The 108744-nt window shown below is 38.5% G+C and overlaps 2 protein-coding genes across 9 annotated transcripts; both read right to left on the bottom strand.

Moving 5' to 3' along the window:
- Positions 1-7533: 7533 nt before the first annotated feature.
- GXYLT1 (glucoside xylosyltransferase 1) lies at positions 7534-62074 on the bottom strand. 7 transcript variants are annotated; one of them, XM_074827436.1, is made up of 8 exons: positions 61776-62074; positions 53116-53208; positions 42355-42529; positions 40716-40841; positions 39601-39852; positions 31689-31812; positions 31208-31380; positions 7534-9149 (listed from the first exon to the last, which is right to left on the bottom strand). In XM_074827436.1, the coding sequence occupies exons 1-8, from the start codon at positions 61991-61993 to the stop codon at positions 9048-9050; spliced, it is 1263 nt and encodes a 420-aa protein (XP_074683537.1). In that variant the 5' UTR covers positions 61994-62074; the 3' UTR covers positions 7534-9047. The 7 variants fall into 7 exon arrangements, with proteins under 7 accessions (XP_074683537.1, XP_074683536.1, XP_074683539.1 ...); XM_074827435.1 differs by lacking the exon at positions 7534-9149 and adding an exon at positions 27830-29709; XM_074827438.1 differs by lacking the exons at positions 7534-9149; positions 61776-62074 and adding exons at positions 27830-29709; positions 60770-60790.
- Positions 62075-69099: 7025 nt separating this feature from the next.
- YAF2 (YY1 associated factor 2) lies at positions 69100-104003 on the bottom strand. 2 transcript variants are annotated; one of them, XR_012623604.1, is made up of 5 exons: positions 103703-104003; positions 103410-103535; positions 80688-80840; positions 77896-78235; positions 69100-76063 (listed from the first exon to the last, which is right to left on the bottom strand). XR_012623604.1 is itself a non-coding variant. In XM_074827434.1 (4 exons), the coding sequence occupies exons 1-4, from the start codon at positions 103726-103728 to the stop codon at positions 77998-78000; spliced, it is 543 nt and encodes a 180-aa protein (XP_074683535.1). In that variant the 5' UTR covers positions 103729-104003; the 3' UTR covers positions 69100-77997. The 2 variants fall into 2 exon arrangements, 1 of the variants encoding a protein (XP_074683535.1); XM_074827434.1 differs by having other exon boundaries at positions 69100-78235.
- Positions 104004-108744: the final 4741 nt, after the last annotated feature.

Below are 108744 nucleotides of genomic sequence, written 5' to 3'. Positions count from 1 at the left end.
AAACCAGGACACAAAGATAGGCAAGACCCAGAAATTTTGAGCTATTCTTACAAAGCTAACGTGAAAAATGTTGATGAGAGAGGTATGCTGATGTATTGGTCAGCTCAAATAATTGGACTTGGTGAAAAAAGGTGATCAAGTCCCTGGAAAAAAGTCTTACGTTCAATATTTTTCTCATCAATTGTAAAACTCCCTCCAGTTAAGTCTCTGAGAACTTTGTTGTTGCCTGATGGTTGGTTGGACAACCAGCCACACTCTTGCTCTGGAGGGCAGAAAGCTTCCCATATAAAGCTCTATTTTGATTTTAGACTTATTTTGAAAGAGAGACATTGTATGCCCATAGGAGCAAAGCATAGGAGTGGGGTTTTGACAGATAAGCAATGCATAGTGTCATTGGCTCTGCCTTATTTTCCCCAACAGTGTCTTTAAAATTTAATCATCCTGGATCTATAAAATCATTGACTGTAATGTTGAATCTTCAGTTTCATTTTTTTACACCATTCCCAGATTTTTATTGTATTACCATCTCTCATCAGAGAGATCATCTTTGTTTGAGTAAACTGAAAATCACTGGTTATGACAAAAAAGAATTCCCATTAACAAGTCATCATCTAATCATATTAGGATCTTTGTATCCTATTATCAGCTTTCTTATGAAATACCATTTCTTAATGACAGGGATTTGACTAATACTGTGTGAACTCTGTTAACATAATTTGAAAGTTACTACCAAGTGTATATTTATAGAATAAGGTGTCATCTTTTTCATGCTTGCACATAATTCTAGCCTGTGATTTGATCGGATGTGATGTTGAAAGTTAATTTTCATCAAATCAACTGAGGAAGGAGGAATAGAGTTATCAGCACTTTGCACTGGATTAAAATGTATTGGCACGGAATTCAGTGGGGCCTCAAAGGAAGTCAGATTTCTCTTCTCTGTGTCCACAAAGTTTCTTTTGTGGTGACAGAGGCAATCCATCCATTTAACATTTTCTTTGAGGGCAATGGTACAGCCTGTATATGCAACATGTAACATTTACTGTATTTCAGCTGGTTTCACTGAAGGCCAACCAGCAGGGAGAGCCCGGGCCCCTTCAGTTCCAGTTTCAATCCCTGTGCAGTTAACCCAATGCCCAATTCATTTCTGCCACCTCCCTCACTCTGAAATGCCACATTTCTTTCCCCATGTTCCCTCTTTTGCCAATCCAGATTGATTTTACCTTAACCTGAGTTGCCAAAATCAGCTGTCCAGGCTCCCCAGAGCATGGAAATTACACAATGGTGTAACACACCACCTCAGCATTATAAATCTACACGTGAAATGATGTGGAAATAGGGAAGAAATTTATCTCCCCCTTTTTTTTTGTTCCATATGGTTTTCTCCTTGTAGCTACATGGTGTAATATATATATATTTAATAGTTCACTTTCCATCAATCTGAAGAGAGATTTCTTAGGTAATAGCTTGAGAAAAATGATTTCCAAGACAGAAAAACAAATTTATTATTTTTTTCATAGTCTTGAAAAGACAAAAATAGATTTTGATCCCTTTCTCATTTATTATCTTCATATCACGCTTCTCCCACCTTAAAAAAAAAAAAAAAAGCAACCATTTATTTTTAGAACAGAAAATTTTCTATGGGAAATAGTCACTTTGGATATATGTATTCTGCTAAAGAGTAGATATCAACTAGCAGAAATAGAATTTGGTTTATCTTTTCAGAGGTAGACTCACCCCATGATTCTGAATAAAGAAAACCAATAATTAATTTAGTAGGGTTTTTTTTTTGTGGAGATACCTATCTGAAATACTATACACAGTATTCAGAGAATACTATGTATACACTTCAGAGAAAAAAACTGGTATTGACAGACTGTTCATAAGACAGCCTCACACTGGCAAAATGCTGAGCACTAAGGTTAGGGACTGTCTTTTCAGTTAGTACAGCATCTGATATGGGCTCAGATCAATGGCTGATGTTCTTAGATCTACTATCACATAAATAGTGATACATTTTTATGAAGTACAATGCCACAGAGTGAAATAGGTAGTATCATAAATGACAGCAAATAGAGCAAAATTGTCAAAATAAGTAAACTACCTATTGTGCTTCAGTATCTGTACTCTATAACAGATATCTTTGTTATGGAAATCCATGTGAGGGGATAATGCCAGCACGGTAAAGTCAATGGAAGTCTTTACTTTGATTTCCATGAGCTTTGCATCATGCTTTTACTTCCTAATTTGCCACATCTGATAATCCACAATACAGCCCACAGAGTTATTAGTTTGAATTAGTGAAGTTCTCCTAGCTATTGGTTTTAAGCCAATTTATATAGGCTTGTCTGTTTAAGCTGTTAATACTGTTGAAGATTACTATGGTATTACTGCAGCCTGCAATATTTCAAAGCTTACAGCACTGTTTCTCACCAAATCCTTGAAACAGATTTGACTTTTTCAACAGCACTTCTAGTTGTCTAAGAGCTATCACTTGTGAAACAAGCCTCTGAAAGCCTGGGCTAACTGTGCTAACTGTCAGAAAAACAGCATTTAGTCTGCCGAAAGAGCTAAAGCAGGAATTAAGCTGTTCAGCATAAAAACAGAGAATACTTTTTTATTTTATCTAACTTCAGGTATCTGGATAAACATTTCAGTTAATTAAGCTGTGAAACAGTTTCCTTGATTTAGAGGTTCTGATAGTTTCACTGAGTTCATTTCTTAAACTTAACCTGTATTTTCTTTCATGATTCATTCATTTTAGTAAAGAATTACCCATTTGAAACAAATACTGGTTCTGCCACATGAAAAGAATCCCTCGATAAATGTAAGTCAGTGTTCTGCTCTAACTGCACAGGGGAGATGGATTAGTGTTGTAAATTAACTCACAAACAGACTTCATGCTTTCTTGCTCCTTAAAACAAAATCAGTGCATGGCTAAGTAAACCATCTCTGAAAATATGTAGCTACAGTTGCTCAGCCAGTGCAGAAAAGATTATTAATAATCCCTAGTCTTGGTTTGAAAAGTTTAGCTAATGACAGTAGTCTGTGTGAGAAGAAAGGGAAGCAGAGCACCATCTGCTGTGCAGCCATGCAAATGTTTCAGAACAAAAACCAAAAAAACCAACCCTACCTTAAGCTTTCCAAATAGTTAAGACATATGGAAGGCTATCAACATCCAACATTGCATGACCATGAGCTTGAGATGGACACAGTCTAAAATTAGAGAGGGACATAAAGAGCCAGGGTTCAGAGTTAGCCATCAAAAGCTACAGGGAGGAAACAAAGTCAAGGAGTGTTGTTTCTTTGGAGAGATAAGCATGGCTGTGATTCTTAAGAGTACAGAATTTGACTGCCTATATATATATATATATGCTACTGTACTGACATCCCATTTGGCAGACTCGCTAGCTCGGGCTAAAGCACTGTTGTGAAAAAATGTCCAGAAGTTCTGTAAGTATGCTTACATCTCAGGAAAAAGGAAAATTATTATGCTCAGAGGTCACTGTCAGCATCTTTGTGCAATTCCTCATTATTTATAAGGGTCTGGTAGTCATCTGAAAATGAGCCTTTTAGGGAAAGTTTAAATTCTTTGCAGGGATCTCAAACAGTAGATCAGGCTTGGGCATGCGTGTCACACTCTGCAGAGGATGCCAGAGTTAGGAAAAGAGATGCCAGGGACTCCAGAAATGCCCAGCAAGCCTGAGAGTGACCTGCCATCCAAGACATCCAACATGAGCCATTGATGAGCACAAGAGTGATGGAAAGTGATTTCTGTCCTATGAAAAGAAAATTCACTTTTCAGACTACCAGCTGCCGAAATCAAAATCAAGGCCATCACTCTAGTAGATGCAGAAAAGCTACTTCTTCTAAGGATGATAGAGTTCAAGCCACCAATCCAAAGAGCAAATAAGGAGTGGAGTGGCCCGTTCTCCGTCCTGAAGAGGACGAGGGACTGTCCATAAGCCTGACATCCCAAGACATGCACCATCTGCCTTCTTCTGTCACTCTGAAGAGCCACTGAGGCTCACCCACTAAATATTTGGCAATCCAAATGAGCACTAATGATGCCACCCACAACAGCTCTAAGACCAAGAACTGGTAGTGGAACTGAGTCAGAAGCTTAGCAGGTGTTGCAGCGCTCGCATTTGCAAGAAAAGGCCTTAATGGGACCGGGAGCATCCTGGGGATTAGCACATGACTGTGCACACTGAGGGAACAGGTGGAAGTGCTCACCAAGCCACTTTCCATCATTTATCAGCAGTCCTGACTAACCGGGGACGTCCCAGTTGACTCGAAGTTAGCAGATGTGATGTCCATCTACAAGAAGGGCTGGAAGGAGGATTGGGGGAACTACAGGCCTGTCAGTCTGACCTCAGTGATGGGGAAGGTCATGGAGCAGATCATCTTGAGTGCCATCATGCAGCACGTACAGGACAACCAGGCAATCGGGCACAGTCTGCATCAGTTTATGAAAGACAGGTCCTGCTTGACTAACCTCATCTCCTATGACAAGGTAACCCACTTAGTGGATGAGGGAAAGGCTGTGGATGTTGTCTATCTAGACTTCAGTAAAGCCTTTGACACCATTTCTCACAGCATTCTCCTGGAGAAGCTGGCGGCTCATGGCTTGGAGTACTCTTTGCTGGGTAAAAAGGTGGCTGGATGGTTGGGCCCAAAGGGTTGTGGTGAATGGCATTAAATCCAGTTGGTGGACAGTCACAAGTAGTGTTCCCCAGGGCTCAGTTTTGGGGCCAGTTGTGTTTAATAACTTTATCAACAATCTGGACAAGGGGATCAATTGCATCCTCAGTAAGTTTGCAGACGACACCAAGTCGGCTGGGAGGCTCTACAGAGGGATCTGGACAGGATGGAACGATGGGCTGAGGCCAACTGTGTGAGATTTAACAAGGCTGTGTGCCGGGTCCTGCACTTGAGACACAACAGCCCCATGCAATGCTACAGGCTTGGGGAAAAGTGGCTGGCAAGCTGCCTGGCGGAGAAGGACCTGGAGGTGTTGGTGGAGAGCCAGCTGAATATGAGCCAGCAGTGTGCCCAGGTGGCCAAGAAGGCCAACAGCATGCTGGCTGGTATCAAGAAATAGTGTGGCCAGCAGGACTAGGGAAGTGATTGTCCCCCTGTATGTGGCACTGGTGAGGTCATACCTCTCATACTGTGTTTAGTTTTGGGCCCCTCACTGCAAGAAAGACATTGAGGTGCTGGAGTGTGTCCAAAGAAGGGCAATGAAGCTGGTGAAGGGTCTAGAAGGGCAATGAAGCTGGTGAAGGGTCTAGAGCACAAGTCTTATGAGGAGCGGCTGAGGGAACTGGGGTTGTTTAGCCTGGAGAAAAGGAGGCTCAGGGGAGACCTTGTTGCTCTCTACAACTACCTGAAAGTGGTTGTAGCGAGGTGAGTGTTGGCCTTTTCTCTCAAGTAACAAGTGATAGGAAAAGAGGAAATGGCCTCAGATTGTTCCAGGGGAGGTTTAGATCGGATATTAGGAAAAATTTCTTCACTGAAAGGGTTGTCAAGCATTGGAACACGCTGCCCAGGGAAGTGGTTGAGTCACCATCCCTGGAGGTATTTAAAAAGACTTGTAGGTGTGGTGCTTAGGGAGATGATTTAGTGGTGGACTTGGTAGTGTTAGGTTAACAGTTGGATTCAATTATCTTAAGAGTCTTTTCCAACCTAAATGATTCTATGATTCTATGAACAAAGGCTTGCTTAGGAAACAGGATTGGGATTATAAGGGGCTGTTGCAAAGACCTGCACAAAAAAAACCCAACCTGACAGTGTGATACAAATAAAGAGGGGCTAATTATTCATTATAGCATGACAAGAGGAGCAAGAATGAAGAAAAGAGGACAATCTGAGGAGCCTCTCAGATAGACGGATACCAATGAATTAAATAACTATCGTAAGCAGAAGCTGGAAGCAGAGTGACCACATGTACTGATTTCCCCATGCACGCTCTCCCTTCTGCCTTGGATGCAAAAGGGGAAATGGGCTTTTTTCTCCACAGTTTTGTCAAGCAGCCCAGAAGAAAATGAGTGAATCTTGAGAAGGCACAGAAAAAACTCAGTAAGCGATCAGGAAGCTCCCTTGGTAAATAAATTGCAGAAGACCAGGATATTACACACAAGTACAAAATATCCTGATGTAAAGTAAAGACACGAAGCATAATAAGAGTCAGTTTGGTACAATTATGCCTTCTTCAATGACCTCAAACACAAATAAGTGTACAAACAGTGGAAACCAGGTCAAATTATTAGGGATAACAATATAAAAAGAAAACAACAGAAGTGCAACAACTAAATCAGAAAAGGTTAAAGTCACAAAACAAGAAGGATTATAAACAACAAGAAAGCTGTCTATGGAAATACCTCAGCCAGAAGGGAAGAAGAAAGGCTAATGAGTGGTGCTGAGAAAGATTAAATATCTAACACTTCTTTTTGTTTCAGTCTTCACTTAAAAGGTCACCCAGGGGGCACAACTAACACTAGTGTCAAAGAGCTTGCAGGTCTGGTTCAGCTGCCAAACTCACAGACAATTTATCCACACACAATTAAGGCTCAAAACTGTACCAGGGCAGCTGAACATGATCTTTCTGGTTTTAAACAAAAGAAAGAAAACCCTTTTCTCTCTCGCCATGTCAAGGGTTATTGGGAATGTGCTGGGGGTGTGATAATGGGTGTGTGCACAGCTCAGCCCGGGTTAGTGAACTGACTTTCCTGGTGCTCTAACAGATACAAGAGATCAGACTCTTTAGTTTTATCCTAGCATAAGCCAAGAACAACTCTACTTGTAAAGCAGAATGTAAAACTGCAAATAACCAGTACTAAGAACATGGTACAAAATGTTCTGTCTTCTCAATGACTCATCATTTTGCCATTTTGCCTTTGACTGAATCTTTGAGATCCTGGCCTTAACGGAAATCTTCATGCCAGCAAAACAGTAGTAACTCCGTCAGAGGTTGCAGCTATTCAAAAAAATAAAAGGGACCAGACCCTTCCTCTGTTCCTGGGAATAACTGAAATGGCACAGGCGAAGCCAGCTCCACTGTGTGCCACCCAGGGAAGCGCTGTGGGAACAGGCTCAAACCAAGCAGGAGGATGCTCTGTGGGTGTTCACAGGCTTGCTAATCAAATCCTCTTTAATTTTGTGTAAACATACAGTCAGTACAGCTGCAGCCAGATGGGCATGGACTTCAGTCCAAGACTTTTACAGCTTGAGATTGGATTTTAAATTCCAATTTCCTGGGAAATTAATACAGTGAATTCAGTTTCTCACATGTGCTTGTCTAACTGCTCGCTAATTCAGCACTGGTCCACCAAAAAAAGCATACACAACAGTACCAGTGGTACTGGTTAGGGCTGACATTAATACAGATGCATGCAAAACTATCAGAGCACATTGTCAGAGCTCCTAAAACAGTGAGCTGAAATTCCCTTGGGTATCATGGGAGGGAGCTTATGAAGTGTTGGAAAGAGGAGAGTAGTCAACAGTGGTTCAGTTTTTCTGCCTGAAGCACGGGAAGGACTCATTATTAGTGCACAGACAGGAACTTCTTAGCCTCACCAGGGAACTTCAGATGGCTCTTACTTGCTGGCAGCAGCTCAGGACCTTGAGGCTAGAAGAGCAACATCACAGTAGTGGTACTTACAGCTCATGGCTGGCCCAGGCAGGTCACGCTTTCAAAAAAATGAGCCAGAAGAGTGTTACAATTTTAGAGAGATTAAGAAACAGTAAGACCAAAAGTTACAGGTCCTTTATTAGCAGATGAATCCAGAGATAAAACATAAATGCATAGTCTACTCAGACATGTATCTAGATATTAGCTTTGAGCAATCAGTACTCCATCAATTTCCATGAGGAAAGCTCCAGAATCAGAGCTGCAGACCTTGTCATGCAATGCCATTTGTCCAACCACCCTGCACAAGAAGCTGATGTACAGTACATCTGGACTGATGTCCAGCACCCCTGGCATCATCCAGCTCTACGCTCTCTTCATCGTTTGGCAGAGCAGAAAGTGTGACTCCAAGGGCAGTTGCAGAACCTCCCTGAAAAGACAGCCTAAACCAAGCCAGTTTGCTTAACTGTTACTGTTTTGCTGTTAGGAATAAAAAAATTAAATTGCCTGTGAGAAGCTGAAGACACCCATTGCAATCATGCTGCCTTGTACTTAATTTTGTGGCTGGGGGAATTTCACTTCAGCCCTGCAGCTCACTTAGCATGGTTTCAGTGATCCTATGAGAAAGGCTGATTGGTTTCCTTACTCTTAAGAGCAGTAGAAATGTTTTAATTGTTTTCACTGAGCACTAAATCACGTCCTTGAGGGTAAGGGTAGTTTATTGCATTGACCACCCAGAAGAAACATAAGGCATTTCTGACTCCTACTTCCAGAGGAAAAAGCTGTACTTTGTCACTGTCTGTGTCATTCTATGGGCCTCTATAAATAAGAAATTAAGAGTTCCTCACATAACTTATTTTATATCAATCATTACCAAGTCAGGTAGCTCTAATAATAGCCAGAAGAGATCTACAGCCTACAGTTTGGTCCAGTTTACAAAGCATCTGCATAAAACCGCGGAATGAAAAGGTAGTCACAGTCTGGTCTGGAGGGAATCCTTCACAGGATGGAGCTGCGATCAGCATCCTAATTTGGATGGAGCTCGTTTTGTGTCATTACCGTTTCATTTAGACTTTGTGGGCTGCTGCTGTGTCAAGATACTATTTACATGATGGTTGGTTTTACCCAGAATTGGTGTCCAGCAGCTAAAATTCTATAAAGCAGTAAAAAGCTGTCTTTTGCCATGAAGAACAGGCAAGCTAGGTTGACAGCAGCACATGAGGAGAGGCTGAAACAAATGAGGAGCAGAGGGGATGGAGGCAGCCAGGCAGGCTTGCAGTCTCCATCACAGCCTCCCACCCTCTGAGCGAGCAGGTTGAGTCGCAGCAGAAATGTTCCCATCAGGGTGACCCAAGGGCTGGGACAGCGGGTCTGGGGGTCGTGCTGGAGCTGGGGAAACCACAGGTGTATAGTGAAGGGGTCAGGCAGGTAGAGACCACTGAGGATGCTGGCAGGGCAGGGACCACCTCCGAAAGTCCCAAGAGAAGCAGTCCACTGTGGAAGCAGCTTGGTCAGCAGTACCCTAAGTTGGTCAGAGGGGACAAGAGAATATGCAGTTAAATCCAGAGAGGAGATTAAAAAGAACAGCAGCCTAAAACACACAGTCAAGGGAAGCCTAACAGATTGATTTTATTTTAACAATTAAGCTGTCAGTGGTTTTAGCGAAGATAACTAGAAAAAAAAGAAAACCACCAAGCAGGCAGATTTCACCCTTAAACTGAGACCCCCAACATGTGAAGGAAGCAGAACATTTCAGCACCCTTCTGTCTCTCCCTCTTCATAGGGCACCTTCATGGGGTTTATTAAGTCCAAGAGGGAATACAGGAAAAGCGAGTCTCCTTCCCCAGGAAAATGCAGCATTATGACCTTTCACACCAGTCTGGGATGAAAATTTCTGGATGAAAATATTTCTTTCTTTTGTTCAGGTAACCAAATAAAAATATTATCATTCAGTTCACTCTGCAGCTATAAAGGGCTAGAAAATTCTTCTTTCTCATAACTGTTGAATTACCACTGGTTTAATTTTTTTAGTTTGTATCACTTCACTGGAGTGACCAGTTGAAACTGTACACCATTTTACCAAATGTTTTCAGAAAAAAATTGCTGTGAAAACCTTCTTCAGAAAACACTGCAATAGGTTGCCCAGAGAGGCTGTGGCTGCCCCCTCCCTGGCAGTGTTCCAGGCCAGGTTGGACGGGGCTTTGAGCAACCTGGTCTAGTGGAAGGTGTCCCTGCCCACGGTAGGAGGGTTGGAACTACATGATCTTTAAGGTCCCTTCCAACACAAATCATTCTATCATTCTATGATTCTTTAGCAAAATGAAGGCTTTAGGCATCAAAAACATGTGCACACTCCTTTTGTTTTACTCCAGACCACAGGAATTTGTTAATTTCATGAAATAACAGAAACAAATGTTATGTAAAATTAATGTGTTTTCTTAGAAAACTCAGTTTCAGACCAAATAACCTCTCTTAAAAAATATAGATGAAAAAGAAGTTCAAAGAACACATCTCATAGTAGTACTCTTAATATAACACATTTAGAAACCAAAACAAAAAGCCTGAGATAAACACACATCTGATGCTATTCAAGTTGTACTGTCGCACTCTCATTCCCCTGAGATTCTGCTGAGTCTAGATGACTGTAAGCAGTAATGGTCTCTTAAAATTAAGACCAAATGTGAAAGAAATGCAAAGCAGTTCATGAACTCTTCCTGTCCGTGGAACCAATTATATTATTGAAGACTGCCAAAACAGTCTGTATTTTAATTGCTCTTCAAGATTTCACTGTGTCCTGAAAAATAAAATTCTGTTGCCTTTACAATTCATGCCCAAGAGATATTTAAGAAGAAAACTGCATGAAAACAGTAATAGTTACTCAAGGTTTTATTGAGAAGAGTGCCACTTCATTTCCTTAATTTTGTGCAATTCCCAAAAGGCCATAACATCCAATTTTTTGTCTATTCCATGTTCAGTACAATTTACAAACATACCCCATTGATTTTTAGTCTGCAGAGTGCAGGGTGAAGATAAACAATAACTTTATATAGAAAATATTGATTTAAAAACATTGATTCAAAGCTCTAGGGTATCAAAAGATTAGTTACTTTTAAGGAAAGTACTAAAGGTGACTTTTGGCTACTTCATTACTGAAAAACGCAGAGCAAATAAACCCTGCTATTCAAAGCAGCAAGATACCAGTGCAGCTGTACAAAGCAAGTCAGTTTGACACAGAACAGACCAATAGAAAGAGAACCAAAGAGACATTGCCAGCAACTGTTTTAGTGATAAAATAGAAAATGCTACATCTTCCAGAGGAAGGAAAAAAAAAAAGTGTTTTGTTATAATCTTGAGCTGAATAAGGAACAGCACAGAATAAAACTTTGTGGTGATGTGAGATCCCACAAGGATGTTTTCAAGTGTATGATGGACCAAATAAATAGGATGATGGGGCTGCAATCAGGTGGGCATCACTGCCTCCTCCTGAAGTTGCTAGGAGCCAGGGACCCTCAGTACCGACAGCTGTGGTTTGCTGGGGTTTCACACGAACCCCCTAAACCCAGGGCTGGTGCTGGTACCCTGCCTCACACCAGCATGGCCATGTGGCCCACACCAGGCACTGCCAACAGAGCTGGACTGGCTGGGTGATGCCATGGGATTGTCCCACATGTCATGGGGAGAGGAGCAGGTGCACAAGGTGTGTTGGGTGTGCAGAGCTGCGCAGGGACGCATGGCCACATGGCAGGGGACTGCCAGCAGTCACCAATTCTGCTGGGGCAGGCACTGGGTGCCGGCACACAGCTCCATGCTCACTGGAGCCAGCCCTGAGGAAAACAAAACAACAGTGCTGAAGGAAAGACAATGTTTAATCCACCCCTAAACTACTTCCACAATCTCCTTATAAAACACAGGACTGGAATCAGTGAGGGAGGGCTACCGTAACTAGACCTGTGTTATCCTTTAACATAGGAATCTGCCTGCTCAGTTTTAATGAGTCTTGCTTTTGTCAACATTTTCCTTCTTTAGGCACATTCTGATGTATAGCTCCCGATTTCAGCTGCAAAAGGAATCTGTGACAAGAAGAAAAATGACCAGAAGAAAAGCAGCCTGTGGTAGGGTGGTAATCTCTTGTCAAAAAGTGCCCTTCTTTCAAGTTCAGCAATCTCACAAGTATTTCCGTCTCTTTCTGTAGAGTCCTTTAAATGATGGAAAAGGAAGATAGTTTATCCCTAAATGGATGTTCTTCATTGTTTATATTCACATTCACACTGTGCCAAGAGTACAGCCATACTTAAACTCAGAGGCCTTTAAACATCTCATTCTCCATGCACATGGCATAATTGTCTCCCACATGGTATAAACTGGTTGGAGAACCTGCCAACATTGGCGCAAACATAGACATAAACAACGCTGAAAACAAGATCAGAATGGGGAGTGGGCAGATGTTGAAGGTAATCATGCGAAGTGCACTATGCAGATTATACAGTTACTTTTAAGAAATCTTCCTCTCGCCCATGCAGGTTCATGTTAAGAACAGTGGTCCTGTTGTCATCAGAGCCCTCACCCATAAAACTGGCAAAGCAATATTGGCCCAACCTCCTGTCTAAAAAATTTCAGCTGAAAGACAGGGCCCAAACAGCACTCTCTCTAGCAGCGTTACAAATCTGGAAGTAATTTTATGTACAGAGCCTGTGCCAGGTTATAAACATGAACTACACAAGCAGGTTCCACCTTTACTGTATCACTGCAAGTCTTCATGGTGTGAATGATTCAGGATGGCCTTTGAGACAACCTGGTAAAATCAAAGCCCCTTCTGTGGCAGAAGCAATGATGACTCACTTTACAGGAGGGAGGAGTTCTAACCAAGGAACTTCTAATATTCAGTGCATGTAATGTCCTCTGCTGAGGAGGAATAGGGTTGGGGAAGAAACACAGAAGGACCATCTTTCAGGACAAATAGTACTCATACAACCATAGGTTGAAACCTTATCCCAGAAAAATCCAGCATATGAGAGATTACCCACAAGAGTCCCTTTAAGCTTTTTAACTCAAACCCTGAATTCGGATTTCACAGTGGTACAGGATTTCTAGATGCAAGAGCAGACACCTTTAAGCAAATGTACTACAGAAACACAGAAGAAAACCAAAACTCTTTCTAGAAGCAGGCATAAAGACAAAAATTACTGCCAAAACACCTTTTACTAAGTTAGTGGAAAAGTTCTAATTTTTTAGATTTTCCATATATCCTAAACCGACATGGTGAAGATTTTCCTGGGGACAACAGATCCCTGCCCACACACTAAGCCCAAAATTTAGATTGTGTTTCATCTACAGGTGCCAGTGTCTGTCTTGCTATTGACACAGATATTTCTCACTGTGAGTGAACAAATGCACTCTAATTACCTGGACCATCCTGTTATCTTTCCACAATATGAAGATGCTTGAGTTTCAGGGACAAGACCTTAGAGATTGCTATGAAAAGGTGTAAATTGTGGTCATTGCATACAAGAAAGGAGGTGGTAGAAGAAAGAGAATGTCATGGGCACACAGGGTAACTAAGATACTTAATTCCTCACCTTCTGTAAGGCCCTCAGGCTGAGGGACTGAGTGGAGGCTTGTGTCAGATAGCCTCATCCTGGAATCAGGAAAGTGTCTAAGCGGTCTCAAAGACAAGCACAGGCAAAAAGACCTTAACCTCACAGCTTACAGAGAAACTGGTATGGGGCTATCCCCATGTGGAAAATCATCTTTAGAATATTGTGTCATTACCCACTGATGACCTGATGGTGTAAAAACATAAGTTTGCCCAGAAGGTAATGACTGACAGGAGGGCTTGGATCCAGCCACGTGGCATCCAGAGATTCACCGTCTCAAAGAAAATACCTTAGTCACTGTTGAGTTGGATTTGCCATAAGGGAGAGCCTTCCACTCTGCTTGTATTTTGAGGACATTTATATGCAAACATTGATGTATGAGCAATCAATCATTCTGGGCTTTTAGGTGACTAAAGGGGGTAATTTTAAACAACTTGGTGGACCAGAAGAACACAACTAATAAGACAAACAGCACTGTTTTTCCTAATTTTTGGACAATCAGGAATTTTTCAGGATAAGGATGACTTCAAGTTATTAACTCCATTGTTGTCTTCTTGTTTTTCATTTAAAGTTCTTTCAAATACTTCCTCAATAAATCCCTTCTATGACCTTGACATCTCTTTCAACAAGCTGAAAAAGAGATGTTTATTTCCACAACTTCTGTGATACAAGCTTCTATTGAGCCCCGGATCACAAGACAGTAGGTGGGAAGTAGGGAATACTGTTTCCACAATGCTGAAAATGAATGCAGATCTTGGATATTTGGCAGAGTTGTTCAAGCTGCTGTCTGCCAGTACTTACAAGCACTCACGGAACACAAGTGAAAAGAAAGCAACTTTTGGAAACTTCCTAGTCGATTTTGTTGGGCTAGATGGATTCCTTCCCAGAAATGAAAGACAGAAGGGCCTTATACCAGTCTCTGAAGTTCAAACTTTTTTATTTTAATCATGCAATACCTACATAAAGGCATTCTTTTCTGATTAAAATTATATTGGCAAACAAACTGGCAGTCAGAATTAGAAATGCTGACTGAGGAACAGAAGTATTGGTAACCATAATTCACATATCAGCCAAAACTTTCAAATTGACAATACCCTACACATGCAATGTGCAGATGCTGTAACAGTCAGTTGGCTGAAGTTAATTTCCTTCAGAATCACAGAGTATCTCAAGTGGGAAGGGACCCATAAGGATCATTGAGTCCAACCCCCTGCTCCTCGGACTATCTAAAACTAAATCATATGACTAAGACCATCACCCAGACGCTCCTTGAACTCTGACAGGGTTGGTGCTGTGACCACTTCCCTGGGGAGCCTGTTCCAGTGAGCAACCACCCTCTCAGTGAAGAACCTTTTCCTAATGTCCAGCTGGAACTTCTCTGATCATTGTTAGATCACCTTAGAGGTTACTAACAAGAATAACACAGAGCGGATTTTTAAGATATATTAGCTAGGGAAAAAAAAAAAATTAGAATTACATTTGTATTTGCATCAGAAACCCTATTACAGGATGTTTTCTTGCTCAGTCAGGAAACAGAACATGTATCACTTACTATCTAGTGATTTCTCTTAGACTAACTACAGACCAACATTTAGTGATTAAATTATTCAAGCAATAATTTCAAAGAAATATATTTCAGAAAAACCAACATTCTCTCCTGGACATATCTGCAAGTAGTGGGAATAGCAAGGAATAAATCTTAAATGGATCCAGCTTTGGCTGGGATTCACCTTAGCTCACATTAGGAGTCCGCATTGTAGCGCTTGTTTCTGAGCTAAACTTCCTAGTCTCTATCAGTAGGGAAAAAACAACTACTTTTAGAGTACAATTTATTTGATTTATGTTATATGTCTACCTCAGGATGAGACGAATCATGTTGGAGAATTCTGGAAATCCCTATTTTCTACCTTCATCGAAATGGTGGTCTACCATCATTAGTTCAGAGAAGTTTGATGCTATGAATCCAGCATATGTCTTCAGTAAAGGAACTATAACATTTTCTCATGCATGGACTCCTTCGTTATGTAGCACCAAAGAATATTTGAAAAGCAGTACCTGGCATATTGTAGAAATAACAGCCAAAAAAAACTTCCTTCCATTAAAAAGTTATGAGTGTCAATAATACTGAAGTAAGAAAAAAGAATTGAGTGGTAGCTAAATTTTACATGGAAAGAACAGAAATAACTACGGGCTACTTCAGAACAGGTTATCCAATATAATTATACATAAGACCATTACAAATAATTATGTATTTCTGTATCAATACAAGGTTGCAACTTAAAAGATTGCTGCATAAAAAGTGATCTTCTACAGGCCAGTTCAAGGACACTGCAGACAAAAGCTAGGGCACTCTGATGGAAATAACTCTGTACCATTATTAGGGTGGGTTTTGTTTTTCACTGCAGCAGAAACATTTGCATGGGAAGAACAACTCCATTTCTTCAAAGTTCATCATCTGTTTATTTCCTAGTAATTTGCTGAGATATCATAATTAGACTGTTAACTTTAACGAGAAAATAAACTGCAGAACAGAAACTGTTCTGAAGCAGGTACTAGCCTGGTCAGCAAGGTTGTTGCAGTCTGAAGGGAATGGGCATCATGTACGCTCTCTGAAGGGTTTGGTTTTCAACAATTTTAACAAGAGACAACAGGCAGAAACCGAAACACAGGAGGTTCACTCTGAACATCAGAAAACACTTTTTTTACTGTGAGTGTGACCAGGCACTGGCACAGGTTGCCCAGGGAGGTTGTGGAGTCTCCACCCTTGGAGATATCCAAACCAACTGGACACAGTCCTGAGCAACCAGCTCTAAGTGGCCCTGTCTGAGCAAGGGCTTTGGACCAGATGACCTCCAGAGGTCCCTTCCAACCTCAACCCTTCTGTGATTCTGTGATTTTTTTAAGTTCTAGGAGCTACTTTACCTGCTACTATTCCTAACCTGCATTTGGTCTCTGCTGCTTAGGCTCTAAGATATATTTCTTATTCAGTTTACCATCTGTTTTACATCCATGAAAAGTGGGTACAGCATTTGCCGACATCAGTCATTGAAGTCTCAGAAGTTAGTTTTTCTCTGTCATGCCTATGCTCAATCAGGATATTAAAACATTAGAAGGTGGACAAGGGAGTGTTCTTCCTTGTGTCTTTGTACTGATCATCCTACACGTGTACAGGCAACTTTTTGCACAAAACGAAGATTATAGGGGTAGGGGGCATTCATTTTTTGTTTGATTTAATACCATATCACATGTAGCATGACCCCAAAGGGAATAAAGGACTGGGGTATCTCATCTTTTTGACAAGATGTCAGACTCCAACACATCTCCAAGACACTAGCTCTAAGATTATATTATGGCATTTATGCTTACCAATACAAGCTGACTTGAAAAGCAACAATTCTTCTTCCTCCCTCCCCAGCCCCTTTCACATCTTCCTTCCTCCTGTGCACTGACTATAACAGACTTGTAATCTGTTGATTCTCCTGGAGGAAATCTCCTGTATTGAGTTGGGTAGCCCTGCTTCATACTCTGTGTGTGAACACATGAGGTCAAAGGCTGGAAGCAAAGGCATTATCTTCTGGAACAGTTCATGAAAGGTTCACCAAACCTGGAGGTGAAAAGACACAGAAAGTAACTGCAGATAAGTCAGCTTTGTCCAGTACTCCATCTGGCAGACAAGCATCTTACAGAGTGACATAAAGATGATGTTAAATGAAGTTTCAGCAAGACAAAAATAACAAAAGATAAAAATTAGAAATTACTAAATCTTGTAGGAATTACCATAATCTTCACATTGCAAAATTGAGAAGTATCACATCTGGGAAAAAAAATAAAATCTCTGCAGCTGACAGAATGAAGGACTAAGAATACAATGCTGTAATTTTGGGAATAAATTAAGAATGAAAGAAATAAAAACGGTTTCATTACTAATGGTAATATTGTTCATAATGCAAAAGTATTCAATTAAGTCTTCTGCATTCAGAAATAAAATGCAATTGTGTCACATGAAGATGTTGAAATACTTTCTTGTCCATTACCAAACCAGAAGAATGTTAAACATTGACCAGATATAAATATTTCAGAAATCAGCAGATCTAGACAATTTACAGTAGGAAACCATGAAATAATTTCCTGAAAATTAGCATTCCCAGAAAATTCTGAAAGATAACCTAAACAATTTTAGTTTTATTCAAAATATGAAGTTACTTGTAGTCAGACTAGTATGAGACTATTCTCACATAAAAATTATTATAGAAGTTGTAACACAATTAACTGGAAGAGAATTAAAAGAAAATACTACAATCAGAAGTAATCAATGTGGTTTCCAGGAAAATAAAGCTTGTCAAACAGATCTGGTATTTATTCCTGAATGTTTTTTTGTTCCATGAAGTTGAAATTATGCTATGCAGAGAAAAAACAGAAACATCAAAATCTTGCAAGATTAACTGGCCACTCTCAACAAATAAGCTTTGATAGAAAAGTGTTATCAAAGAGCTGTTTCCAGTGATGTTATAAAGGACGTAACATCATTAAAAGCTTTCATCAGTAATCTGGAAGTAATATAAAATCGTGGCTGATGAAGTTTGCAGACAACAATACCTGGCAAGAAGATAAACAGTGATAATGACATCAGTTTTCCAGAGGAATCTGCATTACTGCAGTGAAATGGCACGAGGCTGAGCTCCTTTAAAAAAGACAAATGCCCCCACATCGAAGAATGAGGATCTTATCCCAGGAATTGAAAGTAAGCTAACACGAGCATTCAATGTATTAATTCAGGAATTACTATGAAAATTTTACCTATGTATTAAAATTACCAAGTCCTTAACTATACTGAAATCCTGTATACCGTCCTGGTGCCCAGATTTTATGGAGGACTCTGGAAAATCGATGAAGGTTGAAAAATAGAGCCACAAAACTTAAATGACATATTTGTTCTAGTGAGAGAGAGTTCATGAGCTCAATTTGTTTGACTTATCCAAAAGGAAACTGAGAAGTGATTTGATTACAACATTTAAGTACCTCTGTGAGGAGAAACTGCAGGATATTAAGGAGCTCTGCCCTAGTGAAGAGAGGCATAAAAAGAAGCAGTGGCTGGAAACTAATGCCAGAAAAATTCAAATGAGACATGAGGCACACACTCATCACTGTGATAACGATGAGCCATTGCAACAAACTGGCAAAGGGAAGTATTTTCCCTCTTCATGCTTTCAAAGCAGGACTGGACAATTCTCTGAGGGGTATGATTAAGCTGGTCACAAGTTATGCTTTAGTCAAATTATTGGGTTCAGTACAGAGGTAACAGGGAGAAATATAATGGCTTGTGATATATGACAGATGAGACTAGATGAACTAACACACACCCCAAGGCTAAACTCTATTAATCAATTTATCAATGTTTTATGCTGCCATCCACTGCTACAGTATCTGAGCACTTTCATATTAAATCAATAGCAATAGCGAAATCCCTTATGGACTTCAAGGAGCTTCTGGAACTTTTGCTTTTAGGAGTAAAACTAATTAGGGGAGGATTTTTGAGGTTTTCTAGAGGCGGTCAGAAGATCTGTATTTATTCTTCTTGGTATAGACTGTATATTACTATATTTCCTTTGTGCTTATTTTGAAGCAGTGAGCTAGTGATTTCAGTCAGGCACAGTACTACTAAATGGTTCTGCTTAAGAAACAGTTACCTTTCTCTCCCCTAATGCTTGCAAACATGCCAGTGAGTATCACGACACAACTGTCTCAGAGCTTCGCTTTCCAATGTTATTTAGGGTAAAGGACACTTGCTTTGCTGATACCAAGAAAAAATGTTTGCATCCCCAGAGAGTCGTAATTTAGATAAAAATGAAGAGTGGCAGTAGGCCCAACGCACCATATAATCTCTTCCTTAAAAATTACATCTTTTCAGAGACAAGATACCACTCTAAGAGGATAACGTGTCTGTTCTACAACAATTCTCACTCCAAAGCAATTGAATTTTTATACCTAACAGTTATTATAGACTTACAGTATAGGATGCAGTGTCCTCAAAATACATGTATTTTGCAAAAAAGCATTAATTCAACCTTAGACTCTATAAATGATAAAAATACAAAAGTACTTTTTGTACAGAAGTTCCTCCCAATGTAATATTTGACAAATGTAAATTAACAAAGCAACTTCCAATTAATTTAGAGATTGCTTGAGATCTAACACACCAAAAATAGAGCAAATTTTCTAGATGTTTCATTTTTCTTACAATGGCAAACTGTTAACACTTTATTCTTCAAGCTAAATCAATTTTCATTAATTACACCCTATCCTTCTGGCCAAAGAAAGATCAAGGTAGGCAAACAGGATTACTGCAAAAATAAGATATTGATCTAGTTTTTAAGCAATATTCTATCATTACATATTTTTGCTCAGGTTTTTATTCATTGTTTTCATGGATCAGTGAAGAAGGTACTTCTCAAAACCCTGTGTGTTTCAATGGGCTATTTGCAGCTGTTAATTTTTCAGCTAGAAAAATTTTACATACTGTGCACTCTCTATTGCATTCTGTAATCCCTCTAAAACTTTGGGCTTTTTGAAGTTGTAAATCTTCTCTTATCGTACATGCACAAAACCAGCCAACTGAAGACTGCTTTTTCCTCAGAGACTGTCCAGCACCTACAGAAGCAGGGCAGAGACCAAGCCCCTCACTGAACACCAGATGCCCTGGCACTTGTCATATACTCATGCTGTTCTCTGAAGCCCTGCTGAGCCTGTCTGCCTCAGGTAAGCAGAATGGCTCAGATCACCTCTGTTTAATTGTAACTGCTTCATCAGCCAAGCTTTTTTCCTGAAAGCACACCTCCAGCAAAAAGCCTTTATCTCTACAGAAAAAATAAAGATTAAAATTTTGTAATAGTCCAGACAGAGCCGAAAGGAAAACTAAGTTTATTCCCTGAGCTACAGCCAAGAAACACATGGCACTGCTTAGGACTTACTTTGGGTCGAGAACATGCTTATGGGCCCAGACTTATGCTCATCCATTAGCACTGTGGAGAAAGCAGCATGCGCACTTGTGAGAGACTGAAATGCCAAATGATTGTCTTAAAGCTTGCTTGTGTGTGTGCTTGAGTCACAGGGTGGTGTAAGTAATGCCTCGAACATTCATCAAGGACCAGCTGTGGCCTTTGGATTAGTCTAAGGAATGTCACCCAAGGAAGCGGGAGTGTATTGAAGGATGCAGCCCCCACTCCCTCGCAGTTGTATTGATAAACTCCTTAGATAAGCCTCAAAGAGGGGGAAACGTGGACTGAGTGAAGCCAAATGTTTCCCCTCAAACACAAGTACCACTAATCACTGGCTCCATTGTCTAAGCCCAATACTTTGTGGCTCTACTGTGTACGCCAGATGCCATGCTTGCCTTGCTACTGACTTCACCATTGAAGAGGTGACAAGAACTGATAAGAATCTGCCCTAGAAGCAGGATGATTGCTCAAGAAGCATGAAGTCAGCAAAAACCTGTGGGAACAGAGGAATAACAAAGGTGGGCAGGGTGGGTATGACCACTGACTCAGCTGGACAAGGGGTGGTGCACCCCATTTTCCCCTCAATGCATGTGCAGAACCCATGCTCCACCTTTTTCCTCGTCTCTCATGGAAATGAGTTTGTGGAACACCTGCCCCTCCTCATCTAGTATGCTAATCAGCTGATAAGATGAACTTAAAAGATGACAGAAAACTTTGCTGTGTGTGCACCTACTGCCGAAGACTGAGGACCAATGGGACGCTGATACAAGGAAATGATCACCTACTTTGCAACTTACTTATAGCAACTTATAATGATTTCTGAATATTGCTTAATAATCCTGCTTGCCCTGACTGTTCTGTGGAAGCTTACCAAGGACTACTGTGTTCATCAAAACAAAGCAGTTTTCTGTGGAAACTTACCAAGAATTACTATGTTCAACAAAATTATGTTTCTTGTCCTTGGAAAGCAGATGTGCTCTAACTAGTTTAGTCTTTGTAGTGAATAGATAGCCATATATGGACAGTAGAAATTGATACACTGATACTTTTAGATAAGATAGAATGAATAAACCGGCTGAAACCACTCTTGTTGTTCAAGAAATTGGCTAAGAGAATCTGCACATGCTCCGAGGAAAAGTACAAGGTGAGGAAGACTACAAGCCTTCCTCCAAAAGACCCCCGAGGATGCCCACCAGGAGGCAATGCGCAGGTGCAAAGATAACATAAACTGCTGACACCAGCCTTTTGAACCAACCCAGCCTTACTTATGCATATGTATGTTTGTATTACGTAATCCAATGAATATGTATATCCACACTCTATAAGTTTTTGGTAAAATGTGCTGGGGGTGTGCAAGCTTTGTGGAGAAATCCCCTTGCACCCTGGCACCAGAGTAGACATACCTGCTTTATAACTCTGAGTTGTAGAGTCTGTTTCCGCAAATCAACGCCACTGGATCCATGGTGGTGACTATTCTTGCAACTCTATTCTGGATGCTTGCTTGATTTCTGCCTTTTCCTTCCATTCTGTCCTATCGCTACCACTCTTCACTTTTAATAATAAAAACTGTTTTGGGTATACGGCATTTGACCTCTTTTGTGTCTTAATCTCGCTCTTGGGATCATACAGAAACCTCCCCCGACATTGGATCGAGAAGCCACTCCAGGGTACCCTTTTGGCTTGAAATGGTACAGTTAGCTTATCACAGCAAACAGCCCAGTTCTGAAAGCATGTACCCGGTGGCAGAAGCAATACTGGCTAATGGGTGTACCAGCCACCAAGATCCAGAAAGAGCATCATGAGAAGAACAGATAGAGTGATACCAACTCCTGGAAAAGACAAGCATCAAGGAGACTGGAGGGGTAGTAGGAAAAGGAGGCAAGCAAGGAACAGCAAGCAGGAAAGACGAGTGCCCATGACAGGTAGTAAAGCCCCAATACATCAAGTTTACTGACTAGACAAGTGAAAAATATCAACTCAAAAGACAAATATAGTATATAACACACCCTGGGTAGCAAAAGTGGATTTTATTTCTTGAGTTTAGAGCTACAATCCTGGTTCACTTTGGATAACACAATGGTATAAAAAACGTAAAACAAAACAATAAAATAAAACATTGTAAAATATTTTTAAATGAAAAATAAAAAGAGTACTAGTGACTAGTCAGAAACTGCATGATATCATACTTCTCAAATTTCACAATATTCAACAGGCAAGCGGAGTGTCTCCTAGGCACCAGCTGCTCAGTGAGACACAGTAGGTTACCATTATAAGGCTAAAACATCAGCTTTAATTAAATTTAATTTCCTAGTCTTAAATCAGGACTTAAAACTGATTATATTGCTTTACTTTTCTAGGAAGCCTAAAAAAACCCCATGCCCCCATGCCCTAAATACTCATTAATTCAACCACAAAGATTTGCAGTTTAGGATAACTTCTAGAACTACTTTTGTATTTCAAAGTAATTCATATGAATATTACAGACTGATTTAATGTGAATTGTTCTAGTAAAATGTGTACACAAATGACTGGCAGCACATTAAGATTCATAAGACATAGACATAAAAGAAAAAATGAACCTGTTGTACCCAGATTATAACTCTGAGAATGAGAATATGATATTAAATGACCCAAAGGAAGAATAGGCAATTGACCTCCCAGAATATGAAGGTAGTAGAAAATAAATTAGGCTATTCTAATAAATTGTTGGTTTAATAATTTAATACAAACTAGATAAAATAGAAAGGCCTTTTAGGAATACACAAAAAGCATTTTTAGAAATCAGTGTTCGATGCTAGAAGTGAGGAAATTAAAGACAGCGCAATCTAGCAGCAGTACTCCAAGCAGCGAGGAAGTCACAGGTAAGTTCCACATTTGCACTCCATGACCTTACAGAAGTCTGAAGCACAGAAACAATTCACTAGCAAACAAACTTCACACTCCCTTTCCTTCCCTAGCAAAATTCTGTTTGGTTTCAAGGGGACATTTATTAAAGCAAACTCCCAAATTTTTGCTTTGCTCTAAAACAACAAACAAATCAATAAACTATCTGTAGAAAACAGCACCGAGGGAAGAAGGGGAATATGAGAATATCAGTTCAACAGGTACCTTGAAAAGCAGTCACAAGTCTTAAAAGTCTAGACTTAAGGTTGATTATATTTTTACAGGTTTCTAACAGACTTACTTTGGGAACATAATATACCTGTATCTTACAAGTTTGGCACTCGTAAAACAGCAATAAACTATATCAAACCTGATGAGTCCTGCTCTTGCAGATCTGTTTTGATAAACAGCAAGGAAACTGTCTTGATTTTTAATTTATGAGTAAGGCCCATGACCAGCGAAAGAGTGTTCCTAAATGAAGGCATTAATGTGGGAGGAGAAGCTATCAAGTTTATTCTCCTCTGACTTTGACCCACATGCAGAAAGTTGGGTGTTGGTTGGTTGTTTTTTAAGTGTCATGCAGAATTCTAAAGAAACAGGGCAGGAACTAACAAAGAGATATGAATAACTGTATCTTTTCCCCTCCCCTTACAGCATGACCATTAGAAAAACCACTAAAAACACTATCACTAAATAGCAGCAAGGGGACAGTTACTACTGGTTTCAAAGAGTTAAGATAGGGGAATACAGAGGACCTACAGCAATGACTTACAGCTAAAGAGCTGCTGTTCCTTTCCTTGGAGTTGAAAGGAAATAAAGAATCAGTCCTTTAAGAGATACCTGGCTGTCCCTCCACATAAGGGGCTGATATAAGAAAAGTCAAATGATTTGACTGAACCAAGGATGCTAATCCTTACATCTACCAAATCAGAAATTAGGCTCAAGGATAGAACACTATTTCAAAATTGTTAATGATTTTTCAGAGATCTGTAGTTCTCTAAGCTGTTTTTAAAAATTCTGCCTTCCTTGTTATCTCAGCATTTTATCCCTACGGGTCCAGCTGGAAACTAAAACAGAAATGAAATCAAAGATGGACATCTAAAAATGGAAACAGACTAGATCCCTGGTTTGTGCAACTAAGCTGGCACCCAGATATGGGATGAGTGTTTAAAATCCAAATTTAAAAGAAGTGACATTCACTGCTTTGATTAAAGGAACATGCAATCATATAGATCAAGTAGGCAGACAGCAACCAAGCATCTATCATAAGAGAGGCCAGGGACAATATTAATTGCTTCAGGGAAGAAACTACCACTTGATCACTCAAGAAACACGACGACTTTACTGAATGCTCAAAAATTCCTCCTACCTGAACATCCTCAAATAGTAATCTGAAGAAAAAAAAAAAATCCAACTACAGCAGGACTACTCTTTGCAGAGACCTGTAATAGTATCTCTTGTAATTTTTATAAGCATTCAAATGAAGGAAGAGCTTAGTGATTATCTTTTAAAAGCAGTGCAGGGAAAAGATGGAGGGGAGAAGAAAGAAGACTTGTAGAAACTTGCTAGCAAATACACAGGAAGATGCACATTCGTAAGTTTAAATGAGGACTCCCTAAAAAACTGAATGAGGCTGTGCATAAAGCAACAGCAAAACTGAAGAGACACAACTGAACTTCTTCAATGCAAGAATTTCTGATTACTTAATATTTCTTCAAAAAACTTAAAATTTTAATAGGCCCACAGAAGCTTAAAAATTTTTTTAAATTTTATGACAACTTTAGAGGACAAACTGTTCTTATATAGATCCAGTAAGTGGTTACAAGAGAGAGATTTTGAGAAGTACTATAAAATGAGATTTTGTCCTCACTTCCTGAAGTGGAAAACTCACTATTACCTCTGCAAACATATTCTGTTTTTAAACCTCAGTAATAGTTTCTAGTAGTCTACTAGGACTACAATGCAACTATAAGGCAACCTGCATTTCTATAGGAAATTATCCTGCAATATTTAAGATTTGGCAGTTAAATACAGAAAGCAAGTTGTAAGTGTTTCTCTGTAGAGCTAAACTTGGATCCAACAAGTTTTTTTGTAAGGGAACCTGAAGTGCATACACTTGCATTTCATTTTTTTAAACTTGGAGTCATGCTTTAACTGCTTGGGCAACTTGAGTAGATAACAAAGTGCAAAACTTTGTAGGAATTTACATTATTCTTCTCAAATATACAGAGGAATTCAGCTGGACAGAACTGAAGTGCCAAAAAAGAAACAGAAAAATACTTAAGGTCCCTTTTCAACAATACAAGTTATGACATCACTGCTGAGTGTTTCTGTGCACAGAGGTGCTCAGACTGACAGTAACAGCCACCTAAGACACATCTAAGACTTGTTCCAAGATCCACGGTGATGAGAAGTACCTTCCCATTACTTCATACTTCTACTGTCAATGCTACAAAAGAATTCACTTCCTGCTAATAAAGTAAAAGCCATACCCTCACATTATGGTTCTCTGCAACTTATTTTAATACACAAAATTACTGGAGCTATTCCAAATGCCATCCATTCACAAAGCAGTGAAATGGGCAAGGAAGCTATGATAACTGGTAATCACATTAGATACCACAAGAGAGAATGTAAAAATAGCAACTATTCAAAATGGCAAATTTGTTAAAAAAATAATGAAGATGCAAATAGCCTACACACTCATTTAAATTATGCAGGAATATTCCACTTAACCAGGTCAAAATAAAAAATTATATAGTCAGCAAATGGGTATTGTTAAACCTGCTTGATAGTTGAAGATCTTTTAACTTGAAACAAACTAGACAATGAAAAAGAACTCAAAACTTCTACGAAATGGAAATTCTAGATATGTCCATGTGTTTGGAGACAGCTTTATAAATCAGGTAGGAGAAACCAGAAGTCTAATGTTTTTCTACAGATAAGCTAAAAGGGTAGAAGACTGATTTTACCCCTCAGTTTCACCCCATTTAATCCACTACAAATACCATCACACCCATAAATGTGAGTAAATAAGCAGCGGTGCTTCGTTTCTGTTTTCACACAAGAGCGCCCAATAATACAACATATAGACAATTCATGACACCTTCAGCTTTGCCTCTTACATGCTTTGCTTTTAAACACTCCAAGCAGACCCACACCCTTCACTCTTCCCACCACTATTTTGCAGTTATTTCCTTTTCCATGCTGTCTAGATGGGAAGTATAATTTGGGGGAAGGAAAAGAAAGACGACTGTCCTCTCAGTCATTCTGTTGTGGAAAGTGCAGACAGAAGGTGGAAAGCCTGTATGGTTGAAGTACGTCTAATAAGGACAGAAACCTAGTACAAAGTAACAAAAATGTTGACAGTTCAGTTTTCCAAACAACATTTTGCCAGACCAAATTTAGGTCAAAACCAGCAAAAGGCAACTTCATATTGCTTTAAAATCTGTTTAAGATCAGAATAAGGAAAACTATTTTTTTCTTCTAAACTTCTTAACCTTTCTAAGTTTAAATGAAAAGCTTACCAAAACCAATTCAACTGCCATTACAGGTCACCTTCAGTCTAAATTTTGGCAAAATTACAAATCACTGGAAAGACATTTTCGTAAGGCTTATACAGCCTTATTAACAGGCAAAGGTACAAGTAACATAAATAAGGATGTTTCAGTCTCATTAAAGTTGGCCTTTCATTCTACCTACAAAGACAGATAGAATTTCATACCAACGAGACAACACATCTTCATCTCACCATGAGACTGATGCCTTTAAAAAGAGACAGAATAATAGTACCATGATATAGAGACAAACCAAGCATGAAGACAGATTTATCTTAATTTAACCTGAATGAACATTTCCCAATGTTTATATTTTTCTACAAAACTTTATATTTCCATTATCATTACATAATTTTATAATAAATAAATCAGTAAAAATAAATCAGTAATAATTTGTCAGGTCCTGCTTTGTTGGTTACTTACTATGTCTGCAGAAAAAGCAGTGTTTCTAAAACTGGACAGCAATAAAGATTCACAGGTTAAATGTAGGTTTCTATATTTATGTGCCTATAACCTTACAAATCAGGTATTAAAATGTTTGGGAGTATACTGGGTTTCTATCCCACTACTTGATTTTCCAGACTTCTTACTTTCTACAGATGTTTTCTTTGCAAGTCAGATTTGGTTTTGAAGGTAGGTCATCTTTCTAAATTTAAGACATAGGGATTACAGAACTAAAAACTTATTTGAAACAGACAAATACTCTGGAGAGTTACTTAACAGAAGCTACTAAGCACTTGCTGTTTTTTAAGATCTCTAGAGTGTTTATGAGTGTTACTTGGAAATGGATAATTGAGGTGAGCAGTTTAAGTAAATATTAATAAAAATTAAACAAAAACTATGGCATAAGTCAATATATTCTGCTACTTGTAATATGCTAAGTAAAGAACTCTTGAAATAAGCACAAAGTAACAATTTTTATCCTACCATAAGCTTCAATATTAACCCCTTTTGTTCTAATTCCCCACAAAAAATGAAATTTAAGTGGAAAGGTTGATGCTAATGTTAACACTCCACTTTTTTTCTAAAATGTTTCACTGGGTTTTAAGCAGTATCTTCACGTGCATACAACACACAAATTCAAAACTGAAAGTTTCTGCAAAGACAAAACACAAGAAACAGGCCGAAAGAATACAAACACACAGTACAGGTAAAAAAAAAGCTGAAGACAAATTGATATAAAAATCAGTATTTATGTAAAAAAATAATGCATTGTATATTGTAAAATTAGTCAATAACAGTATTCACCTTCACACACAGATGTCTAGATTTTCAGACTTCAAAAGGTTACATAGCAAAGAAAGGAGACTGTAACTACATGTGAGGCAGACCGCTTCCTACTTTCCATCCCAGAAATTTACACCCTGAGCCAGCAGGGAGATTAGAAGCAGAATATAAACTCTGATTACAGTGGAGTGTGTTTTTGTACTGCTAAAGCATTCATCCAGCTCACACAGATCTGGGAGTCAGAGCCAGCCTGCCTTTAACAAAGAAACAGCCACAAAAATTAAGCTTCTAAAACGGGGTTGGGATGAAGGTGCAAGTCAGTGAGTGGATCCTCCATGTTCAATACAGGAACTTTTATGGAATCCAAAAACTCACTTTATGAAGACTTCATCTCAGTTAGACATGTTATCCAAGATCAAATATACTTTACAAATACATTTCATACCATGCAAGTTTAAATAATATTTTCCTGTAACACTAGAACTCAGTCTTTTTCTTCATGTTTTTCTTGAAAAAAAGTTTGTATTATATAAACAGAACTTTTTTTCACTAAGGTAACTAAAGAAAGCCTAATCCTTACCTGTTATAAATCATTATCACCCTACAGACAGTAATGCATTCATGTAGTTGAGGGTCTGCCCCAAAACTATTTTAAAGCCATGTTATTAAAAAAATATGGTAACAGGATATATTCTCTAAGAAACCCATCTAATATACAGTCTGATGAAGAATCAGTACTCTTATTACAGGTCGTCACTTTTAGGTACTAAACACTCTATAATAATCATCAGGTAATAACTCTTATTAAGGAAATACAACAGCAACAGCTTTCCACCGTGTTTGGTTTTTTTTCCTCTACTTCCAAAATGCCATATAAAGCTGCAAAACCATGCAATTTTATAAAGTATCATAAGATGGACATCTTCAAGCTGAATTTTTGCTAAAAAAAACCCTCTGTGTTTTGGCCATGATGGCTCAATGATGTTGAAACAAATGCTGTATGTATATTAAAAAGTCTCCGTATCTACTGACAGAGAAAACTAGTATCACATACTAGTTATTCATTTCTCAGAAAATTGCATTTATAATGTGCAGTGCCAAATAAGATTGTCAGAACAGTACTTCAACATGTAAGAGATGAACATATAAAGGCACATACAGATTGTCAATAATTATATCACATTTCTTTGAAAACAGAATATTTTCTGCACGTGTAAACAACTTTGTTTACATAAAGGTTCACACCTTTAAAGTGAGGTTAGTGCTGCTGACTCAGTTATTGCTACATTCACAGTTTAAGAGAATTTTAGACAATATATGAGGTACACTCCCAAATAGAGCCATCTTCATTTCTTACTTGTTCATTTGATCATGAAATAACTATGAGATAATTATGCAGACTAAAACTACTGGCCATAGAAGCCAGTAACACCCAAATCATTGGATCCAAGATAAACATCATCAGTGATTAAACTTCAAAAGAGCAAAAAGTCACCTTTGCAGAAAAAAGTTCCTGTTCTTCATTACACGAATATTTTCTTCATTTCTATGTATGCTAGTAAACTTTGAGCACATTAAGAGCCGATCCAAGCCATATTAGAATTTTTGCACCTTTTGACCAGCATGTTAATTAAGTCTCTTGATTCAACAGCTTGGAGTAAAAATCACCTTCCCTTTGATCTTCTGGCATACAAGTGTCTTATACTTTTTGTTAGCTGCTTTATGAACATTTTGTATACTCTTCCACAGTACGTATGCATGGTTTTCTGTAATTCCAGTTCTAGGGGCTGCAACAGGGAATGAACCAGATCATCTCCAAATGAATACTGTCAAGAGGTTAAGAAAAGAAGACTTAAGGTCAATACGGAAGAGTGCCATTATTCAGAGTTATTAAAGAGTTATAAAAATGCCTTTGAACATCGTATTTGCTATCTAAAGATTTATTAAATGTTTTCAAGAAGTCCTGAATGCAGTATCTGAAAAACATCTCTAATATTTTCAATAAGCCTAACAAGCAAGACTTTTTTTTTTTTTCTTAAAACGTAGGCAAATTAATATATCCAGACAGGCAAGGAGAAAATTTAAAGTTACCTTATTAAATTAAAAATTTAAGGATCTAAAATGATTTCTGGTTATTTGTTTGTTGAACACTAATTTTCCTGGATGACATATAACTTTTAAGGAATACAATTCTTATCAAATTATAATGAAACAACAGTATGAGAAGTGGTACTGTGAACTTTCATTAAACTGAATGATGGTCAAAACACATACTAGGTTTAACATGGACATGAAATAAAGAAGTCATTAATTCAACAGTGCAATATTTTTTATAAACAAATGATAAGCTAAAACAGCATTTCAAAGTAACATAATTTTGTTCATCTTATTACCACTGAATCATCAGTGTTTTACATAGTTTCTCTGACATATTCATAAACCAAATGGGTTCATAAATAAAAAGAAATAATTTTTTCTTCTGTTTTTGACAATGCACAAAGGAAACAAAGAAATCGTATTTTTATGGAAACACATTCACTTTCCCTGCAATGTATTCTCAGACCCCCAAAAGTACTTTTCTTCATTTTTATATCCATATGACAACATGTAATAAAGCACCATTAAAATATACTATTGATTTTTGAAGGTTATACACACACAATAGCCTGCTACATTAAAATGTGCATCAGTGCTAAATTTTACAGCTCTTCAGCGAGTATACTGATGTAGTGATAAATAGTTTATTAGATGACTTATTTGCAGAATGAAAAGAAGTAATTTTGCTTAGTATTTAAAGAAACAGCAACATATTAATACGCTGAATCTCCAGAAAAGGTCAAAACACAGTATTAAAAAAAAATATTTTCTACAATCCAAATCTATCTACAATTAAATATTAAAATGTTGCAGTAAATACATACAAACTTTGGGAAGAAGTAGGGTTTTTTTTCCTGCATTTTAAAATCTCCAGAAAAACGAGGGTTCTGGTGATTCCAAATGCTCATACAGTTTACTAGATGTATTTATTAAAGGAACGGGAATAAAGCCTTTTAAACAGACATTTACAACTACAGGCGATGTTTTAGAATCCTAACCTAGACATAGTCTATACTATGTTTCGAAAGATGCTCATCACAAAATAAATACACTGGAATTCTATCCAAGCAGTGAAGGAAAAATTGGTGAAAAACTCAACATCACTTAAAAGAGTAAAAAGTTACTTTGTAACAAAGTAAGTATTAACAAAACCTGGAAACTACATGCAACACTGTAGATAACATTAAAAAAATGACTTTGTGCAAGTACAATGCTGAAAACACTTACATTTTTTATTGCTTCATAGACAGCCCTAAAAGTCGGTTGTTTATCATCATGGTAAACACCTCTGTTTCCATGAAGAATAAATATACCTTCTTCTTCAGCTTCCTTACAATTGCTTCCATAGATGCAGTGGTCAGGCCGATAATTCCATTGGCAAGGAAAGACATAAAGACTTTCTGTGCAGAAAAATTAAAACCCTGGATTAAGTACCAAAATCATTTCAGGAAATACACTAATCTTCTCTTTTTTTCTTAAGGCTGCTTCATAAGTTTCTGTACACTTGTTTTGAAATCTAACAGCTGATTACAGTCTAGCAAGCTCCAATGCTGTCTCTCAAAGTAAACACTTTCAGAAAACAGAAGTAGTGAAAAGTCCCTTAAATACTTTCACTGAAGAAGTCTGCTAAGAGTGTTTTCCTGGATTTTTCAACATCTTAGAGAAGATCAGCTTTGTCACATCAGACTCAGAATGAATGTGTATTTACCTGGATTGTGAAAAAACATAATGTTCAATAGATCCTGATCGCCCCATGTTATGTTCAGCTTGTACTTCTTCAACAATGGCATAAGAATTTCTCCCCACTGTAATCGGACTGGTGTCATATCATTCTATTAAACAAACCAAAGCAAAACACACATTCAGGACAATTATGCCTATAAAGAAGGAACTACCCTACACAATCAGAGTAATTTGCTTTTCAAAGTTACAATCTCAAATGTATAGATGATTTCCTCCTTTTAAACAAATGAGCACACCTAAGGAAAATAGTTATGGACATTTCCAATATGCTTTATTTCTCAATTATTGTAAAGAAAATTATATGCATCTCCTAATTCTATTGAACTGCCACATTAAATTTTGGTCTTCAAGATTTCCCTCAAACATCTTAAACCAAAAGTTCTAAGAAACAGCAAGGTTTTTTAATACAGCAGTAGGATCCAACATAAAAACTGCATTTAAGAGATACATGCATGTAGATGGGCACTATTTAAATATCCACACTTCACGCAATTTCTCTGTTTTTACCACAGTGATAATATACACAGGTTTTAAAGTTAATGTCAAAAATTCAAAACAGATCAATATAAAATTATTAAATGGTTCCAAACACATACAGCTAAAAAATATTGGCGACAAAGCAGCGTACAAAAATATGGAAATCCTTCAAAGGTTTTCAAAAGAATTTTCATTGAGTTGAACTAAGTTTTTAGTTACTGAACTTGAAGTTCCACAGCAAAGACACAACTTTTCACTAGCAAAAGGCAGGAAGACTCTAAACCAACAGCTGTTACTTAATTCCGAAATTCTTGATTTAGCAAAATCACTTCAAAGGAGGAGTTCCTCTAAGTTTCTGGCTGAGGAGGTGCTACTTGGAGTAAGCTGGTCTACTCTGAACTCCACATTACCAAAGGGGTCACCATCTGCAGTGTAACAGGTTACATATTCTAAAGCTTATTTCTTATATTTACACCACATTTAAGTTCAACTAGATCAGAAAAGGAACAAGGCTGCTCACTCTGTACCTTTCCACTTCAGTTGGAAAAGTAAGGATGGAATAAGAGAAAGTCCCAGAGAGAAAATACCTGAACAAGTACAGGATTGTACCCTTGATTCTTTTTTGCCAAGTGGACCAAAAAAAAAAATTAAATTAGAACTCCAGCACGGTTTGGGATCTGTATACAGAAACACCATGTTAAGAAACAGAAAGTATTACCAGGAGCAAAATATTCAGTTTTAAAATTATTGTATCAAAGACTTTCTTCTCCGAGCTTTCAACTGACAAACTAAAAAGTACAAAAATGAGCAGTTCAGTTTTTAGTCTTTCCTCAAATCATTTCAGCCATCAAATATGAAGGGCTTTCAGAATTGAAGACTAAAAAAGAAATACTATCAGATTTCAGATAAGAATTAATACAAAAAAGATCTATAGCTTATATTATGTAAGAAGGCTAACGGAATATTACAGTCCCTTCTGTCCTAAAAAATTTATGACTATGATTGCTTGCAAGTATTTGATGAGAGCAGGCATAAGAAATGCACAAGAGAATTCTTCTCTAGCAAGAATTATCATTAGGCTCAGTGCAATGTGATTAAACAAAAGAAAACTCAGGCTTAACACCAAGCTCAAAACTTCCAAAAAGCAAATCAATCAGACTGAATTATGGTGGGTAAAGATTACTCCCTCACCTGTACTTTGCCATCCATAGAATACTGACCTATTGTTTAAATTTAGACTTAATGCTAAGAATTAAAAACAGAATTAAACTGGCTCACTGATACCAGGGATAATCATGGTAAGAGAATACACAGTAGTAAATAACGTTTTAGAGCAACCCATAGAAATATTACTTGAAATCGTTAAAGTCATTATTTCATATAATTTTCATAGTTTTAATAGCATTGAAATCTAAAGTATATCCCAAGGACCTGCAAAGCAGGTAACAGCATACATCACATTGCCAGATGACTAGAAGCAATGCTACTTGACAAATAGTGCTATCAGATTTAAGAATGGGAAGCTGTAATAGCTCAATAAATATTTCAATATTTGCATAAATAGAAAAGTTATAATAATATAAATACAATTTAGATATATTAATTTATTAACACTAATGTATAATTAAACCAGTGTAGGAATCACAGGGCAAGAGAAATTATTTGAATAGTTATACAACCTCCTTCTTCAAAATTCTACTGTAACTTGTAGTGAGGTCAAACAGCATGAGAAGTAGAATGCTCAAGTTCAGTCAAAATTGGCGACAGAATTGCTTTTCAAAAGTTACTCAAGTAAATATGAGAAAAATAACTATGATACCTTAAAGATTTCCAGAATGATAAACCTTGTGTCCAATATTCAGTAAGTTGCAAAGAAGGTTAAAGAGTTTTAAGAAAAAAAACCCCACTGGTAGTGGGCATTTCTGTCATGACATCAAGCTGATGTAGACAGGCTCTTACAAACTCTCAAAATTCTAGTTTGAGTGGAAGAAAATGTGTAAGAACAAAATATACATGAAGACATTAAGATATTCTCCTACATGTTTTTTCTTTTTTTAGATGCTGTGCTTTAATTAGTTGGTCATTACTGATTTTTGTCCTAGAAGACTTCTGCCTGGCCAAGCCTGAAGTCAGACTTACAAGAGCTGTCACATTCCGCCTGCAGCAACCTAGTATTACCTTTCTCTTAATTCTAATAAGAGAATATGAAGTTGAGGAAAAATACTGAAATCATACAGCAATAACTAAACATACTGGAGCTCTGTCCCACAAACAGTTGACCAATTTAAATTTTATTCATGCCAAATGAGAGCAAGGCCTCTTCCTTCTGGTTACACAACTCTATCCTGTTCTTGCATTAACAGTGTAGTGCTAACACTTACTAGATGTTTGTGTGAGCTGATTTACTTCACTAACCCAGCAAAAGGATTTATTTTTTCTACTGTTACCAAATTTAATTGAATCATAGAAGGGACCAACAAGCACCAGAGGCTAGGACAACGTAAATAAGAAAAGCAGGGAAAAGCAGCTGGTAAGAGATGGGAGCCTTCCTTTTAGAAGCAATTAGCTTTTGCATAGGCTCACCATATTTTTTGGAACTACAGACTTAAGCAATACTGAAAGGTTAAAAAAAAAAGTGTATAATGGCTTAGGTCATAGAAACTCTCTGAACTTTGATCTTTTTTTGTCTAAAGCATACCCATGAACCTCTCCTTTGCACACGCTATCCAGAGTTATTTTGTTTGGGGCTTGTTTGGTTTTCTAAGGGTTCATTTCTTTCTATGATTGCCTATGTCTCAGGCAACAACTAAGTTTTGATAAAAGTCATTGTTCTCTATTCACAAAGCTTCACTGATCTAGGACTTTTTGTCACAATACTGTATCTGTGGTATCTGCTACATCTTTTCCAGTTTAAAAGTATCTATATGTATACAAATATTAAAAAAATCACCCACTATTACCTCTTCTACCTCCTAAATGCTCTTGTATGTTTTACATTCCCATTCATTGCTGTTTAGCAACGACAACAGGCAAGCACTAACCATCATAAGCTTCATTACCAATTCTAGTCTTATGTCCAGTTATGCACTGTTTAATGACCACACTACATTCAATAACACATATGTGCATGCATACGTATCTGTATATACGTATACACATGTGCATATATATGTATATATACAATGCATATATTTGGACTCTATATATATACACAGAGTCTCAAAACACACAAGACAAATATGATAGATAGGACCAGGAGTGACAACTTCCATTAGGCGCCATAGATAGCAAAGTAGCTAGGATGCTTGCCTGAAATGAAGAGACCTGAGAATCCTGAAAAGATTGAGGCTTGAATAACTAAGTGGATAAAAGACGACTTAATCCTGGAGCAATACATAGAACTACAGGTTTTCTGCTACACAGGTGAGCACTATAACCTATAAGTCCCCAGTTCTCCTTACTTATTCATCTTCTGGTTCCTCCTGACTCTCACAAATCAATGTGACAACAGAAGATAGATGCTTAAAGGCCTCAAGCAGCTCACCCTGTAATTTCAGACTGAAGAAACTACAATAGACAAAGAACCCACACTTTTAAATCCATCGTATTGGAGAAATATCCTGATCCAAAACTTCCACTGTTTAGACAAGTGCTCTAGTCACTAGACAGTCATACAAAAAGGTCTACAGGCAGCTTTTTAAAGATACAAAAATTACCAGAACCTATATACATACTCCTTGAGGAATCTGTTGAGCCTCCTGAATGTATATAAACAAATTTAGATACTCCTGTAAGACAATGAAGCATTTTTTAACTCTACTGTACTTGACTGGAATAGTTAGTGGGACACAACATGGGACAGTATCTGTAAGGTCCAAAATTATCTGCAGTGTTGCTGGCAAGGGTTATTAGGACTACTGCTGAATTTGATTTACCTCTCTTCTAAAGGCTTGAGACCAGTAGCTCCGTTGCTATCAGTCACAAGAGAAGCCATACGCTCTCAGGCCTAATGTGTATAGTCTCAACTACACTAAACCCTTTACAAAGTTTTGCTGTGAGGCTTGCAATTTTTCATATTGACCAATCCTTCTTTTAAGACATTCAAGGAACCTGAAGATGAAAACAAAGTCTCTGCAAGTCTCCACGAACAGCAGAGGTTTTGTAATAACGCTTGTGCATCTTAGGGCCCTGTGATACTCTGCAAGCTTGTGAGATCACACTTTAGGTACTAGGGGAGCATAAACTGAAATAGTCCCCCTGCTGAGTTCTCTCTAAACCAAGATCTCAATAATCAATACTGTGCAACAGAAACTCTTTTCCTGCTTAGTCATTACCCAGGCTACACTATCTAGCTATGATACGAGAAAAGAACGATCAAGCATTCCTAAATTTCAGGTAACCTAGTAGCTCTCTAGACATCCTCAAACAGTTCTTCCTGTAGCCTGATACTACAGGACACTTCCCCAGTGTGTCCAATAGATGGAAGGACTGAATCAGCAGCATGGGTTAGAAATCATGAGGTAGTCTCCCATCAGAAACAATTCTGAGCCTTCCAATACCAAAAAGTCTCCACTGATAAGTAGGTTGATCACTGGCAGTAAGGTCTAACGCAGAGTCTTAGCAAGCCAGTCACACTGGAGAAAGTATCCATCTCTACAAATTCAAAGCCTGAACAAATAACAAACATTACACTTGCCAGAAACACCCAAAAACAGAGGCAAAACAGCTGGATGCTCAACTAGATGCTCAGCATTTGTTACACGAGGGAAAGGTTTTAAATCAAGAAGGGTATCTAAAGAGAGCATTTCAAAATGCTGTAGCTGAACCGGAAAATCCATATATGTCAAAACACTATGCATCCAAACATTCTATCTGTGTTTCCTGCTCAAGACAATTGAACTAAGACTCCAGGAAAGATGCACAGGATGACAAAAGCAGGGAAAAAAGGTATAGGAATGGAGAGAAAAAGATGAAATTCATGCAAGAAATAAGTTCTTAGCAACCTTGTTAAAAGCTGCACACACAGACTAAAAACCAAAGACCAAACAACCCCCCAAAACCCCAGGTATACAGAACACACCACCTTTTTTATTTCTTTTTTTAACTTCTTATTATCAAGCAGAGTGAAAGAATATTTCTTTATGTACACCACTAGTCTCAAATGTTTGAGGAATGTTCACAGTGCACACACAAGCAATCCTGGACAAGTACGAAGTTCAGAAGACATGCGAAAGCAATGGCCAGACATATACATGCATCAGATACAAAAAGGGAAGCCTATGCTTCAAGTGACAGTAAAGCTCTGGAAAGGATGCCAAAGAATGATGACTAATGGTTAAGGGCAGAAAATGCTGTATTTCTAACATTTAAAGCAACTGAAGCAGAGCAGGGGAATGGGTTAATTGCTTTTTTATGTTTGTCAACTAAACCCATCAAAAAGGGCTTTGAATAATGTGCTTTGCTACAGGAATCTTTGCTCTGTTTCTGCCTCTTTCTCAAGTGCCCTTTCATAATTCTGAATATTTAGTACACTTGCATAGCACTGGGTAGATCACTCCAATCGCAGTTCCTTTTCCTTTATTGTATAAATGCTAAGCCTGGAACTCATCAAGCAGACCTGCTTAGTACAGTACATACTGAACAATTTGCAAAAGAGCATTAATATGAATGTTTTCAGGACAATTCAAGACTTTTTTTGGTTACGATTCCCCTAACCAGTGGATGACACACAATCTTCCTCGCTACAGTAAGTTCACTGGCCCATTTAGCCAGAAACTGTACATCACATTAGGTACACTGCAGTTTGCCAGCAGGATCATGAGAAAATCATATGGATTTGTGCCTTCGCTTACAGCTGAGGTTTTACGTATCACAGATATTCATCCCCATAACAAAGAGCTATTTTTAAAAAAATCACTTCCTTCAAGGCTAGTTTTGGTTTAGCAATCTGACATGTTTCATTGCATAATAAATATACAACATGGCAGCAACAGGAATATGTAGCAGATATTTTCAGGACCTGAAAAATACTCCAGTCCCCTAGTACCAAGGGACAGAGAAATACTCCATGTTGAATTTCAAAATACTAATGACTGATTACACCTACTTAAATCTGTATACAGAGACTTACATTTTAAGAAACCACCAGTTTTAGGTGTTAGGGAGAAAGAACTTATTATTGTACTCTAGAAAAGTACAGTTAAAAGACACTTTTAGAACTCTACATAATCTGTATACTTTTGAAAATTTTAATTCCAATTTTAGTAAAAATGCATAAAGTTTCCAATAGATTGATAACCTAAATTCTACTGAGATGCCCAACCACAATTCTGGCACAGTATGAATAAAATACCAACCTTACCTCAGAGTTTATCATACTAAAAATAATTCACTACACAAGTGCACTGTCAGAGGTTAAGAAACATGCAGTTTTCAGTCCCATATTTTTCTTGTTATATTTTTCAATATTTTAATTTATCCAGACATTATAATCGGGAACACAAAGTAGACAATGCAAGATTCCAATGATGATATATACAGAAAAGTTTTCTTCTTGGGGAAACTACAGCTATATACACTATAGTTACTATAACTTTCTACTTTAAATACAACCGAAAATCCATTCTCCATTTTTCTTAAATTCTCTGTATTTCCACAACCAAAATACATAGCAAGAATGTTAAGATGAAAGCTAAATCTTTTTTAAGTTGGAAATGGTTGAGAAGTAGTAATGTCTACTGCAAGTTCATATTGCCCCTCTTATAGGTGCATCTTCCAATATTTTTTGACTGCATGATTGTTTTTCCCTAATCAAGCTTCTCTTAAACAGAGTACTTTTCCCCCAGCATAATCACATGCATACTTTAGTAAGTACTTCCATGATTAACTTCTCTACAAAAACTATGACTTCAAAGTCTATCAAAAGATACTTAAGGTGATAATCACCTGGTTACAATGTGAAAAGAGGAAAATTTGGAAACTGTACAGTTAGAAGAACTTACCAAATGTTTTAGCACCACCTCCTGGTCATATTACTACACACATTTTTAAAGTTAGCTTTACAGTATACATTAACTGTTTTCTGGGATCTCTACAGTGAAGAAAGAATAGCAGAATATCTACTGACAAATGTAATTTACAGCAGACTGTATGAAATCACAGGATCTCTCAGAACTAAGAAAAATTAAAACAATCAAGCACACCTGAAATGCAGGAATTCCAAGCCTTACAGTGAATGACATTTAAAATGATATCTAACTTGTGTTTTTTAAACACAGCATATTTTTAGAGCATTATTCCAAGAAAAATATTTTGAAAAATATGTCCCACATGAATTCATAACAGGATTAGAATTAAAAGATGTAAAACCACAGAAAATGCAATAAAAGAAATGCACATACCTTGAAATACTTTCTTCTGATACGTGTCATATTCATTAACATGACTCCAGAATTTATTCCAGTTACACCATAATAGGGATGTCTAGCAAAGCGATTATACCACCCGATACGAGGCTCTTCATGTTCTGGTGCCATTGCAGCAATTTGTGTGGAGTTGAACTTTCCCAGAAAAGACCAAATATCATCAACGGGTCTCAAAAACAGGATGTCAGTATCAACATACAGTAGCGAATCCACATTTTTGAGGATTAACTGTGAGGGAAAGAAATTTAAAACCAAACACTTAAGTTTTATTGAGCTTCTCTTCATAAAACAGAAGTTGCTGCCATTACACAATAAAGTTTAATACATTTTTGTCATATGCAAATAAATTCACTTTAGACAGGAAGTTTGCCTCAATAAATTTGTCATCATTCCCCATTCTCTCATTTTAGAGAATTTCTGTAGAGTGAAACGGAGATTTTATATAGAATAGTAACGCAAAGGCACTCAGTCCACATTTTATATCCCGGAGCTCCTCAGAAGTAGCTTGCAGGTCAGGTGAAACATTACCATAATAGGAGCTCCTATCTTACTCCTGTTCCCTTGCTTTCCTGTGCATCTAATCAAACAAGGGAGAGCTGCAAGGGAGCCCCAGAAAAGACAGTATTGGGAGATAGCTGCCACTGCTGTAATTCACGTAGCCTCAAGTATGATTTCTGAAGCATGTTAGATAAGCAAAGAAAAGGCTGCACAAAACATTCTGGAAACAATAGCCCATTTCTTGTTTCATTTTCTCCAACACTTCTCAGACCCACGCATGCAGGAAAATTTCCAACTAAATGTGGAGTCGAGGTGTGATAAATCCTTCCTACCTCCAAGAGGATGACATGATTCATACTTCTCACTGAGGACATTGTGTCATAATGCAGCAAGTGAGAAAAGGACTTTTATTCCATAGTGTATTAGTGCCACAGAAGAAGGTTAAATTCAGAGGGCATTTTAGGATGTCATAAAAGTAACTTTTAGGAGTAGCAGTTGTTCTTAATTGAAAACTAAGCAGAAATTAGATTAACAAGGACAACTTGATATTTCATAAACAGACTTCTGTACTGTCCTATTACAAAATAACTTACTGGCAAGAATAGCCTTTGCGAAGCACACGGTTTAAACAATTTCTTCCATTCTGCTGCACTCTCTGTTGGAAATGTTATTGGATATAACGTGTAATTAACTCTTCCTTCATAGGGGAAGTCATCAAGCTAAGTGAAAAGAAGAGATCACAAAAATTACTTTAGTTAATTTTATTACAAAAAATAAATCAATATCCCATTCAAACTGATAATTGAACACAATTGCAACACCTCTCTTCCATAACAGAAATGCTTCCTGAACTACAATAATCTGTCAGCTATTCAAAATATTTGAACAAAAAGTGGCACCTGCAGGCCACTAAGAAGAAAACACATCATATCAGATCATATACAAAAGTAAGAGCAAGTAAAATAAGTTAGCATTTACAAAAGGCAAATACATCAAATAAAACTTTTTCCCCTCCTAAGTAGTTTCCACAGGAGAAATACCAATGAAGTCTTTCTCAATTTAAAATAACCTTACCTGATTTTTTCTACAGTTACTGTTCACGTGACATTAGTGTATATATATTAGTATGTATAACATAGTAATGTCATAGCTAGTATGACATTTTAAGCACAAAAATAGTAAAACCCTCCTCAGCTATACACTAGTCAGTTTCTAATACTGCTACTCCAGTCATAGAATCATAGAATAGAATAGTTCCGGTTGGAAGGGACCTTAAAGATCATCTAGTTCCAACCCCCCTGCCATGGGCAGGGACACCTTCCACTACATCAGGTTGCTCAAAGCCCCGTCCAACCTGGCCTTGAACACTGCCAGGGAGGGGGCATCCACCACTTCTCTGGGCAACCTGTTCCAGTGTCTCACCACCCTCACATGGAAGAATTTCTTCCTTACATCTAATCTAAATCTACCCTCTTTCAGTTTAAAGCCATCACCCCTCACCCTATCACTACACTCCCTGATAAAGAGTCCCTCCCCATCTTTCATGTAGGCCCCCTTTAAGTACTGGAAGGCTACTATAAGGTCTCCCTGGAGCCTTCTCTTCTCCAGGCTGAACCACCCCAACTCTCTCAGCCTGTCCTCATAAGGGAGGTGCTCCAGCCCCCTGATCATCTTTGCAGCCCCCTTCTGGACTTGCGCCAACAGGTCCATGTCCTTCTTTTACCAGGGGGACCCAGATCTGAACACAATAATAGTGTTATATGACTGTAACACAGTCATAATGTTATATTCATTAACTGGAATTTACTAAAATTAGACATAACCATATCTACCATTTTCAAACACTGACATTTCACTTTGTTTAGGCAATGTCAGGCTGACTCATACTGTAAGCCTGGGGACAAAAAAGGACAGATCTCTTGTTTCTCTTGTAAAACCAACTTTAAATAAGCTCACACAAAATAAATGGTTTGCATTCAGACCATCAGGTTTGTGTTTAACAGATTCAAGGTGACAAATCAGGAAGTGTTGGTCTGTCTCTGAAAAGTTTTGATTCAACAACTGGCATTTTTCCACAAGAAAATTTCAAAAATCTCCATCCAACATTATGAAAGACTTACATATTACCTTATTTTTAGACATTGCTGCCACTATATCCAACAAGCAGAGAAATTGCTATACATTACTCAAATTGTACTACAAATTGATTAAATAAATTATTTGGGTACTTACTATGTCTTTGAAACTCTTATGCAATTGGTCCTCAGCAAAAATATGAAACTGGAGAGGTTTGATGCTGAAAATAATGGCTGATCTCAACATAGTAACAGTCTCCTCCAGTCTTTCACCACAGGCAACCACTGCTAGATGCATTTTCTCAGAAGGATGTGTTTTCATATAATTGTATCTGGTACAAAAATATTTTACCGTTTGACATTATTTCTTGCAGAGGCTTAAAGAAAAGCTCTACTATTTACTGCAATACGTAATTTAACAAAATATCCTTTATCATATTTAAAAACAGAAGATGCAAACTATAGCATTATATCTCATAGGTAGGCTTACATTTAACCCGAACTATTCTCATATTCATTCCCACCATCCCAGTCTGTGAGGGAAAAACAAGGTATGGAAGAGCTATACAGAAACTAGTAATCTTACTATCCATCATTAGCAAGAAATTCCATTAAAATAGCTATGTTAAAAGAAAGATCCCATGAAGTTACATCAAAATGTGGAAGTCTGACAGCACATTAAGTCTATGCATGAGTTCATTTTCTCCTCTTTCCCTGGCCTTAGTAGAGATAGGTAAACACAATAAGTATAGCAGAGTTAAATTCAACAACAAAAGTGAGATAACCCCTACTTTTAAGAAGTTCTGTTAAGAACATTTTTGAGTGATTCATGTGTTTTGTCAATTTTCTGCTCCAGTAAGCCCTTTTCTCAAACACATGCTTTACGGCTTCTCCTAAGCACTGGCACAATGCAAAAAGCTTTCTCCTCTCCTTCCATCCTGCAGGAGTACAACTTGGGTTGGAAGGGGGGGAAACTAACAGCTCAAATGGCCTTGTGGGATGTCCTGGTACTCCCAGTTGTTCTGGAAAATTCCTCAGGTACACTAACCACATGCCCTGTCCGTGTCCTTAGGGCTAAATGACTGCAAGGTGTGGGGATTGGGAAGTCCTTTCTTCCTGAAAACAGCTCTCCAGCAGTTACGGTGAGCAGTGCCTGGTAGGTATTATACAGGGTACATTTAAAAGTTATTTCATTAATTTAATAATTTTAGCGTATTGTATCATCGGGTAAAAACCAGTAGCTTGGTAGCAAATGCAGTGGGCATACTAAACCTAAAACCACATTCTCCTGGATTTCATATATTTAATCACTCAAAAAAGCTTTCAAAGGCTTTAAGCATATGACAACTCAAAGCCAATCTTCACAACAATATTTTGCACTTGAGCTATTCACACAGACCATTGGAGGAGGGCTGGCTAATAGAACTAACAGTATCTGAAGGTTTAAATTACAAGTTTAATTCCAAGTTATGCAGACAAAAAAAAAAAAATCTGAAGTTAGAAAACTTTCCCAAACTAGTAACACTACAGAAACGCTTAGCAAACATACCACCCATTCTTAGAAACTTGCCAAAGAGAGACACTTCAAAACAGAAATTAACAGATGTGATTCTTAGCACATAATCTCCACTCAATTTATGTAACTAAAACATTTAGATGCATACAAGCTTTCCTTTAAATTGACAAAAGATACTGTGCAAATATGCATTTTTTTCTTTAAGGCATGGAAAAGCAACACATACAATTTTGAGTCCCATGGGGCAAAATATAAGCCAAGCTATCACTAAAACTGATGAAGTTTAATGCCATAAATAATGGCTGCATTTAAAAAAAAACATTCTGAGTTTTGGAAAAGTTTAATGCCCTGTAACTAAAAAACTCCAGCATCCCAGGGATTTAAGATTTTAAAAATTTCAATTGGAACATGCAGTCAGTCTTAAGTCAGGGTTTGAGGCATTATTAAAAATCACACAGATGAAAGACATCATATGTAGGATTCAGATCCAAAATAGGACACCTAAATGAAGATGCTGATATACGAGATCGTGTCCAAAGTCTCACTAAAGCCAATGGAGATCTAGCTAGCAGGATATGGAGCATAGACAGCAATTAATGTTATTTCAATGTAAATACCTAGGGCTTGATTCAATTTTTTAACATAGGTATAGTGTTATTTAATAAACTCTAGAATATCCCACCTGACCTCCAGGTGCCAGTCCAAAAGGACTGGGTGCCTCAAAGATCAAGTTGTATCTACTAGTCCTAAGGAGACATCTAGGATACATAAGTGCTTCTCAATGAACACCAGTCATTTACTTCTCAGCAACTTAATGGCTTGTCACCTGGATCATTCCCCCCTACTCTTTCAATTTTAATGACCGCTTAAGACCTACTTGACATAGACACCTATATGCAGGCATCTATATTCAGATGATTTAATCCGCAGACTGAAACCTTTTAGAAATCTTGCAGCAAAACCTGAAAAAATAGTTCAGGTTAACAAGAAAAAAAATATAAAATTAATTTTTAATTGTAACTGAGGAATGCCGATTCAGACCTTTATACAGAAAGCTAATTTAAACATTACACCATGTAGTAAGTAGCTAGTGCAAAAAATACAAAGCAAGCTGAATGTGATGAGGGTAGCTGAAAGCCACAAATAAGTACACTGCTGCAGTCTGAAAAAGCTGCAAACAGCAGATTAGCCTCATCACTAATCCACTGAAAAGGGAATTACAATAATTAAGGCCTGAAGTCATGAAAGCCTACAGTGACATTGCAAGGTCATGTGATAAACAAGGACACAACCTACACAAACTGCATAGGTGAAAGCCAAGTTCCTGAACTACATGTAACACATGGCTTTCCATGAATAAGTTATGACAAAAATTATGCCAAAGCAACTCTAAAATGCATTAAGATTCAAAGACTGTATTTTATTATTTCTAGTGACATCGGTGAATAAAAGAACATTTCAAGCCATACAGCAAAACACAGACTGATCATATTAAAATGCTTTTACAGTCACTTTGTTCACACCATCCACTCCATGGGTTTCTGACTTCATGAGTTCAGTATTTTAAATCTGTGCTTAATAATTTTTTGAAAAGACAACAAAATATTTAGACAAAGCTACTAACAACTGAATTTCAGCTTGCACAATATGTGGAACAGCTGGACTAAGATCCATAAATCCACAACACAAAGCTTTATCCCTGAAGCAGATGGAGCAAGAAGTCATTGAAAAGAACAAGCCACTGTTCCCTCTGGTGACTACCCACTAAGAAGGGGATGAGACATATTAGGTCTTGGAGACATATTACGGCAGGAGAAGTTATGAGACTCCAGAATTGTGGTTCTTACTCCAGACTCCATGAAGAGACATCCTTTAGTGATTATAACCTGTATTTGACTTCCCTGCATACATACCACTGGCAACCACAGCCTCCTTTTTAATAATCAGCCCTCAGTGCTGCTCCTCTCCCTACCTACACATTTCTCTTCACTGCCAGAGGGAAGTTGTTGCCCCATCTTCATCCAGGGACATTAACTACTTACCTCTTGTGCTAATCCTCTACTGTCAGCATCTTTCATTGCTTTTTCCTCCTCTTCCCACTAGAAGCAGCATAAAGTTTAAACCGTCCAGCAGAGCTTATCACCTTGAGCTCTGCAGTCTCATCTTCAATATTAACATACCCCACCCACAGATCCACTTATTTATGCCATAACTTGTCTCACTCCCTTCCTTCAGCATGTCTACATGACTTTGGTTCTTCCGCTAATTCCTTTCAAAATTATCTGCCCTCAACTGCTTCCTTCTCTACTTCCTGAATTTTCCAACCTCCGTAACCTTTTCTCCATCCTCCCTCCACTGCTCTTAACTGCAGTTAGTCATGCAACTACTCACCAGAAGACAGGGAAAGGAAAACCTTGTTCATTTAGACAGCCCTGGGTCTGGTATGACCTAATGACACAAGATTTTTCAGCAATACAGATATTTTTTTTTAGCAGTTCAGTAGCTGAGTTGACCATGAGAAAAAATAAAACATATTTTACGAGAACCGTAATTTTTCTGAAACTGGGCAAGTTTGGTATCAGTATCACAGCTCTGGTATCAGAGCAATACCCTTACTGACACTTTCAAAAGCAAGGAGATACTTTCAGAAAAATTTTCAGAGGCAACATGGAAAACACAAAAATACAAATGCAGACTTGTGTATGCACATTTCTAATTCCTAGTAGCCTGATGCTTTGGTGTGGGAGAACTTCATGGAGAAGCTGGAAAAAGCAACAATAGAGTAAAATACAAACTGTATTTTAGTAAGGCTGTTGGACAGACTACCAAGGAAAACTTGGCAGCCCTAATTTCTAAAGAAAAAAAAAAATCTCCAATAATGTGGGAGCCCTAGCTCCCACAAAGAAAAAAAAAAAATCTGGTAATTAAAATGAAAGAGCAAAGAATGCACCTGTAATCCAGTAGAAGACACTTAGCAAGAAGCCGTAACAGGATTGAGTGTTTAGGGACAAATAAGAGAACTTCATTTATCTGAGCACACTAATTACACAAGTGTAAGATGAGAGTAATAAAACACTTGAGAGTACCATACGTATTCCCTGTGAGTTTAGAAAACGCATTTTAAAAATGCACTTGAACACTGTGAGAGCAAAACCATTCACTTAAAACATGCTACTCAGCAGCAGCGTAAGGCCAGTTATAAGCCTTGCCCTGAAGTATCTGTGTTGAAGTGTAGACCTTCATTCTATACTGATTAATTCTGCTGCGTGGTTAATAACCTCTGACAGAGGAACATAGCTGGATACGCTCAATGAATCTGCTACAACAAGATTTTCCAGAGCCTGACTGTCAAGACACTGCCTTATGTTTAAAGATGTATACCATGACACACTCTATTAAATTAGCATTTCTAGGTCAATTAAAATTATGAAGTAATGATTTGATAGTAAGCTACAGAGGTATGTTTTGAGAAGTTGCACTCTTCTAGAACTTTCACTGCATTCCAGCTAACTTCTTGGAAAAAACCCAACCCCCAAATGATAATTGTCGCTAAAATACTCATCAGCTCCACGAAAATCTTAGCTCTGCCAGCTAGACTTGGCTCAAGGTACAGCAGCAGGGGGGATTCAAGGTAGGGTTCTCCTATTCTTATTCTTACATAAGATGTTAAGAGGACAAGTGAATGGGTACCAAACCCTTGGGAACACCCAGACAGACATAAGGAATCCTGTATACAACTCCGTCTGATTTGTGATTATTAAACCTGTCCCAATCCTAGTGTGCTTTACTGAGGTCACAATATAGCAGCTTCTGCTGCTGCATGCACACACTGCTGCCTTACAAGCTCCAAACCTTCCAGAGCAGCTGCAGTGTTACAGTATTTAGTGTGACCTGGGTACCATTCAAAGAATTGTCAGTGTGAGAGAGGGTAATTTTATTTTTCTTTTTTTTTAACCACATTCAATATAGTGGCACTGTTACTATGGAAAGCCATGAAGGAACCACAGTCAGCCTTAATTCTGTGTTACAAACTTTGTGCACTAGAGTTCATTCTTCCCATCTGTTAATGTACTACACTAAGAGCATTTCTAGAGATCCACAGGAAGCTCCCTGCCCAATTTCACTGGCAATCAAGCTGTCCTCTCCTATTCCCTTAACATGGCTGGGGAAGCCAAAGAAGGAAAGAGTAGCATCCAGGTACTGAGAGCACAGAGTGGTATGAATAACCTCAGTTGTCCTTTCAAATTTTACTCTGGCCCACTGAGGAGTTACCATTTTTAATATAATTGCATGAGTTATGAACAATGTGAAAATAACTGTCATTTTCTGAGAAAACTGTTGTCATCCTAACTCACACCACCAGTTTTTGTGTACAACCACCACTGTATTACATAATGGTAATACAAGGATGTAAGAATTATTTTGTAGATTACAAAAAACATTTTTAAAATTATTCTACATCAAAACAAGTTTTCCTACACTGGTTCTGACAAAGCTACAGCCTTGTTTTTCCTTTGATCTTTCCTCCATATGGTCTGTAATGCATATGAGGCATGCAACATTCAGCTTCCTGAACAAGGTTGTTTAATAAAGTGTCTCAGTTCTTCCACATCATCAGTAAACTAACTTTCCTTGGTATTATAACTCACTGGACTAGGTTGCCAGGCTCAGCTGTGTTGAAGTTGTTTACACCTACAAAAAGAACAAACAGAAGCTTACTGCAAATGTGTTTTCTTCTTCAGTATAAGAAGCTAACTACGTTATCAGTGCGAATATTTCACCCATCCAAGTTTTCTGACAATTAGCACAAAAAATGCAAATTATATTTGTTAGAATATGCAAGGAAAATATTTTCATATAATCAACCTGTATTATTTCAAACCTGGCACCACAGTGTGGCTCAGAAAAACAAATGGTAGATATGTAAATACAATACAGCTGGCTTACTTATCATATCCTTTTTTCTTTTAATGCTTTGTGTTTGATCTAAATCAGTCGATCATTAAGGAGGCTAAGCCAGTAGCCTTTAGTCACCAGAAGAAAAGCAAATAGGAGAGTGAGAAGGCAACAAAGCCTCCACTGATTAAAATGCAACTGTTAAATCATTCCCACACTTATTAGAAGTAGGATCAAGGTAACTAGAGAAATTATCTGAATATGAAAGTGATGAAAACGCTAGTTTTTACTCAACTTTCTACTACTGCACTGAATTAAAAATAGGTCATAATCAGAGCTTATTTTGAAAAGTATGCTAACAATACCAGTGCATATGATGTCCAAATGTTATCTATTCAACTATGAACTCAATTAGTAGATTAGGTTTGAAGTTACCATATATTAGCCATTTAAAGGTTGACTATGAAAGTCCTAAGCCCCATCCTCCAATGAGCTAGCTAGTTTAGAGGATAAGTCCTCTTTTTCAGGACTGTCACAATTCATCTCAATATATCCACAGCACCTGGACCTCAATATACTCAAAAAATAGTGAAACTTGTTTTTTTAAGAGGCAGTATAAGTTAAAACGCACTTTGAAGCAACATCCAACAACTGAAATCAGGCAGGTCAGACAGCCATAGTAATGATAATGACCCTTAAGAACTTCTTAATCAGGAAATAAGCAGCCATACCAGCTAGATAACACCGAGCACCTTAAAAGGTGTACTAGAAAAGATACACATCATCTAGATCATGTGAAACCTGAGCCTCGTGTTATCTTTATCAGCAGTTTTTAAATCTTTGATAAAATCTATACCACTGTATGTAAAAGTGATCTCATGCTTCCTCTATCAATGCAAAAGCTAACAAATATTCTGTACCAAAAGCACAAGACATTCTGTCTTAATAATGTTGATAATCAGAATGGTGATAGAAAATGTGGGGGCAGAACAGCTCCAAAATCCTTCCCACATACAGCATAGGCAATAGATCTTACACTGATTAACTTGGAGACAAGATTCTTATCCTTTATTAGAATCAGCAACTGCTCAGAGCTCATCAATTTCAAATGATGTTGAATTAGCTATAGCATGAGTCATACTGAAGTCTATATATACATCTCTCCTAAAAAGCTTCCAGATTCCTCTACAGGTCGCCAACACTTCTGCTGTACTAACTTGAGTCTTACAAATCCACAGAATATTAGTCATCATTTCACGCTTTATACACTTACAGGTACTCAGACGAAATTACGTAGCAAGCTGCATTTCAAAAATGTCTATGTCAAGTTCTTTCTCTCATGGATAAACAAATCCCTGTGGTTCTGATATCCAGTAGAAAAAAAAAAAAAAACAACTGGAATTTCAAGTTAGAAACAGAGAGAAAACAAGCAAAGTTTTTTCAAAGAAAAGACTTAAAAATCCAAAAGCTGAAGGAGTAGCTTCCAATGTTTGAAAAACTGCGCTGGTAAGGGAAAGGAGACATTCTAACACTGAGATAAATTTTATGAATCTACTACTGGCAAAGAAATTCTGGCTATATGATCTGCTCCTCTGAACAAACCCATTTGGTTAGTTTATTGAAACAGCAAGAACAGAACACCAGAATCTCCATTCACAAACTGATTTATGATCTGGATAAATAGTGTTGTTCTCTTTTTATGGATTAAACCAGGCCAAACAGAAGATTCAAGATAAGTGTTAGCACAGGTTCAATGACCAGACTCTGCCATTTCTGTTAAAAGTAAACTCATTGGAATTACTGTTATTTCGTTGGCACGTCTATAGGCAGTGGGAGTTAGCTATCCTAAGATTTTGATCAGATGTGTAATTCAGGTTTTTCTCATATCCCTCTCACTATCCCAGTCTGCTCAGAGTCCAGCTTTATTGTGCACCTCACTACAACAACTGCACTCAACAAGAACACAAAGGCTTAGTCAAGCCAGGATCAAATGAATTGTAGTAAGACGCTATGGTAGAACTCTCACTCCTTTCTATTTCAAAAGATACACAATTTAGAACTACAATGTTGTCTCTTTACAGAAAAAGCCTTCAAGAGGCTTTAACTTCACAAAGAATCTTGAAGTGGTGCTACACACACAATCTCAGAAAACAAGAATACTAGACTTCATTTGCTGTGGTTAACAAGCTTGCATGGAATTAAGTGCATTCCTTTTCCTACAAAAATCTGACTGCAAAATTGGGAACAACTACTATCACATTTGAAGCATAACATGATATCAAAGGTCTGAACCCTTCAGCTTCTCAGTGCACCTAGTACAATGCATGAATTTGTTTGGGACTTGAACAAAATTACAGAATCACAGAATCATCTAGGTTTGAAAGGACCTTGAAGATCATCTAGTCCAACCGTTACCCTAGCACTGACAGTTCCCAACTACACCCTATCCTTAAGCACTATGTCGACCCTAAAAACTCATATACAAAGCTGAAATGAACTGCAACTATTTTCTGTGTTACTCCAGCACATACAAGGAAACGAGGCTTAGGCAGCAGGTTCAGAAACTGAGCCATTGTAATTGCTTGCTGCTACCCAAAGAGGGAGCACTTTCTCTTCCTCTCTATCATCTTCCCCACCTCTTACACAAACTCACTGCACCTCTCTGAAACCAACTGCACTTACTAAACAGAGCAAGAAATAGTTTGAGGGAGGCAGGGGTGCCCCCCCTGAAGTCACAACATCTCACCAAGGAAGTCAACAAGCACCAGAGTCAGCACAACATATGGAAATTAATTTAATAGTCACATATTGGTAAAATAATCAAACTCACTCTGAAATTACTAATCTGAACACCATATCCCCTTTACACATTTAAGCAGCTCTTTTGTTTCAGTTTCAAAACATATAGACATGAAATTTTGTAAATATTAGAGGTTCACCATGAAAGAAACTGCATTCACCCAGTAATAATCAATGCATACTTCAACAGACTTGTCTTCACAACCACATATGGCATTCTTAATAGAATAATACAAGTTACATATAAAGGATGCATGGGGTTTCTCTGCTTCTGTCTGGTTCCAAGGTCCCACTTGCCTTAAGCCTAGCAGAATATCCAGAAAGGAAGTTTTCTGCTCTTTTAGTGCATTGTATTGTGAAGAGTAAATAGACATCATCACGGTCAATGGGGTCAGCAGACAGAGAGACCCTCTCCTCTCTCAGCACTACACAGCTGTTAGACTGGCTTAGACACCCATGGATGAATGAAGGTTAGTCACATCCTGTTCCTCCACTAAGTATAGGCTAAGCCCCTACATCCTCCACCACAACAGCACTGACATTTGGTTTTCCCCCTGTGTTAAACTTATAAAACTAAACTTCCAAAAGCTAACCTTTAAGGAAAGAAAAAGAAGTGAATTGAGTCCATTCAGATAGCTAAATCTGCCAAGGCGTAAGTCAGATGAATCCCCGTGGATTGGCACACTGGCTACCAAGGGCAGCAAGAAACACTGAGCAGTCCCAAATTACAGGTTCGGTTCACTAACAGGCTAAAAATCAATGTAAGCCATCTCTTTAAGTAACTTCTTGGCAACTGATGAGCTTAAAAAGCACTGACAGCACACAAGCAGAGAGGAATAGGAGACAGATCTAAAGTCTTCCCCACAATCATAATTTTCAAAAATACATTGTCTTGTGAAGCTCAACCTGTTTCTCCTTTGCTTTCCTAGAAATACTGAAGCTTCAGACTAAGAGGAAGAGATAACCATATCAAAGGATGATCAGTAAAATTTTATATAAAAGAAAAATTGACTTACAACTTTAGTTATATACTGAAGAGAACTGTGCAGATTAGAAAACATATCTGTCTAGTAGTTTAAGGCTTCTTCCATTTCTTTTCAAGCTATTTCCACAATGTGACAGCCTAAGCATCTGAACTACATCAAAACATTTAAACTTATTTTTAAAGATGCAACTTTAAGGACACAGTCTATGCTCTAACATACTGTATATTCAAGCACACTCTACAATGGTTGTTACAGTGATTTTGGATGAAGTACCCTCCATAAACTGTATAAAACATGTAACCTGAATAAAAAAAACCTCCAAACATAACTAATAAGCATATCTGCCAGTTTTTATAGCAAGTTACATCATGGGTATTACTGTGCAGCAAGTCTTATTTATCAAAAATAATTAATTCATCAATAACTTTTCAGACTATATTCAGGTAAACTTTTTACCGATGTTAGCAATTCTCTGTTTAATGAAGAAACATAACTGAAAAAAAAAAATCTACTCTTCATAATAACACTTGAGTCTACAATTTTAAAAACATAATAGAACAGGAGAAAGCCCAGCTAAAGGCAACCATGATATAAGTAGATGAAATGCATGTGAAGCAATCAAAATATTTTGCTTTGTCACCTTGTTAAATAGCCAGAAACACTTATGAGCTACACCTGACTGCAATCAAACAATAAAGTACTATTTAATAATAGATCCTACCTAAAAGCAGCTTCCCAAAAGCAGTTCATTCCACAAACATCAGAGGGCAGCATCCAATAGGAATTCCAGAAAGATACAGACAAATTCTTATACCTAACAGAATAAGACAAAAATAACCTATATAAATGTTACTGATTTTATGGCAAAGTTAAATGGATTATTTTCTAGCTCAAACATAACTTGAATAGTTAATTACCTGGCAAAAGACTGGCTAGGTAATGGAACTTGGATAATACAATATTAGGTGCCAAAGAATGGTCCCCATCCCTTAGCCTTTCCTCTCCATATATTTTCAGAGTGAGAAAAACAGAGGGGCTGGATTTTTCAGGGTCATTCTATGTTCTTGCCTTAGTATAAGTCCATAGGTAACAGACTGAATGGCAACACTTACTGCTGGAAAGAACTCCTTCACCTTTACAATAACTTTGTCTACCTCAAGCAGAGGAGCAAGTAGAACATTTCATTTTCAAAGTTACATTGTCCATTTAAATACAATCCCTATTCATCCATGATTCTATTCAGTGCAAACCTGCAAAGCTGATTTTTAACAAAAACCTGGGCTTTGCAGCACCAATGAATTTCATTGTTTCATAACAAAAGGTTAATGCAATACAGAAATAATCACCACATCTGGCAAGTTTCCTTCTCCTTACTAATGGCAAGACTTGTTTTACTGACTTGTGCTACACTAACAACTAAAAAAGCAGGTTTTACTAGTTCACCACTAAACTTTATGCAACAGTAATACAGGATATAATTAAAAAGAGCAACAGAAGTGTATTTTCAAAGGTTCTGGTGAGGAAATCAATATTAAGATTTAAAATCTTAAAATGAGCAAGTTGAATATTGCAAAGCAAGGGGTATACTCGAGTGATCTCCTCTGCTCCCTCTTCCTGCCCTGGTGAAACAATGCCAATAGTGTTTATCCTCCTTTGAAAGCTGGTATCCGAATGAAAGACATATGCAAGAAGAAAACCCACACAAAAGCTTGATGATGAAAAGGTATTTAAAGACTACAGCTCAGAACTGTACTGAAAGTTGGCTTTGCAAGTTTGAAATGAATCAGCATCATCTTGATAGGGTTATCTGGTATCTGTAAAGGCCAATGTTTTGCAAATACCAGATTTAATAGATTAATGTAGCATCAAAAATGGCAAGCTGTAAAATTTCTTCTTTTTTCAACACTTGAGAAAAATGACCTGATAAACACACAGTGTTTCATAAAACCTCATGAAGTGCTGAGGGGTTGAGCAGTTCTTTGATAGAGATTGCAGGAAATCCTCATATCCTGTAGATACATGTGTGTGCAAGAATTAGACAAGTAATTCTATCTTATGATTTAAGAATGGTCTCCACAAATAAACAGCCAGGTACAAAAAAGGATAATGTAGATTGTGACTGGGATATCTGAGCTCCTCTGGGCAAAGTAGATGGTATAAAACCACAAGTTCTCTCTGCCAGATTTTTTCTTACATTAATCTTTGTGGGTTTGATGTTTCTTAAAAACTTCAAGGTACATTAAGACCTTGTGCTTATCTGAAAAACAATCTTTATGATCTCCACTGTGTACCTTTTTGAAGTAACTGTCTCTCATTACTTTTAGGATAAAGTAATAGACTATCTCCCCAAAACAGTTTTCTCATTTGAAAGATTATTATCATCTTATTATTACAGCGGACTCCTCTTCCAGCTGTCAAAACCTGTGTTTTCTTAGCTGTCTTGAACTACTATCCTATCCAGACTACCAAGGGAAGAGGTAAGATTGAATTAATGCCTAAGTCATTTCTCTGACACATTAGGCCTTTCCAATATCCCATTTAGCACAATGACAAGGTTGTCAGCCTTGGATTTATTTAAAAGAAAAATGTTACTAGGATACATAGGTATGTAATTTACCTGATGTTAGACTAAGACTTTTTTCCTGCCAAGAGAAGTCTCTCTCAACTGACCATATGCTACCATACTCCATAAAGCTTTCACATACAAAGGATTCAGAGACTGGAACCACTGAACAGCATTTTCTTCTTATTATTGACAACAACATCATTCAAAATGCCACTCATGAAGATTATTTCTTTTTACTTGAAATAAAACTTAAAGAAAGCTTAGACTATAAGTAAGTGCCACCAATGCTTTACACAGCTAGGGAGATGCATTGTATCTGTTCATCAAACAGGCACAGTCATTCTTACCTGAGCGAGGTTACTAGTCAGACAGGAATAGTCACCTTCAGCATCAGGGAGGGATATTTTGCTCACATTATTATAGGCTATGTGATTAAAGGCCAGTCTCCACCAATAGAAAGCAGAAAATAATGTCAAGTGAAGGAAACAGAGCCATCTAACCCAGGCACATGAAGCACCTTGACTCAGCCCCAGCCCCAATGCAGAAGAGCAGTCAGCCCATGGGCCAGACAGAAGATTCACCAGATGAGACGAGAGGAGAGAGTATCCAGACCACCTTACCAACTGCCTACAAGGGTTACTTCCTGCAAGGATCACTGTGGGATCAAGGTGGACCGGGGAGGAATGAGAATGCAAAAACAAAGAGAAGAGGGTCCAGTCACATGTAAACAGGTTGCCAGTCAGTACAATTGGCCATGTTGTTTGTCTGATCATGCAGCCTCCTTATTAAACTCAATTTCTGTTTTTCTGGGTGACAGGGGGTTCCATTTCATGTGCATGTGCGTGCACAGGGTCAAAGTGCCAGCAAATGAAAAGATGGCTGCAGATCATAGAGGCCCATGAGCCTGCAGTGCCAGAAACTGGAGAGACGTGTGTGCACACAGCACGTGGGTGTGCAGGCTGGTGCACATAATCACTAGCAAGTATCAAGCCAGACTAGCCCACAAGTAGAGCAAGAGGCTTGGGAGTCTGATATCAGACAGGTCAATAAGGCTGGGCCAGACTCTGCAGAGATCAGAGTCTGAGCTACTGAAAGAACCTCTCTTAACCTAGCCACAAAAGACTAGGGTCTGAGGGGTGGCTACTGGAAGGACCAGAAGGTCTAAACCAGCTATTAGAGAGGCCCTGGGGTGTGAGGGTTGGCTAATGTTAAGGCCATAGGTCTGGACTAGCTATCTGAAAGACCCATTTGCATGAGGCAATCCCACGGCCAGCTGCCGCAAGGCTAAGGCCAGTAACTTCAAGGATCCATAGTGTATTCATCTGTGTACATGTGTGCATGTCCAAGAGGGTCCAAGCACCAACAACTGAATTGGGGCTGCAAGCCTCATGGGTTTGCACACGCAGACCAGCAACTGGGGAGACCAGAGGATCAGAAGCCAGTTTCTGGATAGACTTGAGCGTCTAAGGCCAGTTACTGGAGGGATCCACACTGTATACATTAATGTACTTTTCACTAAAAGCCTTTCACCCTGATCAGACAGAGAAGGGAACAGGATCAGGCTGCTTGTGTTGTCTGTGATTGTGCAAGCGCAGTTTTCTCTGCACTGATCTCTGTGGCCAGCCATGTATGTGTGCACTGTGGGCATATGTGCCCATTGGGAATAAATGCTCAGCTTTGCTACTGACTGGACCCAGGGACATGGAGCTGCAGCAGCCTCGCCTCCCATCACACTACTGGGTTGGACAACTCCTAACACCCACCACTGTCAAAAATATAAAAACAAAGAAATATAAAGTTTTTAAAATCACTGGTATCACTGACAAGCATTCTTCAAGATTTGTTTGCCAGTTCAAGGTATTTCTCCCTTAGGCAACCAGCCATTTCATAATTACCTTTATCAGGTAATTTAGCTTCAACACCACTGGATAGTAAAAATTTTAGTCTTGCAGACATAGCAAAAGTGTCTACATTGTGACCTGAAAAGAAGAATACTTTTCAAAACTAAAGGGCAATTTAAAATTTGTGTGCAAAATACACAGCAACGCAGAAGTCACATTCATGAAGATGGAGGCCCTGTGCTCAGGCAAGTCAAGTTTTAACCATAAGGAATCCCCTAACAATCAGCAGTAAAAAAAAAAAAAAAAAAAGTCCTTTTGTTAAGTGCACTGGTGGGCTTATTATTAACAGAGATCAGTTTTCAAGTATGCTCTTCAGTCCATGTGGCATCTTTTGTACTGCTGTAACTTCACAGCAAATTTAGCAATATGTCCAAATGGTGAGGGTTGCAGTCATGACTACTGCCTTCCTGTCGGTATTGCATTAGCAACCTAAGTCTAATCAACTGCAAAAATCAACAGAGACAGACTGGTGTCTCTCCTACAGCATAATCCACAGTGTGCAGCAAAACAGGAAGGACGCATTTTTTAGTTCTTTCCTGCTCGTAATCACAGGAGTAAAAATCTGGGGAGATGCTCAATTCAACTCCCAAATGCACTGAGAATTTCTGATTCTTCTGAATAGCTTTTCCTGAACATTTGCAGAAATACCACAAATTTGTTACGATTTATTTTGTCAAAAAAGCAAAGAAGCTTTATTAGATAGGAGACAGCAGATGTGATGTTAAATGACAAAGGACAAACTTTTTAACTGGAAAAATCTTGATAATGTTTAATTAATTTACAACATATCTATGTAAAATAACATTTGCTAGTCAGCTGCCTGATAAATTCAGCAGATTTTTTTAAATGAAGTTTCAACGTCAAATTGTTCAATGTTTCACCCTTTTAAAAGTTTTACTCATATTTTTAAATACTTAGATGGTTTCTAGACCAATTTCTTAAGGCACAAGAGTAGCTGAGAAGCATACTGGTGAAACTGCTGGTTAAGTTCTGACACAGATGAAAACAGCTGTGTACAGTGCAAGGAAAGAACAAACTACCTATTACAACTACCCTCCTCTGATGTCTAAGCTTGTAAGAATACTTCCTACACTTTCCCACACACTATAATCCACTTCACTTTCCCTTTGCCAGGATAGATAGAGAGCAAGAGTCAGATACAGTCAGATATCAGTGTCACACATAACAAAACAGTAAGTCTGGCTGCACAAAAATGCTAAACTACAGCATAATGGAAAAATGTTTCATTTTAATAGGGTCAAATTCATTGACCTCACTGAATTCACAGAACTGATGACAGACTGATTCCTGCTCTACTTCTCAAACTTGCCATTAGGATTGTACTTCTTTTGGACCTGAATAGAAAGATGAACATTATCTGCCTAATTGAAGTGGCAATATTGATAAAATTAACTGAAGATTCACTTCTCATAAGCAGAGTCTGCTAATTAACTCATCTGAAAGCATGTGGAGAAAGACTGACTTGAAAGGATACTCCACAGACAGCAGATTATAGCACTACTAAATGACATACATGTAGCAAATATGCATGTATTCACTCTGTGTTTTTTTCATTTTTTCACAGCCACCTCCCTCATCCATAAATCATACTAGTAAAGGAAAAAAGACTGACTACATATACTGGCTTTTGACTGTATCTTCTGGAAGTAGACACTTCAATATTTTCTTTTTTCAAGTTCAGATCTACTGTTCATTTGGCTATTATATATGATAGTATTGACTATTCGTTAGTACTTTTCTCACTGGAATGAACAATCATGAGGACAATTTACCTTCATCATTAATCTTTCTTCACAGCTAAAACCTAACCTTAGGATTTAGCTAATAAATTCTTGAAATGTTTTTCAGCTATTTATACCAAGTTTCAAGATACAAGCCTTTAGTTTCTAGTCATGTTGTTCCTCAGGCTACTGTAGCCTTTGAAACAAACAACTCCTTACCGAACTGATTACCCAACAAGCTGCCCTGAATTATTATGTTTATTGGAGGATCTTGCCTCAACCTGTAATACTAGTTTCAGTATGGTACTTCCTTTTTAATTAAAGATTTCTACTTAAAAGCATCACCACTATTGCAAAATCCTTCCAGGTGTGGTATCCTTAAGCTTTACTCAAAGCTTGCAGTTTTCATGTTTGCATGCTTCTGAAAACTACTAGAAATCTTGACTTCCCTCCCTCTCATCACAGAGTATGACTGAGCTCTTTCTGCCCTTATGTCATAGACTAAACTAGATTATTCAGGCAAAGAAAACCCTTCTTGGGTAAAGAGAAGGGGAAATTACTGCTGAGTGCATAAATGCCTTCAGATGGCAGTTGCACTTGCTTTGCCAAACTGTATTTTAAAGCTATCAGTGAAAACAGCTGAAGCAACCCATTAGTGAAAGGTACTATTAATACATACGAAATGTTAAACTTCAAGAAGGTTAGGTTACCTGAACACAATTTACTCCATAAGGGGATGTAATATCCCTTTAGGGTATTAACACGATCACAAGATAGTCAGAAGTGGGCATAAAACAACCATGTGGCTGTCATGCTCAGTCTCCATTAAAGAAACAGCTGAAGTATAAAAACTGAAAAACACCAATACATTCACCAAGATATGTGCATCAGTTGTTACACAAGTGAATGTAACATGATTTAATACCTGAGAATATTGAAACATGCATCTAAAGGAACATTCAGTGGGGCATTTCTTAACTGCCACAGGTCAGATTTTTTTTCCTTAGAACAGTCCCTAAAAGGCTTTTAAGGGACTGACTTTCACCTGAGTTTTGCACACACTGTTTGTACAAACAGCATTTAACACTTCAATAATTTACAACAGGATGATATTCATCCTAAGCCTTCAGTTTGACAGCAGTCTATAGGTAAAGAATTCCTACACAAGTGTCAGACACTGATTTTGCAGGGATACATGCCCCCATGAAACTGTATGCACGAGGAATTATTTACAGCATTTAAGACCTTTGGAAAGTAACTTTCTTAGTTTGTAAAGCTTTTCCACATTGCAACACATGGCAGATTTATATCTCAATCCACCTCACTCCAGCACCCAAGAAGCTTCTTGCACCTTGTTGGGGTTCCGCCCCCCCCAGTATCTTCAACTTAAAAACTACACTTTGGTACAAATACTAAAAAAATTTAAAAGCACAGCTTTTAAGATAAATGTGGTTCTTTTGCTAACTAGGAGCATGATATACCTGAAAGTAATTTCAATGTTTACTAATACAAATTATTTAATTATCATCTTCTACTCCACAGAAGTTTTCTTCATAGAAATTGCACATTTTCTTTAGTAAAATATCATACATGGGATTTTTTCCTCACATTTCTATTTGAAACTGATTTATTAAACCAATTAAATCTTACATAAAAGTGTTAAAGTTAACTCTCTTATTCCAGTTATGTTCTTTAGAACTAGATTTCAACTTCTCACAGTAAGTTTTTAATCATGAACTAGAAGTGAGGAACAAGCATCCCCACATTTTTCCAAGTCATAATCTGTATTGATCTGAACTAAAGCAAAAGCATAGAGGAAAAAAATTCTCTGAAATAGTCAAAACCGGGTCAAAAGTTGGGTTTCACATTTCAACTGACTCCACCCCTAGCAACTCAGAATGCTGTTTCACGATATTTTAAGATGATTAAGTCAGAGCTTCTGTCATCCTCTGTAACTTCTCTGCACCAGCACCAACACTTTCATAATTACACGATGAGCCAATTCAGAGCGCTGAGCTGACCAAAAACTAGGTACTTTTCATGCAGGTCAGCATGCGAGATCAAATCACTCGTGTGATCAGAGGAGCACAAGCAGCGTAAGGAGGGGGGTGCCAGACTGTGTGCAGCACTGGGAAGGAGGGACTGTGACGATACCATCAAACTTACATTGCTTTAAACTGCTGTGGAATCTAAGCGGAGTTAGAGGTAGGCTGGCCCAAAAAGGCCTGGTCCTAATTTCTTCTCCAGCTTTAATAACAGATTTGTCGTTCCTCTTTTCCTGGCATTAGCATTCTGGTAGCCACAGGTGAATAGGATCATGAAACAAATCTAAAGGAAAACTAGTATTTCTTTTTCATTCCGTAATCTGATTGCTTGACCACATAAAGTCTCTGCTGACAGGAGTCAGGCAACAGAAATACGCAGCTATGCAGAGCTGCTCAGGTTTACAGCACTTCAACCGTGGAACCGAACTCACAGTTCCCTGTGAGATGACTGGCTTTAGTAAAGTATCCCACAGTAAGAATTTTTGCTTAAAGTTGTATTTGATGATCATAAAGTTATCAAGTTTCAGAAGTGAGGAACACCCTGAAAGTTTTTCAGCCTGGAAGAAGAAAACGCACCCTCCTCGCTCCATCGACCCTGCTGCGACCAGGGAGCAGTCGGACTTGAACACAGGCGGGCCGTGAGGCCGCAGCCAGCTCCCGAAGCAGCACCCCGCTTCCCTCCAGTTCCGATGCCGCCCGGCCTCGCAGCGTACCTGGGGGCAGCGCAGCCCCCGCGGCGGGGACGCGCACGGGCTGCCTGCGGCACCACTTTCTAAAGTTATCTGTCTTTGGACTTAAGGGTTTTTCACCGTCTGTTCGCCGGTAACCGGCCCGCGGGATGCCGGAGCTGCTCGGGAGAGAGTACGCAGGGAAGTACACGCCGCCCCCCCTCCCCGCCAAGCGCTTTGCCTCGCCTCCGCCCCGCCGCCGCCGGCCAGCACCGAGCAGCCGGGGGCGCCCGCGGCCCCCGCGGGGGGCGAGGGCGGGCGCCGAGCCCCGCTCCGCCCGCTGGAGGGCGGCCAGCGCGCTCCCGCGCCTCCCGGCCCTCCCCGCAGGAATGCGGGGGAACCACCGCCCGCCCGCGCCCCCCGCCTCCCCCGCACAGCCCCGGCCCCCGCGCCCCGTACCTGCCGGCCCCCGCCTCGCCTCGGCCCGTGCTCCCCGCCGCCGCCCAGCCGCCGCCTCCCTGCCGCCGGGCGCCGGGCGCGGCGGGGTCTCGGGCCTGCCGCTCCCGGCCGCCGCCGGGCTCCTGCTCCAGGGACAGGGCCAACTGGCCGAGGCCATAGAGCAGCCAGCAGACGCCGCAGCCCAGGCACAGCAGCGCCGCCCGCGCGAACCGCCGCATCCTCCCGCGCCGGCCCCGGCAGCGGCGCCAGGCGGCGGCCGGGGCCCAACCGGCAGCGCGAGCCCCAACCGACGCGGCGGCGGCGCGAGCCCCGGCATGCGAGGGGCGGGGCGGCGCGGGGCGGAGCCGGGCGCGGGGCGGGGCCAGCCCGGAGGCTCCCGAGGGGAGCCAGCTGCTGCCGGCGGGGCGGAGGGTATCGTAGTGGCGGTTACAGATCAGCGTCTAATTGTCCCAAACGTGAAAAAAGCTGAAAATCCCCTTTCACCGCTGCAAATAGCCCGGGGCGCGCCGCTGCCCTGCTCCCCTCAGGGGTGCCGCCTGGGCCCGGTCCCCTGGCGAGCGCCCGGGAGAAGCTGCTCGCTCCCACCGGGGCCTCGCCGCCCGCTCAGACCGCCGGAAAGCGCGTCCCTGGGGAGAAGTCGAGAGGAGAATCGTCCCAGGCGGAGGCAGTGACCCGTGTTGACCAAGTAGAAGGCTGCAGGCTCAACGCACAGGCTCGTGTCCTGCTTTGTCTTTGTGAAGAGCAAACGTGAGGCTAAACTCCTCTGAAAACGACACTTTTATTTCCCCACACTCAAGGTTTCTGTGTGGTACCTTCGACTTTCCTGTGTAAAAGCTTCACAACTGCCTTTTCATAAGGATATTCCCTCACGTCGGTTAGGCAGATGGGTTGGGTCCTTTCTCCTTGCAGAGACACCATTCCGGGGAGCCCAGCCCCTTCCCTCCTCCGGCCGCCGCACGGCGGCGGCTGCACCGCGGCCTGGCCCGGGGAGCGGGTCCCCGCCGGGCGTGGGGCCGGGCGGGTGCTGGGCTGGAGAAGGTTGGTGGACTGGGCCTAAAGGGTTCGTTTGTGGTCACCAGCAGAAAGGGCTGTCGTGGCTCACCAAGTCACGCTTCTGGAGAACAAGAAATAGGTCTGGGAAGCGGCACACTGGGGAAGGAGAGATAACAGGTGTGCGTCCTGCCAGACAGGGGGAGTGTTGGCGGGGTTTCAGCTGAACCCCATGCAGGATCACATGCCGGCTCTGGCCCAGTCTGCTGAGCAACAGCCTAACCCACTATTGCCAAGGTGTTTTAAAGTCATCAGTCAGTGCTTCCCTCTCAGTGCCTGACATTGGTTTTTATTTAAAAATTTGGAAAAAAAAAAAAAAGACCATTTTGAAATAATTCTGCTTTCTTTTTTTGTTCTTACAATGCATTTGGCTCACATTTTCTCTATGGACTGGAAATACCCATTTTTAAAATAAGCAAGGTTATCCCCACTTGATTGCATGAATTCAGGACCCTGCATTTTAAGAAAAATGCCAATATGATTTATAATAAAGCTCAAAAAAATAGTTCTGTTGTAGATTCTGGGATCAGAGGGTGTATGTAGTATGGGAATGGCCATAAGACCTGAGCCATAGGTTACTGCTGCTCTTGGCTGTGTTTAAAAGAAGGGGGAAAGCAGAATGCCAGCTGACAACTGTAGTAGCTGGAAGAGAAGTCATGCCAAAATTGTCCTGCCAAAATTGTTCATCACCTCTTCCTCAAAACAAAAGTAGAAATGAGGAAAAAAGGTGATCCTCAGAAAACACTGGTTACTCAGCTATGTTTGCAGTGCGGATACCAGGATGATTACTAGGAGACACAAGCAGGGAAATTGAGACTGAGAAAAAAAGTAGAATCCAAGAGAAGTAAGGAATTAGGGGGGATGAGGAGCAATGATGAAAATTCAGGGCCAAAGATGACAAGGTGATGATGGAAGAGTCATAGATTAAAGGGGGGAGGATTTGTAGAAAGAAATTACTTAATGAGGTAAGGGAAATTTATGTTAGTGAGATCCACGTACTGGCATGCACCACAGAAAGAACCAGCTCCGAAAGTGCCACTCAAAGCCTTAGCCAGGCTTCCTGCCCCTCTGTTTTCTGTTCCTCCCATGCTTTCTGCCACAATGGATGAACCCACCATTCAGCTTTCCTGAACTTGTGTTTGCACTCAAAACCTGGCTCACTGCTCTCATTGCACATCTGCCTGCAGACCTGTGTCATGAATTTGTTCACGGTCCCATTTCACAGCACATTACATATACTATCAAGTCCATATGGCAAGGAATAAGTAACAGCAATATGAGTAGAGTGATACAATGGAGTATTTACTGACAGTGAGCATAAAAGCAAAGACCACCTAGTCCTTACTGAGGTGTGACACTTGCCTTTTGTACTGAAGAGTGTTCCAGTCATGGAAAATGAGGTCTGAAGGATGTTATACAGGGACCAAGAATGAATGTGGCAGCTGGGCAGTAATAATGCTTTCATGCTTCAGAAGAAGAAAGTATAATCTTAGATGAGGAAAGAAGAAATAAGGAGTGCTGAAGAGATATGACATAGGGAGAAAAAAAAAATTTTTGGATTATCAATCATACCATTTCCCAAACAGGAATTTACAGGATTCTCTTCATTCAGTGCTGTCCAGTAATACCTGAATAATTAATGAGTGAGAATGTGTCTGCAGTGCTCTAAAAATATAATTGAGGCAAGGTCAGAGAGAAAGTTAGTATGCTTTGTTAAGGTGTCTGATGCTATTGGGGAGAAAAAAAACAGAGAAACTTACACACACACAAGCCTTTTTTCACACTGCAAAATCTGTTCATATAACCTATCAGCTGATCTGATAAAAGATAAAATGCTTCTTACTACAAACTCGGCCTTATGAATAACAAAGATAAGCTAAAGTGACTGAAATGTCATACCTAGGTTGTATCACTGAGAAAAAACACTATCAGATGGTATCCAATTAGCTAATTCAGCTTTTAAAATTCTTTAAAGAAAAATAATTATGTATCTTTATTACTCACCATAAACAGTTAATGAACAATATGTAACATTTTATGCTATAACGTTTGTTAGTCTTTAATAAACTTAAAATATGAAGAGGTACAATCAGATGTAAGGTCCTCTCCATTTATTACCAGTTTTAAATTTTGAAATCCTTTCCTTGACTGGAATTTAGTTACTTAGCCATTGTAACCTTTGTATCTTTAGGATTCAATTCTATTTACTATGTCCAGAAAATAGCTGAAATCCAGAAAACATTAATCTCAGTAACTAGATGTTAAATAAGTAGTTAAGCCAACTTATTTTAGATGACTTTTTTAGAAGAATTAGCATCTTACCCTTCTGCAAGTGTGTTCAGTGGTCACAAAAGCAAGGTTACTCTGTGCCAGAAAATGGAACCAAAGTTCTAACAACTCATTAGATCAAGACATAAATCAGATCAACTGGAAAAAAAAAAAAAAGAAGAATTATTCACAATTATGGAAGGGGATTATCTGATGCAACAGAGAGAACAAAGAGATAAATCAACTTCCACTCCAACTTTTTGCTGATTAAAAAACCCAGTCCTAATCAGATGCATTTGTATCATTCCTTCTCATTTTGTTCTTTGAGGAAGTTAAACCATTAGTTACACTGGCAAAGCAATAAGATTTTGTGCTGACAGATTTGTGTCAATTCTGCCTTGTGTGTAGACCAGTTAAGGGTTTTTCAAAGGCAAAGACACTTTCTTTGATGTTCATGTGCCCTTTCATACAACCTGCAGTGTCAACACTTTGTTATGATGCATTTGCAAGGTTGGGTAAGCAAGGGCAAACTGCTTTACTACCATGTGTTATGCATATGGCATCATCAGACTTCTTGGTGCAATGTCCCTTTTCTGTTGCTGACAGACATAATTTTTCTTTCCTTCTAATTAATTTCTAAGACAAGGATTTAGTTAGTTACAACTGCCTTCCACTCTCACTGTATCTACTCTTCAAATTTCCCTACATCTGCCCTGATGTATAAAAATGTTAATAAAAATTCTCAAAATCAATTTTTATTGATGGACAAAATATTATTGCCTTCCCCCATTCCTTCCCTTTTTAGTTCTCATTGTTTTGCATTGTTGTGTGTTTAACCTATTTAGACTATAAACAGGAGCTTACACTATTTTGCAATTACTCTTGGCATCAGCAATATACACACCTAAGGACAATAGTACACAAAATTAAGTAAGCTGCATTGTAAGCAGTTTGGGAAGTGGTGTGATACTTTGCAAAATTCCTAGTTTCTTCTAGTTTGAATCAATTATTTCTTCATCAATAGTACAATTTACTTCAAAATTTATTTAATGGTTCCTCTGGGAAAAATTATAAGTTATTAAACAGTAGAGAGCCCAAATATTTGTATTGTTCCTCTTAAGCAAGTTCAACTTCCATGTCCTAAGTAAATATGCATCTATATATGCAGACCTGCGCAATTTTTAGTACTCTGCTACATTTAAAAAGTAGAAAGAATAATTTCTAGGAGCATAGAGAGAATTTTCTTTTTATCTCTTTTTCTTTATTTGTATATCTTTTTTTTTTCTGTAAGGATTTCTAAATATGGAGCTTCAAAACATCAGTCCAAAAGGGATTCTTAGTGTTGGGCTTTTGTTTCTTTGCCTCATCTAAAATTCTCCAAGGACCATACCTGGCACGGGTATTTGTGTTTAAAGTACTCCTGGAAGGAGTCAAAGCAAACTTATCTACTTATGCAAATATGTACCGTGTACAAAAATATAGAAATAAGGCAAGCAGGCCTGCCTTTTGTTTGTTTGTTTATATATAACTATACTCAAGTCTAAAAGTCCTTATCTTGTCCTGCTGTTGTTTGCTAGAGCATCAAATGCTTTGAGTCCCCTGACAACCAGATCAGGGTCTTTAAATGTCTACAATACAACATTATTTTTTTCTTGTAATGGAATAAATATTTACTAACAGTAATCATCCACAATAGCAATTTTGCATTATGGCTTGAAAGTTTGATTTTTAAGATGAAGGACATCAACTCAGCTGAAAGTAATACTGTAAAGTTATTTTCTCCCTTTCCTACTTCACAGTAATAGTGCAGACTCTACACAGCAAATTTAATGCTACTTGTAGTAAGTATGCTCATCCTAGTCACTTTTTTGAAGACCTGTAGAAGGAATGCTCATGAGATCCTCAGACCACAGACTGAAAACCACTGCTTTTTTTTGTTTATTTTTTCATATTTGATGTAAAAACTTTATGCATTTTATGTATTCATTATTTCCAAGTGCAAAAAGTGTGCATGGCTAGGACAGTGACACTGCTTCTAGCAAACAGCTAAAAGGAAAAAAAGAAGTTAGACGACAGCTGCCCTTATGAGAGGAAACAGAGGTTTAGGAGAGTTGTCAGGGACTCTGAGAGCCATTCAGCTGTGTAAGCTAGATGATACGCTGGAGGCAGTGAGCCAGGTAGCCAGTTGCCCCTATTTTGAAGCAGCAGCATAGTCTGGAATGGAAAAGATGACAGTAAGGAGAGCTTTTGGAAAGCAGTCAGTCAAACCAGGTGAAGAGTTGATTTACTTTGTCAATTTCTAGCAAGACCGCTTGCTATTTTACCTTTTTGTTTTGTTTATCTGTACCCTGCTTTTGCTCCCTGGTCCTTTTCAAGTAGGGTTTAATGTTGTAAACTGATGTAGAAACATGTTAAGGATAGAGAAATAAAGTCCTAATGTCCGTCTCTCCACATCCTTTTCTCTAAGGGTTGCTTTATTTCCATAATTACTAATTCAGAAACCAGATTAGAGCAGTCAAATATGCTAGCTGTTTAAAGCATTTAGTGCTTTAATTATCAGGAAGAAGAGATAAGACATTCATATTTTCTTTTGTACTGACTGCTTCTTTTAAAACTGAATAGAATGGCCACATAACAGACAAACACCTGAGGTACATAACAGGCTTAGGTACCTATTACCCTTACACTTGGTCAACAGTCTTAGCCATGTCTGAAGTTCACGGAAGTAATTAGGTGAGCAGCCAGCTTACCTCGCACAGTCCCATGCCACTCCCTGGAGTGTGCAGACATTGTACTGATTTATCCAAGATGTCATTAGAATTGTGTTCTCAAACTATTCCACTGCATGAGTGGCAGCTGAGTTGCTCAGTAGTTGGGATATTGTGTTGCACCAAACTTCAAGCCTGAAACATCTAAGAGAACTTCAAACCCTGCTTGAAATATTTTTTTTTTTTTCACTCTTTTTTTTCATGTCAGGAAAGGGTAGAATAAAATTGGACCCTGCCCTAAGCTATCTCCAGGCACCAGGCCCCTAGTGGAATGTTGTGATCCCCCATGGCTGCCAAAACATTTGTGTGGAATTTGACATTTGTTTTGATCTTCAGACCCATAGTTGTGTAGCAGACTTACTGAACAGTCACCAGAGGAAAGAAATTAATAGAAGGGTGATAGAAGGGCTTTACAGCTTGCTCTCCTCTTTTCAATTCCTTCTGTTCTTCTAAAATAAGTAAGTAGACTCCCTTAATTAGTGACAATAGCCCCATTCTGGTATCTGATGCCAATTTAGTCTCGTACAAGTCAGTATTTCTGCTGTTACCAAACTTGGTAGTTACATCAGCAGTTCGCCACCACTTACTGCCTGCACTTCGGGATCTATGACCAACACTTACAGGGTGGCATTAAAAGCATTCTGCACCTAAGGATCTATCAGCCTCACACACTGCCTCCTCGGAGTGAGAATGAGTTTACATACTCATGGCCAACACTTCAGTCACCTGCAACAGAAATGGGAAACTCTGACTGTCTTTACAAGGGAATCAGCTTCTTTCAAGAATGCCTTGTGGGATCTTAGCCTCACGCTGCAAAGCAACACAAATGACAAACAATTCAGAGACCTGGACACTGGACCGTGTGTATCTTGAAGATAACTTGAGAAAATCCACACAGACCATTTTTTAGAACCTGTTTTAGTAATAAAGACTAGTTGTATATACAGTGAGATGAAGCCTTAGACACAGCCGCCTTCTCCAGCTTCTTACCTCAGTTGTTACTTTAATTTGCAAGCATGGATGCTTTCAGTTTCTTGCCTCAGAAGCAGTATTCCCAGGAGTATCTCAACTTCCATCATAGCCAAAAAGGGTAATGAATCACCTGTGCCAATAAATTAGCAGAGGCTTCTTGGCATTTTGAGATCAAATTCCCTAAGTCTGCTGTTTACCCCCAAATCACCCACTTGCATTTCTTCCACTTTTTCCTAGGCAGTACAAATAACACATTCAGAGAAGGCTTCTGAACAACTGAATCATTTTATTTACTATTTCATTTATCATAACACACCCTAAGCATCCCCGCTGCCAGTCACGATTGAATATAGTGCACCCACAATAGTCTTCACCAAAAACGCTTTCTTGTCGGATTGTTCACAGGCAAGTAGTATTAATTTATTCCTGGGGAAGGCATTTCAATACGTGTCACTGTTCTGGGCTTCAAACACATCTATTTACTCTCATCTGAAACCAACTGTATGTCATCAAACAACATGAAATAACTACAGAGTTGTTCATTTTTAAACAATTCTATTACCATTGCGTAGCATTTATTCTAGAAAAAAAAATCTTTGCACTGTTCCTACTGTTTCTTTCCAGACACTTCCCCTCAGCTTTTCTGCCAAGGTTTCAGAATTCTAAATTGTTTGATAATGTCTTTGAATTGAGGTCAGTTTAAGGCAGTGTCCTAATGGGTTACTATACACTTGGCTAAATGCAACATATTGTCATCTTTATTTAAGGAGTGCTTAACTGGAATTGAACATAGTTTATCAGACAGAAAATGTGCAGCATCTCATGATGCAAACTGTATTTTCTGACTACTACAGAGGACTTTTAAGTGTAGACCAACAGTGCCTTTAGAATTTTTGTATACACATTTGCATATATTAAAAAATTACAGCCACACACAATCTTTTGTTCACGGAGATGTTTATTTTTGTCTTCAATGTTTGTAGGGAATACGATTTCACTACAAAAGTGTCTCAGAGAAACTCCATTCAAAGTCTAGGCTTAAGAATGAAGGGAAAATATACTTTCAGCTGTACCAGTCCTGAGCAAAGTTTAAAAAAAAATTTAAAAAAAATCCTCTAGATATAGGAAGCAGCACCAATAAAACCAGAGGGCCTCTTACTGATATCTGCTCATGCTTTCTTTTCTGCTTGAGAATTGGTAAAAACTTAGGTAGGAAGAATTACTTAAATTAGAATGTGGACCCAAGATTCACAGTCCCAATCTCTCACCAAAAACCACACATTCGTTTACAGTCAGAGTTCAGGGCCTCAGTTTTACTTTCCATTAAGTAGTCAGGACTGCTAACAGCAAGACTGTTGCCCCCATGGTGTAACATTTTCTCTTACTTAAATTGATAAATAAATATTTATTTAATATACTTATTTTAATAAATATTTATTTCCTATCAATATCAAGTTCCCGAAAAGTTACATTGTTCTTAGAAGCATACTACTCAGTGCAGTTATAAAACTTCTGATAACATCAGGTCTCAATTCAAGTGGCTTACATTCTGTCTTGTTCTTTCACTGAAAGGATTTCAAGCCATTGGTAACACTCAATACTTAATAACTATTGATATATTTATCCAGGACATTCAGATTCAATCTGACAAAGTAAATACTTCTAAGAGTCTGAACAGAAAAGGCACTTACTCATTTTGGGGAAGACACCTTGCAGGTAAGACTTTTATTTTCAAAGTAACAAGCCCTTTTTCTGACAATAAAATCCTCAAAAACTACTGTTGGATAAACATAAACTGTATGAATAAAACCAACTCATGTACCCCTTCCCAAGGAAGGTAATACTGTCCTTGATCAAGAAACCAAGAAGTGTGAAAGCATCCAGAAATACTCAGAAGCTTTATTCACTTCTGTGTTATTCCAGCAGGCTACCACAGCTGACTAGAAGAAAAAAATCTCCTCCAAAGAATGTATGTTTTGCAAACTGAAAGCCTCAGAAATATCTAGACTATTTGTTATTAGATACTTGTATCAGCAGTAAAATATAAGATTCTAGTATGTTATAACCAGGAACATCACCTTGGTTACAACTGATAACCTGTGACTCCATCCAGAGGAGTAAATCTTTTATCAAACTTCCTTTCAATCGAACCATTGCCTCAGTGATGCTCTGTATAAGGCACTTAGTAAATTTTAAGAGCATCTGACAGTGCTGTTGGTAGTTCTGATTTGTTTGTGAGGATGCTCTACCAACGCTTCAAGATTAACGGGCTAAGGTGTGGAATAATCACTGAAAACAGCCATATGAACTACTGGCCACAAAACTCTTCAGAAGCCACATCCATTCTAGTCTGGGTTCTACAACTTTCAACATAAAGTTATCCTTTTTCTAGTAGTCCATAAAAAATTGGGTAGTGTCTAAATGTACAAGAGGAATTAATTTTGTTCCTGACCAGCTCTTTAATCAAAACTTCTGCCCTTTCAATAAATGACCTGTATCCAAGAGTGGAAAAGTTCATGGTATTTACTATTAAATTCACAAAAACCTACATCTATCTTTAGACCAAAAATCACTGAACCAACAGGTATCAAGAATTATAAAACAACACATGCCTGTAAGAAGTGTGGGATGCTGCCTACTTCCAATACAGTACACAGAGAAAGGAATACTTTTCTAGGTATTATTCTGAAATACATTTTCTTTGTTCTTCTCCCCACCTTAATTCTCTGTCTTTTTGCTGGACTGAGGGTTTTTGGAGGTGTTTGACATTTGAGAAACAGAAGCTGCCTACTCAGAATTTCTGTAGCAAAACTGAGAAAGAGCTCAGTAACTGTGCATGCTCCTCAGATCTCCTTCTTCAGCTGGCACCAAGAGTGTTTTCTTTCACCTTTCAAAAAAAAAGCCTCCAGGTTCTGCAAATTACTTGGCAACATTATGCCCCAGCAGTTGGAAAGCATTTTGCTTATTTTTCCATGTTTGGAAGCCTCTCAGCAATAGAATCAGACTATTTGCAGAAATGCAGATATGAAGACCAGTAATTAGCATCCCAGAATGCCAGCTACCTCAGCCAGAATCCTTGAACAGTACAGGATCGGTGTAGGCTTCCTCAGCAAGAATTTGTTTCTATATAATTGACTTACTGAACAAGGACAACAGTGACAAAATTGATAATGACCTCTAACCTCCACATACCATTGTTGGTCTTACAGAAACCAAGATATAGCTGAAGAACTGGAAATAGCAGCCAAGTTCCCCACTTAAAAAAGCAGGCATAATAAATTATTTCAAACTCACTGCATCCACTTATACTATAGATATACTTTAAAAAAAAAAGGGAGAAGGAATGTGTTTCTTTCAGAGGTCAGAGTAACGATACTCAATACATGTAACCTCAAGATATTTCCCTTGCAGAGATTAATTCACAGCTGAAGGCTGTTACAGTAAGAGATGATCAGTCAGACGGCAGATTTTCTTGCTCAGAGATCTGTGCCATCAGGAACTGGGCTTGGCATTGAAGCATTTTGATTTATTCTGTGCAAAGAAGGATCAGCTTGAAATAGATTATTCATGGATGGTGGTTATATATTAGATGCATATAAATAGCAAATTAGATCTCTGTATTCCCGATGTGGGTATTCAGAAAGTAGAATTGGCCTGACCCCTTGTCTTAACTAACAGATGCTAAGTGACTGAACAACTCCATCCTTTTCTAGCGACAAAGTACCTGCAACTGCCCTTGAACCAAACAGAATTTGTAGTTTGTAGAATCTAGTGAGCTTGGGAAGGGGGTAAAGAGCCAAATTTCATTAGACCTGGTTACATGTATTTCCTTCTTCTGTATACTTCTTCATACAGAAGAAGAAAATTATGAGCACATGCTTAGCAAGTTATCCAAAAATAGATTAATGCTCTCTTTTCCTCAGTTGTCTTCTCAATAACTTCATTGTAAATTAGAGCTCCATTGGTCTAAAGCCACATTTCTTAAAATCTTAAAGTTTAAGGGAGGTTGTTCACTTTGCAAGCACTTTGACTAAGATCACTCAGAGAAGAGTGTAATTAAAAATTACACATTTCCAGGTGGCCCAGATCCAGAAAATGTAGTCCTGAAGGGCTTCCTGCTCTTGACCACTGTCAAGATATGCCATACTTTCCACAAAATAATTAAAATTTTCAAACGATTATTTAAATTATTGTTACTGGAACAAAATTTTGTCTGGAGGTAATTTTCTTTTTAAACATATGGGACAAGGAGTGATTAGATAATGTTACCATTTTGTAATGTAACAAACCCCAAAATGGTACAGCAATCTCTTGTGATCATTCTTAGTAATACTCATTTAAACTATGGAGTATGCTTTTGCCCTTCATCTTCCATGGTTAACTTCTTGAAAGTGCAGCTAAAACTTCCTGTGTCCATTAAACAACGAAAGCAAACAATACTTCTAAAACCACCTCTTAAGTCCACAACTCTTAAAATCTTCTCTGTCAGTGGATAGAGCAAATTCCTTCAGATGACTTATCCGTTTCCCATAATAAACGGGGCAAGATTATTATCAAAAACATCTCCCAAGGGATACAATGGTGGCTCATTTGAATTAATTTTCACTAATACAGTTAAACAACAGCTGTAAACAGCTCCTGCATTACTCAGACTCTAGGATGTGAAACTAATTTATGTTTGCTGCAATTTCTTTGACTGAATCCAATGGTATAGTTTAGGCAGGGAGGGAGATGACACCTGAACCCCATGGCCCTGTTCACAGACATATCACAATCTTCTTGTGTAATGTCTTAGGAAAGTCACTTAAACATCACTTGCTGTTGGATAATACCATTTACTAGCAAGCATGCAGTACCCATTGCTGTTGCACCACTGAGTTCATTCTAGACATTTGTTTGAAGCACTGATTTGTAAATAACTTGTGAAGTACTCTCCTAATTTTAATTTAGTAGTTAAATCCTGTTAATTCTTATTAAAACATGGGTTCTTCTTTAGGTATCAAACTAAACTCAGTATCTGATTGTTGTCTTAGACAAATCTCTTAAGTCTCTTTTAACAGCATCTCCTCTTGTTAAAACTTGGACAGTACAAAAGAAAACCAACTGAGCTTCCTCAGTTTGACTGATTTTACTGTACAGCTTTTGCTAGTTTGTGAAGTTGAGCCCTTTCAAATTGAAACTGCTTTGACATAAGTCAGGGCATAATTTCAGGTAAGAAAAACCTTCAAAAGCTCAAACTGTACTTCTAGCACACCCAAATCCTAACATTAAGATAGAAGTATGCATTTGCAAAATACCATATGTGACTGGTCCACTAGCCAAAACCAGCATTAACTTTTTATCTTGCCTATCTTATTCCTGAGTAAGCACAGGCCAAATTTACTACAAACACAGTACTTGCTGCTGCCTTCGGAGAAATTAAATTGAATTTCTAGTTCCATATAGTTTCTGATATTTGAAAGGAAGTATACCCAGACTCCCTAGTAGAGAGCAGAGTCAAATAAAGGCATGTCACAGAAAAACCCAAGCAGATACAGTTAAAGAACCCTGGATGTACATAAAAAGTAGACAATAGACAGTTCCATGCCAAATCCATCCTATATAACAAAAGCATAATAAATCAGCATAATGTGGGAAATTGTCAGGCTTTTGAGACAGGAAAGAAAAATCAAAGAATCCAGGATGCAGAGCCATACAGTTGTGTCAAGTTTAGAAGACCTGCCTGAACACTATAGTGAACTGGTGGAAACAAATTATAAAAAGCATTCTATCTTACACAGCTACCTAAGAATGTGCTATCCATAATATTAAAAAAAAGTGTACAAATGATAAAATCAAACCATTTTTGAGATTTTACAATCTACGCCTCAAAACATCAGATATCTAGAGCAACATATAACAGGTTAAAACTTCGGTCGTTGTCTTAATCTTAAGACTTTTAATATCAAGAATTTTAAAATTTTTAATGTAATTTATTTTTTTTACTACTGCTTCTGTTAGAATCAAGATTTTATATGACATAATTTAACCTGCTACTAAGTAGAAAAACTTTTATCTCCAATATATAGACTGACATTTAGGAAAAAAGTATCATAGTCTACAACTGTGTATTTGTTCTTTTTCTTATACCACCTATAATTAGTTAGGAAGGTAAGAGACTGAATTATTGTACACTTTATCAATGAACTATTTATACTTTGTTTTCCCCCCATTTCTCCCCCCTTTTCCTTTCTGAAACTGGACAATCAATCAGCACATAAAGGAACTCATTTACATGGAACACTATCACACTTGTCTTTGTTGGGTCACCATTTCATGAACAACCCAGGATGTATGGCTGTTGAAGACTGGTGCATATATAGTTTTAACAAATAACAGTTCTTATTCAGAGAACAGTCACAGAGAAAAATAGCTAATCAAAACACATTACAACATTAAATTTTCACTTTTTATAAATGGAGTAAGGATGCTTTTAAATATATTTACAGTTAGAAAAAGGACTTAGGATTACTACAAGTCAAAATTATTTAGAAATTATGAAAGTTCATTTAAATTATAACATTAAGAACATAGTCAAATGCCATATTCTACTTAGAATTTGTCTACTCTGCTGTCAGTATTGTCACAACCCTTTAATCACAAACAGGCAAAAATGATCTTAACTTTGTTTAATGCCAAAACAGGCATCATTGCAATGTAAACACTGGCAATGTAATTGTTCAGTTAAAACTACCACAGCTCAGTTTTTAGATCCTAGCTGATTTGTGTTGTATCTGTGGTTAGAAATTGCTTTTCTATGTCATATTCCATAAAGAACAGTGAGACCTTTCTGCATTCATTTTGGTTATAACCATACTTGTACCACATGTTCAAGATAATTCTCTAGAGACAGTTGAATCATAGTAAAATCCACTCCATCCTTCCTTCCTTCCAAACCAAATGGCTACTTATTTCCGAAGATACAAAGAGACCTCTTGTTGGCAGCGCTGGGTGGTTTATTCACATAAAGTTAAATGAAAATACGTTTCCCATTTAGTGAACTACTGGTAATAGATTATTATTTGTTTGCAAAGAATTCTGAAATGTGTTAGCATTCATTACATTTTAAATTAGAAACACATTTCATAAAACATCTTGCGATGAGATTTGCTATCATTAAACTGCTTACTTTTAAACAGTTTCAGCTCTCTTGTAATCCATTACATCAGTACATTCTGCAAATAGTCCCACCTAAAAATAAAATATAAAAAATAAAGTTGAGAAGCATGTATTTTTCTTTTAAAAACTAGTGTATGTTATTCTGAATACCAGCCCAGCCCCCAAAACATTTAAGAACCTTAAAATGTATTGTTTTACAGATACTAAGATTTGGCCAGGTAACGGCAATGAACAGACATCCTATTTAGTAAGATAAAGCAGAATACATAATAAGCAGGTCAGTAGTTATCCATCTGAAATAGCCTATAATTAACATTTGATGTCTAAAAAGTTTAAACAGCAACACCAAGGAATGAGGTATGTATGTTCTCAGATATCACATCAGACTTTCATTTTATGCAACTAACTGTATTTCACAACTAGCATCTTACAAAATAGAACAGTACCATTGTGCCTGTAGAAGTACTGCATTAAAAACAGAAAAATACATTATTACAAGAAACCACCAAACATCACAATTGTCAGGGGCTACAAAAATCCATTGTTTTAGCTGTTTAAGAAGACATATCATATGTTGGTAATAATCTGGGGCTGGATTCACTACCAAGAAGGTCCATCCAACTTTTACATGGGCTTAAAAATATATTTACTTTGAATGAAAAAGAAAAGAATCACAGGAGTGTAAGTGGACTACCTCACTAAAAGGAGCTAAATGGACTTTTGTACTGAACCTGAATCTATAATTTGAAATCTATACACAGAATGTATGTGTGTATCAAAACACTTATTGGTTGTAAACAAAAATGCAAAATCTGTATTCACAAAAATATTTTATTGGTACTTTTAAATAATACCAGATGGGATTGTAAATAGTTCTGCTCTGTATCAGTATATTGCTAAGTGCATGAATGGTGACAGTTTATGCCATAAAGTAGGGTACTGAGTTTTTCATATGATTTATGACATAATATATTCTAGTAGGCCAAATCACGATTAAAGAAATTGATTCAGGAACAAAAAATTAATAGGATTGTTATTTCCTTATTCTTGTGCAACATCTGATATTCCTGTAATGAAACAATGAAGTGACTATATGACACTAGATAAATTTGGGGCAAAGAAACAGCACTAAGCAGAAATGAGAACTGCACTTCTGTTATTTTTAAAGCTTTTTCAAACTTTCATAATCCCAAATGTTAGTTTTTGCCAAATGCATCATCATCTGAGATTCAATATTTGTTACTCAACATAGAATACCAGTGTACAGTGACCATGTAGTACTTTACCTGAACTGTAAGGTTAACCAATCAATGCTTAGAATGTGTTTTCTATTTTGCTTGTAAACATTACAATAAGTGTTTTAAGTGTGAAAAAATATTGGTAAAACCATCAACATAATTCAGTAACAGTAATCTAGTAAAATGTGTCAAACATTGGCAAAAATTCATACAAATGTTTTATTTAATAACATTTTTCCTATTTTCCACACCAAGTACCAGCAGGTGTTTTTAAGAAGATAATTATTATGAAAATTCTGTTGCAGCAATAGTTGATTAAGTTGATCTTTGACTTGCATACATATAACTATGTTTCACAATTCTCAAGTAATACATATTTAGGCAGCTTGAACTATGTTATAAAAATTTATATTCAGTACATGCCAATAGTAGAGACTCCAAGAGTTGTGTTAGAACTCACTAAACTAAAAGTGAAAATGGACTTACCAATAACACTGCATAATGAACATTCAAACCACATTTTCATGGCACCTTTACACATGAAGATTAAAAAGTTGGTCTGAAAATGCTTTGTAAGCATTTGTAAATTGCATTTAAATTACTGTTTCTACCACTGAATTTTTTTCTTTTTTTAAAACTGCATAAATTATGTTCCAGTCAACATACCAATTGTGCATGAATAGTCTGTCATGAAAATGTGGTAATAGGTGACAGAAGTTCTGTATTTGCATGTTTTGAAGAGACTAAAGAAACTGGAGGAAATAAACTTTAATGAGATTCCCCATTCAGTGATGACGCTTCTCCTCTGGGTGAAGATGATCTGGACATTCCCCTCTCTGTGTTGTCAGAGCTAGAACCACTCTGACTGTGTTGATCTGCAGAAGCAGCACTGGAAGCAGGTGGTGACTTAGTTTTCTCCTTAAAGTCCGTAATTATGACTGTCAGATCTCCAACGGTAACTTCCAAATGCTGAGCACTACTTCGATCCACATTTTTCAATCTTGGCCTAAATAAAGCAAGTAATTGTATTAAACACACATCATCTTATTACCTTGTCTTCCTCCTACTTTTTAGGAGCTCTGGAGAACATACATGTGTATCTAAGACTGCTATGTGCAACAGGTAAATACACTGGAAAACAATGTACCACAAGTATTTATGGTGGAGTGTTTCCTAGTATGTTTTACATTAAAATAGCTGAACATAACACCTTACCTTCTCCTAAGATTAAAAGTTGACCTTATAAATAATGTAACTGTGCAGCAATATGGATGTGTTGCACATGTTAAGGTTTTTACTTTTAAAAATTCTTTCTTTATTGTGGCTATAGGAAGTTATAAATTTGATCCAGAAAAGCATCCATCTCTGCAGCAGCCTTAAGCAACAATTCTAAGTAGAGAATGATGTTCAATAATTAAGATGTCTTTTGAATTCAACACCACAGATAGCATTAACTTGCAGCAGGTATTACTTCATTCCAAAACCTCCCTAGGACTGCTAATACATTATTTGAGCTGGAGTTTGTGTTCACAGTATAAGTCTGGTATTCCTGGCATATGCTGTGATTTAAACTATGCACAGAGGTGAGTATTACTCAGTGTTGATAGGGTAAGTCTCTTCCATCTAATCTTTCAATTGTTTGATTTTACAACAAAAAGAACATCATATTTTTGCTAGTGACAAGCATAAAGTACTTTCAATTAATGACATCACATGTTAGCAGGTGTGCTAACAGCAAAGCCCTAACCTTTACCCTATCATCTGACTTTGTTTGAAGTACAATTGGTTCCCAGTCACTTCAGCTGAAACTCTTAATGCCTTTCCTCCACTAGAATAGAGACAGGCTTTGACATCTTTTTCCCCTGAGGCTGAAGTAGCATGACTGAAGAATTTAAGAGAAGACTGAAAATCTGCTGCTCTCTAACACAGGAATAGAGAGGAAAATTCAGCATTATCAACCTGCCTAAGTGCCATGCCTGAAGCTTATTAATCACATTGAGCATTCATGCAGATTTTTATGGTTGTTTCCAACAATAATGTACAAGTTTTAAAGCAGAGAAAAGGATATCCTTTTCCCAAAGGATACTGAAGAAATCTGCTTAATCTAATCAAGCATTCTTAACTTGTTATCCTACCTAACGAATCAATTCTGTGAAAAATTTGTCTGTTTGAAGCATTAAAAAGTAGCCTAGTTATTTCAAATAGCAATTCTTGATGCAAATCTCAATACTGGTATTGCTTTAAATTTGAGTTTTTTCAGATGTTCTCCCTCATTCCCTACCTCACTTTTGCAGTTTTAATGTATTCTTGCAATTCAACCATCAGTATTTCAATTTATAATATTTAATTAGCTTAATTAAAACTCACTGTTAACTTCAAGTCCTTCATAACTGAAGTACTGCAGCTGCATGAGGTAAGCTAGTAAATTTGAGTATTACAAAAAAAAAAAAAAGGAAAGAAAAAAGGACACCTCAGTGTCCTTAATCCTTAAACCATGACTTTCTTAATGACTGTTCTCTCTTGACTCTCAATCTCTCTCCAGTTCTGATCCTGATGATCCTATTTCAGGCACAAGAGAAGCATCTGCTATTTCTCTGCATAACTAATCCCAAAGGATCTTCCTTGGCTGGACTACTCTGGAATGCTTAAAAAAAAAAAAAAAAAAAAATCAATAGTTCCTCCCACATTTGATTAGACTACATGCCTTGTAAATGTCTCAGCTTTTTTGGCACAGCATTCTTGCTACAATAACTTTATGCTTAGACTGTGATAATTTAGGGGTTAAACTTGCTGCTTTTGTTTTGCAGTTTGCATCTTCTTTCCACCTGGTCTTACAGTAAGATCAAGGCTTTTACAACTGCTTGTCTGTACTGTAATATTTCATGTTCTCAGTTTCAAGAGTCCAAGGTTTCCTTCAGCATCCCAGATGTAGCACAGAGATTTTTATCACTAGGTAATGTACATGCCTTATCCTGTCACATTAATTTATACCCTAGTTCAGCCCTTCAAAGTTTATTCCAGTTCTGCAAGGATAGCAATGACCATGTTACTTTCCCACTCTTCTGCAGTCTGGTACTGGTTCTCTCTCTCTCCTAATAATTTTGCATGAAGACTAGTCACTCCTGTCCCCTCTCTTTTCCAGAGATTAGTATCATCTGTTTGCCTATCTACAGTTTTGTATGGTGTGAGAAATACATCTGTAACCCTTACCAAAAATACCCAAGTTTTTCTCTCTGTATTCAGGTGGTCTCCATCTTCTGGTCAAAATTACAAACTGCAGGTTTTCTTCACATTTTATAGGCATCCTAAACCGATGAAATTTCACACACAAATATTTAGCCTTACTGTCAAAAGAGTTTGCCACAGCACTTACAGAGTAGTAAAATTGCAGAACATTTTCTTATTTTCTTTTCTAAATTATATTTTACCAATACTGCAAAAGTTTCTAAAAGTTTTACCTGGTTTTCTTATGACTGTTCTTTTTGCTTGTTGTTTCCTTTTCACTTTTTTCCTTTTCTACTTTGTCTTTTTTCTCTTTCTTTGATTGTGTAGGGGGCACGAATTGCTGAGGAACCTGTTGTGCAACCAGCTGAGAGACAGGTCGAGGTTTCCTGTGTGCACAGATATATAGACACACATAATGCTTAGACTTTACAAGTCTCAAACTCTCTATACTTCACTTATTAACAATCACTGTAAAAAGAAATACTGCTAAAACTTATCTTGCTGCTAATACTTCATTAAATAGCATATCAAATTTAAACCCATTACAGCCTTTTGTTTCACTTTAATTTTCAACAAATGAGATTTATTTTTTTTTTCTTTAAGGATTTAGAGACAAGACTGCAATGTGCCTTATTCTCCCAGTTGTCATATCCAGACAGAGACCTACATGGAATGAACTCCAAAAGATGAAGCTTCCAGAGGGAATACTTTAGCACCCACTCCCAGCCCTCTCAAATGATGAATGGGTCTGTTTTCAGTGTACTCCAATACAGACGTATATAATCCATATCACAAAAAGGAAAAAGCTGACCTTTCAGGTATTAGAGCTAAAGCCACTGTTAGCCTTACAGAGTAAAACTTAAGTGTTTTCAGCTCAAATTCATTGAAAAGAATGACAAATCCTGTTGTATATAATTTTTATCAAGTTTTATCATTTAATCAAGTCTTTATTTTGAGATTTTGGAATTAAGACATTTCAAGTTATGACATATAAAAAGGTTCTGTGATTCTATTAAGACTTTGAAGATGCAAATTTCTTCTCCAAAAGAATGTTTACCCTGCTAAGTTTTTGTTAGTTCTGTTGTGGGGTGTTGGGATTTTTTTAAATAGAAAAAGCACAATTTATATGCACTGTGATACTCTGAAAATACAAAGCAGTTATTAGAGCAACAGAAGCTATCAGCTCTTACGTGTATTTATTTATCCCAACCCAAAGGATCATGCTACTGGCACTTCTTGCTTAGGTGAAGTGACAAGTAAAATAGCAAAAGCAGAAAATCAAGGCAGCTCCCATTAACGAGTTATATCTTCAGTAATGATTGCAATAGTTCATGTTACAGAGTGAAAGCCGAGTTACAAGAATCCATAAAGTGTGGGAAACGCAGTTAATATAAACCAGCTGAGATTTCATGAAACTTCACAGCAAGTTCTTAATGAATAAAAGTAAAAATAAAGACTATTAAAAATGTCAACACAATAGAACTTCGGGGTAAAAACTAGACTACCGCATAGCCACTCATGAACTAAGCCCATGCTAACTCATGAAGAGATGAAGATCAGCAATGGATCACTTCGGGAAAACTACCCAGCTTATATCAACTGGTAAATACACGACTACATGCTTTTCAGGAGAGCATTGCAACTAGGACCTTAGAAAACACACAGTAGAGTCCAAAAATCACTGAAATTACTCGACATACTACAATTGTTTATATTAACAGAGTACATAGTCCTTTCTTAAGAAAACTTGTCTCAAAACTGTTTTGACCTTTTGTCACAGTAGTTCATAACAAAGCAAGAACCACCAAGGCCTAATTGATGCACAAGCTTATCAATTCAGGTGGAAAACACCTGTGACACAAACAAAGCTGATAATCTGTCTTGAATTGAAGATTGCTTCAGCAAATAGGGATACAGGGAGTTAATACTTCTAGTGACAGCCAAGTGACAATCACATCATTACTACATAGTGACCTGAGAGAATAATCTGCCATGCTACTTATGAAGTAAGACAGTACTGAACTTCTTGACACAGAATTAATTATTGCCCAGGGCTGTGGACAACACCATGATCATGAAAACTTGTTAAAAAGGGGTAGAGGGAAAAAAATTCTTAGCCACCTATTTTAGGAGTTCTCAATTCACAACAATTTCAGTTCCTGAGGGCAAACTAGATAGTTTCTATTAGAGTACAGCTGGGAAATTAAGCTTAGAACTAAGTCCTAGGTTTAGAACTTCTGTTTCTAGTACCATAAAACAACTGAGGCTGACAAAAAATATCTTTGCCAGAAGGAACAGAAGTCAGTTAAGACAAAAAAAAACCCCACAGAGAAATCATGTTTGAGAAGATGCACTAAAAATTAATCAAGAGGTTCTATGTGATTTTGCTGTGACAAGGAATTCTACTCAGTTATTTTATTCGTCCTTATTAAACATCCATCTTTTTGCTGTCAATTATTTCTATAACTGTCTATTAGTTATAGCTATGTTCTAGAAGTTATTATCTGGTTTGTCACTTCCAGATTTCTTAAATGAGGTGTTCAATGTTTCTGTATTAAAAAAATTGAGAAAAAAATAAATTCACATCTCTCAAAACTAAGAGTGTCTTTCAAACATTCGATTTTTTTTTCCCCCAGGTACTCAAAAGAGGCTACTGAACTGCAACCACACACTTTGCAAGCCATGCAGGCTTCAGGAGATAACTTTACCACTTATGAAGCTTTAACCTGATAGAATTGTTCATGATTTAGCAGTAGCTAAATCAAGTGTTGTCATTTAAGTATGAAGGAATTAATACTGCAAGAAAGCCTTCTCTGAGAAGATAAATGTAAGAAAACACTATTCCTGTAACAGGAAATTGATTTTGATGATTTGCCAAAATACAACATTTTAAATTACTGGTTTTCAAAACTAGTTCGTTAAAGACTCCCTGTAATAGGCTGCAACAGATTAAGTAGATACAGAAAATGTTAACACTGCCTTTTATTTCATTAATATATTATGGTAATTTGCTTTTTGAGCATATTCAAAAGCACCTGAGCTAACTGGTGTTTAGAAAGAAGCTCTACAAACTTCTGCATTATGATTACAAGTATTTTTGCCTCTAACACTGGGAGTGACTTTACAACTGAGCAATCCAGAACTACAGGCAGAAACATTCATAAATACAATACGTATTGCTTAGTCATCGCCTCAAAACTTTGTATTTTTATCTAATAATCTCACTTCAGTCATCTTAAGTGGAACACTAATCAAGAGGCATACACTATTACAAAAGATAAGAGCTATCAATTCTTTCCAACAGAGGTGAACTTTATGGTTTAGGCCCTAAGCACTGCAGCCATACTAACAAACTGGTTTACTGAGCTTCCAAGAGATCACTACACATCACAGCTCCAAATATTATGCCTCTCCTTCTCTATCACTTAGTTTTGCTTTACAGTCAGTGTTACCTTTCTTCTAAGTTAAGATCAGCCATACTCCTAACCTACATTTCTATTCCAACCTCATCCATTATGGTTTTATTAATTATCTAATTCTAATGTTGCTTTCAAGGTCCTGCATACAGACATACACTTCGTACTCTCCTTTAAAAAACAAGGAAAACTAAAATTTTTGTTTTTTAAAACACCAACAGACAGTAATACAAACATTCAAGGATATAGCTTGTCTTCCCTACAATTCCCATTAATGCTAAACGACAAGGATGTCATCATTTTAACTCTATTCTCCTTGTTGCAGGATGTGACTACATTTTATCTTACAGGATTTGATCTAGCTGCTGGTTTAGAGGGTATATTTACAAAGGCTGCAGAGACTTGTCCATTTAGTTTTTCTGTGCAGAAACTCATTCAACACTGATGCTCTCAAAGGGAGCAAATATTTAATACTGAGAAGGCTGGACTAGTTTTCGTTGTTGGCATTCTTTAAAAAAAAAAAAAGCTTTCTAGCATAGCAATTTGCATGTCTAGAGATGAAAAATACTCATTCAAGTATACACGCAGTGCACTAGACCAAATGATATCTGGAACTTTTGCCCCAAGTCATTTCCCTCCCCCAGAGCTCAACACAATACCTTCCTGCTCAGAAGTCATTCTGGACATCTTGCAGCAGTACATGCTTCCTTAATTTCCCTCACCTGCTATTCACCAATAATCTATGTAAAAAGATTTTTTATCAATTTGATATGGTGAATAACTTGGTCTCATTACAACAAAGCAGGACTGTTTTGAAAATAGAAATAAACAAAAAAGTGTCTATGTACAATACTAATAATCAACATATGCAGCAGAAGTACAGTAAACTCTGTTGCCCGAGTTGTGCACCAAACATGCAGACAACCAAACTGGCTTAATGCTGAGGCATCTTGGGGTCTGGCTGAATTTATTTAATTTATACAGAACACAACTACATTTGCCCAGTGCTGCTGCTACAGCCATTACGAGCCCATAAAGCAGTCTAATGTCTCCTGCACTACTCAGAGTATGAGCTCAAATTCTGACAGACCTGAGCTAGTTATCTGTCAAACAAGCTCTAGGGTCCATCCACTACAGTCTGTAAACAAAGAGCGTGATGTGGACAACTGTGACAGTTTTTCCATGAACCAACCCCAAATCTACCTACATCTCAAGTGAGTCCTGCATCAGCATGATGCATCCCTGTGTGCAGGGTTCAGAGAAGATCCATTCATTTTGGTGCTGCATATCCTGAACATGCAAAGCCAACCAAGTAAGACTGCTGAGCAGCACACAGTGCAGCGAAGCAAATACGACTGCTCAGAAGTACGGTGCAGAGACATCAAGAGTCCAATGGAGCAGACAACACCTTAGTTTTGATTCAGTGTGAACCATACTGGACTTGGACTGGTCCACATAAAACCAGTACCTTCCAGTATCCACACATCTTGGAACATAACCTATGCTTTTCTATATGGAAAGCTAGATGATATAATTAAATCTGTGCTGAATACATACACCTTTTCAACCTGTTGTGGGAAAAGTGCATTGTCATCTATAACGTGCAGTTTATAGAGTTCAGATATTCTGCAGAATAGAAGACATACTCAAAGGCACACTCCTCCTTGAAGCCAAATCTCTTCTGCTTTTTATATTTTACTACTGCAGGAGTATTAAAATTACAATTTCCCAATCTTAACAGAACAGGTCTAAATTAAGGACATGCTGTCACCTCAGCTTTCAATCAAGCTGAAAGATGTTCTTCAACAGATAACCTGGATCCAGAATAATATCTGCCAAGCAGAGCTTCCATTCAAATATGATCCTTTCCTTCCCTTTCCTCTTCTCAGTCCATCCACCTCCTGGCTTCAATTCAGACAAAAAGCTCTCACTGGAGGCTTATCCTGTCTGGAATGGTAGATTATATCTAAAGATATAATGCGTATCTAAACACTTTCAGAATACCACATTAAGCCAGACATTTAAGTCTGCTATTGGGCTCTGGTCACTTTACTTGCCATACTTTTCCTCCAATAACTAAAGCAATACTCTAGACCAGTTTTACTTACCTATCAATAAGCTGATACAAATCTGTTTTCGAATTCCTCTTACTCCCTGGTTTCCTATGAAATTAGACACATCTTGCCCCACCCTAGATATCAGGAAGAAATTGCCCATGAAGCACTATTCCTACAGAAGAATGTTATGTTGTAGCTGCCCAATATGGTATTGATCTATTTTTGGTTCGTGGACTCAAGTTTCTCTTCCAGATATGAAGCAGCTACCTTTTGAATGACAGAAGGATTCAATGAAACAGATATGATGTTCATACTGTCAAACAGAACAGGTAATGATTATATCCAGAAATCATTTCTTTATCAGAACAGTTCAAGCTTTCAGGCAGATCAGCAGTATCTTATCTCCTATCATATTTTCATTCCTAGAAAAGACCAGCTCCTGAGCAAAACAAAGCCTGTGGTATTTCTTCAAAAATCTTTGCCTGCTTTTACGTAGAATCTCTATACGGTATCCCATACATTCCATAATTTCAACTTTGCACACAAATTTTCTCCTTTCCTCCACTGTAAAAGATCATCACCTCTTTAAAAAAAGAAAACAGGTTTCAGAGACTTAAAGAGGTTTTTATTCAAAGGCACCCCTAATCCTTAAACAGTACCATTTATCTAAACTTCTCTTCCCTGCAGGGAGACGTTGACCTTCTGTTCAAGACAGCAGATTCATCCCTCAAGAAAGAGAGGTTGTAAATATCTGGAACAGAAACCTTACTGATTTTGTTTTGCCCTTGGTCACCAAACCCTTTCCTCAAAAATGAAAAAAAACCCCATTACCCTTTAAATTTGAAGAATAAATAGAAAGAATAAAAAGAAGAAGAATACGAAGTATTCTTCCCTTTCAGGTGATTCAGGAGGGCAGAATAAATGCTTCCAGGTTTGTGTAAATTGCCAGATCTTCTACTCTACTTCTTGTTGCTTTAAGGTCCTCACTGTACAGGACTCATTTTGAGTCCAGCATGGGTTTGAACATCAGTTCCATTCACACTTCTTCAATCTGTTCTGTCCCCCCCATGCAAGGCATGGCAGAACTTATTCTTTGGAAACCAGTAATCTAGTCAATCAGTGCCCTGAATTTTACTCTCCAGTGTTTTTCAAGAATTATCAAAATTGCTATTGCCAAAAGGCCTTATAAGCAGTAACTAATCCATTTATATAAGTCATCTTTGGTCAAACTTGTGAAGCTGATTGCTGAAGAATAGGATCAGTAGAAAAAAAAGAAATGCTTTGGCCTTTAAAAACTCCACACATCGTTTTTTTAATGATGTCTCCTTGGGGAAGTCTTGGAAGTTGTTTATTTCAAAAGCTGCATTATAAACACAGAGTATGCTGATGCACTATGGATTAAACCCAGAATGCTTGTCACAGTTCTGACCAAGGTAGTAGAAACTCTAAAATCAAAGTCAGACGTTCCCAATTAAGTATCTTCAGGCAAAACATAAGCTCAGTCAGTTTCTAGGAAAAAATACCTAGAACTAATCACTAGGCATCAGAGAAAGTCAGTCAGCTCCTCAAACCACTGCAAGTTTTCCTGTACTCCACCTCCTTCTTTGTTTATTACTTACGAAGGACAACTGCTTACAAGGCAACCTTTCCAAAATTATGCATTTCTGACAGTCACAAAGAAATATGACTGGTAGAGTATCATCATGACAATGCCTCTACTTTCTGTCTGATTAATACCCCTTGGATTTTTCCTTCTATCTTATCCTATATATACAAGCTTATGCAACTTCCACTTTAAGACGTGCTGAAATTCGGCCGGTTTCTATTTGGATAGCTAGAAATTTTTGTTCAAGCACTCATCCTTACTTTAATTACAGAAGCTTTTCTTTCATCTACCTATAATTACACTGCTTGCTTCTTTTGACAGCTCTGTTGTCCCCTGACTTCCATATAAGATGTGTCCCATGGATCTATAGAAATATAAATAAAGCATCACAGATGAGCTGATATGCAGTAGCCAGCTATGGGCACTCTTAAGCCACTGCAAATGCTCAGTAACTTTTGACAGAAAACAACTTTACTGTGGAGCCTTCCTGCAGGCAGTTCTGACAAGGTGATGCACAGGAATGTATTATTACTGTAACAATTCAAACAACATTAAAAGTTTAAAACACTTTTCAAAATTACTGCCAAATGCAAGGAAAGCATTTAACGCATTCTTCTCAAATTCAAAACTCGTACCTTCCCCACAGGCTGACCATCTAGTCAAGTAATTATATGATACTTCAAAGATTGATCTGTTTTTCACAAACTGACCATGTCCACTAGTATTCATATTTAACATCATCTTGGTTTTGCCAAAACTATACGCTCTTCTATACTATCCCCAGTATGATAACATCTGATTTCTAAGGTATTCAACCTGCTAGATGGTTCAGACACATCAAATACAGGTTTACACTGCCTACAAGACTGATAAAACAGTTGGATACCTGAAAACAGCATATAACCTACAGTAATATATACCATGTTATAAAACCACTGTTACCATGACGCAACTAATTTCTACTTTAGTTGTACCTTGTTGTCCTCCCACCAATCCACCTCTTTTTGGGGGAGGTCTGTCTTCTTTCTGAAATGCAAGCTTTTAAAAGCCACTAACAAACTCTTCTAAGCTTACTCTGCACCAAATTTAAAATTTCTCACTTCATAACAAACCTACAAAAGTTGTGTGTATTTTGTTCACCAGAAGTTACCATAGATTTATATAATTATGAAAAAAATAGTACTCCTCTTTACTGCCCTGCAGACTTGCCTATCTCCTCTCCATCTGCTACCGTGGGGCTTCTGTGTTTTTGTGACTGAGCTAAGATACTCTATTTTTTTTCAATGGATTTCTAGTTTTAATCACGTACGAGTACTCCTCCTCCACCAGGTTTTACTATTCCCTCATCTAGCAAGGATTTCAGAAATGCCTTGTCAACATGCTTGAGTTTTTCCAACCTTCAATTCTTTTAGATTTTGGTAGCAAATTTAATTCTTGTTAACAGGAGGTGGACTGAAAGTCTTTAGGTGTCTGTATTTTGTAGTGCATTGCCACTGGAAATAAGAGTAATCCCTGATAAAGGAAGACAGACCTTGGAATTAATTAAATTTAGTCATCTCCTTCTTATAGCTTCATCCTTTTATGCAGTAAATAACATGACGGGGGCCATTTCCAATGACCATTTTTTAAAGTCTGCTACCCATTTGCTACCAGCAAACATGTATTTTACTTCAGACAAGTCAATACATTCTTGGAAAATTCATAGCCTGAATAGAAGGCTATATTTCAGATATCTATACTTATAAATGCACGCTGTTGTAATACTCAATATTCTGTATTGCTCCTTTGCTTCTTTATTTTTATATCATCATATATTCCTCACCTCCAGACAACACAAAGCCAACCTCACGATGATTATGACTGTCTCTTCATCTAAATCATATTGAACCTTACCTAATCAAATAGTTTTGCAAATATCCCTTCATAAATATCACTTGGCTTGATAATTTCACAAAGCTGTTAAAAGACTCTCATATATTAGCTAGCCTAAAATTCTGCAAAACTACATTAAAAAACAAATGAAACGGTTTAAAACACTTCCACGGGTGTTTTCAGAATGCATTTGCAAGACAGTATGAGACCTGATGTATCAGCTCAGCAAGAAAAAACACACATGCTCATTCCACAAAGCCGTGCATCTAATAAGCCTACAGACCATCCTGCTCTTTTCAGAACTGTTACCAAAACCAGAAAGACAAACTCCTGTAAAGCTGATGCTAAAGTTAAGTACTTGTTTGGTTTGTTCTTAAATAATTCCACTTTAAGTAACTCAATTAACAATATGCCATTGTGAACTAAACAAAACTATTGGAAGAAATAAAGTTAGGTTTAACCAAACCCTAATAAAAATCTTGGTTTGCTGTTGTTTGCATCATACTGTCCTTTTAGAAGTCTAAACAGAATATAGTTAAGTGCATTAAAATCTTGTTGAGAACAAAAGTCGAATCATTCAAATCCTACTCTGTTCTTTCATTACTAGACTGGATAATTTCCCAATACAAATGTACGGGCTTTAAATATCTTATAATTTATTTGAAGATCATTTTCCACTCACGTCTATCCTAAATATTAATGTCTCAAGAAGCTAATAGAAATCTGATATCCACAGTAATACTCTAATCTCCATTTTTCTAGTTCACAGCCATTATGGAAATCTCAATAAAAGCTTATCTTTGCATACTTTCTACTTCATCATCATATTCTTGCTAGTCCCTACTCAAATCTCCTTCACTGCGTGTCCCCATTTCTCTAATTACTAAAGTCCACATTCTCAAACATATCTTAACACAGTAATTAGAGCAATTAATTTAAAAATAAAAAGTTGTTCTTAATCTCCAAAACAAGCAGATGCATAGAGGGAGTCTTTTGGAAAGACGATTATTTTACAGTGAACAGCTTTTTAAACAGACAGACAAAAAGAAGGATATGAAAACGTGGTTTTAGGTAGAAGATTTTATAAAGTGAAAGACTACTCCTGTAACACATATTATGAGAATATCTTCGCTTAGGTATGAATGTTTTGAGCAATTCTTATGGCATTTATTTCATTAACTTTTACAGCATACAGCTATAGTTAAATATTGTAGCAATATTATAGTATGAAACACTTCCTGAGTGTTTTCAAAAAGACATTAATTATGCCAAGTTTGAACTGTAACTTTATAATAGAGCTTAGACAGCTTTTTACTCTGAAGATCACAGGACAGGTTACAACCAGCAGCTTCGGAATGTGACTTTTCCATGATGGACTGACAGTGTGGCTTTAGACACCAGAAGGTCTAAATGGCTCCAGACTTAAATATATATATTTCAAATTCAGCTTCTGTAACAAGTAACACAGTACCTTGAAACAGAAGTTGCTAAGAAGTAAATAAACTTTCCTCCCACCCATTAGTCAATTATTTTTAATACAGTTATATCCTTCCCACCCACCCTTACATACTGATGAGTTACTTTACAAATATCAATTAACATTCCCACTTCCTCAGGCATGTTTTCTCTCTTTTTCAGCAGTCTTTATGCAAAACAGGTTACAATGATGCTAGTAATTTTTGCATCTATGCCCCTTCCAGAGCCTCTTTTCCCTCCCACTGTAACTGGCTTTAATAACAACCAATGTAAGCAACTTCACCTGAACAGAGGGAAAAATCAAACATATACAAGCTACCCCAGGCTTCCTTGTTTTGAGCTGACCTCTGCCTGCAAAGAGTTTAACTTCAAAGGGATTGCTTTTTTTTTTTTAAAGACTAGGAATCCATGAAAAATGTTGGAAGGCCGAGGCCTATATTTATATGGATATTGCAATGGTGTTGACAGCTTTAAATAAAATAAATGGAACCAAATTTAATATAGCATCATAACCTTGTTATCATGGCTTACAAATGCACAGGTGAAGAATTTCCCAAGAGTCAAGAAACTGTTACTTAAGTTCTTCATAATATAGAAAGAAATCAATATAACTGAGACACACATACATGCATTAAGTCATTGCAGTAACTGTCCTCATGAAATAATGCAGACAGTCAACAGTCAGTTTGACACATACTGAATGGCACAATCTTATTAAGCTTCAAGTGAGAAGGCAAAAGTTTAAGTCTTACATTTTAGGCCATTCATTCCAGTTCATGCACAAATCCATGTCGTTAAGGTGTAAATATGTGCAATCTGGCTGTACAGAAGCCAAGAAAAATTCCGTATCTTTTTTATTGATCTTTCTTCATGCCTCAAAAAGACAATGATTTTTTCAAGTGCTAGTTTGACAGTAAACATTCAAAGCATGAAATATTTTTCAAACGTCAACAGTGGAGGACTATTTTTGTCAAACACAAAACACTCATTCCCAAATAACTAGAAAGAAATGTCATGCATTCCTATACACAAAACGCACAACAGCTTTTCATATATCCTTCCACATATTTGCAGATTAGTAGCTACAATGTTTTGACTTGATTTTCTTCCACTGGGCAATTTTTCAACTAACTTTTTCTAAATTTGATACATATGCAAAATTTACTTTTTTTAACCACATTTATCTTTTAACAGACTATCACATCTACTCCACAAGCTCTTTGTGCAGCACCTTGTACAAAAAAAGCTTCTAGGTTGTGCCAAAATACCAAGGAAACAATATTTCAGAACAAAGGAAACTGCTTTTTCAACCTCACTAAAAACCCAGCACAAACATTTGTTTCATTACCATTGCTGATCTTTAATGATCAAGCCCAGCCAGGCCACAACTTACATCCTAATACCAAAGAAAGAAGATAAAAAAAATTAATTTCTACATATGCACATCAGGGATATTTAAATCAAACAGGAAATCATCAGGAACATGTGTATACTAAGTAGTATTGCAAACACTGTGGGCAATTAGATCTTGCAAACTGTGGTCTACACAGAAGCTGCAGTTCATGTAATGATGCCACTCCTGATTTTTAGCAGTTGAAGCCACATTATGAAAAGCAAAAAAAATTTCCTATTACCAGTTCTTGTAATGTAAGTACAATAGTTGCTAGCAATTAAATTAAATCACTAGCAGGAAAAGCAGTTTTCAGATTCTGACACAGATCAGCTCATCCTCCCTCAGTCATCAGTACTCTATTAAGCTATTCATAGAATAAAAACTATCAGATTAAACTACGTTTAGCTTGCCGTGTCACATGAATATGCTCATGCTAATCACCACACAAAGCCATCTTGTGAGAAACTAGTCTTTATTTCTACATTGAAGCAGTTCATGATTAAATGCATCTTCAACATCGATAATTTACGTTATCCAAAATTATTTTTTCTCATTACCATCACTTCAGTCATATCCTAGAGCGTTAACAGTACATTACACTGCCTCCGCAAATAATACAACTGAACAATTATGACAGTGCAAACAATGGAGCTAGTGGTCTGTATGGGAAAACATAATATAGATCCACATGCATACTGCAGAGTAACAACGCAATTTCTACACATCCTCTGTATATCTGAATTCTAACTTTCAGCCAGCTCTGATTTCCAGTGCTTTCATATTCCTAGCTATTTTACAGCGTGAATCATTTACTTGGAATTCATCCATTCAGTGCATTTCTAGCAATTCTGTCTTTCAATAAAAGCTGATTCAATTAGAACAGACTTACAAGACCCATATGGTTTTATCAGTCACTGTATAAATGTGCAGAAAACTACCCCTTGAGGCAGTGTCCCTATTTAATCATTCCCTTAAAGGGAATGCCCTATTTTCCAGATGACATTTAACAGATGAGGCCAGCAAGTCTCCTGAAGACAACTGGTACACTGCACAAGTCTGCCCTAAGAAGAAATGTCTGTATCAGGACCTTTAGAAAGCCCAAACTCATCTTCACAGATAGTTTTTAAAGCAGTTACTTTTCCAACAACCAGTTTTAAGTCTTCAACCTCTCATACACTGTTGTTAGAAATTCTTCCCAGTGTGCCACAAACTGTGGTTCACTGATGCTCAGCAAAAGTGACAGATATATTGAAAATATGCTGTTTGAGAGACATAAAGGTATCAACCAATTTATGTTTCCTACAGGACAATGTACTACATATGAGCAGGGGTCAGGAAGCTCAATTTCCTTAACAGCATCCCCTGAGGAGGCAGTATTTGGGAGTCTGCAGAGAAGGCAGTAGTTACAGTCTTTTAGACCCCTAGATCCTTGGGATTCATGGGGAAGTGACCTCTCCCAACTTCCAATCCCACAAAGGGTTGGATCCTCCAGGCTGCTCCTCTGTCCCCTTCCTGTAGAAACTGTGATGCTTCTTGCACCTATGCAAAAAAACACACGCAGAACATGAGGTTCATACTGATGCAGCAGCACAGTTATTGTTGCACAAAACAGGGTGAATACTTGGCACAGCTAGTTTTGTGACCAAACAAGAAGGACCATGCTTCTAACCTATCTTATTTGTTCTGCACTGCAGGTGTGGTCTTCCCAGAAGGTTGCAGCATTCTAGAAACTTCTTCCATTCAGAACCAGCCCCACAAAGATGTCTACCTTAGGTAGGGAAAAAGACTACACACTTTCCCTAAAAAGTCAAGTCTCCATAATGCTCTTCAGAAAAGATGTATATTAATAGAAAAACATGCCACAATCATCAGCCCTCACCTTTTCTTTTTCCCTTCTTACTCAATTACAGAACTCACAGCTCATGAGCCTAATCACAGAATTCAATGGTATCTGTAATAAACAACTTTCACTGAATGTGTCAAACCAACTTTTTTTTCAGCTTTTAGAGTTAGGAACTCTATTTTTAAAGTAAATTTTAAACCCCCCAATCATTCACACATTTTTTTCTACCAAGCACTGTCATTTGAACTGTGCAGTTCAGATAAAGTATATTCAAGCATTATGGAAAAGTTTAAATATAAGTCCCAAACTTCCAGTAAGTTAGAATAGGAAAATTTTCAGTTGTTCATTTCCTCCCCACCCCCCATCTCCTAAGAAAACAAGAAAAAACTTGTAGCAGACGTCAAGGTCATATCTCCTAGTCTTCAATCTGACTTCTGATGGAAGGTTTGCCAGACAAAAGCCTACCAACAACATTCTGCAGCTGAACTCTCCAAGTTCAAGCCTGCTCTACATCAACGTACCACATGCCAGTGGAATGCACTTCAGAGAATAGACAATCCTCAGGATCTCTGTCCTACTTAAACCAGGATAAGCTACTGCATGAAAGCATAAAAAATGAACACTTAGTATTTTGTTCCACTAGCCTACTTTGAAAATATTTTGTAGCTGACTGTATCAGCCTACAAGAAATGATTTGATACTGAGAAAGTTTTTTGCAAAGCATACTGTCCTAACCTGACTTTCAAGATGAAAAGTACAGACACTTCTATAAAGTTTTAAACACGAACATGCATAGTGGGCTGTCACAACAGTAAAGGAAAAATTTATAAAAAGTCATAGGGCAGAAAATTCAACTTCTTATCACTCTACAGGTGATACAAGAGCTTTCTTCTTACCAGCTAGACTTCTTTTAACATAACTTAATCTTATTGTCAGTATTTAAATCCCAGTAGCTTTAGTCCAGGACAGCCAATAATTTTCCCTAGAAAAGACACAGTGAGCAAGAGTACCACTGGTGGCACTAAAAACAAATATTCCACCAACAAAAGAGGGCATTTCCACCAACAAAAAAAAAAGCTAAACACATCAAAACATGCACTACTTATGCCCCGAAGGAAAGTACTTAATCATGGAAATAGAAAGAAAGAAGTATATCCATTGTCAAACACGGAAAGAAAGCAAATACCAGATGGTATAAAGGCTTCTTGGCTTCAGTCTCCACACAAAAGTTTAATTCCATACAACCAAACTAAACAAGGAGATAAGAGTACAAGTTAGAATAAGAAACAGACAGGGCTACTGGATGTTATATATGGCAGTCAACAGCATCTAATGAAATTCACCCTTGGAAACAAGTTGTTTAAGGAACTACAGGAAGATGGTAGAAGTCATTAAGTACTGCAGAAGAAAAAAAGAAAAAAGAGAAATCACAAGATGCATAAAAGTGCAGGAAGTAATAGATGACTCAGCCTAACTCAAATTTCAGAAAGATACTAGAACAAAATTATTTAACAATTAGGAGCATTAAAGAATAAAGCCAATTGACTTGTCACAGTCTAGTTTCTCTCTTTAATAGACTAACTGTCCTATTGACTAGGAGAAAAGCAATACACATCCCAAGTCTTCACTTGCAGCACAATAAAGAAATACATTCTCCCACTCAAGCTAGACTATGATTGGGACAAAGTTGCACAGTTCAAAATTAGGGTTTGTTTGTTTTTAATAGTTCTCAACCACCAGCTGTAGATGCAGGATAGCATCTGTAGTGAGCTTCTACAGGTATACTATTTAATAATCTTAATCACGCTTTGGACAAAGGAATAAGGAATAGAACAGGCAAACAGCACCAAAAGGTGGTGAGAACTATTTGTCAAGACCATCCTGAGTTAAGATGACTCAAAAATCAAAAAGATGAAAGCCAAGAAAGACAGAATAAAGCACCACAGGCCCCCACAACTGCATAAAAGAAGCCCTACTTAACTAACAACAGGACACAAAAGGACACCAGACTGTACAGATCAAGTAGACTGAAAGGCATGGAGAAGCCAACATCATGATACTATTGCACAAAAGGAAAATCTTCATTCAGGGAAGTACCAACATCAGATGTCATAATTTAGCAAGATTCTGAAAAGGCACAGTCCCACTAAACCTTACACTAGAAATGACTCAGCTGAAGGTATGTCCTCATTCTGGGCTACTACTGTAAGAAACAGGTGTGGCAGTGGAAGAGTTAAGAATAAAGAATCACGATACAAACTGAAGAAAACTGTCATCTAGAAGAAAGGGCCACTGAAATTTTGTTTCTGTAAGAAAGAGAGAAAATGGGTGAACGTGGAAAGCATAACCCAATAACCAAAGAACTACAAATACAGTGGGTAATTCACTGGGGATAGGGGGAGTATAACTGATCTTACTGAACAGAAAGGTTAGATATCTAGAAAACCGTCAAGGGTAAAAAGCACTATAAATAAACTGTCTAAAGGGGTTACAATCTCCTTCACTTGAGAGTTGTTAGAACAAAGATTATGTTAGCACCTGCCCAGGTTTACTGAGTTCCTAGGACAACATGGATAAGCCAAATGAGACACGTGAGCCTTCTTACAACCATCCCTATAATGAACCCAGATGTATTCAAAGCTTTTACTGCTTTAGTAACTGTGGAAAGCAAATACTAATCTATTTTTCTTGGCTTTGGTACAATTCAGCTGAACAAGCCATTCTTAACTGGCAGAACCTACCTCTGACACTGCAGTGCCCATTAACAAAGTTGGCCTTCTAGAGACCGTATCTCCCAAATCCATGATCAGATCCAAGATTTTGAAAACACAGGGGTAAGAACTTTTTTTTTTTCTGTTCAGCAGCTCTGACATCATTAGTTATCATAGGCAGGGAAGAGAGAAAGTTTACAGAAAGTGATAGGTTTCCTTCTGCTCATCTTTGTTTCTTTAATTACATGAGTTATATACACATAGACTGCCAAGTCACAATGACAGCTACCTAAATTTCTGGCCAAAGATGACCATTGATATAACTACTATTTTCAATATGACACAAAAAGAAACAACTAAAGTAGTTTAAATCAACTATCAAAGTTAGATCAAACAGGCCCTACTGGGTCTTAGCCCAATAATCAAATGAAATATTGTTTGTTTTGTTCTGGGGAGATTGCATGAAAAAAGAAAAGGAAAAGAGAAAAAAAATAAAGCTCAGGCTATAACAGACATCAGGAAAGTTACAGAAAAAAAAAAAAAATCACAAAACAAACATCAAACCAAAAATACCAAGGTCATGCTTAAAAACAAAACCAAAAAAGCACATTTTTCCATGAGCTGTTTAGAATAACGAATAAAATATCTGTCACGTTCAAAACCACAAAGATTCATCAACAGAATTAACTTTAAAAAAAACCCAAAACACAACAAAAGAAACCCAAAACCAACTACTGATGTAGTCTTTCTAAAATATAAACTGTATCTTCTTTTGATTGGCTGCCCGTTGCATTCTCTATTGCCCATACATCAACAGCATCTAACAGAGCCAACGCAATCAGTAAAAATTACTTCATTGTTTCATATGGAAAAACAAAACCTCATATTCCAAACGTTACTTTTAAAATCTCTTTTGAAAAGTAAGACTGGAAGTCCAGAATGACTGGATGACCTGATGGCTATCTACAGAGCAAAAGAGAACAATTTATTCATGCTGCTCTTCATAATTTAATATTTAAGATAAAACATAAAACTTGTAATACAGAGCTTGGTAAAATATGGATTATATACGACTTTTCCACTCACTTCATTACTGCAAATATTTCCTTCTCCAAACTACCACAAGTAACGAACAGCTCTTCAGTCTGTTAAGCTTGATTCAGTCATGTATTTGTAAAATCAGCATGACAGGCGGTTCTTCCTCTTTTTCTCCTTCACAACCTTCCCCCTGACACACGCATGCGCATGTGCGCACACAGAGGCTGCATACTGGAAGGCAGAAGAGAGAGTCCTTAACAAGCTGTTGTAAAACAGACATGTTAAACCAGATATACAAGATAAGTACCAACCCTCTGTCCTGAGCAGTACTGCATTTCAACTGAAATACAAATACCAGATTTAGTTAAATGTAACTGATTTGTGCTTATAAACATCCAGATGGTACATGACTAAACAAATTGCACATATTTTCTGAAGAAAAATGACCTTGATATCCAAGCTAAAAAATTAAACGTTTTATTTATGCTTCTCAAAGCATAAAACAAACTCATGACAGCTTCAAGTAGAGACCTGTATCTCATATTTAGGAGATTGTCAGACACGCTTAAAAAACACATGCACATATTGAATGGCTACACTCTCAGGCACGATCAAGGAGCACAGACCAAATATCAAGAAAACGTACAAAGATGGCATCCCAGTTCCTTATACCTCACACTCTTCTGTCTGGTATGATTTAAAGTTGGCTTTCATACCTTAGGCTGGGAGAAAAGGAGCAATTCAGTAACGGAGATCAATAGAGCATAGGACACAGAAGCCGTGCCCCCATTCAGCTGGTTATATATGTCCCTACTTCAGCAGTACAGGATGTTAAGAGGTATAGATCCCAAATCCACAGAAATTCATCCTGACATGGGATGACTTTCATTCTGGCTATAAATTTCAGGGGCTATTTTATGTAAATGATATTGCATATAGCAGTTCACTCAACATGTATATCAGAGAGAAATACCTAAACACCCTCCCCCCCCCCCAAAAAAAAACCCCCACCACTTCACAGAAGTCACTTTTACCTGTTTTATTTCCTTATTCTCCCTCCTTCTTTCCCCTTGCTGAAAGAAAAATACTTTGGGCTTGAATAGTGTGCACTAAGTCTCATAGATTCATAAGTATGATTAGGTTTTTACTGAATTCAAAGCAAGCAATGAAAGTAGTTCTAAAAAATAAAATGAAATAAAACCCTAACACGCATAAAGTAGTTACCTCTTTGTACAACAAACCTTCTATTATTGGCTAAGAGAATACTATTAGTGAAAATACTCTTTCAAATTCTGCCCTTTTTCCTAATTTTAAAAATCACACAATGCTATCTGCTCTGGAAAGGGGAAACTGATCACATATCCCTGCCCCCCTTTTTTCCTTTATTTACACAGCAGACCATCATGCCAAGTGTTTCAAAGTTTAAAAAGCCAGATTTGCAGCTCCTCCTGTAGCTCTCACTATGCTCCCCTGTATACTCATCCTTCACACTGAACGGAGAAGCAGTCTGTCATAGCACGTAAAAAAGAATGGGATTCTGCAACTAGAGACCAGACCACAGTAAGTATGCATAAAAACCGCATCAAGAAAAGCAAAGTGACAGGTAACTTTAAATCTGGATGCTGTCACTAACTGAGTAACAAGAGTGTTAATATGATCTGAGGAAGATGGAGCAGAAAGGTGATGAAGTAGTAATGCAGCCTCCTAGAAGGCAGAGAGTAGCAAACACACACCCCTTTAGAGAGAATGCTAGTCCTCTTGCGTACTTCTTCCCAGCAACACTGGAACTCTTGATCTTCAGCTTTACAACACGTCTAAATTAGAATGACTGTGTTAGCTGGCAAGAAAAAAAACCCCAAACACCTATTGAAGGACAGACAAACTGGGAGCAAAGACTTGCTGCAGTAAAGTCAGCCCAAGGATCCAGGCCAGTTTTTGAAAGTCAGCCAGTATTGGTGTACTCCTGATTCAGACAGTGCCATGAAGAGCAGAAGGAAAGGAAGAAAGAAAAGGTAGTGTGCCCATGGAGGCAACTTTCTTTTGGCAAAGCAGTAATTGTGAGAGTCAGATCAGATTCAGCAATCCCACTATAACCTCCCTAGGAGCCAAATAATTCCCTTCTGGATTTTCAGCATAACATCATTACCACCGTTGTTTTTACAGTGATGCCAGTCTGGGCTTTTTCAGTGTTCTAGCAATTACTTTATTTCTTTGTACAACATGAGTGATAGAGGGGGAATAATGATTTTCAAGTGTTTATGTATCAGCAAAACTTGAACAGTTTCATGGGGCAAGGAAATCAAACCACTTACTTAGCCTAAAGACTCTTCCTCTTGCCAAACTTCAATGGCTTTTGCAAACAATAGAGCTTCTCAAAGAGATCATACAATTTCTTTATAATGGAAACTATTAGGCAACCTAAATATAATGTTTGTTACCAGTTCCCTCTATAACACAGTATGATAGGGTTCTATTCAGCATTCCTTGCTCATGCTTCTAATGAACTTCATCAGGAGATTTGTCCAAGTAAGGATGATTATTACAGCCCTAGGTTCCTTATATTTATACAATATCTTTAATCTAGAAATATTTCAAAATGTTTTAAAGGTTGTATATAGAAAATTACTATATTCAGTACAGTCTCCTATCAAGAGGAACATAGTAATTTCTCAGTACCCAAGCAACAATACAGAACTTTGGGTTATAAAGTAAGTAAGAAAGCCATGTCTACAGGGAGAATTTAGATCCTCAGTGACATTACCAAACTGAAGTCTGGCAACGGTTCTACAGTAAAAGGTACAGGGATTTCCAATTGGCAGATAGGTTTTACATCTGACTCATGGCACATCTAACTGGCACCACACTGGGGCACTCCTTTAGTACTAACTCAAAGAAAAGAGTGCCACCTTGGGAATCAGTCACACCACTTCCTGCAGCATCCAGGATTTCTCTCGGACATCTCCCATCCAAGCACAGCCCAGTTTAACCATCCAAGGTGATACTGCCATGGACAGAGTTAATTTAACTCCATGGGCCAACCTGCTTTGCAAATTCAGTCTAGAAGTATATTAAAATATAATCAAGAAGTCATAAGAACTATTTCCACTAATCTTAACAATTCCACCAGTTGTTAAAGATCATAATCCATGTCTAGCCTCTGGCATAAAAGATAATTATTTCAGAGAGAAGAAATTATTCAACAGTGAAAACACTCACAAAGCCGACCCCACACCTGAAAATATTTCTGTAAAATTAATTGTACATGATTAGTATAAAAAAATACAACTGTTCTAATCAACTTTGCATCTAATTTCCAGTGGTCTTCAAAACCACTAAACTTGACTATGATTGCCTATTTTAACATCTGCAAATCTGGTCGCATTTAGTGAATTTTAACATGCAGAAGCAGACATTAAACCATCCACCACAAAGAAACAGATTTCTCTGAACTAAAAAAATGGTGCTTTACAGTGTGACTTATAGACAAAGCTCTCATCAATAAAAAAATGCAGTAGGAAATTCTGAAGCAAGAACCACTAGACACTAAGAACACTGCTGAGGGATCAACTTAATCTAACATTAAGCTTCAAGATGGAAGAGAAAAAAAAATATCAAAACATCATAGCATTATTATTTTAACCAACATCGATAAAAACATTTTGTTGTATAGGCAGTAGCAGCAAGTGTTTTAACAAGGCCCCAATTTGGTCTCTTGGACTCCAGCTCCTTAAAAAAAAAAATCCACCCAAATGGCCTTTTGTGTCTCTTTGGCATCCTAATGATTCTTTCCATAGACACAAAGGTCTACTTACTAGCTCAAATCTAATTTCAGAACTGGGGCCTAAAACTGCCTGGCCTAAAACCTCAACCTGTATTTATCTCACACCACGTGTAAATGCTGGACTTTGCAAACACGTGAAAATGCAACCCATTTAAACTTGTGGGAAAAAGAAACCCATAAACCTACTCAGATACACATTGTTTCAGAGTTAAGTAGAGAAACAGAAATCAATGTGTCAACTAAAGCGCTGCATACCAGATCACTGTGGGGGAGAAAGTCGAAACAAAAAAAACAATAAGACATTTTGTTGCTGAAATATTAAAAAATTATGAAATATTCAAGTGGAGAAAAAAAGGCGGCAATGATAATATTGGTTTCTCAGGACTGTTTATTTTTTCCACACTTTTTTTTGTTTGGGTTTTGGTTTTTTTTTTTTAAGTTTTAGTGCTTTTATCCAACTGAGTTTCCAATGCAACAAAACATAATTTTAAACTGACTTTGCCTATCAAACTGTCTGGAGGTTAAAGAGGCTTTGTTCATGCTGTTTTAAAGACTGTGTTCGTTATTTCAGCAGTATTATTTTGCTGAATATTAGCGATATGTTCCCATCTATAGGTGACACAAACACAATGCCATTGTTATAACTGGATGCCACACTATATGTGACAGACGTGATTCCTCTCAGTGCATTTACCTCACTGATTTCCTTCGTTGAAAAAAAAGATTTAAAAAAACCAACTAGTATTCAAAACTGAAGTTATGAGAAGTCCTTTCAACATTCATTCGGGTTTTCAAAAGCCTAGGAAATCAGCTCTAGGAATAAAGATGAATCTTTTTTGTAGAGTAATTGGACCCAACCTTGCACTTACAATTTCAAACATGTAACATTTGTGGCAAGTCATATTGAGCACTGCTTTGACTGATACCTAGAATGTAATTGCTGCTGTTGATAGGATAGCAACTTTTATTGCCACTTAAACTTCTCTTGCTGATGGGATTAACCCATAGGTATGGTAACTGTAACAAAGGATTCTTCAGCAGTATTCTCTTTGGTTAGCATGCAACCGCTACAAGTGCACTCCTGTTGGTTTTATAAAAAGCCTCCGCTCCTCAACACACACATTTAGGCCACAATACTGAAAAACACCGACAGACGCAGGAACCAGGTAATCCACCGCAAGCTTTCCGACGGGTACACAGAAACAAGGTCCTCCTGGGAAGTCACAGATACGCAGGGTGGCACTTCCATACGGCGCAATTCAGCTAATCAACAATTCCTCCCTAAACAGCGAAGGGTTATTATCCACCCCTACAGCCCCCAGAAACCTGCACGCTGATGCTCTGTGATGAAAAGCGAATTAAACAAGTAACAGTAATTTAGAAAAGGGGGCTATTTATGAAGTAAAATTAAACTCTCAAAAAAAATGAGTTTAAAAAGACAAAAAAATTAAAGGGTGAGTGTCTTAGTAGGCACGCCCCAGGGGACGGCTCTTCTTCGTGCGAGGAGCACGGCCTCTCCGGGGTTAGGCTGTGCAGGCAATTATGCCCTTCCTGGTGTTTATTATTTCTGTTTCAACACACGCCGGCGCGCCGCTCCCCGGCTTGGGTCACGTTTAGCGGGGAGCCCCGGCTCGGAGCTCCCCGGCAAACGTGATCCGATTCCTGTCACTGCCGCCCTCCCTCACGCCCCGGGGCTGCAGGAGGCCGCCCACCGGCTCCCCCCCCGCCCCCGCTTCCCCCTCAGCCGCCGCCGGCGACCCACCGTGTGGAGGTGCCCTTCCTCACGTCGCACATCATGCACTTGAAGGCCTCGGCGCTGTTGCGGAAGGTACAGACGCTGCAGTCCCAGTAGCCCTCGTCCGAGGAGGGTTTCGGCTGCCGCTTCGGCCTGCGGAGACACACGCGCGCCAGGGGCAGCACCGGTCGCGACGCCCTCACGCCGCCGCCTCCCCCCCGGGGGCGCCCCACCGGCCGCCATCGCCGCCGGCTCCGCGCACCCGGCCGCCGCGGAGAGGGCCCGGGGAGAGGAGGAGGCGCCGCCGCCGCTGCCCCTACCTGGTCGGGCTCTTCTTGTCTCCCATGCCGGCTCCAGACGCGTCCCCCGGCCCGGCACCGGCGCGGCCCTTTGTGTGTTTGTCAATAAGGAGGAGCGCGGGGGGTCTCTCGGCTCTAACGGGGACCCGGGGAGGAGGAGGAGCCGCCGCCGCAACCTCCAGCTGTCGGGGAAACTCCTGCTGCTGCTGCCGCCGCCGCCGCCGCCGCCGCTGCCCCCTCCCCCCTCACGTGTCCCCCCGCCGCCAACCAGCGGCCGCCCGCAGGCCGCGACGCCCGGCGGGCCGCGCACGGCGGCAGGTTCGCAACCGCCGGCGGCTCGGGCGCTGCGAGCCGGGCGGCGGCGGGGCCGGGGCGCCGCGGGGGCTGCTGGGGGCGGCGGGCGGGGCGGGGCGGGGCGGGGGAAGCCGCGCCGTGGCGGCGGGCCCGGCGCTGAGGGGAGCGGCGCCGAGGGGTGGCCCCGGCTGCCGTTGGTGTGCCGGCGGCCCGCGGCCATTGTCCCGCCGGGGACACGGACGGGCCGTCCCGTCCTGTCGCGTCCCGTCCCGTCCCGTCGGCTTGGCGGTCTTCCGCCCGCCGCGGCGGCGCCGGGGTGGGCCGGGCTGGGCCGGGCCGAGCGGTAGGGGAACGGGGGCTGCGGGGGACCCAGTGGGGAGGAGCTGCCCCGCGGCTCCCCGCCCGAGCAGAGCCGGCAGCCGGGGCTCGTCTCGGAGGCCGCGGCCCGGCAAGGCCGCGGAGAGCCGGCAGCCCCGCCGCGCAGCCCTCAGCCGGCGGCTCGGGGAGGGGCTGTCCCCGGCGGGAAGCGTGAGGCGGTGCCGGACAAAACGGGCTGACCGGGCGTACGAGTGGTTTAAACTGGCCTGCACGGCTGTCTCCTGGAAAACTGCTTTTGTGTTACCACCCGGGATTGCTTGCAATAGCGTCTAGATTGCCTTGTTCTTACCAAAGAAATTGTTCCAGGCCGTGCTTTACAGCAAGAGAGAAACAAGAAACACTAAACACGAGGTTCTGCTTGGAAACCTTGGTCCAAACCAGCCTGCTACTCAGAGGCGGGTGGAGAACACGATGGGTACCGCTACAAAACCAGGAGATAGTGGCGTTACCTGGTACCCGTCAGCAGTGCGGCGCTTCCGCACTTAAAAGCGTACAGGTAGAATGTGGCTCACATTAACGTAGCAACGTCAAACAAACCAGTGGTCTTCATTATCCGTAGTATCTTAGTGCACAGGAGCCCCAGTCATGGCCTAGGATGCCATTTTGCAAGATGCAGTACAAACAGAACAAAGAGCACATGTCCGAAGTACGTAACAAAAGACAGCAGTTAGACACAGGTATGGCAGAGTGCAAACAGACAATGAGATGGTATTGGTCAGCATTGTAGTGGTCAAAGCTATTTTTGCTGCATTGTCTTTGTCAAGAAACAATGAGATTTTGAAAGCAAAATATGCCTGAGTGGAGTTTTACCCAAGTGTGTAAAAAATCATTACTGAAGATGTAGACATCTTTGAAAATTTAGCAAGTGAGAACAATGGAGAAACTTTATGATTCTGAAGGCAAAGTTGTCAGAAAGAATTTAATCTAGAAATACTGGGGGGTGATGAAGAAAAGGAAAATATAGGTAAAGTGCTTGATGTCATCTAAGGGAAGCAAGGAAAGACCCATTAGTTGGGACACGTACATTTATGTAAAAACACTAATACTTTTACAAGATTCACAGTTCTCTGTGTCTCTCTAGCAATCCTGTACGCAAGCAGTTTGAAACCTGTGCAGTGTTTCCTACTTGTGGTTGGCCATTTATCCTAAACTTCCTTCAGCATTCACATCTTGCTTCCAGTATTGTAATTCTCCCTGCCTTCTGGTTTTTCATGTATTTGCCTTGCCTCTTCCTTTCTTCTTCTATTGCAATTTATTTCTTGCCTTTTTTATAGAGCCTTCTGTAAATTATTAATAAAGTGTATGGATTACACATCTGAGGATGGGCAACGCCAGGCACAGACCGCTGGCCGGGGTTCATTTACGGTTAGTTAGCCATCTACATGAACTAGGTGCCCAGGCCCAACCCCCAGCAGGGAGAAACAAGGTCCTGCTGAAGGTGATTGATCAGATGCTAAGACCGGCATACGATTTTCTCACCTACAGGGACTGTTTCTCTCAGTTGTCTGTAAAGAGAGCTTTGCACCAGTAGTCCAGAACTGGACATCTACTCTTTAAAATTGCAGAATTATGTGAGGTGACTCACCTGTGCTTGAACCTCATGCTATGTAGAAATCTCTAGACAGGAAGCAGTGGAGAAAACTGTCTCCTCATGCCCTTTTCCACAGTGCACTCTCTCTACCGTATAAATAAACATATTATTTCTCTGCTTTCAGAAAGCAATTATTTTGAAACAACCTCTTTCTCTTGACCTTTCCTCTGTCGCAGCCTACTTTTTCCATACCAATTGTGAGAAACAAAACAGAACTTCCACTGATGGTTACAAAATGCTGGGATATGTTGTAATCCCACAGGAACCATTCTTGGAGAGAACCATTTCTAATCAGCAGGAGGAATCACAACTGCCAGCCACAAATGTTATCCCTAACAGCTGAGTAATCTTTCTGATTGTTGCGTTCCAGACCTTCTGCTGTATGGCCATCGCCCAAACCACTGCGCTTAAAGATCGCAATGTTTTCCCAGCAGCATTGGGCCTATTTCCCACTGATCTCCCAACTAATTCTTATTCTGGGAGCTGAAAGGTGATTCAGATGGCGCATTCAAAAGTTCAGCTGGATGGGTCATGGAGCCCTCCACATGGTGCTACCCATGGTGTCCATGGGCCTATGCAAGGATGGGTCTCGATCTTGAGTAATGCTGACAAGGAAAGAAAGGCCATTTTCCTCACACCTTGTTCTGTCCTCAAATAGGAGCACAAGAGAACACCACTAAAAGTACCAAGCTGTCCCGTGTCATCTCTGCAACTGAAACGGTGGTGGAAAGCGTCTTTTAGCAGAAATGCAGGAAAGCACATGGAAGGGGTGTGTGTAACAGTCAGATGCTTAATCAAGAGATTTAGGAGGACTTTGCCACAACCTGACAAATCTGAGAATTCCACAGCCAGACATTTTGTCATCCAGTAATACCCATGTGAACCCAGGAGATTCATCTGTCTTCTGCTAAATATTTGTATGGCACATGACCTAGATAGTTTGAATGACAAAATTGATGACATCAGTATTAACAGTCTTTAAAAAAATGTTTCAGGGAAAGAAAGGGGATGAATGAACCTTCATTTTCAATCCCCTTAGTTTTAAGTTTGATTTAATCTAAAAGTTCAATTCCGGTATAGTTATTTGCACCCTATTTTAATTCAGCTGAGCTAAAGTAAACACATCTTTAAGACAGAAAGGATGGGCAACATATTTATCTCTGTGCATCAGGCATTCATTCTCTAGCTAGTGTTTGGTCTCTTATCTTAAAAATTACTTTTTCATAGTATTGTACTAGGGAAATGCTCATGGTATGATTATGATATTGAATATGATATGCTGATAGCTTTGTGGAAGTTAAAGATCTAATAATATTTTCAATATGGTATAAATGTTCTGGCATGCATGACTTCTTAGTTAAAAGTTTATTCATATTAAAGAGGATGTGAAAGGGGATGGTATCAATTTCTAAGTATCTTTTTGTGTGAAAATTCTTGCTGCAGAGAAAATTACAGTTGTTCCTAAAAAAAAGTGTTCACATATGAGGTTATTAAAGAATAGGCTGTTGCCATGTGTAAATCCATATGAAAACTTGCCATTTAGTCAATACTTGAACCATTGTGCACATCAAACCTATGCCACTTGCTGCATTACCAGCATCTTGAGCAATTAAGTAATCACTTTGTCACTGCCTGAGTTTAATAAAACTCTCCATAAAGACGGTTATCATTACAGTGTAGATAAACCACCTTTTAATCCCTATTTATGAAAAGGAAAACTGCATAACTATAAAATTGCACTGGAACAAATGCCACATTATTCCAGCACAGTGTATCTGTTTTGCTTGGGTTGCACTGATATAATAAAATCAACACAATTAAATCAATTCTTGGGAATTTGTCTGGTGAGTTTTTTAACATGTTTGATATAATGAGGCCTAAATCCTGTCTGGGCTTCTAAATGCTACTGCACTGCACAAAAAAAAAAAAAAAAAAAAAAGTACTTCAGAGCTTTTAAAAAGTGAAAGATACTTGCAGACCCTGTAATAAAGACAGTAAAATCAGTGACAGTGAGAACTGCCCCTCCATGTTAACCCAACATGTGTTTGCTCAGCCTCAGGGTCAGCCCAAGCTATCAAAAAGTATCAGTGGCTCCTGGCAGTCCACAATTCTCTTATTAGGAAGCAGGAGAGGGAAATTCTGTTTTAGAAAGGCCTGGGGCAGAGATGGACCACATCTAGAGTATGTCATAACATCAGAGAGCCTAAAATATGTTTTAAAGTAGTTTGCAATTTCTTGCGTGTACAAGCCTGACCTGAACACATATAATTTTTAGGCAACTATTGCATTCATGAGACTTGGTTCACCACCATATCCTTCAGGCTTCACACAGTTAGAATGGCCCTGAGATCAGCAGGGATATGCTGTTGTGAACCTGGAGTAACACAGTGGTGATTAAGTCCAGGAGTCTTTCTAGGGCCATAGTTTGACTGTATAATATGTTTGCAGGAATTTGGCTCCAAACACATAAGACAGAGTATTGTACACAGAACACTCACAGGTTATAGTGCTGCAACAGTATATAGTTGTCTGTGTAGGTGATCATTAGATCAAGAAAAATTCAACCATAGTGGTCATTTTTTATATTTTTCCTCTATGGACTGGAATGAAATTGTCAAACCACTTAATTTCAGATGCTTGGTAATTATCAGATAAGTATTTTGGTTACTGCCTACTCTCCTGGTTTGGGCCCAGCCTTTATCTTGCAGATTTTGTAGTGAGGCTTTTCAGCTTTATAGTCTCTGTAAGTCCTCTACTTCGTCACAGAAAACTCTCACAGTAGATGTTCCCCTACTTTTTC

The sequence above is a fragment of the Strix aluco genome, chromosome 5, assembly GCF_031877795.1.
Source record: "Strix aluco isolate bStrAlu1 chromosome 5, bStrAlu1.hap1, whole genome shotgun sequence".
In the NCBI taxonomy this organism is placed as follows: domain Eukaryota; kingdom Metazoa; phylum Chordata; class Aves; order Strigiformes; family Strigidae; genus Strix; species Strix aluco.
Note: the sequence above shows the minus strand (reverse complement) of the source record. Positions and strands in the feature narration are given on the sequence as shown.

Coding starts and splice junctions, on each gene's coding strand:
- GXYLT1 (XM_074827435.1), bottom strand. CDS start 61,993: ATGCGGCGGTTCGCGCGGGCGGCGCTGCTGTGCCTGGGCTGCGGCGTC. Junction 42,530..53,115: donor TTTTGGGAAGCTGCTTTTAG/GTAGGATCTATT, acceptor TTTTTGTACCAG/ATACAATTATATGAAAACAC. Junction 31,381..31,688: donor TATGTTTTTTCACAATCCAG/GTAAATACACAT, acceptor TTTTCTGCACAG/AAAGTCTTTATGTCTTTCCT.
- YAF2 (XM_074827434.1), bottom strand. CDS start 103,728: ATGGGAGACAAGAAGAGCCCGACCAG. Junction 103,536..103,702: donor GACAAGAAGAGCCCGACCAG/GTAGGGGCAGCG, acceptor GTGTCTCCGCAG/GCCGAAGCGGCAGCCGAAAC. Junction 80,841..103,409: donor AGGAAGGGCACCTCCACACG/GTGGGTCGCCGG, acceptor CTGTGCACACAG/GAAACCTCGACCTGTCTCTC.